The sequence below is a fragment of the Myotis nattereri genome (genome assembly GCF_964212035.1).
Source record: "Myotis nattereri genome assembly, chromosome: 2".
Lineage (NCBI taxonomy): Eukaryota > Metazoa > Chordata > Mammalia > Chiroptera > Vespertilionidae > Myotis > Myotis nattereri.
The window spans coordinates 208,811,101-208,948,653 of NC_138076.1; the positions used below are offsets into that span (position 1 = coordinate 208,811,101).

The 137,553-nt window shown below is 56.2% G+C and overlaps 7 protein-coding genes across 11 annotated transcripts; all 7 read left to right on the forward strand.

The window, feature by feature from the left end:
- Positions 1 to 8,858: 8,858 nt before the first annotated feature.
- GGA1 (golgi associated, gamma adaptin ear containing, ARF binding protein 1) lies at positions 8,859 to 27,278 on the forward strand. Of its 3 annotated transcripts, none has more exons than XM_081084680.1 (17): positions 8,859 to 9,234; positions 12,682 to 12,766; positions 14,290 to 14,365; positions 15,229 to 15,327; positions 16,265 to 16,388; positions 16,808 to 16,908; positions 17,587 to 17,667; positions 19,422 to 19,562; positions 19,638 to 19,719; positions 20,819 to 20,926; positions 21,585 to 21,737; positions 23,585 to 23,649; positions 24,091 to 24,257; positions 24,666 to 24,856; positions 25,699 to 25,868; positions 26,080 to 26,190; positions 26,281 to 27,278. In XM_081084680.1, the coding sequence occupies exons 1-17, from the start codon at positions 9,192 to 9,194 to the stop codon at positions 26,389 to 26,391; spliced, it is 1,908 nt and encodes a 635-aa protein (XP_080940806.1). In that variant the 5' UTR covers positions 8,859 to 9,191; the 3' UTR covers positions 26,392 to 27,278. The 3 variants fall into 3 exon arrangements, with proteins under 3 accessions (XP_080940806.1, XP_080940805.1, XP_080940807.1); XM_081084681.1 differs by lacking the exon at positions 8,859 to 9,234 and adding an exon at positions 9,279 to 10,190; XM_081084679.1 differs by having other exon boundaries at positions 19,422 to 19,719.
- A 7,601-nt stretch (positions 27,279 to 34,879) lies between these two features.
- Positions 34,880 to 46,784, forward strand: SH3BP1 (SH3 domain binding protein 1; the record flags this gene model as incomplete). Its single annotated transcript, XM_081082588.1, is given in 18 exon segments — positions 34,880 to 34,985; positions 34,988 to 35,091; positions 35,321 to 35,425; positions 36,544 to 36,620; positions 36,923 to 37,034; positions 37,121 to 37,197; positions 37,682 to 37,826; positions 38,201 to 38,269; positions 38,399 to 38,489; positions 39,177 to 39,322; positions 40,005 to 40,116; positions 40,449 to 40,530; positions 40,611 to 40,691; positions 41,774 to 41,890; positions 42,712 to 42,809; positions 43,164 to 43,317; positions 44,484 to 44,578; positions 45,931 to 46,784. Coding segments are annotated over 18 exon segments (2,184 nt in total). The 3' UTR covers positions 46,344 to 46,784.
- A 1,671-nt stretch (positions 46,785 to 48,455) lies between these two features.
- Positions 48,456 to 54,459, forward strand: PDXP (pyridoxal phosphatase). Of its 3 annotated transcripts, XM_081082591.1 has the most exons (3): positions 48,473 to 49,069; positions 50,599 to 50,784; positions 52,983 to 54,459. In XM_081082591.1, the coding sequence occupies exons 1-2, from the start codon at positions 48,508 to 48,510 to the stop codon at positions 50,751 to 50,753; spliced, it is 717 nt and encodes a 238-aa protein (XP_080938717.1). In that variant the 5' UTR covers positions 48,473 to 48,507; the 3' UTR covers positions 50,754 to 50,784; positions 52,983 to 54,459. The 3 variants fall into 3 exon arrangements, with proteins under 3 accessions (XP_080938716.1, XP_080938715.1, XP_080938717.1); XM_081082590.1 differs by lacking the exon at positions 50,599 to 50,784 and having other exon boundaries at positions 48,456 to 49,069; XM_081082589.1 differs by lacking the exon at positions 50,599 to 50,784 and having other exon boundaries at positions 48,460 to 49,120.
- An 8,703-nt stretch (positions 54,460 to 63,162) lies between these two features.
- LGALS1 (galectin 1) lies at positions 63,163 to 66,234 on the forward strand. The gene is made up of 4 exons (XM_081082592.1): positions 63,163 to 63,241; positions 64,363 to 64,442; positions 65,587 to 65,758; positions 66,037 to 66,234. The coding sequence occupies exons 1-4, from the start codon at positions 63,233 to 63,235 to the stop codon at positions 66,181 to 66,183; spliced, it is 408 nt and encodes a 135-aa protein (XP_080938718.1). The 5' UTR covers positions 63,163 to 63,232; the 3' UTR covers positions 66,184 to 66,234.
- Positions 66,235 to 69,764: 3,530 nt separating this feature from the next.
- NOL12 (nucleolar protein 12) lies at positions 69,765 to 75,259 on the forward strand. The gene is made up of 6 exons (XM_081083827.1): positions 69,765 to 69,941; positions 71,172 to 71,277; positions 71,542 to 71,590; positions 72,118 to 72,260; positions 73,904 to 74,001; positions 74,471 to 75,259. Exons 1-6 carry the CDS (start codon positions 69,859 to 69,861, stop codon positions 74,634 to 74,636), a joined length of 645 nt encoding a protein of 214 aa, XP_080939953.1. The 5' UTR covers positions 69,765 to 69,858; the 3' UTR covers positions 74,637 to 75,259.
- A 5,441-nt stretch (positions 75,260 to 80,700) lies between these two features.
- LOC308514020 (TRIO and F-actin-binding protein-like) lies at positions 80,701 to 94,882 on the forward strand (the record flags this gene model as incomplete). Its single annotated transcript, XM_081084049.1, has 5 exons — positions 80,701 to 80,814; positions 85,238 to 85,377; positions 86,687 to 86,882; positions 87,908 to 88,076; positions 92,529 to 94,882. 5 exons carry the CDS (start codon positions 80,701 to 80,703, stop codon positions 94,880 to 94,882), a joined length of 2,973 nt encoding a protein of 990 aa, XP_080940175.1.
- A 15,571-nt stretch (positions 94,883 to 110,453) lies between these two features.
- Positions 110,454 to 136,738, forward strand: LOC308514611 (TRIO and F-actin-binding protein-like; the record flags this gene model as incomplete). The annotated part of the gene is made up of 14 exons (XM_081084823.1): positions 110,454 to 110,627; positions 115,711 to 115,767; positions 118,228 to 118,296; positions 118,388 to 118,477; positions 118,875 to 118,984; positions 120,474 to 120,999; positions 121,865 to 121,975; positions 129,358 to 129,505; positions 131,061 to 131,163; positions 131,750 to 131,909; positions 131,989 to 132,099; positions 132,972 to 133,058; positions 133,818 to 133,981; positions 134,447 to 136,738. 13 exons carry the CDS (start codon positions 110,454 to 110,456, stop codon positions 133,977 to 133,979), a joined length of 1,908 nt encoding a protein of 635 aa, XP_080940949.1. The 3' UTR covers positions 133,980 to 133,981; positions 134,447 to 136,738.
- Between the last annotated feature and the right edge of the window lie 815 nt (positions 136,739 to 137,553).

Genomic DNA, 137,553 nt, shown 5'->3' on the forward strand with positions numbered 1-137,553 from the left:
GCCCTTGCCCCTGCCCCTGCCCCTGGAGGACAAGTCTTCTTGGGAAGCCAGCGTCCATCTTCCCAAACCCGGGGGGGCCTGGGACCAGGTCATGGGGGAGAGAGAAGAAAGATACTGGTGACAGCCAGATGTTCCAGCGCAAGGGGGCCAGATACTCACACCAGCCAGTTCGGGGCCCTGTCTCTCCTGGACAGAGCTGGGGCTTGTGATCTGCGTTGTCCAGTCTCCGCGCAGGTCAAATCCCTCCTGTCCGCAAAGTCTTTCTTCAGGTGTGTTAGCCTCAGGCCCGGGGGGCGGGGCAGGGGGAGAGGGGGTTCTCTAGGGCAATTCACCTAACCCAGCGTTCTCAACTTGTGGGTCGAGACCCCTTTGGGGGTCGAACGACCCTTTCACAGGGGTCGCCTAAGACCATCAGAAAACACATATATAATTACATACTGTTTTTGTGATTAATCACTATGCTTTAAATATGTTCAATTTGTAACAATGAAATTGGGGGTCACCACAACATGAGGAACTGTATTAAAGGGTCGCGGCATTAGGAAGGTTGAGAACCACTGAGTCCTAACCTCTCTGGGCTTCCATTTGCCACCTGTAAACTGGGAACTGGGACTGGAGCTGTCACACCAGACGGGGCAGATGTGAACCTTAAACGGGGGAATGTGTGTGCGGCTCTGAGCACGCTGCCGACCCATGTTCAGTGCTGAATAAATGTTCGCTGTCATTAAATATTATTGTTAAGCCGGGGTGAATGTTCAGGCCGCCAGAGCGGATGCCCAGCCCTGCTTCTGCAGCTCTGCCCAGATGACCATCTGTCCTGGGCGCTTCCACAGAGCCCTTGCTTCCCGCAGCCCAGGGATCTTCCTTGTTGAACCTGATCTCCAAGTTCAGTGGCCCCACTTTGAACCCTAGCTGCTGGCTGCGCTCCCAGCTGGCGTTTCTCCAGCATCAGTAGGTTCCCTGGAGCTCTTGGGCCATCCTCACCTTGCCTAGGCCTGGAGGGAGGCCTTGGGGGAGGAAGGAATTCGGAGGAGGGGGGGCTGGGCCACAGCCACTTAGCTGTCCCTTCTCCACTCCTGCCCCCACAATCCTTCCACCACCTGAGATCTTTGTAAAATGGAAACGTCAACACCTGCTCCCCTGCTCTAGACCTTCCAGTAGCTTCTTCTCTCCTTAGAATAGAATCCAAACTCCCCATTGGTCTGACAGGGCCCACCTGATCCTGCCCTGTCCGCCTTGCAGCCTCTTACCCCACCTGCCCCCTAACCAAGCTGCTCTCTGTCCCTTGAATTCACCAAGCTCATTCCAGTTTCAAATCTGTGTCCTTGTTCTCTCCACTGAGAACTCATCCCCAGCTCTTGGCTAGACCTTCTCATGTTGGTTCTAACGCAAAGGTGGGTGGGTAGATGGATGGATGGGCGGATGGATGGATGGATGGATGGATGGGCGGATGGATGGATGGATGGATGGGTGGATGGATGGATGGATGGATGGATGGATGGATGGATGGGCGGATGGATGGATGGATGGATGGATGGATGGATGGATGGGTAGATGGATGGGTGGATGGATGGATGGATGGATGGATGGATGGATGGATGGATGGGCGGATGGATGGATGGATGGATGGATGGATGGATGGATGGATGGATGGGTGGATGGATGGGTAGATGGATGGGTGGATGGATGGATGGATGGATGGGCGGATGGATGGATGGATGGATGGATGGATGGATGGGTGGATGGATGGATGATGGATGGATGGATGGATGGATGCCTGGGTGGTTGCATTGAGATCATCAGCAGGGAGCACTCATCATAGAGCCCGGAAGGGTGGGTATTTTCAGAGGCTCTAATCTAAGGACTCGGAGCCCCATCACTTCTTCTCACCCCCTCCCAACCTCCCCTTCCCCCAGCATATTATCTGGGCCCTTTGAACCAGGAGTCTCCTTCTCAGGGTCACACCTGCCTGCACACACACTCAGGCTGGGTGATGTGCAGAAGAGACACCCTGTGCCCTGAGGCGGACATGGTCCTGCCCTTGGGTTGCAATCCAGATGTTTCCACCCCCATTGATTAGCCCATCAACTGTGAGCAGGCGATGAAGGTACGGCAGACTTTGTTGCCCACAGGAAGATTGGGTGGCCCAGGCCTGGGAGGAGGGACCAGGCTCAGGGCTGGGGTCTGCCCTCCCGAGGAAGGGCACTCCAGGGCCATCACAAAACAGAAAGATCTTGCTTGTCCGGCTGGTGTGGCTCAGTGGTTGAGCGTCAACCTATGAACCCGGAAGAAGGTCACCATTCAATTCTTGGTCAGGGCACACGCCTGGGTTGGGGGCTCGATCCCCAGTAGGGGGCGTGCAGGAGGCAGCTGATCAATGCTTCATGAAATATCTACAACAGAAATATTCATAGAGACAGAAAATAAATTAGAGGTTACCGGGGGCTGGGGGTGATGCAATGGGGAGCTATTGTCTTATGGGCACAGACGTTCTGTTTGGGATGATGAAAAACTTTTGGAAATAGATGGTGATGGTTGCACAAGAGTGTGAATGTAATTAATGCCACTGAATAGTGCACTTAAAATGGTTAAAACAAAATTTTATGCCATTTAATTTTGCTACAACTGTGAAAAATTAATAGTGTGATATACATATTCCTAATGACCATGTATGGATACCATGACAGTGAAGAAGGCTGATAGAAAAAAACTGCTCATTTGAGTATATAGAGTTGGAGGGGAGCTCCACTGGTACCCTGGACTGGCAGGAAGATGGACAGGTGGGTCCCAGAGCAACCTGAGCCTGAGACATTGTGGAGACAAAAAAGACAGAACTGAAGCTGCCCTACTTCGGCCACATCCTGAGCAGGCGGGGTTCTTTGGCGAGGGTAGTAACGCCGGGGAAAACAGGAGGCGGCAGGAACAGAGGGAGACCAGGGATGAGGTGACTGGCTCCATCAGAGAAGCCCCAGGCAGGCGTCCTCAGCGCTGAGCAGGGCTGCTGAGGACTGGTCTTGGGGGACGTCACTCGTTCATAGGGTGGGCAGGAGTGGGGTCTGACTCAAGGCACCTCACACACACTTACCAAGAAACAGTGAACTGTACGCTTCAAATGCGTGAACGCTCGGTTGCGTGAATTATATTTCATTAAAGCTATTTTAAAAGTCAGAGCCTCCCTGGAGTTCCTACGCCAACTGATTTCACTTGTTTTCCAGAAGCCCCCTTCTGGGGTCAGATGCCAGCCACAGGTGCGGTCACCGAGTTTTCAGGAGGTTGTGGAAGGGGTAACCTCTCTGAGAGAGAGAGAGAGAGAGAGAGAAAGAGAGAGAGAGAGAGCGAGCCTTTGCTGCCTCCTGCTGGCCACTAAGAGAACAGTCTAAATCAGGAAGAAAAATAGCTTGTCAATTGCTAGGCATCTACCTCAAAAAAGTGAAAAATTAAGATGCATGTGACTAAGAAACACTTCACAAAAGTCAGAAGGCTTTTGCAGGAACAGCTAGTCTCCCCGGCCGCCACGCCACCAGAGGCAAGCCCTGCCTCACGCTTCGTTCCAAGCATTCATGTGCCGCACGGTGAGAGCGTGCCGAGCACGCGGCCCCTTCTGCGCCGTGTTTCAGTCTCGGAACCGTATATCTCGGAGGCTGTTCCGTGTCGGCAAAGATCTTTTGTCTTTCTGAAGCCTGGGTCCCACTGATCTGAGATCTATCGAATGGGGAGTGGAGTTGGACAATCATTTAGTTTGAGTTTGGGGTGTAGTTACTTCTAGGAATAGGTAGGTGGTTCCTAATCTAAAGAATAGTTTCCAGCCTGGCCAGTGTGGCTCAATGGTCGAGCACTGACCTATGAACCAGAAGGTCATGGTTCGATTCCCCATCAGGGCACATGCCCTGGTTGCGGACTCGATCCCCAGTAGGGAGCGTGCAGGAGGCCGCCCCTCAATGACTCTCTCCTCATTGATGTTTCTATCTCTCTCCCTCTCCCTTCCTCTCTGACATCAATAAAAATAGATTTTTTAAAAATAGCCGAAACCGGTTTGGCTCAGTGGATAGAACGTCGGCTTGCAGACTGAAAGGTCCCAGGTTCGATTCCGGTGAAGGGCATGTACCTGGGTTGCGGGCACATCCCCAGTAGGGGATGTGCAGGAGGCAGCTGATCGATGTTTCTCTCTCATCGATATTTCTAACTCTCTATCTCTCTCCCTTCCTCTCTGTAAAAAATCAATAAAATATATTTAAAAATAATAATAATAATAATAATAATAATAATAATGAATGGTTTCCAGAAATACTCTTATCACTCGCACCCCCTCTGCTGGTTCACCTGGTGTCCAGACATAAAGGTGCAGGGACAGAGGTCACGTCACTATGTCGGCACATCATACACCCCAGGCTCCCGACATGGGAAGGATGCGGCCAATGGAGGAGAACCAAGGTCCGCATTGCATGGAGCCGGAAGCTAGTCTCAGACACGGAAAACTACAGGTGGAGGATTCAGTTCCCACTGGCGCCTAGTTACCACGGAACTCCTCGCCACTGGGAAGACGATCAGTAACACAGCACATGCAGTTACCAATGCACCACACTGCAGGTTCTTTTTGTTGGGAATCGTGTGCAAAACAATTGAGCGACAGAGACCGGCAGCAGTGCCGCAAAGAGAAAGTATACCTGTGCGTGACGTCAAACGTTTTCTAGGTCAGGACGCGGGGTTGTGTGTCAGCGTACAACACATTCTGTCTTGACAAAATCGGCAGCTCCTGGGGAAACCGCACAGAGAATGTGGCTTTCCCCAATTTGACATTAAAAATTTAAGGTTCACATGACATTATCAGTAACAGATTATGAAGCTGAGAAAAACCTTTCTAAAGTTGAAAGCATTTTAAAAATATAACATACATATATGTATGTATGTTGTATTTTTTTTTTTTAATTTCAGAGAGAAAGGGACAGGGGGAGGGAAATAGAAACACCAATGATGAGAGAGAATCATTGATCAGCTGCCTCCTGCACACCCCCCACTGGGGATCGAGCCTTCAACCGGGGCCTGTGCCCTTGACTGGAATTGAACCTGGGACCCTTCAGTTTACAGGCCCACACTCCATCCACTAGACCAAACTGACTAGGGCATAGAAAACATTTTTTGATTAACCAGACTAGAAGTCCGACTTTTTTTTCCTCCTAGAGAAAAGATAATATAATCACTGCTTTATGAAGAGTATGCAGGCCAAATTGTAGGGGGAAATGCATTCTAGTGGCTTGTCCGCTAGATAAGTAAAATTGTCTTATTGTTCTGATGTTATGATTGTGGTACATGTCAGCTTTTTAAAGTTTGTAATTTACAGGAATTTATTTTCCCACTGTAAATAAATACGGGACTTTGCCTGTGTGATTAATTCAGGCCCCAGGAAACATGAGTTTCCCTGCTTGAGATGTAAAGCACTGTCTTACGTTGGAAGCCTGTGCATTGAGAAGCTCTGGACTAGATAAGTGATCGCAAAGACTCCTTCCAGCTCCGGAATTCTCAGAACTTCGGGAAACACGCCCTGTCCCCTTCCTCCCAAGGAAGTCCTTCCTTGGCGCTGATCCAAGTCTTTCCTGCTGTACGCGGAGTCCTTCTCCCTCGGGAAGACCGGAAGACAACGCGCCAGTGTGCAGAGTTCCCAGGGGAGACGTGAGGACAGGAGCCAGACAGGCATAAGCTTCGGGGAAAGGACAGAGAAAGGAGTCGAACCAAAGCCCCAAACCTAGGGAATAGGCTTGACGGCCCCTCCCAATATAACAATAGTAATGACCATTTGGAGCTTTCTTTATTTAGCCTGTATTGAGCGCTTACTGTATACCAGTAAAAGCTATAGATATCTTTCCGCACCTGTATACTAGGTGTTCTACATGTTATCCCTAATCCTCCGCCAACTAAGACTCAAGAGGTGAAGTGACTTGCCCACGGTCACCGAGTTCTGCTCTCTCCTGCCATGCACACCTTCCCCTCCAGTGTGCCATACTTCCTGGGTTCCTAAAGATCTGACTTCCCACACACAGTCCCCTCATCTCAGGGAGCAAATTCCTCTTCCTTCCTCTTTAGTTCCCTGCTCCAGGGCGCCTCCTCTCTCTCCCCCCTCCCTCTGCCCCAGCGTGATTGATCTTGCCCTCCTCTGCAGCACTTAGAGTACACCTGTACGGGCCCTGGCCAGGTGGTTCAGTCAGTTAGAGTGTGGTCCGTTATGCCAAGGTTGAGGTTCGATCCTCGGTCAGGGCACATTCAAGAACCAACCAATGAATGCATAAATAAGTGGAACATGAAATTGATATCTCTCTCTCTCTCATCAATAAATAACAATTAAAGAAAAAGAAAAAAGAAGATACATCAGTGAACCAGAGATGAAATGCCTTATCTTCATGGAGCTTTCATTCTGGTTGGGGAGAGAGACAAAAACACAAAGATGAAAGGTGGAGAAGTTCAGCGGAGAAAGTGAGTCCGGATCATGTGTTGCAGACAGCCTCCCATTGAGTTCTCACAACCAGGTTTCAGATAAGAAGCTTGAGAAACAGGGCGGGTGAGTGACTTGCCCTGAGCCAGTGGTCGGCAAACTGTGGCTCGCGAGCCACATGCGGTTCTTTGGCCCCTTGAGTGTGGCTCTTCCACAAAATACCACGGGCGGGCGCGCATGAACAGTGCGATTGAAACTTCGTGGCCCATGCGCAGAAGTCGGTATTTTGTGGAAGAGCCACACTCAAGGGGCCAAAGAGCCGCATGTGGCTCGCGAGCCGCAGTTTGCCGACCACTGCCCTGGACCATTTGATTGAGAAAGCAGTGAAGGCAGCATGTGAAACCAGGTGAAATGAAATCTCCACTGCCTTCAAAAAGTGACTCCTGGCTGTGTAGATGCCCAAACCAATGCGGTAAATGCGGTTGTTTTATTTCTGTGATAATTCATTTTAGTAATAAAAGAAGGAGAAGCCCTAACTGGTTTGGCTCAGTGGATAGAGCGTCAGCCTGTGAACTGAAGGGTCCCAGGTTCGATTCCAGTCAAGGGCATGTACCTTGGTTATGGGCACATCCCCAGTAGGGGGTGTGCAGGAGGCAGCTGATCGATGTTTCTCTCTCATCAATGTTTCTAACTCTCTATCCCTCTCCCTTCCTCTCTGTAAAAAATCAATAAAATATATTAAAAAAATAAATAAAAATAAATAAATAAATAAAAGAAGAAGAAAAAAAACGATGCCTGGCTGGTGAGCTCAGTGGTTGAGCTATGAACCAGGAGGTCGCCCACGGTTGGATTCCTGATCAGGGCACATGCCGGGATTGCGCAGTAGGGGGCGTGCAGGAGGCAGCCAATCAGTGATTCTCTCCCATCATTGATGTTTCTATCTCTCCCTCTTCCTTCCTCTCTGAAATCAATAAAAATATACTTTTTTAAAAAAAAAGAAACAAACGAAAAGCGCTCTAAGTTAATATGATGTTACAACTTCTATTGAGAAATGCAATAAACTTACATAGCACTTTCCTGTGTAACTTCAAAGGCCTGAGGAGAATTGAGAAAATCATCCTAGTCAGCTGAATGGTTGAGTTTAGGGAAAAAACTGACCCAGCACAACCCCCCCCCCACCTTCCCGCGACCCCCCCTTCCCGGCCCCCCGCCACCCCCCGCTTCCTGGTCTCCCATCTGAGGTCTCTGCCGTTCTGCAAGGTGACTCGAGGTCGTTCTCAAAGCCGCAGCCGAGCAGAACTGGATTGGCCAGATTCCCTCGTCCCCGTGCGCTCTAACCCTCCCGAGCAGAGGGTGGCTGCAGAGGGCATCGCGGGCCGGGCCGCTTCCCCGCTGGGCCGCTAGGGGGCGACCAGCTGCAACAGACCCAGGAGAGCCAGGCACCGGATGCCCCCTGGGCGTGACGTCACCGCACGTCCCCGCCTCGGGTGGGAAGAGCAGGTGAGGAGGGTCGTCAGTGGAGGGAGAAAAGGCTGGGAAGTCTGCCATTCTGCCGCCCTGATTTTAGACTAGCTCCCTCCAGTGTCTTCCGCTCACTGTTGCCGCAAGGACATCTCTAAAACGAAAGCCTGATTTTGTCACCACCCGTGACACCTCCACATAGCTTACCAAAAAAAAAAAAAAAAAAAAAGCTAAACACAGGACCTGCGCGATCTCACCCCGGCCTAATTCCGGGCCAACATCCTTTGGAGCCGTATTGCAATAGTTTCAATTCCCTGAACTAGCCATACTCTTTCTCCCTGTGTGCCCTGAAACGTTTGGGTTGGTCTACCTGAATATCTTCTTTCACCAGGTTTACCTGGAGAAATGTGTCTTGAAGTTAAATTTATCAGCTTCTCTGTGAACCCTCCCCAGACAAGACTCCCCTCATCCGCCACCCCCAGTTGGGATAGAGGCTCCTCCGGTGTTATCTATACCTCGTGGGCTTCCTCCATCACACTGTAATAAATACCTGGCCTGGCCTTTCCAACGTCCGTCACAGAGCAAGGAAATGCAGAGTGCAACAAATGATTGCAGAATTAATGCAGGAAATAGTGCTGAGGTCAGGCTCTGCCACTTGTGAGATCGCAGGCAAACTATCTGGCTCATGAGTTTGTTGTGAGAAGTGAATGCATTCATGTGCAAAAAAAAACGCTTAGAACAATGCCTGGACCACTGCAAGCAATCAACAAACTTGGCTTTCTCCCGATTTTCACAGTAGTCAGGCAGCCAACGAACGTCATGGCCCCTTTAAGGGACACGCCCACTTTGGCAGTAAGCGGAAGTACACGCTCAGGGCTCCGGCTGTGACTTCAGAGTCCCGGAAGTGACCTCGGAGCCCCTCAGAAACATGGCCGCAGGACGTTGTTTTGGACGCGGTCACGGGCATCTCCGTGACGCAGGACGAGTTAGAGCGTACCGTGAGGTTTCCATGGTGCCGCCCTCAGCCCCTAGTTCCTCCGCTTTCTTTCCCGCCTGAGCGCCGCGCGAACAAGAAGTCAGGCGGCTGATCGGCCCGTGACGTCACGCCGCTTGGGGGAGGGGCTAGGGAGCAGGTGACGCTCTAGCGGAGCTCGCGCGGATCTCTATGCTCCCGAGCGCTCGTGTGCGCCGCTCCTGCGCGTCGGGGCGGACGTTGCCCCTTTAATCGGCGGAGGGTGGTACCGAGGAGGTCCCGCGAGAGTCGAGGGGGGCGGGGGGCGGTGCCGAGGCTGGGGGCCCGTGGCGGATGGAGGCCGAGATGGAGCCGGAGACTCTGGAGGCGCGAATCAGTGAGTGTCCGGGAGGGGCGCGGGCCGGGCCGGAACCGGAACCGGGGGCCCGAGGCGGGTCCCTTCCCGGCGGGGGCGGGGTACGGGGCGCCCCCTCCTCACGCCCCGCCCCGGTCCCGGGAGGGGCGGTGCCCCGAGTGGGTACCTGCGACCCTGAGATGAAGGAAGACCCACCAACTGGGTGGACTGCCCATCCGATCCCGGGGCAGCAACCCTCAGGGAAGAGTGAGCTGCGCCCGACTCTGCGCCCAGCAGCCCCGGGACGGAGAAAGCAGCCTCCGACCCACTCGGGCCCCGACTTCTCCACCGAGTCCTCTCCTGGGGTCCCGGGAAGGAGCAAGCGAGCGCAGGGCTGCACCTCAGGCCCCGGAGGGAAGGACCCTGCTCCCTGTGGGGCCCGAGTCCCCCACTCCCTGGTCCTGCACGTCCTGACTCCCTCCTGTCCTTTCCCTTGAGCTTGCAACTTCTCAGATTTGCTGGTTCCCCCGCCTAGGAAGGGAGGACCCCCTGATCCATCTGATCCCCCAAGCTCTGGCCACACTGTAAGAAACCCCCAAACCCTACAGGCTTGAAAGGGCCCATCTCTAACTCCAGAAGTAATTTCAAGTTTTCTATCACTACCCTCAGCCCAGCCCCTCAGCCTCTGCACCTCCACCCAAGGCTCCTTTCCCAGCCGTTGCCGAACTTCCTCCAAAGGCCCCTGCACCCCTTTCTCCGAATCTTCAGACACTGCTTCCTACTGCCCAGGCTCCTGAGCCCTCCACCGAGCTCCCTGCCCTGCAGTGCTGACATCCCTGGCTCTCACAGCCCGCTCCCGGACTCTGCCCCAGAAAGCTGTGGGTTGCTTCTCCCTGGGCTAGTGTTGGACCCATGCCTGTGCCAGGGCCTCGGGGAGGCCTCTGGGTCTACGCTCAGCTCAGCACCTCGGCCTCGGGCACAGCAGGAAGCTTCGAGGGGTGAGCAGGGTTGACCCCCTGAGGTTAGCCCAGAACCACACCGTCCTCTGGCAGGGGGAGAGGGAGGGAGTGGAAAGGAGGCACTCGGCCGCCATGGAGACTGCTCCAGCACGCCACAAGTGTCCAGGTCGCAGCAGCAACTTGGGGGGATGGGCCGGTCCCTGGCTGACAGATGTGACGCCAAGCTGAAGGACCTGAGGTCTGATGATAGGAAACAGTGTCAGGTTTAGCAACAATGGGAACTTTCTGGGAGACCAAAGAGTGTGGCCTGAGAAACAGAGGGGAATCAGGACTCCTGGTTGGGCAGTAGGCTGGGCCCCAATAAATTGGGACCAACATTTTTCTCTCTCTTTCTTTCCCTTTGTGCCCTAGCAAAATTGCAAGCTCTTCCCTTGCTGGTTAGAGGTTAAAAGTAGCCTCCGATGGGTAAACGATGACGTTTGTCACCACTGGAGTGACAGGGTAAAGTCACACCTCCCTGGAGGTGTTCTTCCCTGCGTCCTGCCCGGGAAGGTGCCCTCTCCTTCCTCCCAGAGGTACTAGGCCTGGGGCTTGGGGCCAGGGCCGGAGAATTTGGTCCGATCTCCTGGGACCCAGAGGCCCTCACTCTGAGAGGGATGCAGGGGAGAACGCTGATGGCTCGTGATTGCGCAGCTTCCTTGCTGGGTTCTGACTCAGGAGCCGTCTCTAGAACCAGCCTCTGTCCACACTCAGACTCACATGTCTGACACTGGAAGGGACTTCCTGTTTCAGGGTCCCCCCCCCACTCCCCCAGGAGGGTGTCATTAAATGGGTAATAGCCCAATTCTCTCAGGCTGGTGTACCCCAGCCTCTGGCCATGTTGGGGGGCTAGGAGGGGGAGTAGATGACCACGCTTATGGGGGGTGTCTCTTCCTGGTACCCTGGGTGGTCAGCAGGACTTCATTTCTCTAAGGGACTGGAGGACTCCTGGAACAGATTTATACCCAGAGAGAAAATGCTTCATTCAGATATCTGCTCAGCTGTACCGGAGAGTAGCCTGCCCCCCGCCCCCCACCTTCTCTGCCTTCTCCTTGCTGTTTTTCTTTATAGCACCTCACAGCAGCGTACAGTATTCTGTGTGGGGTGTTTATCTGAGTAGTCAGTGTCTCTTGCTGGCCTGTGAACTCCAGGAGGACAGGAATTGTGTCTTGTTCACTGCTGTGGCCCCAGCACTCAGAGTGTTTATCGAATAAATATGAATTGAATGAATGGCTGCCAGTCACTAGGCTCCCAGGGCTCCGGGCCTCCCACAGCCCAGGAGCCCAAGTGGGCAGCTGCCGCGGGCTGGGTCTCCAGCCGCCTCCTGCCCACAGATCCTGCTCTGTCCCACCTCCGGGCTGTGTTCCCTCCACAGCGCTGGCTCTGGCTCAGGCTCGGAGACAGGCTCTGGGGAAGTAGCGCGGATCTGCCTCTGCCTGCCCCACAGCTCTGTCCTGTGTGAAGCATTTCGTCATCCCAGCCCAGTCTGTATTTCCAGCCAGCGTTACAAATGGGGAAACGGAGGCCTGGGGAAGCTGTGACCTACTTGGCGGTGGTTTAACCGATGTGGGAGTTAAGGGAGGTGATGGGGAGGCCTTGTTTACCACCCCCTCCTTACCACTCCTGCCTGCCTACAGCTGAGCCCTCATTCATTCGTTTGCCAGGGGAGATGGGCAGGTACACAAGCAGCTGGATGTGGTGCCGTAGCAGCTTGGGCCTATGATGAACGTCAGGGCTGAGGGACACAGAAGAAAGAGCCGAGGCAGCAATACCAACTTGAGGATGGGTGGGAGCTAGCAAGGACTTCCTGGAGGAGGGGATGCCTCAGCCATACTCCTCACCAAGGCCCGTCACACTGTGCCCGGTGCCCAGCTATCTCCGTCTCTTCTCCCACAGCCTGGGGCTGTTCAGAGGCATGCATACCCAGCCTGTAACTCCCTCCACTCCCTGCTGGCGTTGCCTCTCCCAGGCAGCCCCCCCTGGCCCCCGGCTCAACTGAGTCCCCTCTCCAGTTCCTGGGGCTCCTCTGCCTCCCTCTGTCTCCTTGTATTGAGAACCTAGTTCCTTTGGCCCACTTGCCAGCCAGGCGGACTCCTGAGGGAGGAACTAGACGTTTATTTTTCTCCTGCTTCTGGGTCTCCTCTGAGCATAAATTTCGTGAGAATCGTGGGGACACTGTTTCCAGGAGCAGAGCAGAGGAGTGGTGGGCACGGCGTCATCCCACTGCAGGGGCGGGGCAGTGGGGAGTGGGACAGTCTCTAAAAGCGGGGCCCTTCAGGGGGAAGCCGAAAGGGGAACCAGTGGACAGGCGGCCTTCTGTCCATGGACCGGACTGAAACATCAGCCCTCGGGTCTTGAAGTTGTGGCAACTGGCCTTTTTGTGTGCTCAGTCATACACCCTGCCCCCCACTGACCAATCCCCGCTGCTGGGGCAGGGAGTGAGAGGCAGGGATCCCTTTGCTAGCCACACTGGCCCTCTCTCCTCCTACAGACAGAGCCACGAACCCCCTCAACAAGGAGCTGAACTGGGCCAGCATCAACGGCTTCTGTGAGCAGCTCAACCAGGACTTTGAGGGGTAGGTGGTCTCTCTCTCCCTCTTTTGCTCACGCTCTGCAGAATCCACTGTGCACACCGCAGACGCTAGCCTCGAGCAGAGACGTTTCCATTCTTAATGCTCTCACAAATATTTTTTTAATTTAGTGGTTGATTTGGGGGTGGGGGGGGGCGGGAGGGAGAGAATCAACGATTTGGTGTTCCGCTTATTTATGCATTCATTGGTTGATTCTTATATGTGCTCTGACCAGGAATCGAACTTGGTATATTGGGATGATGCTCTAACCAACTGAGCTACCCGGCCAGGGCTAATGTGCTCACAAATTAATGACAGTAGCGGGCACTCGGTACTGAGTGCTGCTTAGGAGCCCATCTCTGAGGTCAGCCTTGCTGGACCCGTTTTACAGCTGAAGAAACAGGCTATGGGGATTCAGCAGTTGCCCCAAGATCTCGCAGAGAGAAAATGGTAGTCCTGAGCTTGTGAAAATGCACATTTGGGGGCTGCCCCAGACTTGGACTAGATGCCGGGCAGGGGTCTTAGGGTAGATATGTTAGTGGGTTCCCAGGTGATGCTGAAGTTTGGGGAGCACAGCTCAATGTGCTCCTCCCCCAGTGCAGCGCTCCACTCGGGGAGGCTATGCAGACAGCATGACGACTGCTTGGGGGCGACTCCCCTCCCCTGTTAGTGGGGCAGGTAATTAAATGCCTCTGAGATTCCATTCCTTCAACTGTAAAGTGGGGCGCGGGTGCCGCCCACCTCAGGGGGCCCTTGTGAAGCTTGGGCAGGAAAGTGCTTGTGCGGCACCGTGCACACCATAAGCACTCAGTGCGTGGTAGCTGTTACTGTCGCTAGTGACAGGTCTTTTAGGATCTGGTAGCCAATACCACCGCCTCCGCCATGAAGCTGCTCTGATTGCCCCTAGAACAGCCGTGGGCAAACTACGGCCCGCGGGCCGGATCCGGCCCCTTTGAAATGAATAAAACTATTGAAAAAAAAGACCGTACCCTTTTATGTAATGATGTTTACTTTGAATTTATATTAGTTCACACAAACACTCCATCCATGCTTTTGTTCCGGCCCTCCGGTCCAGTTTAAGAACCCATTGTGGCCCTCGAGTCAAAAAGTTTGCCCACCCCTGCCCTAGAATGTCCTTGAGTTCCCAGGGAGCTATGTCTGCCCATCTCTCCTGGTACATTGTCTTGTTCTGCTCCCAGCCTGGGCCCTTGAAGGCTGTGTCATCTCTCCATACTTGTGTCTATGCTGAGCCAAGGACACGGCAGGTCATAGTTCTTGTAAAGCTGGCCAAGGGGCTGAGCTCATGCCTTTTGAAGGTCCCAGCCTGCACTCCCTGCCTGGCCCTACCCCATCACGCCACAGTCTCCAGCCCTGCCCTTGATCCAGAGAGGGAGCTGGGCCTTTGCATCTGCCCTGCAGGAGCCACCGAGGGCTACGGCCTTAGGGAGTGAGGCAGCCCCCCGCCCCCCTCTACCCCTGGGCGCCTTAACTGTGTGGCTATTCTAGCTCTGTCTCTTCCTCTCACCCAGGCCTCCACTTGCCACCCGGCTATTGGCCCACAAGATCCAGTCCCCGCAGGAGTGGGAGGCAATTCAGGCCCTGACGGTGAGGAGAAGGGGAAAGAGGGTGCTGGTCAACCGCCAACCACATGGATAGCACCAGGGGAGGCCAAGACTGGGGTTTTTGGGGTCCCATCAGACTCTTCAGGGACAAAGGGCGTTGTGCCAAGATGGCCTAGAATGGGGGTCTGGGCCATCCCCTGAGGGTCCCACAGCAACCAGTGGGCTGGACTCCTGTCCCAGACCCTGCACAGGTAGGTCTCTTGTCGGGAGGAAGCCCCCTAGGGTCATCTGGTCCAGAGGTTCCGCCCGAGCTGTGCCTCCGCTCTCCCGGAGGCTGGTTAAACATACCACCCAGAGCTGCTGGGCCAGAACTGCAGTACCTGCGTCCAGGAATCCGCACGCTCCCAGGTGCACTGCCGAGCCAGCCCAGCTCCTCAGTGACCTCCAGACACGGGAGTACAAGGAGTGATGCCTGGGCTCAGGCCCGAGGCTTCTTGCCAATAGCACAAGAGTACGGGGTGCCCTGCAGCCCCCAAGCACGGGCCATATAGCAGCTGACTATGTACCCACACTGATTTTAGGTGGTAGTAATAAACAGGTTTTCTTTTAATAGTTATGTCTTTATTTTTAACACATTAAGTTTTTTGTTTTGTTTCTCAAATACACACTAGTCCTATGATTTCACAGACATATAGCTTAGAATAAGGCTAAGGTAGATGGTGCCTATTTAAGTTTAAAAAAACAATCAAAGGAATATAGTAAGAAAATAATTTACAAATGGTATGGAGATGGCCAAGCCAGGAGGTGGCGATCAGTCTCAGGGCCTCTTAACCTCCGAACCCTCTTGTCCTCACAAGTCACTTTCTCCCTTACAAAACCCTGGACTTCTGGGCTGCCTCCCCCCAGGTGCTGGAAACGTGCATGAAGAGCTGCGGCAAGAGGTTCCACGATGAGGTGGGCAAGTTCCGCTTTCTCAACGAGCTCATCAAGGTTGTGTCTCCCAAGGTGGGTGCTCCCAGCCGAAGCTCAGCCCTGTGCCGTCTGATGGGTGACGGACTCCACCTCATCCTGGGGCCTCCTCCTGGGGCTCGCGCTCCTCCTACTGCCTCAGCCCCCATTAGCAATCTCACCGGCAGGAGCACAGACCCTCTCTCCTGGTCCCCTCACACCGCCGAGTCGGGACAGCTGATTCCTAGGCAGGGTGCTTCCGCTGACATGGCGGCTGGCCCGGGAGCTGCTTGGTACTTAGGGGCAGACAGCTGCAGGGAGTGCACACCGCTGCCCCAGCACGAGCAGCTCTGGCTCTGAGATCTCCCTGCAGACCTGGCCATGGCGCCCCACCTGTCCCCACTTCACAAGAGTGGCTCCCTTGAGGCCTAGGATGCTGAGACCCCAAACCTGAGTGATGGAGCCTGCTGGCTCCAGATGGGCCACGCCCCCAGCTTGCCCGAGGAGTCCTCCCATGGGTCATGAACATGTTTGGTGCCCCTACCCCCTTCGCCCGTCCTCACTCAGACCTGCTGTCCTGAGTGGCTAAATGTTCCAGCTGGACCCCCATTCTCCTCCCAGAAGGTGACTCATGTGGGATCAGTTCCCTTAGCCTAGTGTACTGCTGGGGGCCTGAGGGGTCCAGGGCCGAGCGTGTCCACAGCTGCCCCTGCCCTAGTCAGTCCGGTGGCGGCTCCTTCCTGAGGTCACAGAGTTAAACCGTACATGAGCAGGCCCTGGGCTCTGCCTTAGCCATGTAAGCTCTGCACCTCATTGTGGGGAAACAGGCATGCAGCGTTAGCACAGCTAGCGAGTGACAGACCTAGTAGATGAGGTCCGTCTGTGCCACGCTGCTTGGGTGGGATGTGAGGGCCTTAGAGCCCAGCTTCCCGAGGGAGTTCGGAGAAGACAGCCAGCCAACGTCAAGGGCTTCCCCTCCCCTTGGTCTTTGAAGTACCTGGGCTCTCGGACATCAGAGAAGGTGAAGAACAAGATCTTAGAGCTGCTCTACAGCTGGACGGTCGGCCTGCCCGAGGAAGTGAAGATTGCCGAGGCCTACCAGATGCTCAAGAAGCAGGGTGAGGCCCGGAGCCGGGGCTTGGCCACGCCTCCCACTCCTCCCCTCCTGGGCGCCCGCTACTTCGGAGCTCTGGCAGCAAGGTCATGGGTCTGCCCTTTAACTCCCCCAGAACATAGCCAGTGAAGCCTTTTTGTTGCCCTGCCTGAGGCTAGCTTGGGTGGAGAGAAGGTGGGTTTGGGTCAGGCTTCCCTTCAGAGAGTGGCTCCCACGGAGTGGCCTCACATTATGGGTGCCCAAACTCTTCCCCGTGCAGTTCAACGACAGGTCAGGAGCATGCCTTGGCCCACTAGCTAGAGCCAGCCCTGGAGAAAGACTCCCTCCCCCCTCCTTTCTGTGCTTACCTGGCCACGGCCCCATCGCACCCCTGCCCCTGGGCCTGGGCCTTCCGACAGCCTTCCCACCCCCCGTCTACTCTAGGGATAGTGAAGTCCGACCCTAAGCTTCCAGAAGATGCCATCTTTCCCCATCCTCCTCCGCGGTCCAAGAATGTAATCTTCGAAGATGAGGAGAAATCCAAGGTGAGGCTCCGAGGAGGGGTAGACGAGGGCTCTAGGGCCCACTTGGGGGTCAGTGAATTCCAACCCCTGGCTGCCCTGCCCTTGAAGCAGAGGCTGAAGATGAGCATCCGCTGTGGTGGGTGACAGGCACTGTTTCTCGAGCACTTCCTGCATGCTGAGTACTCCCCATACGGTGCCCTGCATTAGTAAACACAAGAGTGTCTGGTGTCCGTGGGGTTGGTTTGAGGGCATTTCATAGGTTGCCCAGGAGTTTGCATGTCTTTATGTCGTTCACCCTTTGAACGTAATTTCATTCGTTGTTTGTAAAAGAAGCATGTGTTCATGGGCAAGAAATGAAACTGCACAGGAGGTAAGATGCACAGTAAAAGCTCCTGCCTACCTCGCCCAGCCCCAGAGGGTAACCACAGCTAAGCTTCTTGTACACCATCCCAGAAAGGCTCGCTAACAGCGGTAATAGGAGGCTTTGTGCCATTTGTTGAGAACTTATTTCTGCCGGGAACTGTGGGGACCACTTACGCACAGTGTCTCAGTTGTCCTGTGGCCACCCCATCAGGAGTCAGTAGATTCTCGCCATTTCATGAGAGCTTAGGTAACATCCCACAGCCAGGAAGTGGGGAGCCAGCACGTGACCCCAGGCCCACTCCCTGCCATCGTGGCCATGCCCTTCTGTCTTCGCAGATGCTGGCCCGCCTGCTGAAGAGCTCCCACCCGGAGGACCTCCGAGCGGCCAACAAACTCATCAAGGAGATGGTGCAAGAGGTGATGGCCGAGCCAGAGCACGGGGAGGAGGGGCGTGAAGCTGTTCAGCGGGGCTGCGAGGTGGGGTGCATGTGCAGAGGAGGGATTCTGTAGTGACCCAGCTGAAGGGCTGTCACAGCAGTGGAGGAGCTGACTGACTGTGGACCCCAGTGGGCTGAACCAGGACCACTGTAGAGGGAAGAATTCCCAGCAGCCAAGTTCACCTTCCCTGGATCTTTTCCATAAAAATTAGGAATAAATTAAGCTTTACTACATAGAGAGAGAGAGAGAGAGAGAGAGAGAGAGAGAGAGAGAGAGAGAGAGAATAATGTATGTTTAATTTATAAATAAATACAGATGCTCCTTGACTTACAATGGGGTTACATCCCATAAATCCATTGTAAGTTGAAAATGTTTTAAATCAAAAAAGTGTTTAATACACCTAAGCTACCAAACAGTATAGCTTAGCCTAGCCTATCTTAACCCCTAGAGTGCCGGGGAGTGCGACCGCGCTCCTCCTGTCTTTCGCCAGAAGTGCCAGGGAGCGTGACCTCGCTCCTCCTGTCTTTCGCCAAAAGTGCCAGGGAGCGCGACCTTGCTCCTCCTGCAGTGTCCAGTTCTAAGTCTGCTTTTATTACTGATGATGATATTGCTAAATATGTCAATTCTTGCTGTGAAGATGATGATTTTGTGGAAGATATTGAATATGTAATTTCATTTACTTGCGATTCATAATTTTTTTCCTAAACTGCTGTAAAATCAGCAAAAATGCCTTGGCAATTTTAGCATAGTTCCTAGGATATTGGTTGGCACTCAAAGGGTTAAATATGCTCACAGCACACATTAGCCTACAGTTGGGCAAAATCATCTAACACAAAGCCTATTTTTGACTATCATGTAATTTATGCATATCGTTTTCACACCATCATAAAGTAAAAAAGTTGTAAGCTGAACCATTATAAGTTGGGGACCATCTGTATACATGTATCATGGGTGCATGCTGAAACATTTTTTTATTGATAAAGACAAGTTCTCAAAAAAGTTTGCAGTCTGGAGACCCAGAGGGCAGAAGTTCTGGGTTGTCTCTTAAAGTCAGGCTGCTCTGACAGCCAAGAGCAAGTGCAGGGTGGCCCCTCCCAAGGAGAGTGACGTATCCCAAGACGGCACAGCGCAGCACGGCACAAGCCCTCCTTTCCTGCCACAAGGGAGGAATGTGCGTAGTAAGGAGAGTTGGCCTGGGTAGCAGGGCCACTTCCTGCAGCGCCTTTCAAGGATGAGTGCCCATCCATTTGCCAGGACTAACGACATTGGCAGGGGTCACTGCACTGGCTTCCAGGTTGCACTTGATGGCCATTAAGGTCTTTCACTCTCAAGTACCAGAACCTCCTTTCAAGAGACAAACACGAGGAAGGTAAGGCTCATGTAGAACCACAGGTGTAGTAGGTCTGGGCCCTGGTCCTCCAGAATCACCTGGCAAGTGTGTTAGAGACCCAGATTCCTGGGCCATCCCTGGAGACTGGCTGAGGGCCTAGGACGTTCTTAGGGGCCCATGCAGACACCTGGGTCCAGGGGGCACTGGCAGGAGGAGAGGAAATGAGGAGGGTTGGCTGAGGGCTTCTTGGACCAGAGTCCCCTACTCCGGGCATGAGGGGCTCTTAGCAGTGTCTGCCTTGACACCCAGCCAGCAGGCCCTGGGAACAGAGTGGTGTGGGCAGTGCTTGGCTCGGGGCTGGGCCTGACCCAGCTCTCAGGGGCGTTTGCCGATGCCTCCCTAGGACCAGAAGCGGATGGAGAAGATCTCGAAGCGGGTGAGTGCCATTGAGGAGGTGAACAACAATGTGAAACTGCTGACGGAGATGGTGATGAGCCACAGCCAGGGCGGTGCTGCAGCCCAGAGCAGTGAGGACCTTATGAAGGTGCGCCTGTCTCCACCCTGTCCCAGTCCACTCAGCCAGCCTGCAGCCCTGACCTGCCCACCCTACTGCCCCCAGGAACTCTACCAGCGCTGTGAGCGGATGCGACCCACACTCTTCCGACTGGCCAGTGACACAGAGGACAATGACGAGGCCTTAGGTGAGCCCCAGGCAGAGCTGGCTCATCCCTTTATCTACTTCCCCCACCTCTCCCAGGGCCTGCTGAGTACCTGCAGTTAGCAGGAGCTACCACCAGGGGACCCCTTCCTCCAGCATTGACCTTGGGTTTCTCCTAGCTGAGGAAGAAGGAAGCAGAGAGCTGATCTGATATCCTGAGAGACCCTGGGCCAAGCCCCTTCACAGACACCTCATTTACTGCCCACAAGCTGCACAGGAGGGAAAATTGCCGCATCTCACAACTAGCGCTGGGCCGGGGGTGGGGGAATGAAAGCGGGGAGGAGTGACTTGCCCAGATCACAGACCAGAGGCAGAACCAGGGTGGAACAGGGTTCTCCGTGTAGACACTGGCTCCCTGGTAAGGGCTACAAACAGAGCGGATCCCACAGGCTGGGCAGTTCCAGAGCTGAGCCTGTGGCTTCTGCTAGGGCCACGTGTCAGGTTCTCATCCCATTCTCTGCTACCACATCAGCAGGGCCTCTTGGGCGGCGGTCTGGTACCCTCTCAGCGCCTCCCATGGGCCGGGGACCTGGTCTCCACCAAGAGGCTCGCTGTCCAGATCCCTCAAAGCCCTGGCTCCCCAGGCGGTGATACTGACAAGGGCCTACTGTGTGCCAGACACTGCTCTAGGCCCTCGGGGATGTGGCAGTGATCAAAATGGACACAAGCCACCACCTCATGGAGCTTGTAGCCTAATGAGAGGAAACAGACAGTAAGCCCAGGGCGTGAGCAGTGGCAGTTTGGCAGGTGGTGCTGAGAGACACGGAGAAAAACAAGTGGGATTAGAGGAGGCCCCCCCAAGGTGACCTGGGTGAAGACCTGAAGGCAGGAAGGGAGGAAGCACGCCGAGATCTGGGGTATCAACAGCAGAGCCGTGTGGAGGCCTGGAGCGGGCCATGCACTGAGTGCAGGGGCTGGCACGGGGCAGGGTGGAGGGAGCAGTGGACAAGGGTGACCGAGGGCCTGAGTCTGAGTAGATGAGATGGGATGCCCGCCGCCCCACTCCCTCACGAGGGCTGCTCATCTCCCCACAGAGGCCCCACATTCCTTCACACTGGCCTCTCCCTTTCTGCCCATTCCAGCGGAGATCCTGCAGGCCAACGACAACCTCACCCAGGTCATCAACCTCTACAAGCAGCTGGTGCGGGGCGAGGAGGTCAACGGAGATGCTGCTGCCGGCTCCATCCCTGGTGAGGAGGCCGGCGCAGGAGATTGGGAAGGGGCCCCCAGGCTGGAGGGGACAGCGTCTAGGGTGGTGCACTGGTCCCAGAGCCGCTAGCAGTGACCACCAGGGTGACCCTGGCCCCTTAAGATGGGGAAGGCCCCCAGGGAGAGAGTCTGTGCCACGCCTGCAGCTGTGGGAGTGGAAGTCTGGATGTGGGATGAAGTGGGAGGGAGCCGGGGGTTTGGCGAGGACAGGCAGAAGGAGGAAGACCTTTTGACAACTCGGGCACCTCTGTGCAGGGCTGGATGACACCCCAAGGCTTAGTCTCATCATCAGAAGTGGTAGGAGGGTCTGACACACAAACAGGCTGAGTGAATAAGGGTAAAACGCCAGCTCTGGGACCCACAGAAGAGGGGGAGGGGGAGGCACTATGCAGAAGCAGTAGAGTTTAAGCAGGGCCTTAAGGGTGGGAGGCAGTTCATCAAGTAGAAGCAAATCTGTTCCAGACAGAAGGAATGGGCTCGGTGGGCAGATTTAGGGGCAAGGGTCGTGAGGCCAAGGAGTGGGAAGCAGGGGAGTCATTGTGGGGGGGGGGGCGGGGAACAGCTGCCCCTCAACCCCCATGGACTCTGAGAACCTGAGCGTCCTCCCCAGGACTTGCCTGACTCTCCTTTCCCACCCAGGGAGCACCTCGGCCCTGTTGGACCTCTCAGGCCTGGATCTCCCTCCTTCAGGCACCACCTACCCAGCCGTGCCCACCTGCCCTGTCACCCAGGGCAGCCCCGAGCAGCCCAGCGCCTCCGTTTCCCTGCTTGATGATGAGCTCATGTCTCTGGGTGAGGATGGGCTGGGCCCGGAGGGGGCAGGCTCAGCTGCAGGCGGGGCTGGTGCCCGTGCACGAGCTGCTTGCAGAGCCTGGTCAGGTCAGCGTGTGAGTCCTCCCCTGAACGCTGTGGAGCTCCCCAGCCAGGAAAGGGAATGGGGACTTGGGGTGAGGAGTGAGACGAGGGGGACAGTGGGCCAGGTTCAGTTCCCCTCTCTGGGCATGTCAGCGTACCCTTCCTGGGAGCGTCTGCCCACAGGGTCGCTTACACACCCCCCTGCCCCTCCTCATTCAGAGCCAGAGGCCCTGCCCTGTCTCACAGAGCGGGGTGGGCGGCAGTGATGAGAAAGCCAGGGCGGCAGCTACTGACGGGCCCCGCTTGTGGGTGGCCGAACCCCCAGTGAGTGGCTGTGGCAAAGCCACCTCTGGAGAAGCGAGGTGTGCTGTGCACTTCCTGTCCCCGCGTCGCTTCAGCAGAGGCCTGAGCCTCCAGCTTCCTCTGGTTTCATCTCAAAGGCAAAGGAAATGTAGGAACAGGAACCAGCAGTGCCAGGGCGGCCCCCACCCAGCTCTGGGACCACAAAGGGGGCTTTTCCTAAACGGTTCTGCAGCAGGAAGGGTGAGGGGGGCCAGGCTGGGCAGTGGGGACTTCCTGTGTGTCAGACGGCGTGCATCGCATTTATTACAACAGTCCTCCGATGTGGGTGCTGCTGCTGTGGGCACAGGGCGGTTGTCACCAGCGAGGAGTCACACAGCTGAGTGGCAGAGCTGTACTCAAACTCCAGCCAGTAGACCGTGCTCTGGCCAAGTCTAGACTCGGCCACTTTCCAGCTCTGTGGCCTTGGACAGATTACTTAGCCCCTCTGAGCACCTGTTTTCTCATCCCTAAAAGAAGGATGAGAACCACATTCCTGCCTTGTAAGCTGGGTTAAGCATTAAGTGAGACCCAGGGCTGAAGTGCCTGACACATCAGGGGGTGTAGGAAACGTTACCAGTTACCACCGTGGTGTCAGAGGTGTGGCCTGCGGAAGGGAGCCGATAGCCACAGCTTCCTGCGCTTGCCTTTGCCTGTCACAGGCCGGCCCTCACTTGTTCAGGATTTGCTAGAAACAGGATAACTTGTCTTCTGTCGGTGAAGTCTGGGTGAACCTGGCCAGAGTGGGCTCCAGGGCAGGCAGAGGTCAGACTGGTTGGGGACCTGCTGCCTTCTACCGATCAGCAGCCTTCACAGCGCCCACAGCTCTCTGGCACCAGTGAGCCAGCCTTGTTGGCATGTGCCAAGGCGGATGGGGTCTTCACAGTCTGCCCCAGCCCGCCTGCATTGTGCCCATGGGGCCACTACTGCCCAGCCAGCACCTTGCCCCGGCTGCTCCGACTCTGGTCTAGGCCCCGGGCCCCGGGCCCCGTTCACTGTCCCACAGCGCCCTTCGGACACTCAGAGGGCATCCCTGCAGTCGGTCGGCAGGGTGCTGCCCCCTGGCCATCTGGACCTTGAGGTCAGGAACCCCACTTGGTGTCTCCCACCTCCTGCACTGCTCCCCACCACCAGCAGCAGCTGCCAGCTGGTGGTGCAAATGGAAGTCCTGACATCTGTAGTTGGCTGGGCTTCTGAGCAGCAGCAGAGGAAGCATGTGTGGCCGGGAATGGGCTGTCGGGATGTTAGCTTCTCCTTCTGCTCTGTGGCTGGCTCCCTGTGAGAGTGCTGACGTGGGCTTTTCCCCTTTGAGCTGAGCCTCTCGGAGGAAGGAGTGCAGGGGGGAGGGTAGGAGCCAGGGACCCCAACCTATCACACCGGAGCCCCATGTCTCTCGCCTCTGCTCAGGGATCCAACTCCTTTATCTCCCTCTTGCTTCCCCGCAGGCCTGAGTGACCCCACACCACCTTCAGGCCCAAGCTTGGAGGGTGCTGGATGGAACAGCTTCCAGGTAGGAGGGCCCGGAACTAGCCTGACCCTTCCTGGCAGCAGAGTACCTGGGTCAGGCAGCCAGGAGAGCAATGAGAGGAGATGAACGGGAGGGACGTCCCAGGGGCTGAGGCCTCCATCCCCGGGTGGAGAACGGCAGGCGGTCCTCTTACCTCCGGTTCCCCTCCCTGCCAGTCTTAGCCTTGGGCCTCCCTTGGGTTAAGGTGGGGGCTCCTTATTCCTGTTCTCTTGAGGGTGATTTTGAGGTCCCTGGAATGTGAAGGCTTCTAGAGTAGAACCCAGACCAGGCCTGACCCACTAGTGACCCTGCAGTGAGGGGTCAGGCCTGGCAGGAGGTGGCCCCATCCCTGCTGCTTCTTCCCCAGACGTCGCCTGCAGGGAGGGGAAGGGGCCTCCTTTTCAGCACCACCTCACCCACCTGCGTCCTTTGTATGCCCGACAGTCATCTAATGGCGCTGAACCCCCCGCCCCCGCTCCAGCACCCAGCACGGACAGTTGGCACCCCGTTCAGACATCCCTGCCAGCGAGCAGTGGTCTGGATGACCTGGACCTCCTGGGGAAGACCCTGCTACAGCAGTCACTGCCCCCGGAGTCCCAACAAGTGCGGTGGTGAGGGCACACCCTGGCTGGCATGGGGGGAGCGCTCTCTGTCCCACAACCAGACCCTGCAGGGAGAGGCCCAGTGCCAGTGCGTTCCTGTGAGCAGTGGCTGCAGGACCTTGTGCCAGGCACTGCACTGGGTGCAAGGGTGGTGCTGGGCCTGTCCCAGGGCATGGAGTTTATGAGAGAAAGGGGACCTGTGCCCCACTCAGGCGTCCCAGCACCTGAGAAAGATGGAGGGCCAACAGTGAGGAGGACGGGAGGGGGAGGGCTGGGAGAGCTGCCCATTTTAAGGTGAGGAAACCAGGGCCAGAGAGACAGGGAGGTGTCAGGGACAGTCAGGAAGCCCACCTTCCCTGGGCCCCTGGTCTCTTGATCACCGAAGAGTCACCTCTCAATGCACCGCCCTCCAATAAGGGAGAAGCAGCAGCCCGCCCCCCGGCTCACACTCCGGGACCTGCAGAATAAAAGCAGCAGCAGCTCACCCAGCGCCAGTGCCGCCAGCCTCCACAGCACGTCCCCTGAGCCCCGGGGGCCTCTGCAGCAGCCCACACAGACTGAGCTCTCGCTGGCCAACATCACTGTGCCCCTGGAGTCCATCAAACCCAGTGAGTAGGGCGGGGCACGTGCGGGTGCAGGCTGGGCCAGGTCAGCTCACGGCCCAGCAGCACCACCCACCGCGTCGCCCCTGCAGGAGCTCTTTCTGGGGGACAGGTGGGAAAGTGGGCCTTTCTGCCCTGCCTGGCTCAGCGAGGAGCTCTGGGCAGGACCCTGCGCAGCCGTCTCCTCATCCATCCCAGAGTGGCCCAGAACAGCCATATAAACTCCAGGCTCACCCAGGCAGCAGACTTCCGATGGCTGGCCCCCGGGACACAGGTTTGGGGTCTCCGCAAGATCACAAAACCAAACTGAGATAAAGATCCAGGTCTGGGTCTGGGCTTCTCCCGCCCGGGAGCAATAGGGGGCCCCCAGCAGCGCAGGCCCTGCATAGACAGATAAAGACGCCCAGCCTCGTCCATCCGTGGCCAAGGGCGTCACACTTCCTGTGTCCTGGGAGGTAGGTAGTGATGCCCCATCTTACCAGTAGGGAGGCCCTGCGCAGCGGAGTGACTAGACCAGGGTCACACAGTGAGACAGGACCCCACTTCACCCCAGCATGCCAGCCAGCAGCCGTGCACGGACTGGCAGAGCCCTGCATGGGGCTCCGTTCCCGGCTGGGAGTCTTGCCTCCGCCATGACACTGCACGTTCACCTGCCTTCCTGGGCATCAGTCTGTACCCCTGGCTGCACTGCTGCCCAGGGTCGAGGCGAGGACCTAAGTTTGTGGGTTCATTCGTTCATTCCCAGCTGAGAGCGAAGACCTGATATGAGCCGGGTGCGGGGAGCTGGTCAGAAGTGCTTGGGCTCGGGCCCAGCACCACCCATTGCCCTCTGCCCCTCTCCCCTGCAGGCAGCATCTTGCCGGTGACCGTGTACGACCAGCATGGCTTCCGGGTCCTCTTCCACTTCGCCCGAGACCCGCTGCCTGGGCGCTCCGACGTGCTGGTGGTGGTGGTTTCCATGCTGAGCACCGCCCCCCAGCCCATCCGCAACATCGTTTTCCAGTCAGCTGTCCCCAAGGTGACACTGTCATACCTGCCTCCTCTCAAGGCCGGGTGGCTCCAGGCTAGACAGGGGCCAGCTGGGAGTGGGGACTCGGGGTAAAAAGGAACCAAAGGACAGAGCCCCAGGACCCCCCGAAGAGGAGCTGGCGGGCAGGCTGGGCTTGGCTCCTCGGGATGGGGAGGGGAAGCCAGGGCTAGCTGGGCCCGTCCTGCCCTCCTGTCCACAGGTCATGAAAGTGAAGCTGCAGCCACCCTCAGGCACAGAGCTGCCGGCGTTCAACCCCATCGTCCACCCCTCAGCTATCACCCAGGTCCTGCTCCTCGCCAACCCCCAGAAGGTGAGGGCCCAGCTGGGATGGGCACTGCTGGGGGGCGGGGGCAGCCTCCTCTCCACCTGTGACCCTCTGCCTTCACTGTCTCTGCCCCAGGAGAAGGTTCGCCTCCGCTACAAGCTCCTCTTCACCATGGGCGACCAGACCTACAACGAGATGGGGGATGTGGACCAGTTCCCCCCGCCCGAGACCTGGGGGAGCCTCTAGAACAGAGAGGGGAGGGGAGAGGAGGAGGGGGCAACGGGACTGGCCACTGGCTAGCCTGGGCAGGAGGCTGTGGTGGCCGAGGACACCCTTTGTCCCCATGGCCATATCCCCTGTGCCTGGTGCTTCATCCCTCACCCCTGTGCCCCCCTCCCTCCGTAACCCCTCCCCTGCTGAGCCAAACCCAGCAGGAGGCTGGGCCTGGGTTTGCACTGCTGGGGACTTCGCACAGGTGGGAGCCTGCCGCAGGGGAGGCTGTGGCCCTGGAAGGACTTGGGGTCCTTGGTGAAGCATGGCTGCCGGGCAGGGGCCGGGACCTCAGGCCCAGCCCGACCCCAGCCTGGCGGGGGGGTCCTCCCCGCCCGTCTCTTATGCCTTATGGGAAGGCCCAGCCATAACTGGGAGCCATGCTGGAGCCAGGAACCAGCTCAGGCCTCCTCCATAGGAACTGGGTAACTGTGGGAGGTGAGGCCTGCACCCCCAGCTGTTTGCACTCTCTGGTGTGTGGTTTGACTCAGCTTTTATTTCTGAGTGGCCCTGTGGTCACCATCTCAGGGGGCCCAGTTGGGGGAGCCCCACCTGTCTCCTCCTCCTCCTGGGGGTCTCCCTCTACAGGCCTGGCCCCTTTGCTCTCAGGCCTCCTGAGGAGCTGTGGGGGCCGTGCAACTGCTGGCCCAAGGGTAATGCCAGAGGCAGGTGGCCCCACTGGGGGCCCCAGGACTCTGGCCCAGGGAGGGCCTGCACTGGTTCTCAGAGTCCCCTTCATTCCTGGGCCTCTGCTGGGCCTCTTGTGGGTGTCTCGCCTCTGTCCATCTGTTTATGGGCAGGAGTGGTCAGTGTGTGAGTGAGAGCAGGAGTATTTATGGAAATAAAATGTCCTTTTTCCTGGACCAGCTCTCGTAGCCCTTCTGAGGTGAAGGGAAACGGAGACAGGAGGGGCCCCAGGGCTACCCTGCAGGCCTCTCGGCCTCTGCGTTTGGCGCTCAGGCCATGGTTCCTCTCCCCACCATCCCTGAGCCCTGCACAGGAAGAGGCCCTGCTTACGGGCCTGTGGCCAGTGCTGAGTCACCAGAGAGGGCTCAGGGCTGTGGCCGGCGGGCGCAGAGCCGTCCCAGCTGGAAAGGAGCAGCCCTCGCTCTGCTTGCTCCGGGCCTGCCAGGAGCCCTGGCTGCTCACAACTTCCTCCTGCTGCACTCAGCTCTCATAACACAACTGTGCTGCAGCCCCGCCCCGGAGGTCCGCCTCGGCCTTGCTTCTCCCTTTCCCCAGACGCTGCTCCCAGGAAGCAAAGCGCCAGTTGCAGCTTGTTTCTGGAGAGGCCCAGGGACCCTGCACTGGGCCCCCTGCCACTCCCGGCTGCAGCGCACTTCCCCTGCTGTTATCAGTTTCTCTTCACTGGGAGGCTGGGGTCCAGGCCCCGGGAGTGGCTTAGAGGCTGCGGCTGAGAGCCAGCGGTGCTGAGCTGAGCGGGAGGGGTTAGTACCTCCACGCTGCTCTGCAGGAGAGAGTTCCTGTTCAGTAGTCTGGGGAAGGCTGCCCGCCATTTCTGCTCCTAGCAGATGATGGGAAGCCCTGCTTTAAGCAACCAGTTTCACTTTGTCTAACCTAGTGTTCCCCAGTCTGAACTTGGCCACCGAGCCCCTTCCTTAGATACTATTGAAATGTGCTGGAGGACAGCCCAGCCCGCTGGTTTTCAGAGCCCTGCACATCCGACTCCCCAGCTTCTCCCCAGCAACTCTTGGGCAGGGGGGCGCTCCTGTGGCAGGGACACTGAAGGGCAGAGGGGCAATCCTCACCTGCCATGCTGCCGAGGGGACAAAAGTGGCACTTCCACTCACCTGCTGGAGCCTTCCAGCATCCCCTGGACATGCCCTCCCAGCTCCCCCGCCCCCCCCCCCCCCCCCGTCCCCCTTCCTCCTGCCCCCAACCCGGGCAGAGCTCCTGACTTGTGATGTCTCCAAGACAGTCTAGTTGGAAGGTCCTTCCTTCTAAATGAAACAACCCTGTTTTCTGCAAGGCCCCAGGGTCCCAGAGGCACCATCTGGAGCTGAGTCTCCTGCTGGCCCAGGAAGGCTGCGGGCTGCGGGGATGTGTGTGACTGCAGCTGGCGCCGGGGGCTGCTTCCGGTGGGTTCCCTGGCTCGCTGTGTGACTTTGAGCAAGGCCCTTGCTTCCCTGGTCTTTAGGTTCCTTGCTTTAAAATAGTGGTGGGGAACGTCCGGCCTGCGGGCCATAGAAGGCCCAAGAAATCATTAGGTCTGGCCCTGCCAAGGCGTTAGGGGCGAGTTAATTAAGTGTTTGACCAAATATAGCAGGCTAATTTTTAAGTTGATAATTGTGTATGGCCGTGAAAGATGTTATAAATATCCAAATGGCCCCTGGCAGAAAAACAGGTTCCCCACCCCTGCTTTAAAAGGAAGTGAGAGGGACCCTGTGAGCTGTAAGGACCCTGAATAGTCTCGGCAAAAGCAGACTGCATGCACAAGCAGCCCAACCAATTAGGGCTGGGCTCAGCGGACTGAAGGTTGTGGGTCCGATTCTTGTCAAGGGCATGTACCTCGGATGCAGGCTCAGTCACTGGCCCCAGTTGGGGCACCTGCAAGGGGCATCCAACTGATGTGTCTCTCACATCGCTGTTTCTCTCTCCCCCTCCTTCCACTCTGAAAATCAATGGAAAGATATCCTCGATTAACCAAAAAAACCCGTATCCCAGACTGTCAGCTTGGATGACCCAGATGTTCTAGGGACAGGGAGATCCCTTCAGTCGTTCAGACCTCCCACCTTCCCTCATTTGTAGTCTATTCATCCAAATGTCTGTCCGTCCTGCAAGTGCCTCTTGAGTAGCCCCTGTGCCAGGCACTGCCCTGTCCTCAGCTCACAGCCTGGCATGGAACCTGTGAGCCAGGAGCTCAGCATGACATGCTGAGAGCCGGGAGGGGATGTGAGATGCCCAGCAAGGCCCGAGTCTGGGAGGGGTTGGGGGGGGGAGGTCTAGTCAGAGGAGGGGACCCTTGGCTTCTACTCCCTGGAGCAATCACTCCCCAAGTTCCATGTGTCAATTCAGACAGAGGCGGGGAGCCCAGTACAGGAGACCCAGAGCCTTTGGAGTCCGTGGGCTGGAATAGGGGGCACAGGAAGGGAGTGGGCTCTGCCTCTTGAAGGGTGACCCCACCGCCACCCCAGGAGCAGTGGGGCTTCCCAGACCTGAAGCCACACTTCCACTTCTATTTGTGGGGCTGGAGGCAGCAGCTCGTGTGTGTGTTTTTTTTTTAGCAACCGCAGCACACTGCTCATCCGCTCACGGCAGCCAAGAGAAACAGGCTGCTGCTCGCCTGGGGAACCTGCCCCCAGCCGCTGCGGGCCTCCTGGCCAGGGCACAGGCACACCAGGCAGGTGACGGGCCAGCCCAAGGCCTGGCGCCAAACTAGACCTGCTGCAAGCAGCCTCTCCCTCAGTCCTCACAGCTGCCCTGTGAAATGGGAAACAGGCTCGGAATGAATAAAGGCCACACGTTGTCATGTACTTTATTTAGCACATCCTCCAGGGACATTGGTGTCCCCATTTAGGGCCCACACCATGGCCACCTGCCTTCTGAGCCTACACACCTCTGTCGGCTGCTGTCCTCTGCGGCTGGGGTTAAGGTGCAGGCTCTAGGGCCATCGAGTTGTGCTGGAGGCCTTGTGCCCCAGCCCCACCCCAGTGTTTCCTGGGAAGTCCTTTCAGCTGGAGCAGGAGGCAAGGAAGTTTCTGGAGCCCCAGCAATCACACCACATGCCTCACTGCTCTGGGTGGAAGCCTCCACTCAGAGGGCAGCACTGATTGGCCAAACAATATGTCAAAGTGTCTAAAATGAGAGATTCTTGCTCAGTCCTGCGGCCCCACAGATGACCCCTGCTACCACCACTGCACTGCCCCAGCCACTCGCCATCCTGCCCACATCCTGCTCTAGCTTCACAGCAGACACTTCCCAGGCTGTCACATTTTCTCAGCCTGTACTGAGCCTCTGGGCTCAAAGCAGCCACAGGGATTCAGGTGGGGGCAGGGGCCAGCATTTCTGGGTCTCCAGGTGGTCCCTCTAACACAGCAGGAGAGCACATGGGGGCTTTGGAGATCTGGTGTCTGGTCTGCTTTCTAACTTGGTCTCTACCACTTAACCAGCTAGGAACCTTGGGACAAGAACCTCAGTCTGCTCACCTGTAAAATGGGGGCAGTACCAACCTCACTGGAGGATGGGCTAAGTACAGTGGGGCCTTGACTTACGAGTGTCCCGACTAACGAGTTTTTTGAGATACCAGCTGTCTCTCGGCCGATTTTTTGCATTGAGTTGATAGAGTAATTTGAGTTAACGAGCTCAGTCTTGGAACAAATTAAACTCGTAAGTCAAGGCCCCACTGTACATGACAATAAGTGCCATTGTCCCAGGGCAGCAGGACACGTTTAGGGGGCAACTGAGGCAGGAATGGGGGTACAGGGTCTTGGCATTCCCGGCTCTGCAGGCTGAATGAGAAACAGGGCCAGGCACCGTCCTAAGCACTTTACATATTAACTCTTTCACTCCTCAGCAGGTAGCTGCTGTTGTAAGTCCCACTTTACCAAGGGCATTGAGGCTCCGAGAGGTAAGCCACCTCACCCAAGGTCACCCAGCTAGTGAGAGGCCGAGCCCAGCCGGCTGGCTGCATGCACACCCTTAAGTTCAGTTCTTGCTGTCTGCTGAGCTGGAAATAAGTGTCCATTGATGCAGAATCTTCATCTGTGATTCGAGTCAGCTGTGTTTTTTGAGCAGATTGCGGAGGCTTCAGCAGGAGCCAGACAGGACTCGGGTTCCTGGAGAGGAGATCCAGCAAGGTCGACACACCCTTGCAGCCCTCGCTAGTTTAGCTCAGTGGATAGAGCATTGGCCCGAGGACTGCAGGGTCCAGGGTTTGATTCTGGTCAAGGGCACATACTGTAGTTGCAAGCTGATCCCTGGCCTTGGTCAGGGCATGTGTGAGAGGCAACCAATCTATGTGTCTCTCTCATCGATGTTTCTATGCCTCTCCCCCTCCCTTCCACTCTCTAAAAATCAGTGGAAAATATCCTTAGGTGAGGATTAACAGCAACAAAAACCCTTGCAGTGCAATGTGAAAGGTCCTGTGATTGGAATAGGGGTGGGCTGGCAACCTCAGGTCCCCTTCTGTACCTGCAGTTCTAAAACTACAACTTCAGCACCCACTGATGGAAACTTCTGAGTCCAAAGATCTCTGGTTACAACATCCTTTGAAGGAACAGCCTGTGATCCTTCAACTTTTGGGGCTTCCAACCTTTTGTGATGCAACATCCAAGTGTGCTTGAACTTAAATATACCCTAAAATGTACCCCTCGCCTAGCCAAAAGGCACGGCACCCCACCCAGGCTGCAGAGAAGAGCCAAGTGCCGTTCCTGTGGAGACTGGATGGGAGGGAAGCCTGGTGCTCACGTGGCCTGATTATACACGGCTCAGGGTGTTTCCCCAGCAGCTGCTGCTACAGCCCAATGGACTGGCTCCCCAGGCTGGAGCTGGGGCTCAGGCCTGGGCAAGTCTAGGAGGGACAGCAGTTGAAGCCAGGCCTTCTCCTCAGGGACCCCAGTGTGGTCCAGGCTGCAGACGGGCTGAAACAGGGTGGGGACACCAGGTAGCCTGTAGATCTCCCAGATGGCAGGACGGTGGTAACCTGGTGTCAAGCTGCTGGCTCGGGAGTCTTCAGTTTCCCAGTTCTGCACACAGTAGGTTGTGCCCGCTGCAGAGAGGGGGAAAACAGCCACCACCAAGTTCTGGGTTCTGGCCAGTGAGGAAGGTGGAGAGGACAGGACTAGAACCCAGACATTGCAACCCAGCCCCACATTTTAAGAAGCCAGGTCTACACTGGACTCACGTCTCCCTTCATGAAGGCATTCTTCAAGCCCTGCTCCCTTTCCAGAATCCCCTCCAGGGGCTTCCAGTTGGGGCAAGGCAGGTGACATCTCCTCATCCTGGCCTGAGCCTTTGATCCAGGGGCCTCCAGCTTCTACCACTCAGGTGGGAGCCTCTGGTTCAAGCAGCAACAGCTGAGGGTTTCCTTCTCCGTGTCCCACCTCCCCCCACCCCCCACCCCCAGGCCTACCTGGCTGTCCCTCTGAGGAGTGGAGAGGCAGCCAGAGTCCAGCAAGTGCCCACTGGGAGCCAGGCCCCGTGCTGGGCGCTGAGATGCCTGAGGCTGAGGTCCTGCCCTGGAGAAGTGCCCAGTCTGCCCACTCACACAAGTAGGTGCTCAAGTAATCCTCAAACTGAACTGAAACTCCAGCAGATCAAAGTGCAGGGTTCTCCCCTACGCCTATCCCTTCTCCCCTTCCCCCGCCCCCAGCTCCTGATGTCTAAGGGGTGCAGAGGCTCCAAGTAAGGAGGGCCCACTGTTTCCCAAAGGCTCTCATCTTGTGTTAACTAGCAGGTAGCTATGGGGCACCTACTGTGTGCCCAACTGTTTGGTCTGCAGAACCAGATATACTAGTAACTGCTACTGTGTTTGGAGGGGCAGAGCAGCAACCATATCACTGCCCGTACCAGAGAGAAGGGCAGATGGAGGAAAACTGTTGGTGGCAAGCACTCTGGGAGTGTTGGCTGTGGCTGGAGGGGCACAGATCCCCTTTAAAGGGGTGAGGGGAGCAGGAGCATGGATGCTGGAGGAGCAGGCAGAGATATCTTGTGTTGTCAGACTGGGCCAGGACAGCTGGCTCATCAGGCCACCAGAGACATCAAGGCCAGAGTTCCAGGGACTTATCCAAGGGCACGCAGCAGCCGGACGACCCCAGCCGACTGCCCAGCAGGGAAGCATCTCTGGCCGTCTGATGGGGGGAGGGGCGGTCAGGGCCACAGACCCTGGGGGAGGGGAGGGGAGGGGACTGAGTCCTGGCTGGTGGGAGGTCCTTGGGGGGGGGGGCGGGGAGTCCAGGGCAGCATCCTTGGGCAGGTCCAGCCAGAGGTCAGAGAGGCCTCGTCTCCTAAGCATGGAACCCTTTTTCCCTTTGAGTGGGGTGCAAAGGTTATTCATACCCGGGGCGGGCGGGCCGGTGGGTGGGGCAGGAACCTGGGGCGGGCGCGGTGGCAGGAGCCGGCTTACCTGCTTCCCGCCACGGGCCTGGGTGAGGCGGCCGAGGCGGAGCCGCGCACACACCTGTGGACGGGGCGGACGGCCGACCGACACTCTCCGGGACGGCCAGGGGCCGCGGGGAGCCCGGCTGACGGGGCGAGCGAGAACCCAAACTTGCAGAGAGGAGTGACCTGGGGGCCGAGGGCGGAGCCGCGAGCGGGGAGGCGGGCGCGAGCGGAGCGGGAGCGCGCTGGCCCAGGAAGCGCCGAGCGCCGCCCACCCCGCCCGGCGAGAGCGCTGCGGGCACAGGCAGCTGGGCCGGGGGCTGCCGGCCCTCGACCCCCGCGGTGACCCCGCCGCCGCCAGCCCGCCCCCAAGATGATGAAGCGGCAGCTGCATCGCATGCGGCAGCTGGCCCACACGGGCAGCCTGGGCCGGTGAGTGCGCCCTGTCCCCTCCTGCCCCGCGCTCACCCCGCTGGACCGAGGGGAGGGGGAGGAGCGGGGGAGGCAGCCGGACCTCTGGCTAACCAGAGCCCTGCCACCCGCCTCCCCTCTGAACGTCACCCCACCTCCCAGCGAGAGCGAGAGGGAAAGGCGCTGGCTTTTGAGGGAAGGGGCACCCCCCATTAGAGAGGGGTGCAGGGAGGATCGGAGATGCGGAGTCTCTCCTCTGCCTCCATGGGCCTCGGAGTGAGCGCGCCTCCCTGGTCTCACTTGTCCCTTCTGAGCAATGGGGACAGCCGTCTCTGGCTGTCTGGTGGGGGAGGGGCGGTCAGGGCCCCAGACCTTGGGGGAGGGGAGGAGACGGCCCTGGCTGGTGGGAAGAGCCTGTTCCTGCCCCGCCGTGTGCCCCACTCCCCCAGCCGGAGGCCCGCTCCTCTGTCCTGCTTCTGCTTTCCCAGCCTCAGGTGGAAACGGCGCCCGGCCGCCCTGTTCCCACCCCAGCCCCCGAGCTGGTGGAGTGGTGGCCGGAAGTTTGGGGAGCTCCCCTGGCCTGTCTTCTCTCCTCTTCCCCCTGCATTGGGTGCTTCCCATCTCTGGGCCCAGGGGAGGGGACGGGGCGCCCAGAGACCTGGTTCTAGCCTCACACAACCCGGATGCCTGTGTGGGCCTGGGCAGCCAGGCCACCTTGTGCTGGGCCTGTGTCCCCATGTGTCCCGGGCAGGGGCCCAGGGCCTGCCCACTACTACAGTCCAGAGTCCTGTGTGACTGACAGCCCAAGAGCCCGAGCCCACACACTTCCCGTTCTTGGGGCCAGCCCAGGCCTCCTCTCCTCAGGTCAGCAGAAGAGAGAGGCTGGGCTCTGGGTGGCTCCCCCAGTCTCCCCTTTGGTTTCATCCGCCCTCTCTCGGGACTCAGCCCTGGGCGGAGGAGGAAAAGCCATGTATCCTATTGCTATCCCCATGGAATGTGCTCTGACTGGGATAAGGCAGGCGGGCCACCCAGGGCGGGCCCCAACTGGGAGGGGTGCTGGAAGCACCTGGGGTTCAGGTGCTCTGTTGGGGGGCCAGGGGGGTCCTAATCTGGGCCAGCTCAGCAGAAGCTCTCCCCCCACCCCCACCCTCCATCAGCACCCCGGAGACGGAGACTGCCGAGTTCCTGGGTGAGGACCTCCAGCAGGTACATGCCTGGGCCAGCTGCGGGTGGCAAGGCAGGTCCATGCAGGCTGTCACCAGAGGGCCGGGCAGGGACGCCAGTTGGGGGCCTCGGTTGAGTCATTCCCCAAGCTGTGGGCCGTAGGGTCCCCAGGAGGAGGGAAGAGGAAAGGGGATCCTGCTCTGGGAAAGAACAGGGCAGTGGGGAGGGGGGCAATTACCCCCCGGGATCCATAACCCCGTGCCCCTCCCAGGTGGAGCAGCGGCTGGAGCCAGCCAAGCGAGCAGCCCACAATGTCCACAAGCGACTGCAGGCCTGTCTGCAGGGCCAGAGCGGGTCGGATATGGACAAGCGGGTGGTGAGTGGGGGTCCCAGGGAGGAGGGGCCTAGCTAAGACACCTCTGTCCAATGGGGGAGTGATGTCGGGGGCTGGGGTCTCCCTGCCGGTCTGAGCCTCTGGCCCCAAGGGGGTGAAGACTGCTCTTTCCCAAGGCCCCTGGGCACCCACTCATGAGGCCCTCTGTCTTCCCCATCCCTTCTTGACCCCGCCCCGTCTGCACCAATCCCCTGAGCCAGAGCCAGATTTCTGACTGCCCCTGAACTCCTCGTCCAATCAGCCCTTAGAATGGAGCAGGCCCTCTCAACTGGGGCAATCTGTGAGGGCTTCTTGAAGGAAGTGGCATTTGAGCTGGATTTTGAGCGATACTCAGTGGTATTTGTCAACAGCAGCATTTATGGACTGGTCACTGTTAGTGTGTTGCTAAGATGTGTCAGTGCAATGCCTTGCTCAATGCTGACAATGGAAGGAGGAGGCTGCTAATTAAAGCTCTTGTGCAGATGAGGAAATGGAGTCTTACAGAGGTAAAGAGGCTCCCGCAAGGCCACCCAAGCCAGTAAGTGGCCAAACTAAGATTTGAACCCTGACCCTCGTGACCAAAGCGGGTGCTGCCTGTAACTCCAGGTGGGAATGGCTCAGGCATGTTTTGGAATCAGTCAACAATGAGTGTAGCCAGAGCTCTGGGGACAGGGGAGCCATAGGGGCGTGGAGGCTTTGCGTGTCACGGTGGCCGTAGCAGCCACCTGTGCCCGGGGCGGGGGCGAGCCCCTCGGAGGCCTGTTTCCAGCTCCTCCACGCTCCCTCCAGCTGTGTGACCTTGGCAGGCCCGTGGCCTCTGTTCTTAGCTTTCTAGTCCGCAATGGAATTTGGTCCCTCCCTCCACCCCCTTCCAAGTGGCTTCTGGGAATGGGATAGGAGCTCTTTCCATAGCCCCAAGGAGAGGTCACCCCACCATGCCTTGTCATCACCCTGCTTCCACTCTCACCTGTGACTGTGGCCCTCCTGGGTTCCCTCCTCCCACCTCCAAGCCCAGTGCCTCGGTGGGGTCCTGCCCCCCAGGGACACTCTGAGAGGGTGAAGGGAGGCCCAGTGGGCGGCACAGACACTCATGCTCACAGCCGCCCTGCCCCTCCCTGCAGAAGAAGCTTCCCCTCATGGCTCTGTCCACCACGATGGCCGAGAGCTTCAAGGAGCTGGACCCTGACTCCAGCATGGGGTGAGCACGGACAGAGGCCTCATCTCTCACCTGGAGAGGCCAGGGAGGGGTCTGGGCTGGGAGGGGGTCCGGGGCAGGGAGGGCAGCCACAGTGGAAGGATGACTAGGTAGGGGGAGTGTCTGGACTGAGGACAGAGTCCAGGCCAGGGAGGGCAGCCAGGCCTGGGAGGGTGTTGGGCTGAAGGATGAAGGAGAGATCGAAGGGGCAGGAGGCGATGGGGAGGAAGGAAGCCCCACCTAGTCTTTCTAGATTGGAGAGAGGGGCTGTGGGAGCCTGGGCCCACTGGGTGCTGCGTCCACAGGAAGGCCTTGGAGATGAGCTGTGCCATTCAGAACCAGCTGGCTCGCATCCTGGCCGAGTTTGAGATGACCTTGGAGAGGGATGTCCTGCAGCCACTCAACAGGCTGAGTGAGGTGACCCCTACCCCTGCCCGCAGCTTCCCCAGCCTCCTGCTCCCACCTCCCCAGCCCACTCACCCCCGCCCCCATGCCTGCCCTAGGAGGAGCTGCCAGCCATCCTCAAGCACAAGAAAAGCCTGCAGAAGCTGGTGTCCGACTGGAATGCCCTCAAGAGCAGGTGGGAGCCCCAGCGTCTGGGCGGGGCCCATGCCTAGGTCGGCCCACAGAGGTGGCCACAGGCTCGGAGGCCCTTCCCATAACAGAGGACAATGCAGGGCCCCTGGGTGCGGAGTGTGTACTGGTGTGCACGCCTGGTCCTAGGAACACATATGTGAGGGTACATGTAAGGGTGTCTCTGTGCATGTGTGTGTGCACTTGCTTATGCCAGCTGCAGTGACCCCAAAGCCCAAGATAGTCATAAACAACCCCAGGGGATCCCTGGACGGCAGGAGGGCCCCAACCTTCTACTCTGGAGTTGGATGGTTGTGACCACCAAGCCTACCACCAGGTGGCGCCCCCGAGCACTCATGGCCCAGGCCCAGTGGAGCTCTGGGATTTGCACCTATAAATCCCAAAATCCTGTGGTCACGCACATGAAAGGGACACTTGACTCTGGACATGCGATGGGGACAGTGACCACTCCACCTTGGGATCATCCCCAGGCTCAGCCAGGCAGCTAAGAACTCAGGCAGCGGTCAGGGCCTGGGTGGAGGCCCAGGCAGTTACAGCCACACCACCACGGCCAACAAGGTGGAGACGCTGAAGGAGGAGGAGGAGGAGCTGAAGAGGAAGGTGGAGCAGTGCAAGGTGAGGGGGCACTTGCGGTCCCTGGATGGGTGGGGATGGCGGGTGGGCACTGTCCTCATTTCATAGATGAAGACAGAGCGGGGCTCACCCAGGTCTTGGTGTGTTTGCTAAGTGAGTGAGTGAATGAATGGTGCCTGACACAAGGCACTGTGCTGAGGGTATGGGGACTCAGGTGAGGACTGGAAGCTGCAAAAGCCGCTCAGGAGTTCCAAGAGTTTCCCGTGGGCTGTCCCCAATGCAAACCTTGGCAGAGAGCGGAGAGCTGGCTGGGACCCTCCGCGCACAGCTGGAGCAAATTACTAGCCCCCCTGAGCCTCACCGTACCCCTGGGCCCCAGCCTCACTGACATAAGCCCTCCCCCCTCTGTCTCCAAGGACGAGTACTTGGCTGACCTGTACCACTTTGCCACCAAGGAGGACTCCTATGCCAACTACTTCATAAACGTGAGTCCAGACTGGGCTCCAGCCACCCAGAGCCAGAGGCCACCGAGGCCCCCTGTGAGCCGGTGGGAGAGAAGGGGCTACTCTGGTGGAGGTAGGCTCCGCTCCCCTCACTCCCCGCTGTCCCCACAGCTCATGGAGATTCAGGCCGATTACCATCGCAAGTCTCTGAGCTCGCTGGACACGGCCCTGGCCGAGCTGAAGGAGAACCACAGCCAAGCAGGTGAGGACATAGACCAGGGGCGGGCAAACTTTTTGACTCGAGGGCCACAATGGGTTCTTAAACTGGACCGGAAGGCCGGAACAAAAGCATGGATGGAGTGTTTGTGTGAACTAATATAAATTCAAAGTAAACATCATTACATAAAAGGGTACGGTCTTTTTTTTTTTTTTTTAGTTTTATTCATTTCAAACGGGCCGGATCCTGCCCGCGGGCCGTAGTTTGCCCATGGCTGACATAGACAGCCCCGACCCCACACCCCTGACCCCCACGGGCTCAGGCATGTTAAGAAGCTTGCACTCTATTCCTGAAAGGCAGTAGGGAGCCACAGATGGCTCTGAGCAGGGGAGGGCGCGATTAGATTTGTGGTGGAGAGATTGCTGCATGGAGGGTGGAGGGTGGAGGGTGGAGGGTGGAGGGTGGGGTGGGGTGGGGTGGGGTGGTGCAGGACTGGAGCCAGGAGACCTGTTAAGAGGCAGAAGGGAAGTGATAGTGCCTGAACTGGTTGGAAGCAGTGGAAGTGGGCAGATTTGAGAGATGTGTGGGATGGCTTCAGGGTGTGTGGCTGGGTGGCTGGGTGGGAGGTGGCACCGTTAGCCAAAGCAGCAGTCACTTAAGGATGTCTGGGGGTGCTCCTGGCTGCCTGTGAGTGGAAGGACCCTGGGCCCATGATCCGTCTTGTCCCTGCAGAGCCCTCCCCTTCGATGACGGCTGCCCCCTTCTCCAGGGTGTATGGGGTGTCACTGGGAGCTCACCTGCAAGAGCTGGGCCGCGACATCGCCCTGCCCATCGAGGCCTGCGTCCTGATGCTGCTCTCTGAGGGCGTGAAGGAAGAGGTGGGACCCACTGGGGCAGGTGGGGTGGAGCAACAGGGCCACATCCTGTCCCAAACCTCCCCCTGCTGCTGCTGTGCCCGTCATCTGCCCTTAGAGCAGGTCCTGGGAGAAGGCATGGCCTCCTGTTGCTGACGTGATACCACCCGCTTAGGGATGCTCATGTGGTCCAGGCTGTAAGCCTTTAGCACCAGGAACTAATGATCCCAGTAACCCTTGGAAGGAGGCCTCAGTGGCTCCATTTTACAAGGGGAGGCGGCGATCAAGAGGCAGATGTGCCCAGCAGCACATGAGCAGGTGGCAGTGAAGTCATGGCTGCACCTGCCCTCATCCGCCCTTTGCACCTCAGGGCTGCTAGTCCATCCGCTCTTTTCCCGAGGACAGACCCTTAGGAGGTGGAACTACTCAAAGACAGGCTTCCGCACATCCTGCGGGGCCTCCTTTCTCCCTTCCTCCCCTAACCAGACGCCTGTCTCCCCACGACTTGCCCCAGCCCCTCCCAGCCTCCCCCTTGCTCAGAATCCAAGGACCCCGGTGTCCACTCTGCCTGCCAGACCAGTGGGGACACAGGGCCAGGGAGGGCCAGCCACCTTCCCCAAGCCGTGAGTGACGCAGGGCCTTCCAGCCAGGGTGTCCTGTCCCACCCACCCCTCCGTGACCCTACATGGTCCCTCTCACGCCCCAGGGCCTCTTCCGTCTCGCCGCTGGGGCCTCGGTGCTGAAGCGCCTCAAGCAGACGATGGCCTCGGACCCCCGCAACCTGCAGGAGTTCTGCTCTGACCCCCATGCCGTAGCAGGTACCTGCTCCAAGGGTGGGCCCCTTCCCACATCCCTTCGCCACAGCTGCCTGAAATGATCCCTTGATAGTTTGCTTTAAGGCCTGATAATCTGCCCAGAAAACATAGGGGTCCTGAAAGCGGGGTTTGTGATGAACCCCCTGAAGTGTATGTACACTTTTCTGAGAACAAGATCACTAGCCTTCATCATTTTCTCTAAACGGCCCAAGAAGTGATAGACCTACACATGTTAGTATGAACGAGGACCAGAGGCCCCTCACAGATGGAGAGAGCTGGGTACTGGGGTGAAGGTGGAGCCCTGGGCTGCCTCTGAGCTCACACCACCACTTCAGGTGCCCTCAAGTCCTATCTGCGGGAGCTGCCCGAGCCCCTGATGACCTTTGACCTCTATGACGATTGGATGAAGGCAGCCAGGTGAGGTGGGGGGTTGTGGGGAGAGGAGGCTGTAGAGGTGCCACCCTGGGCTGTCTCACCTGAGCTGTTCCCCTCCCCAGCCTGAAGGAGCCCAGAGCCCGGCTGGAGGCCCTCCAGGAGGTGTGCAGCCGCCTGCCCCCGGAGAACTTCAGTAACCTCAGGTGAGCCCAGGCCCACCCCGGCCCTCAAAGCCAGGCCCTGCGGGACTCTGGGGCCTGGGTTTGAGTCCTACCTCCTTGTTCTAAGCCAGCGGTTCTCAACCTGTGGGTCGCGACCCCTTTGGCGGTCGAACGACCCTTTCCCAGGGGTCACCTAACACCATCCTGCATATCAGATATTTACATGACGATTCATAACAGTAGCAACATGACAGTGATGAAGTAGCAACGAAAACAATTTTATGGTTGGGTCACAACATGAGGAACTGTATTTAAAGGGACAGAAGGTTGAGAACCACTGTATTTCTGAAAACACAGCTTAAATGTACTAGTCATGTTTTTATTCTTCTATTATTTTTTGTTTTCAACATGGAACACTTCACGAATGTGCGTGTCATCCTTGCGCGGGGGCCATGCTAATCTCTGTGCTGTTCCAGTTTTAGCAAATGTGCTGGGGAAGCAACCGCGGTGCTAGTCAGATTTTTTAAGATATATATATTTTTAATTGATTTCAGAGAGGGAGAGGGAGAGAGGGACAGAGACATCAATGACGAGAATCATTGATCAGCTGCCTCCTCCACGCCCCCTACTGGGGATTGAGCTCCCAACCTGGGCCTGTGCCCTGGCCAGGAATCAAACCGCTGGGGTCTCAAGCAGACTATGGCCTCGGACCCCGGCAGCCCTCCTGACCCATCGGTTGACACTCAGTCACTGAGCAGCACCAGCCAGCTGTACTAACCATACTTTTAATACTAGACACTGAACTAAACACACACTTTGAAGCCACACCACCTGGCGTCAAATCCACCTCTGTGGCTGTGTGGCCCTGAGCAGGCAAATTGGCCTCTCGGTGCCTGGGCTAGAGAATGCACAACAACCCCATAGATGCTCAGCTTAGCTCAGCACCTGACACGTAGGTGGCGCGCGGTAGGTCAGCTAATTTAACTATCAGAAATTTTTAACCAGCCTGTGTGCTGCCTTGGCCACACTTTGGCAACCCCAGGCTGGGAAAGGCTCCGTCTCGGGGGACGTTGATGGGTGTTGGTAGCCCTGCCCTGCCCCCAGCCCATCTCCTGTCTCCCCAGGTACCTGATGAAGTTCCTGGCACGTCTGGCCGAGGATCAGGAGGTGAACAAGATGACACCCAGCAATATCGCCATCGTCCTGGGGCCCAACCTGCTGTGGCCCCCGGAGAAAGAAGGGTGAGCGGCCGTGGTAGAGGGAAGGTGGCAGCCCCCCTCCCCCCCAGCAACCTGCTGCTTGCCTTTCTCCTCGGTCTCCTCCTCCTTGGAATGGGTTGAGCAGCTCCTATTCTCAAGGCTCCACGAAGAGCAGCCCAAAGGGATCCTGGACCCACAGGGCTTTGGAGGTAGCATTCTGGGTAATGACAGTAATGGTGTGCTGGGGAGGCTGGGAGCCTGAGATTTGGTTCTAGCCCTGCCTCCACCTTCCCGAGACGGGCCTTAGTAAGACCCTCTCTCGACCTCCATTTCCTCATCTGTAAATTAGAAATTACGCAAAGCCCGAGGACTCTGGCTGCGGGAATTCAGTGAGGTAATGAGTGGAGGAATGCTGTATGAACTGTAAAGTGCTCTTGTATGTGAGAGGTCATGACTATCACCTGGCCAGACACGTTGAAGTTGATGTCTGCAGACAGAAGGAGCAGGCCTTCGCTTTCAGGGTCTCCGCCAGCGCCCCCGCCTCCACCCGCGCAGCCAGTGCCAGGGCCGTGGAGGGCAAAGGGTGCCGTTCATTTGCTGGATGCAGCTCCTTGGTCGAGGCTGCCTCGATCCAAGAAGTGGGGAAAGCTGCCGGGACCGACTGGCGATGCCCGCGTGTGTGAAGGACGGGAGTTTGGTGTGTGAGCGACATGTTTGCGTCCACAGTGTCTGTGAGCTTTGGGAACAGGAACCGGATGTGACGGATTGGTCCTGTGCTCCCAGCGGCCAGCACGGGCCAGGCAGAGTGGGGGCCACTGAGACTTTGCTAAGTGGTGACTCACTTTCACCCCCTTTTGTCCCAGGGACCAGGCCCAGCTGGATGCAGCCTCAGTGTCGTCCATCCAGGTGGTGGGCGTGGTGGAAGCTCTGATACAAAACGCCGACACCCTCTTCCCTGGAGGTGAAGCCCCTGGCTGCATGCCTGTGCCCCTCCGTGCCCTCTGTGCCCAGCTCGGTGCCCTCCAGACCAGCTTCTGTCCTGGCAACCCCATGCACTCTCCAGGAGGCCTGGGGGAAGTTACTTCTCCACTCTGAGCCTCAGTTTCTCATCTGTAAAATGGGGGTGATCCCGCCTGCTTCCTGGTGCTCTGAGGCTCCTGTGGGAGTGGGAAGGCGAATCGTGGTCCAGACAATTTCTGGGAATAGGGAAAGCGGCCCCGGCACTGGCTACATGGGGGGGGCGGCGAAGGGGGAGTGGGGGAAAAGGGGGCTGGCGGAGACCCTGAAAGCTAAGGCCTGCTCCTTCTGTCTGCAGACATCAACTTCAACGTGTCCGGCCTGTTCCCAGCCCCCACCCCCCAGGACAAGGTCAGTGATAGGCCCGCCTCTGAGGAGCTTCCAGCCATTGCCGTGCCGGCCCCAGCCCCGGCCCCAGCTCCTACCCTGGCCCCAGTGCCTCTCAAGGAAAGGTAAGGACTCACAGGTATGAACGGCCCCTGTCCCAAGGCACCAACGCGGCTTCCAGCAGCGTTTTAGGAAATGTCATTGTTGTATTTTTATCCCAAATACCAGGTTTCCCGGTTTGGAGTGGGTGGGTGGAGGCCCTGAGATAATATTCCTCTCGGCCTCTGACACGTTTCCTCGTTCGTTGTATGGCTATTTACTGAGCACCTCCTATGTGCCAGGCACTGTTTCAGGCCACGAGGACGTAGGGACTAGAGAGCTGGTCACTGTGGAATGTGCAAGCACCTTCCCGCCTTCCCTCTGATCCCTGAAATCTGAAAGGCCCGTGTGCCACGCTGCCTCCCTGCCAAGCAGGGATCGTGCGGCTGTCGGACTGCTGGGCCCAAACCGTGAGTTTCCTCCCGTGAGCAAGACAGACAAAGCTGCCCTTAGAGCTTGTGCTCCAGGGGCGGAGAGAGAATCAGCAAGTGCACCCGGAAAGGTCAACAAGGTCAGGCAGGGCTCCGTGCTGCACCGGAGAGGGGGGGGGGGCGGGGGGAGGTGCTGCTGCAGCCCCGGGCTCAGGAGAGGCCTCCTGAGGGGGAGCCAACTGAGCAGAGACCTGGAGGCAGGCAGGAGACCCCCCTCTGTTCTTGGCCGCTCTCTGGCTTCCAGTGGCCAGAACATCCGAAAGATCAAAAAGAGGCCAGCTGGCGTGGCTCAGCCATTGAGCCAACGATGAACCAGGAGGTCACGCTGTGATTCCCCGTCAGGGCACATGCCCAGGTCGCGGGCTCAATCCCCAGTGTGGGGCGTGCAGGAGGCAGCCGGTCAATGACTCTCATCATTGATGTTTGATCTCTCCCTCTCCCTCTTCCTTCCTCTTTGAAATCAACAAAAATGTATATTTTTAAAAAGTATCACAAGGAGGCTGAGAGCCGAAGCGGAGGGGAGGCCCTGCTTCCTCCCGCGCTCCTGGCCCCACAGGGGACCACGGACACTGCGCTGAGCCGCACAGCAGCCAGGGGCTCTGGATGCCAGAGGCGTCGGGGGCAGGGGCAGCCTGGGGACGGGCCCCAGACCCAGCCACGGGTGGACCCACACTCGGCCCGCGGGCTGGGAGTCTTCCTGAGATTCCAGGAGAAGCTGGGAAATGGCCAAGCCCGCGCCTGACCCTCCTCTTCCCTCACAGGACAGAGTCCGAGGTTCCCCCCAGACTGGCCTCCCCCAAGGTCAGCAGGAGCCCCCCGGAGGCAGCAGCCCCAGCGGAGGACATGGCTCGGAGGAGTGAGTTGGCCGTGGGAGGAGCAGGGTCAGAGGGTGGCCAGGGGTGGGCAATCCAGACCGTCCCCTGTTTTCAGGCATCGAGGGGAGGCCAGGAGGCCAGGGGCTCAGAGCCAGTCTGTTGCCTAACACGCCGGGTTCAGAATCCAGCTCGGTGACCTTGAGCAAATGACTCCAGCTCCCTGCGCCTCCTTCTGAGCGCTTTGGGACACGCACCTGTTGAGTTGGCTGAAAGCCAGGCAGGTGAGGTTCAGGTGCAGAGTCGTGTGAGGCCCTGCCCAGCCCAGGAGGTTCTAGAGTTTTCCACGGGGGTACAGTGTAGAGCCGGGAGTAGGTGGAGCAGCTGCAGAGCCTCTAGACCAGCAGGAGTGGCGGGTCACACAGGAACCTCCCTGCAGGAGGCGGGCGTCTAGCCACCTTTCCTGGAGGCAGGGCCATGAGACATTTCCTCACTGGAGCACAAGCCAAAGGCCTGTCAGCATCCCCTGAGCTGGCCCTCACGTCAGCCTAGGACCGTGGTCGGCAAACTGCGGCTCGCGAGCCACATGCAGCCCTTTGGCCCCTTGAGTGTGGCTCTTCCTAAGCCTTAGGAGTACCCTAATTAAGTTAATAACAATGTACCTACCTATATAGTTTAAGTTTAAAAAATGTGGCTCTCAAAAGAAATTTCAATCGTTGTGCTGTTGATATTTGGCTCTGTTGACTAATGAGTTTGCCGACCACTGGCCTAGGAGGTTGAAGAATCATCCCATCTTACGGATGAGACAACTGAGTCCCCAAGGGCAAGTGATTTGTGCAAACCCCTCAGTGGGTGGAGGCAGAGCTAGGACCAGAGTCCAGACCTCCTGGCCCAGCCAGTCCTTTGGCTGCCGTGGGACGTCAGACCCGCGCAGTGGGGTCTGTGCGCTGGGGCGGGTCGTTCTGGTGGCTTCTGAGAGGAAGTGAGCAAGACCCAAGTGTCCGGGGACAGGCAGCATTTCCTTATGCGACAGGATTGTGCGGAACACCTGCTCTGTGCCCGGCACTGTGCTAGGCAGCCACGCATCCGATGGCCGCACTTCGTGTACGTTCTAGTAGGAGAGGCGAGCAATAGTCAAGTAAAATAAAAAACAGGCAAGATCATTTCAGAGTAAAAAGCTCTGTGAAGAAAATAGAACTGGGAAATGGGACGGGTCGGGGGCAGTTCTCTAGGTGAAGGAGTGAAGGGACTCATAGAGAGGCTTGTGATGAGGAGCCGCATGCACAGTGCTCCCGCAGAAGGAGCAGCAGGTGCAAAGGTCCTGAGGCGGGATTGAGCTGGGGGGCTTGGCCACAGGCCATACGGACACCTCACTGCCCCTTTCCTTCCTCCACAGCCAAACGCCCAGCACCAGCCCGGCCCACCATGCCACCGCCCCAGGTCTCCAGCACCCGCTCCTCCCCTCCAGCCCCATCCCTGTCCCCTGCCTCTGGCAGTCCTGTGATCCCCCGGGCTCTGCCTCGCCGTCTGGTTGGCAGCAGCCTCCGGGCCCCCACAGTGCCACCCCCACTGCCCCCCATGCCCCCCCAGCCTGTCCGGCGCCAGAGCCGGCGTTCACCAGCCTCCCCCAGCCAGACCTCCCCAGGTCCAGCCTCCCCCAGCCCGGTCTCTCTGAGCATGCCTGCCCAGGTGGACCTGGGGGAGGCCACAGAGGATGCGGGGGGACCTGAGGCTGTAGACGGCACCCCCACTCCCACAGCTGTGCCCCCTCAGCCTCGGCCCAGGAGTCTTGCCTCAGAGACCGACTGAACGGGTGGCCCCTCCCCAAGAGCCCTCAGTGTCCCCTCCCTTCCAACCTGTCCTCCCAGGACACAGCCCTCACCCCTCCCGAGAGGTGGGGGCCTCCAGCCTTTGCCTACAAGTGCCTCGGTGCCTGCTGGGTCGGCCCCCACGGCAAGGAGGGCTCAGGACAGCCCTCCACTTCCAGTCCTTTTCCTCTTGGATCCACCTTGGGCTTGGGCTCAGCCCACCCCCCCACTCTCTGGCAAGGTCCCAGGGGAGCCACCAGGAGGAAGGAGAGCTTGCCTGCTCCTACTAGGACTTTGATTTTTTTCTCTTGACAACATATTTTTTTGTAAGGCAGGTAAATAAATTATTTTGGACAAAACTGGAGCAGCTGCCCAAAAGATAGCTTTATTTTCTGTACTCGAAATAAAGAAGCCACTTTCATAAAGGGGAAATTTAGCTATTCTTTGCCTCCTTTCCTTCTTCCTGTCTGAAAGGATAATGGCTGGAGCTTTTCAGCACTTACTCTGGGCTGCACACTGCTTTTCTGTGCATGGTTTCCATTTAACCCTCTCCCTGGGCAGGAAATCCCATGACCTCTTACAGGTGAGGAGACAGGCTGAGAACATGACCTGCCGCGGTCCCGGTGCGTGAGCATGGACCTGGGATTAGGACCCAGGTCTGACTGATTCCAGAGCCTGGACCTGCCCCTCCCATCCCCGGCAGTGGACTTAATATCTCAGTGTTCTGGTCTCCTCGTCTGGGAGACCGGTGACGGCTTCCACCGCAGAAGTGTTGTCTTGGTGACTAAATGAGACACGCCTGCAAAGGCCTGAGCACCGCCCTCCCACTTGACGCCGGGCCCCCGGATCTGCGGTGCTCCCAGGGAAGGTGGAGAGGTTCCCCCAGGAGCAGGGATGGATCTATCTGCAAACCTTCCCAGAGGCTGCCCTGCCAGACCTGGGCGAGGTCCCTGACACAGCCCCAGCTGCTCCTGGGAACAGACAGGCAGAACCGATGACTAGAATCAAGTGCCATGACACTGGAAGCCCACACTGGCCTAATTAGGCACAAGCCATTAACCGGACTGGTGTGTATCTGGAGGGTGGAGGTCCCGGAAAGCTTCCTAGAGGAAGTGATATATCCAAGGGGAGTCTTTCCAGGGCTGACCAGGTGGGAAAGTCAGGGAAGAACATTCCAAGCCATGGAGACACCTGTGCACCTGTGACAAAGGCCAGGACATTGGGGAACAGGAAATATCGTCTTAGGTTATAGGATGTGGCTCTTCCCAGGTCTTTGGAGCACCCGTTGCTCCTGGAGGGGAAACGGGTCTTCAGAGCCTTCTCAGACATCCCTCCCCAAGGGGGGCCTAGGCAGCTGGGTCACCCCATCACTGCCCTGGGCCTGGCCACTGCTGCTCTGGCTCCTTCCCCTCCTATGAGTGCTTGGTGACAGCCTGCCTCTAGCCCAGAGCCTCTTCGCCCTTCACAGTAGAATCCTTGATAATTAAAACAAAAACCAAAAATGCCAGGCTACCCCCCAAACAAAGCAGACTCTCTGGGCTCCTACCACGTATTGGTATTTTTAAAAAGCATATGTCAAAAGTCATCAAACTTTACACATAAGAACTATACATCTTACTGTAGGTAAATTATATCTAAAAATAATAAGTGCTCCCGGCGACTCTACAGTATAGCCAGCCTAGAGAATCACTGGCGTTGGCCAAGGGCCCCAGCGCTCAAGAAGACACCAGGCGTCTCTCTCCCCATGCTCCCCACCCGCTCAGACGGCGCATCCCCAGTTCAGAGGGCAAGGAGATTTGACCAAAGATATCATCTGCTTTAGCATCTGTTTTCCTCTTAGCAACCCGCTCTCCTAAGCTTCTGATTGGCTGAGGGGCGCAGGGCTTATTCGCGCCACATTTTCTACTTCTAACTCGTTATTGGCCAAGAGGAGCGTCAGTCTCCCACCCCTCGGTGCCCTTCTCTCCAAGCTCCGTCTGCTCGCGGCCTCGCTCCTTAACTTTCGCCTCTATTGGCCGCGGGCCAGGCCGTAACCCCACCCCCTGGCCCATCCTGCGCGCCTATTGGCAGGTGCGAGGGGCTAGCGGGATGCGGGCGAGCGCACCGTGCCCGCGGAGAGAAAGCGACGCGGCGCGGCGCGGGCGTGCGGGCAGCCAGCTGGCTGCATGGCGCGCTGCGAGCGGCTGTGCGGCCCGGCCCTGCGCGACGTGCTGGGCCGGGCGCAGGGGGTTCTGTTCGACTGCGACGGGGTGCTCTGGAACGGCGAGCGCGTTGTGCCGGGCGCCCCGGAGCTGGTGGAGCGGCTGGCGCGGGCCGGCAAGGCGGCGCTGTTCGTGAGCAACAACAGCCGGCGCGCGCGGCCAGAGCTGGCCCTCCGCTTCGCGCGCCTCGGCTTTGGGGGGCTGCACGCCGAGCAGCTCTTCAGCTCCGCGCTGTGCGCCGCGCGCTTGCTGTGCCAGCGCCTGGACGCGCCTGGCTCGGTGTTCGTGCTGGGTGGCGAGGGGCTGCGCTCCGAGCTGCGCGCTGCGGGGCTGCGCTTGGCCGGGGACCCCGGCGAAGACCCGGGCGCGGCCCCGCGCGTACGTGCCGTGCTCGTGGGCTACGACGAGCACTTTTCCTTCGCCAAGCTGCGCGAGGCGTGCGCGCACCTGCGCGACCCCGACTGTCTGCTCGTGGCCACCGATCGCGACCCGTGGCACCCGCTCAGCGACGGCAGCCGGACTCCTGGTGAGCGCGAGGGTGGGTGGACGACCTGGGCTTTCACCTCCCTGCCTGCAGGTGAGGGGCAGCAGTGGTGTCCTTGTGTGACAGATACGGAGTCCAGGTACCCCTACTCCCAGCCCTATCCTTCCTGAACCAGCCCCAAGGAATCCTGTCATTTTGTCTCACCCGCGATTGGGGTGAGGTCGGAGATTTGAGGACAAAACCTGGAAGGACCGTCTTGCTGTGGGAGAGTTGGGACACCATGTCCAGGGGCAGGTGTGCACAGGAGGTGGTTGGAGTTTGACCTGAGTCCAGCTCCCATCCAGGGCTCTGTAATCTTTTCGGTTACATAACCACAGGTCGTTTCTCCTGGCTGTGAAATGGGAATGCTAACCATGCCAGTTTCACCGGAGTGAAGATTGATCTGTGCGCTTAGGTGCTCAGATGATGGAAGTTGTATCCAGAGCTGTCATGTCACAGCATCTCCGTATCTGTTCTTATTTACTTTCCAAATTATTCTGGAGATGGGGGTCATTGTCCCATTTCTCAGTTAAAGGAACTGAGGCTCAGAGAGGGGGAGTGAGCTGCCCAGGAGGTCAGGGAACTAGAACTTGCATCTTGTGGCCACCCAGCACCCACCCCCTCCATCCAAGGCGCTCTTCACTGCTGTCATCTGGGTGTTCAGACCGGCAGAGGAGGCCGGAGCAGGCGGGGGGTCCTGCATCTTGGAAGGTTCCAGTTAGGTAAGAGCGGATGGTAGCGGAGGCTAACTGATAGTAGTGAGCATGTGGACAAGTCAGTACCCCAGTCAGTCAGTAGGCTGAGGGCAGGGACAGCTCTCCCATCACCTCCTCCTTGCTGGTGACTGCCCCTGGCAGTTGTTGGTACCAAATCCTGGCGGGGCAAGGATGGTACTCATGGAGGGTGTGTGTTATGATGGGGTGGCAGGGAGAGCCTGGAGCTTAGGGGTCTGGGAAGGCTTCCTAGAGGAGACATCTTGCAGAACAGGGCGGCGTAGGGGAGGAAACATGGACTAGGGCCTGGGCCGTGGCAGAACCAGTTCCAAGCTGGGCATCTGTAGTTCTAGACCTCCCTGTCTTTGTTGCACACCTACTTGCTGCATGGCCATGTCAGTCTCAGTTTTCCCATAAATCCAAGGTGAGCCGCCTCCTGCCCCGCCCCAGTAGCTCCCCCCAGCCCTAAGCCACGCTATGAAAAGTGAATCTCTCCCCGGAGGCCTCAAAGCTCAGGCTAAGGCTGTGGGTTAAGAGGCCCCCAGGACTCAGGAAAGGTGGCGTGGAGGAGACCAGGCCCTCCCGTGCCTGCCACTTCCGTCTCAACACCCACTTGGCCGTGCCTTGCTGGTCATTCTCACAGCCTAGAGGGGGAGGCAGAGGCTTAACAAAGACGAGAAATACAGCGCTGCTGTCACGTTTGCACACTGAGTGATGCAGCTTTGAGACAGTGGTATGTAAATATTAATGAAGGCCTCTGTTATGCATAAAATCTGAAATAATGCCCATCTCTCACCTCCATTCTTCCTCCCCCTGCAGGTCTCCTTGTAACCATGTGGCAGCCACTCCAGCTGCCAAATAGAAATGCCTGCTGTTTTAGGAATACGTCACCACCAAAACATGTGACAGTCTTGGATTATAGGATGTTGAGAGAAGAGGATCATGGTGGTCTGAGGACAGAATTACGTTCATAGACTCCCCAGCTAGGAAACCCGCTCCCCCAGGGTAGGGCTCTTTGTTGTGTCCACGGCTCTGTCCCAGTGCCTAGCACAGTGCTTGGTGTGTAGTTGGGCTCAGTAAGTATTAGCTGAGTGGATAAAATGGGAGCTGGGGACCAAGGGTGATCAGCTCTGTCCTGGTAGGAAAGGAAGAAGCCGGCTGCTAAGAACTTTCTTGAGCCGAGAGAAATAGTTTGGGGTGACTCAGCTGAGCCGTTCCCATCCTAGAGGGAATCTCTCACCCAGGGGGCAAATGGCTTTTCTTCCCTACCCACTTCTTATGAAAACAGCAGGCGAGTTCTAAGTCAGATGTCAGGGAGCACCTCCCAGTGTGCCCAGTCCTGTGACACAGGGGAAGTTCCTCCTCGTCTGGGGCCACTTTACCCTTCTGAGCCTTTGGCTTCACTGTGAGAAGGGAGGTAGGCGGCCAGAGCCTTGGGGTCAGACCAACTGATAATGTGTAGTAAATTGGGGCACCCTGATTTTTTTGATTTTTTTTTTTTTTTTTTTTTTATTTCAGAGAGGAAGGGAGAGGGAGAGAGAGAAACATCAAAGATGAGAGAGAATCATTGATCAGCTGCCTCCTGGGGATTGAGCCTGACCAGAATCGAACCTGGGACCCTTCAGTCCACAGGCCAATGCTCTATCCACTGAGCCAAATCGGCTAGGGCTGCAGCACCCTGATTATTACCACTTGCCAGTGTCCATGGGGTGAATACTCCCACCATGGCAGATTTTCAAGCTACCAATGTGAAGTCACTGAACATGGAATTGGGAAGATGTGTGCACACCATTACATCGTATTTCCATTGGTACAGCTATAAATCATGTTAGGAGCACAGATAATGGTAAAATCATTAGGAGGTGATGAGTTTTGAGAATTGCCTTTGTTTTAAACATAATTCATTTTATTGTAACTTTATATAAGTGGACTTTAGACAATGGCTTTGTTTAACCACCAGCTGACAGAATTCCTGAAAATGAAACATTCGGGACTCCCAAATGTGTAGAAGCTAAGCCAACACATGCGTACCCACCTGAATGCAATTTATCTGCCACTTTTTAAGCTGTGCAACCCTGGACCAGTTACTTAACATCACTGAGCATCGGCTTTCTCATCTGTAAAATGGGCTTCCGTGAGCACCAGCCCAGCCCTGGCACTTTAAAATGCGCTTAGTAAATTGTAATTACTGTCATCATCATCCTCATTTGTTCAGGGACATTAATGTGAAGGCAGAACATTCTGGCACAAAGTTGTGCCTGTGGGACGGGCACAGTGAACTCATTGTGTGGGGCAGATGGCCAGGAGTTTGGCTGTCCTTTTCTAAACAGTCCCCCTATTGTTAAACACTTGGGCGTGGCCCACCGTTTTGGGTATTCTAGTTACTGTGGCCACAGACATCGTCAGGCATGTAGCTTTTTGTCTCCAGCCTGAATTCTCTTCTTGTGACCGCTGTCCCGGCGGAGGCTGACTGGGTCAGAGGTGCGAGCGGTTCTGTGCCCTGCTGTGTTCCAAAAGGGCTGCGCCAGTTTCCAATGCCAGGAGCGCACATTCCGGTAGCCATAACCACAACCGCTGTCTGGGAAGTGCTGTTCCATTTCCAGAGCACTTGCCCCGTGAGGCTGCGTTAGCGCCTCTTTGAAGGTAGGCATTCCTTGGGTCTTCCTTTTCCGGCAGGTCCAAGGGAGCTCTGAGAGGCGCACAGCTTGCCCGAAGGCACACAGCTGCCAGGGTAAAACGGTGAGCCTCTGTTACGACTCCTTACAATACCCCCAGGAGATTAGTGCCATATTAGGGAAGGGGGAAACTGAGGCACAGGTGAAACAGCCTGCCTGAGAAAGGTGGAGATGAGTCTGAATTCTGGTTGCAGAGCCTGGCCTCTTCACCACTGCACTAAGATTGGAAGCAGGCCTTTGGACTCCAGTGCCTAATTTTTTTCAAAAATTCATTTTAGAAAGAGAGAAACGTCCATTTGTCCCACTAATGTGTACATTCATTGGTTGATTCTTGTACATGCCCTGACCAGAAATCGAACCTGCAACCTTAGCGGATCAGGACAACGCTCTAACCAACTGAGCACCTCACCAGGGCTCCAGTGCCTAATTGTACCCCCATGCCAAGCGGCCTCCCTGCCGATTCCGGTTTCAGGGCCTGGATTCCTTCCTGGCAGCCTCCCCACACTGACCGAGTCCGTCTCCTTGCAGGCACCGGGAGCCTGGCTGCTGCAGTGGAGACCGCCTCGGGACGCCAGGCCCTGGTGGTGGGCAAGCCCAGCCCCTACATGTTCGAGTGCATCACGGAGCACTTCAGCCTGGACCCGGCGCGCATGCTCATGGTGGGCGACCGCCTGGAGACCGACATCCTCTTCGGCCACCGCTGTGGCATGACCACCGTGCTCACGCTCACGGGCGTCTCTCGCCTGGAGGACGCCCAGGCTTACCTGGCGGCCAGCAAGCATGACCTGGTGCCCCATTACTATGTGGAGAGCATCGCAGACTTAATGGATGGGCTAGAGGACTGAGCCCACCTGACCTGTAACCGCAGCCCCACCCCTGCCCCACCCTGATCCCATAGATGGAGGGGACGGGCCAGGAGCTGCATTAATTGCCACTGGCTCTCCAGCCCCAGTTTCCACACCCTGGTAGGGCTGGGACCCAGGGAAGGTTTTAGGACCCTTGTACCCCCAGGGGTGGCTGAGCACACTTGGCTGCTGCCCTTGCCGCACTGGTTTGCCCTGGCATGACCCAGCCAAGGTGGCCTTATTTCCTGTGACTTCCCCTTCTTGAAATCTGGGCCCTGATGGCCACTGAAGATTTCCCCCAACCCTGAGCCCTTAACTTCCTCACCTCTCCCTGGGGCCTCCAGAGCTCTACCTGCTCCCCGTGTCCTGGCCTTGGGTTCCTGTTGACCAATCAGAGGTCTAGGGAACCACAAACCGTATTGTCCTGAGCCCTGAATGGACCAATCAGAAGGCTAAGTCATAGTGGTTCATTGATGTTGGGTTCTGAGTAGACCAGTTGGGAGCCCAGGTAACAATGACCCTTTGGTGTTCTGGAGCCTGACTGGACCAATCAGAAGGCTAAGTCATAGTGATTCATTGATGTTGGGTTCTGAGTAGACTAGTTGGGAGCCCAGGTAACAATGACCCTTTGGTGTTCTGGAGCCTGACTGGACCAATCAGAAGGCTAAATGATAACGGCCCTCTCACGTCCTAGACCCTGGGTAGACCAGTAGTGCAGGTAATAGTGACCCATTGGTCTTTCAGGTCCTCGTTAGAGCAGACGTCAGAGACGGTGGTCTCTTGACCATCTTGGTCTGACTGGATGAGGCAGGGGTCCAGGTTTCTGTCGATATAAGGTCCACATACTAAAGACACCCCCCCCCCCCCGCCATCAAGACTGCTAACCAGGAGCCACTGAGTGGCTCTGCGGGCTTCTGTAGCCCAGAGCCCGCCCTCCCCTGATCACGGTCCAGTGTTAACGGTGGCCACAACTCGAGTGGGGACGCCTGTGCCCCTCCCTGTGCCGTCAGTGTTTGCTGTGCCACTTCTCCCCTGTGCCCGCCTGTTATTTATTTATTATGTGCTGGTGATGGTGGGGGTGGGGGCTGGGCCTTCCCTGCCATCTCCACCCCTGTTGTGACTAGTCCTCCCGGACTTAATAAACTGCGAGTGGGAGTGTCTCTGGGTTCATGTCTGTTCGAGGTGGGCCGGGAGGCAGAGCCCCTGGCTGAGCCCCATCTCCCCAAAACGCCCCCACGGCCTTCCCCGGGCGAAGTGGGCCGTCCCAGCTCCAGCGTGTTCTCTGCCTAGTGCCTAAGCTGTGGGGCTCATCCCCCGCTGTGTCCTTACGTAGGAATTTGTTTCAGTCCCTCAGAAACCCAGCAAGCTTGTATCACGCGTCCCCTCTTAGGAAGGTCTTGGGGATGAAGGTTGGAAATGCGATGCTAACTTTCACAAGAGCGCACGTCTAGAAAGGAGATCAGCTGAGGCAGGGTTTGAATTTGTGGCTGACTCCAGAAGGCTGCAGCCCCCTCTTGGTAGAGACTGAGGGTCCCCACCCTCTGGGTGCTGGGGTGAGATACTGGGGCACCCCCCTTCGGGCATCCGGGGTGCTGCTATGCCTGTGCCCTGCTACCCTGAGCCCCTCCAGGCCTCCCAGCGCCTCCTGCAGAGTGGCTGCCCAGCTCTGAGCTGGCCACAGAGCAGCCCGAAATGGCCTACCGATGCCCAGCTGGGAGGTGCCGTGTCTGTTCAAGGCCAGGCCGTCACCGACAAAGTCAGCAGATGGCACTTGCGGAGACTTGAGGCTGTGACAGAAACTCAGCTCACCCGGCTAAGGCGTGAGGGGGTCTATGGCCGCCCCCATGAGACGATCCAGCACGCTCCCGTGTCTGCCTCGGCTGTGCTGCCTCCCAGACAGTGGTACCTCTCGCCACCAACATCCCAGGGCAGACTTGGGTCCCTTGCCTGGCTCAGCCTGTGCCCAAGGGGATGGCGCACAGATGCTGACCAGCCTGAGTCATGTGCCCCCCGGAGAAGGGCAGTACTGGCCGCCCTGGCCTCACTCCGGACCAAGAGCCACCCCCCACCTTCCTTGCTGACGGGATCCTGGTTTCCCTCGGAGCACTTGGCGGCATGTGAGTCAGATGGGGGGGCATCCCCGTCCCAGGCAGTGCATCTCTGTTGTTTCAAGCCTAAGTCTAAGCCAGTCATGGTTACTTGGTTTCCCCTAGCCAGGGAGTGGGTAGCCATGGACCTGGGATGCACTTCTTGTTTATTTGTTCTGTTTGTCGTTTTTTTGTGTTTTTTTTAAATTTCGTTTTGTTTTTTGTGGTGTACTTCTGACCAATAAGACATGAGGGGAGATTCTAGAAATGTTTGCCTCACTTTCAAAGAAGGACACGGAGCAGGGACCCACTCTTCTGGCTTTGGGTATAGAAGCTGCTGCAGCCATTCTGTGATCATGAGGTGTGACCCAACACATTGCTCTACTGTGTGACTGTGGAGCAAAAAGATGGAAAGAACTTGCTAGGGTTGTTCAACCTTTAATTTTTTTAAAAAAATATATTTTATTGATTTTTTACAGAGAGGAAGGGAGAGAGAGAGAGAGTTAGAAACATCGATGAGAGAGAAACATCGACCAGCTGCCTCCTGCACACCTCCTACTGGGGATGTGCCCGCAACCCAGGTACATGCCCTCGACTGGAATCGAACCCGGGACCTCTCAGTCCGCAGGCCAACGCTCTATCCACTGAGCCAAACCGGTTCTGGCAAATTTTTAAAAAGTTTCACATCAACAGAAAAAAGCGCAAGAATGGCACAAAGCACGCTTCACCTGGATTCCCGGTTGTTACTATTTCAGGAAACTGATGACACCAATTCACAAAATGAACCCTTCGGGCTATACCCCTGGTTTAAATAGTTTCCTGGTTTTGCCCCCCATCTTCCCCCCCACGTGACTACTTTCTTGGTGACCAGATGCCTCAGAGCAGGGGTGGGGAACGTCCGGTCCACAGGCCGAATAAGGCCCTGCCAAGGCATTGGGGGTGAGTTAATGAAATGTTTAACCAAATACAGCAGGCTAATTTTTAAGTTGATAATTTTGTATGGCCCACAAATACTGTTATAAATATCCAAATGGCCCTTGGGAGAAAAAAGGTTCCCCACCCCGTCCTAGAGGTCCTTTCTGTTGGCCCTGAGTAATTTTTCCCTTTGGGGGTGACTTTGAGGCTAGTGGCCCAAACTCAGATTCTGAAATCAAGATTCCACCCACCACTCAATTTCATTTTAGCTGTTACCAATAATCATAACCACGGGACTATATATTTTGTTTGTTTTTTTGTGGGTTCCTATTTCCTTTTTTAAAAAAATATATTTTATTGAATTTTTTACAGAGAGGAAGGGAGAGGGAGAGAGAAACATCAATGATTAGAGAGAATCATTGATCAGCTGCCTCCTGCACACCTTCTACTGGGGATGTGCCCACTACCAAGGTACGTGCCCTTGACCGGGATCGAACCTGGGACCTTTCAGTCCTCAGGCCGACGCTCTACCCACTGAGCCAAACCGGTTAGGGCTCTGTTTTCTTACGCATCCAGTAAACCGGCTCCCCGAGAGTCCGAGTCATCTCTAAATTCCACTGATAACGTTCACAGGAGCTGGCGCACAGCTACTGGCCCACACCATGGTGACTGAGGACGTGGCACCCAGGAGTCGAGGGTTCCTCATGCCCGCCCTTCTGTTCCCTTCCCAAACCACGTTTCCATGAGCCAGGGCCGTTCTAGCAAATCCCACTTCTCTGGCGCCAACTGAAAGGGAAAATGGTGCCCTCTACCCACAGAATGCTTCTGACACCACATGTGTGGGTTTTCGACATCAAGCAATTCTCCAGTTTTCTTTGGACACCAACGGGGTGTCCTACAGCTTAATGCAATTCTGACACAGCCCAGAGTGTGTGCAGAACCCACAGGCTAAGGGGTCCGCCCCACCAGACTTGCCCACTTCCGATGCCAGTCCCAGGTCCCAGGTTGTCACCTGTCCTTCTGACCAACTGGCTATACATCGGGCGTTCCCCTGGTCCCTTTCTCAGGCTGGATATTTTGCCATAATGGTTTGGAGAACTCAGGGCAACCCTTGTGTGTGCCGGTTTATTATGTGATGAAGGGTATGATGAAGGACACAGATGAACAGCTAGGTGAAGAGATACGCAGGGCGAGGCCCAGCAGCTGCCACCCTCGAGCATGTGGTATGTCCACCAATCCAGAAGCTCGCCACACCCTGCACTTTGGGGAGTTTTGTGGAGTTTCATGGAGTAGTCGAGATTGATTGCTAATTCAAGCTCCAGCCCCTCTCCCCTCCCTGGAGGGTAGGGATGGGGGCGGGGAGGGGGGGGTGCTGAGAGGCCCAAGCTTCTAATTATGGCTTGGTATTTCTGGTGACCAGCCCTGAAGCCAAACAGGAGCCCACCCAGAGTCACCTCATTAGAACAAAAGATCTTCCTGCCCTGGCCGGTGTGGCTCTGTTAAAGCCTTGTCCCATGCACCGGAAAGTCATGGGTTCGATTCCAAGTCAGGGCACATATGCATGAGAGGCAACCCAGCGAGGTAGCTCTCTCTCCCCCTTTCCCTTCCTCCCTCTCTAAAATAAAAACAAACCAAAAAAAGATATTCCTATCGCCCAGGAAATCCCAAGGGATTTAGGGGCTCCATGTCAGGAATTTGGGTCATAGACCACATATGAAGACAAAAGATGCTTTTAGCATCTCTATTGCTTGGGAAATTACAAGGGTTTTAGGAACTCTGCCACTAACTGGGGTCAGAGACCAATTATACATTTATTATCTCACATTCTCCAACTTTTAATTTAGGAACATTTCAAACCAACAGGAAAGGAGTAAGAACAGCAAATAAACATCCATATGCCCTTCGCCTGGGTTCCCCGTTGTTGACATTTGCCCAATTTGCCGAGTGGTTCTTCACACTTACCTTTCTTTTTTTTATATATATATATTTTATTGATTTTTTACAGAGAGGAAGGGAGAGGGAGAGGGATAGAGAGAAACATCGATGAGAGAGAAACATCGATTCAACTGCCTCTTGCATGCCCCCCCTACTGGGGATGTGCCCGCAACCCAGGTACATGCCCTTGACCAGAATCGAACCTGGGACCCTTCAGTCCGCAGGCCGATGCTCCATCCGCTGAGTCAAACCAGCCAGGGCTACACTTACCTTTCTAACGGATTCATTTGAGAGTACACTGCAGATGTCAAAAGACAGTTCACCCCAAGTCTTTATCAGCTCATCTCTCCTAAGAGCAAGGACTGTCTACACAGCCGCAATCCAAGGCCAGACAAGAACCCAGACCTTTGATGATTTCACTGAGCCCCTGAATTAATTTGCCATGGAAACCTCCTAGCTCCAAACTTCTTGTTATGTGAGCGTTTCCTTTCGCTTCAAAGCAATTTCCAACGTTTTGCAGCCAAAAACTCCTGATACACAGGCCCAGGCACATCGCAGAAAACATGAAAAATCACCCACATCCCATATTGTATATATGTGGAATGTTGTTGTTTTTTCTATACGTTTTTCAATGTGTTTTAATAGTTTTATTTCCGACATTATTTGGCTATGGGGATCTAATTTAGGAGTGGCCAACCTCTAGGAAGACTTGGGGCCCACTTTTGAAGTAAGAAAATTCAACCTACAAAATTGTTTTAAAATATAACACAATTTTTATAACGATCCCCCTTTACGTTTGAACACAGTAAACATTTATTAATTCCAGCTTTGCCGTTTTAGGATTTGGGAGCCAATACTTTTTTTTTTCCTTTCTTTCTTCAGATCTCAAATATTTTCTAAGCTCTTAAAAAGCCCTTAGCTCCCTGTAAGTCTATAATTAGGACAAAAGAAAATGTTTAAAAAAAAAAAAAAAACACTGAACAAGACTGGTGCCTGAGCCCTGGGGGGCTAATGAATCCTGCCAGACCTCATAGAAGAGGGACTGTTCACTGAAGACGAGTCAGGGCCTGTGGTCAGAGGGGGTTGGGGGGGAGGGGGACAGAAGCAGGTGGGAAGGCACAAGTGACAGGCCTCTGCTGTGTTTGGGGAGTGGCTGGGTGGGAGGGACCGCACAAGCAAAGGCAAGAAAGGCGAGGGTGAGCAAGGTAAGCTGGGCGTTGGGAGGCAGGCTCCTGCACCAACCAGTAGGAAAGTGCCTGAAGTCGGGGGGCAGGGGGGGCAGGCATTCTCCACCCCCACACAAGTCCTTTCTACCCTTCATGGAACAGGATCCAAAAAAGATCCTTGTGTGAGGTTCAGATCTGCCAGGCCCACAGCGTTCGCTCCTTGGCTCAGCAGATAAAGGCTCAGTCAGCCCTAGCTTCCCGTGTGACCTGGTCAAGTGGCCACTGTGGCCGGTGGTTGCTATGTCCCTCCCTGCTCGGACTCCCAGGACTCCTGGCTCCGACCACCACACCTTCCCCACCTGCCACCCAGGGGGGGCAGCGGGTGTGGATGTGTTTCAGTGGGCCCAGCAGCCCTCTCCGCCACTGCCAGCTGGAGGAGGCACAGCCTTCGCAGGGGCAGGGCAGGCTGGGAGGGCCGCACCGCTCTGGATCCCCTGTCCGAGCAAGCCGAGCCCATCTCATGCAGCAACCAAGGTGCAGCCTGCAGGACAGGCCTGGAGGATGGAGGACTTCGGAGAGCGAACTGCGTCCATTGCAGAATGGTGAGGGGGAGAGAACGCTGGGGGAGGGGCCTTGGCCTGGGGAGGGGCAGAGAACTAATGTTGAGTCCCTCACACATCATCCTGTCATCCTCCAACCAGCCGGCGCCTGGGGACCATCCCACTTTCCAGGCCTGGAAGCGGGTGCAGAGAGGTCAAGGACTTGGCTACAGTCACAGTCAGGCAGCCCCAAGCCTTTCTTTCTTTTTTGATTTCACAGAGGAAGAGAGAGGGAGAGAGAGAGAAACATCAATGATGAGAGAATCATTGATTGGCCGCCTCCTGCACGCCTCCCACTGGGGATTCGAGCCCGCAACCCCAAGCATGTGCCCTTGACCGGAATCGAACCAGGGACCCTTCAGTCCGCAGGCTGACACTCTATCCACTGAGCCAAACCGGCCAGGGCAGCACTTGCCTTTCTTCTCCTGTTTCTAACATCAGCTTCATTTCAGGGCCCAGAGCCGCTTCCCTGTGCAGTGCAGCCCGGAATGCAGACAAGAAGAGGTGAGGAGAAGATGAAATGAGATAATGTATGAAAGCGAGGCGCCAGGCACAGGGCCTGGCAGATAAGTGGGCGCCACCACACAATCCACCCTGTCCCTGTTCCTCCCCCCAGGAAAACCACAGGCCCTGTTACAAGGAACACTGGAATCTGAAGACTCTCTCCCCGGCCCTGATGGGGAGAAAGTGGGGGTGGAGGGGCCCCCCAGAGGTGTTGACCCCAGGAAGGTAAACAGCCTGGGAAAAGAAGCTAAGACCTTCTGAGACTATGAAAAACACACACCCTCTATTTAGACCAGAACTCCACCTTGTACTAACCTTGTACAGAGCAGGGTTTCACCTCCCCAACGTACAGATGGGGAGACTGAGGCAAGCAGGGAGAAGGGACTTACCAGGATGCCTCGGGGAGGGCATGGCAGGGCTACGCCCAACACCCAAGTCTCCAAACTCCCACAGGGGCCTTTCCGGGGCCTATTGTCCGTGCCACACCGTCCCTCACCATCTCTCCCTACCAGCCCGCGCCCGCCCAGATGAAGAGGAGTAAGCAGCCCCTTGTCTGACAGCAAACACTCCTGGTGTGGGCCGTCTTCCAGGGGGAGGAATGGAGAAGTAGCTCTGGGGCCCTGAGAGCCTACTGGGCTGGCCCAGCCGGCCTGGCCCACCCGGTGGCAGCTGGGCAAGGACTGGGCCTCCTCCTGAAACGCCCTGACTCTTGATCAGGCAGAGAGGGTGCCTGTGGCCCCTGGAGGAGAAGCACAGAGGAAAGGCAGTGGAGCTGGGCCCCACCCACCCCTCCCTACCCCTCCCCCCCTCCCGAGGTTGAGGTTTGGGAGAGGCCCTGGAGGGAAAAGTGCAGCTGCTGTGGTTATTTCCGAGGCCGCAGGCTGGGCCTGGGAGGAGGGGGAAGGGGCTCGGCGGGTGCGGCCCAGCCTCCTCTCTGGGCCTGCCTGGCAATCCCAGGTCCACCCGGTCCTCCCGGTCCTCCCTGCCAGGGTGGGCTGCAGTCACTGGAGGAAGGTGGCCCGTGGGGTGTGGGACAGTGGAGGCTGGGCTGGGGAGGTAATGGAGAGCAGGGTGGATTTGCTGGCCTGACCTCCAGGTGGGAGTCGCTCCTGGTCCACATCTTCTTTCCTTTCTGGTGCTGCCAATTTCAGAAGGACAGTGATTGGAGAAGAAAGTCCCGTTGGCAACTGCCCTAGTAGCTTCCCACCTTGCCCAGTGCTCCCCACACCCCTCTCTCCACCTGGTTCCTGAGTGTGATGTGAGCACCCCTCCAACTCACCCCCAACTCTGTTGCGACAGTGATCCTCCCTGAAGCCCAAATCTGGCCTCAATACTCACCTTCCCTATAACCTTCTGTGGCTCCCCAGCACCCTCAGATAAGATCATGTGCAAGCCCCTCAGTGAGGTCTTTCCTCATCCAGGTACTGTTGGCCTCCCAGCCTCATGCTCCATGCTTCCAGAGCAAACCCTAAACTCCAGCCGTGGCCAGATGCTCACTGTTCCTCAAGTCTGTGCTTTCTCATTTCGGAGCCTCTGCCCAGGCTGGGACGCCAGCCCTCCTCCTCCATGCATCCTTCAAGGCCACCTTCACATTCTGGACAGCCTCCATGCCACCAAGGTGCTTACTGGTGACTTGTCTTAGAGCTGACATCATGCTATTCCTTCACTGGGCTCATGGCCAGATTCTGCCCTAACAGTGGGCGGCCTGGGAGCAGGGACTGGCAGGGTTCCATTCTTTCAATCCTCTCAGACCAGCTCAGGGCCAGGCATATAGTAGGTGTTCAGTAAAATACCTGCTAACCAGATGGGAAAGATAGGGCTGTGCCTGGCCTTGGAGGGAGAGATGTGAGGAGGGTGGGCGGGGTGCACAGAGCAGGGACCCTAACCCCTCATGGCTTGGATCAGCAGCCGCCTCCCCCCGTCACCCCCCAGCTCACCCTCGCTCCCACCTGACCCTCTCAGACAGGCCAGAGGCTGTCAAGCAGGGGCTCTTGGAGGATCCCCTGCAGGCGCCTCAGGAGGGCCGAGGCCTGAGCCCTGAACCCTGGCAGCTGCTCAGACTTGGCATCTGGCCCAGCCTTTCTTTATCATTAGTGACAAGCACGCGGAGCTGCAGCCACAATCCCTGCTTCCGGGGGAGGCCCGGGTAGGGCAGGGCCTTGTGGTTAATGGGTCCTGGGCCCTCTGCATAGGCCTACAGAAGGGGTCACAGCCTGGCGGTGCCAGGGTGCAGCCTCAGGAACCCCAGGTCTAATTCCCCGAAGGACCTTGCATCCCCTCCACATTCTTCCCTGGGTACCCCTAGCTCAGCCTGCTGGCCCCAGGCCCCTTCCCGCCAACTCCTGGGCCTAGCTCATCCTCAAACTATTTTCCACTGGCTTCCCCCAATCCCTGCCACCGCACAATTTTTTCGTGGGGCTGGGGAGGGATGAGGGAGAATGAGAGGTGGAGCCTGGAGCCTGGGGGCGTGGCTACGAAGGCATGGAGGGGGGGTCACCATTCTGATTGGTCAGCTCTGCTCCAGAACTGGCTGCAAAAGTCCATGGACTCCGCCTCCAGTGGCCCCTATCCCTGTCCTGACTTGCAATTGGCTGAGCTTCCAGGAGGCGGGACTCACCGGGGTCTGGTCCCGTTAAAAGGGTGGGAGCGGCTCAGGGCCCATCTCTCGGGTGGAGTCTTCAGACAGCTGGTGCTGCAGTCCCCAGGACCATCCTTCTGTCCTCAGTCATGGCTTGTGTGAGTGCGGGGACCCCGCCCCAAGGCTCGGGGTGGCGTGGGGGCAGACAGCTGGGAGGGTGCGGGCAGTCAGGGTCCTAGCCCCCACGGTGTGGCTATGAGCAAGTACCTTCTCTTTTCTGGGCCCTTAGTGGCCCCATCTGTAAGATGGGGGTGGGCACCAGGGTCCCCCAAGACTTTCTCGGGCTTAAGAATGTTCTGGATTCCTCCAGGGTCTGACAGCACAGTTATTTCTGCCAAGGTCCCACATTCTGCAGCTCTCTGAGAAGTAGGAGTAGGAAGGGTGTGGCCAGCTTGAGGGGGGGGGGGCACTTTGATGGCACCCAGGCCACTGTCCCTTCCCCCTCCTCCACCCCAAAAAGCCACCCCCGCTGCAGCTGTTCCAGTCACCCGGCCAGGCCAGTCACCCTCTGCTCTAGAGAGTCTGAAAAGGCGCCAGGACCCGAGATGGCTGCCCGGGAAAGGGGCCTCCCGGTTAGTGGGTGGAAGGGGTTCTGTGCAGGCTGGTCAGGTGGGGGCCGGGGGAGAGGAGGCCGGAATCTTCCCCAGGCCCGGAGGGAAACCGCTCAAGTTTCTGGCAGGAGGAACCACTCGCTGGCAGTTCAGCTGTGCGTTCAATCTTGTTAACCCCCAGCCAGCCAGACTGCCAACTCGGACCAAGGCCTCGCTCCCTCCCAAGGGAGCCTGGCCCTGCTCCTGGGGCCTCCTCTCCACCTCCCTCCTCTGCAGAGGGGCTGGTGGGGGGTCTGCAGCCCCAGGCCCTTCCTCTCCAAAAGAGGGGCCGACCCCCTCCGTCCACCTTCCTTTGCACCAACTCCCTCACTCACAGAGTCTGATTCTCGCCATCCGTTCCATGAGGCACCAGAGCACCCCGAATCCAAAATCTCCACACTGAACCGCAGAACCTTCTATCTAGAACTTGGATTCTAAAACCTTAGTCGAAACCGACCAGGAAACTGGCCTGGTTGGGAGCAGGGAATTGCCCAGGGCCACAGAGAGAAAGAAAGGCTAGAACTTGCACCTGATTTCCCAGTTGACCGGGTCAGAGGATCCAGGTGGAGACGACCCCACCCCCAGGGACGCAGCATCCTCTAACGGTCTGGGTGGGGTCTTGCCTGCAGAATCTGGTCGCCAGCAACCTGAATCTCAAACCTGGGGAGTGCCTCCGAGTGCGGGGCGAGATAGCCCCCGACGCCAAGAGGTGAGGGGGCGAAGGCGGGAGTGGCTGGAGGCGGTGGCCGGGTCTGGGAGCCTGGGAGCCGGAGGGTCCAGCCCGAGGTCAGGTAGGGGCGTGGCCAGCCAGGCTCCACTCTGGCCTCTTCTCTGGTGGCCGCAGGCCAAAGCTGGGTTTTCTGGATGAGTCACTTCTTCCGCGGGATCTGGATGCCTCCACCAGTGCCGCCCCCTCCCCTCCCCTCCCCTCCCCTCCCGACTGGAGCCTCTTAAACTAAACCAGCTGCGGCTCCATCCCCCACCTCGGCCTGCCCCCTCCTCCAGGCTCTGGGCGGGACCTGAGGCTGCAGGGCGGGGAGAGGGAAATGAGACGGTGCCCGCCCAATGCTCTCTCTCTCTGCGGTCCCTCTCTCCTGCGTTCTTCACTCGCAGCCCAGTGCTCAACCTTTCATTCCTTCAGTCCTTCCTTCACTCATCATTCAGCCCGCTGGTCTGTTTTCTCCCCAGCCATGTGACCGACCTTGGACTAGTCAACCAACTGCATTGAGCCTCAGTTTGTTAATCAGTAACCAAAACAAGGGGTCGGTGGTTGTGTGGAGGATGTGAGATGCCGGATCTCTCTCTCGGTGCGGAGATGATCAGCTGACACCATCAGAGCCGCGTGCATTACTCATTTCATTCTTACCAAACCTCAGGGGCCAGGGTTGCTATTTCCTCCACTTAGCAAATGGGTTGTGATTTGTTCATTCGCCCCAGAGCTATTGAGTACCTTCTGCATGTCATGCATCGTGCTGGGCACCACGGATACAAAGACACACAAGGCAGAGGGGACACTTGCACTCCCAGAGGTCATCTGGAGGGAGTCTCCGACCGCGGCCAAAGGGCTGGGTCACAAACCACAGTCTGCAAGTGTCTTGGCTGTCAGCACAGCAAGACCCCTAGAGTTCCCTCTTGTGTGGCCCCCATTGTGCAGATGAGGAACCTGAGACCCAGAGAATGGCAGGGACCTGTTCCAGGTCACACATCAAGGAGGTGGTTTCTCACCTCTGGGCTCAATGCATTCTCCCAGCGCTCTAGGCATTGCATGCCAGAGAATGGTTGGTCTGAGGGGGCTGCCGCTGGCCTACAGCTGGCCTCGGAGGCCTCAATCCCTCCCACCTGTTACCCCCTAGCTTCGCGCTGAACCTGGGCAAAGATGACAACAATATGTGCCTGCACTTCAACCCTCGCTTCAATATACATGGAGACATCAACACCATTGTGTGTAACAGCAAGGATGGCGGGGCCTGGGGGGCTGAGCAGCGGGAGACTGCCTTCCCCTTCCAACCTGGAAGTGTTGCAGAGGTGGGCTCGGGGCTGGGGACTGGGGCCGGGGGGGCTGGGTGGGCTCGGGACTGGGGCTGGGGGGGCTGGGGGGGGCTTCCTGCCCACCCCCTTCTCTCCCTCTCTCACCTGCTGTGTCATCCCCCTCCCCCAACCTCAGCGGACTCACCGGTGAGGTAGAGCGGTCAGGGCCACAGGAGGAAAGGGCTCCGGGAGGGCCCGTGGCCTGCGGGCCATGGCTGTGGCTGCACGGAGGCTCCCGCTGGGGACACTGCTCACTGCCCTTTTCCTCTCCCAAGGTGTGCATCTCCTTCGACCAGGCCGACCTGACCATCCAGCTGCCAGATGGGTACTCCTTCAAGTTCCCCAACCGCCTCAACCTGGAGGCCATCAATTACCTGACAGCTGAAGGTGACTTCAAGATCAAGTGTGTGGCCTTTGATTGAAGCCAGCCAACCCATAGCACCCAATAAAGGCTGCTGCCTCTTCCCCCTGAACCAGCCTCGTGTGTGTGTGTGTGTGTGTGTGTGTGTGTGTGTGTGTGTAAGAGGGCGTGTTCCACTAACTCCCCCAGGCTCCGCCCCTTTCTGCTATCCACGGCCTTGATGCACACCTGCTAAGTGCCAGTGACATCATCTTCCCCTGAGCCCCCGGGTGGAGAAGAGAGCTCAGTACACAGTACGGGACTTGGTGACACACAGCTTCCAACTCTAGTGGGCCCCAGCACACAGTAGGGGCTCAGAAGATGAATAAGTGAAACCAGGGGGAAAGAGGCCAGGACGGACTGACTCATGCCTTGGTATCTGGGGCAGCACGGAGAAGGGTAACTGGGCCCCTCACTTGTTCTCACGAGCTAGAAAGAGCAGGTTTGTTCAGATGGTGGTGAGGGCTGCAGCTGTGTGGCCTTGTGTGCATGAACTGACGGAGCCTTGGTTATTCACATGCGGGGGGACTAGGAGCACATAACCAGTTGTGAGGATGGAGAGAAATGTGTGAGAGGAAGATGAGTGCAAGGCCCATGGTAAACAGTAGTGGTTTCTCGCCCCCACTGCCCTCAAGCCTCTGAGTGGCAACGTGATGCCCTGGTCTGTGCCACACCCAGCTGAGTGGGGAATGGGAGCTTGGCGAATCTCACTTCCCAGAACAGCCAGCAGCAGCTGGGGGGCCCTGGGGAGGTCTTGTCTGTCTCCAGCCTTCATTTTCTCACCCATAAAAGGGGGGTTATTACTCACACCTGGGCCCTTTCGGGCGGGAGTCCCACCTCGGCAGGTCCCCTAGGAAGCACATTTCTATAAGAGGGCCTGGAAGGAAGGAGCGCACAGGCTGCGGCTCCTAAGAGCCACACCCAATCTCCAGGCTCTCCTGAGTCACCCAAGTGGCCACCCAGAAACAGCTTTGGAAATCTGGCTGTGGGAGGGCGCCCTCTGCTGGACGTTGGAGAAAGTGTCCCCTCAACTGCCTTTCTCTGGTTCTGAGAGTTCACTCACATTGATTCTCCCTAAACTGGCTGGACACCCACAATGCACCAGAACTGGGTCTACATGGAGCCAGAGGAAAGCCCTGGGACAGATCAGCAGAGAGACCACTACACATGGAGGAAGGAAACGGGGCTGGAATCTGACTTGTGTTCAAACCCCAGCTCCATCACCGTTTGCCCTCAGAGCAGTTACTGGACGTCTCTGAACCTGTTTCCTCATCTACCAAATTGCATTCATACTGGTATCTACCCTATGGGGTTGTTGCAAGGATTTGCTGAGATAATGTAGAGAATGTATGGTGCGTGGCACATAGGAAGGGCTCTGTAAATGTTGGTTTCCTTCACCTCTTTTTTTAAAAAAAATTTTTTTTTTTATGGATTTCAGAGAGGAAGGGAGAGGGAGAGAGATAGAAACATCAGTGATGAGAGAGAATCATTGATCAGTTGCCTCCTGCATGCCCCACACTGGGGATTGACCCGCAACCTGGGCATGTGCCCTGACTGGGGGGAATTGAACCGTGACCTCCTGGCTCATAGGTCGACGCTCAACCACTGGAGCAAGCCGGCCGGGCTCTCCCCTTCTCTGTGTGCCTGGCATTCAACCGGCACTCAGAGTGCTACTTGCTCTCTGGGATCCGTTCACTTATCTAAGGAGAGGGATGGGTCCTAAGAGTCTTTTATGCCTCTGGTATCCCCACTCTCAGCTGTTCTGGGGTCAGCACCGCTGGGAAGCAATCCACACCGGAGGAGCCAACCCCGAACTCCTGCAGTCTGTTGGACCACCCAGCACAGATGTGTTGAGAATGGAGTGCTACCCTAAGAATAAAGGGGCCTTTCAAGGTGAGAGGCAAACAAGCATTTATTTGAGACCAGCAAGGATAGTTATTAAGGAATCATTAATTCAGGCAAAAGCCCAAACAATATTCTGATTAGGAGACAGAGGCAAGTGGTATTTGTGAGACAGGGAAGGGGGACAATTACATCAATAGAAGGAAGGCATTTCTATTGGTGCAGATAACAACATAGTGATGTGAATGCTAAACAATGTTTTAAGTTTTCAGTCTAGTCGTCATCATTCCATGAGTCACGATAACTGCTTTCTTATTATCTCTGCAAACAGTTCTTAGGGAAACAAGGTTGCTGAGGCCTGTCCAGGGTTACTTTGCCCTGTTTTTTACTTTTCAAAGATTTGAGGCATAAGGCAGCTCCCTCTGGGATGGCAGCTCTGGCTCCATTTTAAAGTGGCACCATTTATATGATTGTTTACAGGGAGGTTCAGGCATGTAATCCCAGTTACTAAAACTCCCCTTCAGGTGTTGTTTTAGTGAATGCCTTAACATCCGCGACTGCATTTCCAGTAGAGGATTAGTTATGACACCCCTACTCCATACTTGGGAAACTGAGGCATAGAGAGGGGAGACAGCTTGTGTGGCAAACATGTGGCATGATTAGATACATATGTTACATAACTCATTTAGTCCTCACAATCATGTTCTCAAAGTTTGGTCCATGGATCAGCAACATCAGCTGGTGAAGTGTTAGAAATGCAAATTCTGGGGGTCACTCCTGACCTGCTGAATCAGAAACTCTGGAGTGTGGCCAAGGGATCTGGGTTTCAGCATGCCCCGCCCCCTCCCCCAGGAGATTCTGGCGCACACCAAAGTTGGAAAACCACTGCCTTACAATAACACTACAAAGTTCGCTATAATTATCCCCATTTTACAAACGGCAATTCAGGCACAGCAAAGGCAAGTGGTCCAGCACCCAGCTGTAATTGGGATACCAGGTTTCTAATCCAGGTAGTTTACTTCCAGAAACGTGATCTTGGAGAGCACCCCCAAGTGAACATCAGAATCAAAAGTAGGATCAGGCTCGGCTCGTGTGTCTCAGTGGTTGAGCATTCACCCATGAACCAGGAGGTCAGCAGGTTTGATTCTCCGTCAGAGTACCTGTCTGGGTTGCAGGCTCTATACCCAGCAGGGGGTGTGCAAGAGGCAGCCGATCAATGATTCACTCTCATCATTGATGTTTCTCTCTCCCTCTCCCGTCCTTTCTGAAATCAATAAGAAATATTTAAAAAATAAAAATAAAAACACAGCCCTGGCCGGTTTGGCTCAGTGGATAGAGCGTCGGCCTGCGGACTGAAGGGTCCCAGGTTCGATTCCGGTCAAGGGCATGTACCTTGGTTGCGGGCACATCCCCAGTGTGGGGTGTGTAGGAGGCAGCTGATCAATGTTTCTCTCTCATTGATGTTTCTAGCTCTCTATCCCTCTCCCTTCCTCTCTGTAAAAAATCAATAAGATATATTTTTAAAAAAATAAAAAACACTTAAAAGAAAAAAAAAAGTAGGATCAGCAATCTTTGGTTGATATAACGCCATCTAATAACTCCATATCGAGCACCTGCTCTGTGTCGGGTACCGTGCTTGTCTAAAAAGAATAGGGCTGGGAGTCGCCAGGCGGATTTCTGCTCGTTACACCCAGAAGGGAGGGGTGGGGAGACTGGCTGGGGCGGTCCCTTTAAAAGACCAGCTCTAGTGGATGGAACCTCGGAGCGTCGTTGCCAGGCGCGCCCGGAAGGCTGAGGACGCTACACCGGAAGTGTGTTAGGGGAGCGGGAGCCGCACCGCCCAGGCCTCACAGTTATGGGCCGCAACAAGAAGAAGAAGCGAGACGGCGACAACCGGCGGCCGCGGCTCGTTCTCAGCTTCGACGAGGAGAAGCGGCGGTGAGTGCTAAGCTGGGCCGCATCCCCTCCGGCTGCCGGGCAAGGCCTACGCCATCCCCGCGCCGCGCACGCTCACGCTCGGGCCCTTCCGGCCCCGCCCTCGCGGCGTGCTCCGCGGCTCCCGGGACGCTCTCGGCCCCCGGCCTGAGCAATGGAACCGCTCGCCCCGCCCTCCCTTCGCTCTTCTCCGCGCCCCAAACCACCCAGCTTCTTAGAGCCGGGGGTTCGGGTTTCGGAGCAATGGCTGCGACCTCCCTAGCCCAGCCGGCCGCCCCGCCTGCAGTGCTCTCAGATGTTGAAGATAAACGATAAATGAATGACACGCGTGGCTTAAGCTCACTTATTCGCTCACCAGACATGTGCTCACTCCTACATGTGTGTGCCGCCTTAGCATAGGGTAGTGGGTCATGGAAAAACCTAGTGTGGGGGCCCGGAATGGATGGGAATGGCGCCGTCGGTACTCCAGAGCCGGGAAGGGGCTGAGCTCAGATAGATGGAGGGAGGGAAGCGCTGGGGCATCCACACGCCCTACACGGATGGAGGGGTCCAGCGGGCAAGCAGAAAGTGCAGAGGTCCGAGTAAGGGTGGCCTGAAAGTCCTGCTGGAAGTGGCTCAATTCACCGGGGAATGGAATTGGGCAGCATAGGCGGGGCCCGCCTGTTTGGGTTCAAAGGCCCGCAGCCCACGCCCATCACTGTCCCTGTTTCTTGAAGCTGGAAGCCCTGGAGGGTAGTGGGTAGAAAGAGGCACCATCTCCCTCTTTTCATACCTTTCCCTCTGTGACCTTGGGAAGTAACCCAGCCTCTCTGTGCCCCAGTGACCCCGCCTGTAAGACAGGGATTGGTACCCACGGCACAGGTAGTTGGGAGGATCACAGGTATGTTTTGGGAATGGTGCGTGGCACACTGTGGGTGCAAATTATTTTTTTTATTTTTTTAAATATATATTTTATTGATTTTTTACAGAGAGGAAGGGAGAGGGATAGAGAGTGAGAAATATCAATGAGAGAGAAACATCAATCAGCTGCCTCCTGCGCACCTCCTACTGGGGATGTGCCCACAGCCAAGGTACATGCCCTTGACCGGAATCAAACCTGGGACCCTTCAGTCCGAAGGCCTAGGCTCTATCCACCGAGCCAAACCAGTTAGGACTGAGGGTGCACTTTAGCTGTTTTTGGAGCGAGCCTTGATTCCTTGTATGTCCTGACGCTCCCTTGCCTCTTTCCTGTAGGGAGTACCTGACAGGCTTCCACAAGCGGAAGGTGGAGCGGAAGAAGGCAGCCATAGAGGAGATCAAGCAGCGGCTCAAGAAGGAGCAGAAGAAGCTCCGGGAGGAGGTGCAGAGGGGAGGGCGGGAGAGTCCCACCCAGGGGACCTGCAGCCTCGGATGCCTGAATGGGGCATCTGCGGGGGTGAGGGGAGGCGTGAGCAGGCCTGGGAAGCACTTGTACAGGTAGAGACACCGTGGGCCCAGGTCGGGAAGGTTTAGGATGGGATCTTCTAGTCTTTCACTCACTCACTCTGGAGTGAGCAGTGCCCCTGCCTGAGGAGGGGTTGGACAGCCATCATACTCACTGTGTTCCCCTCCCTTTTGGTTTCAGCGCCACCAAGAATACCTGAAAATGCTGGCAGAGAGAGAGGAGGCACTGGGTAAGTCCCATCCTTGGCCTGACCTGGAGAATAGCCAACAGGCCTGGGTTTGTTAATCCCTTGGTGGGTGGGAGGATAGGGGTGCCGGGGCTGCACGGAAGCTGACTTCCTTAACTCTGAGGGTCTTGGTGATGACCCCGGGGACAGGAGTGGTCCTTGGGTACCTCTGAATGTGAGTGGCTCAGAGACACGGAGGAGACCCTACCTCTTGGTAAACCGATTCTGAGCAGTCAGCCCCGTTTCTGAGACCTGGAGGGACTGGGGGTAGGGGAAAGGGGCAGCAGCTCCTGGTGTCACACTGGGCTTGTCCTCGGTGGGAACCATGTGGTCTGAGGGTTTCCTGGAGCACAAAAGGCGGAATTGGATAACTTATAGCATTTGTTGACAGGCCAGGCGCTGGAGCCAGTGACCTCCCAGCTACTCTCCTACAGAGTAGAGGGAGCATTGCACTCCGGGACTGGGAGGGGCTGGGGCCTGGTTACTTATGCCCTAGTATTGAGGCTCAGTTCTGTGCTCACCCTGAACAGAGGAGGCGGACGAACTGGACCGGCTGGTGACGGCAAAGACAGAGTCAGTGCAGTATGACCACCCCAACCACACAGTCACCGTGACCACCATCAGTGACCTGGACCTCTCAGGGGCCCGGCTGCTCGGACTGCCCCCGCCTGATGTGAGTGTCATCCCAGCCCTGGTCCATGTCATGAAGATTCCAGTGCAAAGGGTTCTTTCCCTCTGGGCCCGGACAGAACCCTGGAGTCTGGGGCTTCACAGGCGAACTCCACCACTGAGCGGCTTGGGGAGCTTGGCTTCTCTTTGCTTTGCCTCTTCCTTTCATCAGTACATTGAGGCTCGCTAATGGTAGCACCTGCCTTGTGGGATTTCTGTGAGGTTAAAAGTGGAGAACCCATTAGAAGCACTTAAGATAGCTGTTTGCTGTGGTCACTCCATTGCATGGTAAGCAGCAATAATAACACGGCACATCTGAGTGCACTGACAGTGCGTTTTCAACCTGTGAGTTATTAGCCGGTTTCTAAGAGCACTAAAAAAAAATTGGGGGGGGGGGGGCCCGAACCGGTTAGGCTCAGTGGACAGAGCATCGGCCTGTGGACTGAAAGGTCCCAGGTTCTATTCTAGTCAAGGGCATGTACCTTGGTTGCAGGCACTTCCCCAGTAGGGGGTGTGCAGGAGGCAGCTCATCGATGTTTCTCTCTCATCGATGTTTCTAACTCTCTATCCCTCTCCCTTCCTCTCTGTACAAAATCAATAAAATATATTTTAAAAAAAAGAAAGGAAGGAAGAAGTAGCCCTGGCCAGGGTAGCTCAGTTGGTTGGAGCGTTGTCCCATACACCAGAAGGTTGCCGATTTGATTCCAGGTCAAGGCACATACCTCGGCTGCAGGTTTGTTCCCAGTCGGGCGACCAGTTGATGTTTCTCACATCGATGTCTCTTTCTCTACCATCTTCTCTCTCTAAAATCAATAAACACATCCTCGGGTAAGAATTAAAAAAAAAAAAAAGAATAGAATTATCATTGAATATCGGAAAGCATCTCAGTAAGTTAGTTTCAGTTAGAGTCTGTCTGTCTGGGTTGTGTAGGAATTTGTGTACATGTGTATAGTAGGTCCTCAGGTGACGTCGGAGATCTGTCCCTGCAACACGACAAAACGTGATTTTCGCCGTAAGTCGGAACCCACCTACATAAGCACCTACGTCACTCACATGGAGCACATACACAGCAGTAATGAAGTGAAACAGTCAAAAAATTTCAAAGAAAGAAAACAATTCCTGACCTTTACTTGTGGTAAATAAATAATAAAAAACATAAAGCACATATGTCAAAATGATGGAACTTTTTTTTTTAATAAATAAATGGGAGATGGCGACGTAACCACAAAACAACGTACGTCGAGTCCGATGTAACCCGAGGACTGTCTGTGCACAGTCACAGGTAAACCACATTTCCTGTCGGGCTACAGTGTGCTTAAGTCCTGGAGCCACTGCCTTGCCACGTCTTACTATCCACCTTCTGTTTTGTGCTCCATCTCCTGAAAGGTCTGATGCAAAGACAAGTTTTGTCTCCGTTTTAGAGTTCGTCCATCTGTGAGTGTTGGTGCCCACTGGAAACTGAGGCAGCGGAGGACTCTGAAATACAGCTCTCCCTTGTGTAATTCCTGCTCCAGGGCATACAGAGCCTTCCCTGAGCCTGCCCAGGCCTGGGAGGTGGCGAATCGCGCCCCCACTTGATAGAGCCACGATTGCCTGGCCTCCCAGTCCACTGCTCTCTGTGACGATCTTTGTCCTGTGCTTCTTTAGCAAGGGACCGGGCCTGGGTCTGAGGAGGAGGTGTCGTCCATGGAGAAGCCGACCAAAGCCTTACCCAGGAAGTCCAGAGAGCCCCTGCTGTCCCAGCGGTGAGCCCGGCCTGTCCTCCTCTGAGCCTGCTCTGTGTGGCTGCCCGGGCGATCTGGCCTGCAGCGCCACCGCCCGCTGGCTCGGGGAGTGCTGTGGGTGGGGCAGGGATGGGGCCTCATGTGGTCCTCAGCTTCTCATTGTCCCCCATCCCCACTCCAAGATCGGCCGACCCTGGAAGCCCTTCGTACCTGGGGTAAAGACCTTTCTCTCTCTGAGCTAAGGAGCTGGCCGCCCCCTGGGTCAGAGCAGGCTGCTTTTGGAATGGACTTGGTACTCCCGATATCGTGGGCTTGTCCTGACTTCCCCTTCATGAGCTGGGCTGTCAGTCAACCCCCACACCACCTTTCGCTTACGCCCTGTTCCCCAAGGTAAACACCATCTTCCTCTTAGGCCCTGTTCCCCGAGGTAAACACCACCTTCCTCTTACGCCCTGTTCCCCGAGCCTCACTGCCTGCCACCCTCCCGCAGGATCTCCTCTCTCACGGCGTCACTGCATGCACACAACCGCAGAAAAGTCAAGAAGAAACATCCTCGACGAGCCCAGGACTCCACCAAGAAGCCCCCGAGTGCCACCCGTACCAGCAAGACCCAGCGCCGCCGGCTGACCGGCAAAGCCCGGCACAGCGGAGAGTGAGCCGGAGAACCAGGCCAGGCCCCAGCCTGGGCTGCCAGGATCTGTCCCGCCTCTGCTTGGCTGTCCCCGTAACCCAGCCTGCACTGACACCCAGCAGAAGCGGGCAGCTGAGAACTGGCCTCCCTCAGGAGGAACCTTCTGAGCCACATTTGAAGCATTCCTAAATGTATACACCACTGGGCCTTCCTCAGATTTTTGAAACTGAGTGCACTGTGGTTTGTCCTTGGCCCCAGTGCCATGCACCGAGGGTAGGCTGCTGGGGTGGTGGGCGTGGTCAGAGATTGGGTCCATCCTCACCCTCCAGCGCTTTTCCCTGTGGGTGTGAAGAGGCAGCGTCAGCTCTAGGCCCCCTGACTGGGGTGCAGACCAGCATAACCACTGCTGGAATCCAGAGTCCACCTGCTGCTCTGGAAAGCGGGCAGCTGGGGGGGTGAGCAGTGCCAAGCTTGCCCTTTACTAGCTGAGACTTGCAGTCTGTCCCTTCTCCTTGGTCTTCTTCATCTCCTCAGCTGAAATTGAAATGGTGCGAGCAGATGACTCTTGGAGCATCCCCCACCCACAAACAGGCAGCTTCTCAGGCTCTAGGAGTGAATAACCTTTTTAAAGAAAATGTATCTTGTCTGAAAGTGTGGCCCTTTCTGAGCAGACCCCTGGGGAGCCCAGCTGGTGTTCTACGAGGCTTCACACTCCTTCCAGGCCTTCAGACGTGGCCTCCGAGCTGATGAAAGCCACCCTTGTTCCTGCTGTTAGTGACCCCTCACATGCTCTGCTGTTCCCCTGACCGAGAAGGTAGAGGAAGCCAGAGCACTGGAGCATGTTGACTCCCCCCTAACCACTTACTGGTGATTCTGAGCTGGGGCACAGCGGTTTTGTGTTGCACCCTGGTCAGGACCCTAACACTAGGACTGAAAGGGGAGTGAGATGTGCTCTCATCCCCAGTGCAGTTCATGACTAGTGAGAGATGGTCACGGTGACAGGGGAGCTGTGATGGGAGCACAGCTGCAGGGTCTGTGGCCTTGGGAGATAGGAGACGCCTGGAGGAGAGGGAGTTGAAGTCTGTGGGGCAGGCTTTCCCCCTACTCCTCCCAGGGAAGGCATTCCAGGAGCAGCTGCACCCCACCATTGGGCAGGCTCAGGAACAGTGGCTGTTAGGCTGCACCTGGGGGTGGGCAGGTGCTTTCCCATGTCGCCATCAACACCTCTCTGGTGATATCTGATGCAGTTCTGAAGGCCACACCTGGGCATGGGAACGCGCAGTTCAGGGCTGGCCAGGAGGCCTCGTGACCTGCTTCTCGGCTCCTTCCACCCGCTCCTCTTGTTGCCTTCTGGTTGTCCCCTCCTGTGCTTGGGTCAGGTGACTCAGTCCCACTTGGTTGCCTCCGTCCAGGGCAGAGCCTGCTACCAGGCTCAAGGCTGTTCTGGTGCTCAACCCATGGTCGCGGAATGTGACCCCAGCCCTCACAGGCCCCGCGAGCAGGAACAGCTTGGCCTGGGGCGTCAGTGGACGGCAGAGTGTGGATTGGAATGTGGGCCCTGCCACTTGACCACTGTCCGAGCTCCTCACTGTGCTAACCTCCCTGGGTCTGTTCCATGTGTAGGATGATAGGAGACACCTCCCTCCTAGTGCTGCCCGAAGGCTAAAATGAGACCTGCGTGTGGACCAGTTCTCAGCACTGTGTTCTCCGATGCGCCTTCAGTGCGTGTGCAGTTGCTGCTGACTGCTGAGGCATCTGCCCTGGGTCTCTTCCCATCCCCAGTGACATGGGGTCATGTATAACTTGTACCTACAACGGGCGAAGTGGGTTAGTATTATCGCTCTTATGCCTGCCCCTGCTTCCTCCAGCAGACCCAGGACGTCGAGGCCGTGGCTGTGCTAGTCCTCGTGTTAGCTGTGATGCAGTCAGCCCTCTGGAGAACTGGTCTTCTCCCAGGAGCGCCTCTCGCCATGCCTACCTTTGGTTCTTTACTCCTGCTGCCCCCCATCTCCTGGGCCCTGTGGGGTGAGGCCTCTAGCAGCTTTATCAAGTCATGAGTCTCTAAAGCGGTCAGTAAAAGCAAGCCTGGCCGCTTTGGATCATACTGTGCAAGGTGACCACGGGCTGGAGCCAGCCCTGATGACCCTTCTAGAGACTCGTGCCTTCCTGTCCCTGCTCCATTGGGCCACACTCCCCTGCATCTCTATCTTGCCTGCCAAGAGCATGTGATTCTCCACCAGGCCTGTGGGCAAGGAGAGCTGGGATGACCATTTCCACTTGGCTGAGAGGAAGCTGAGGCTCGGGGGGGGTATAGCGGGAACAGAACCTATCCAGGTTCCCCAGACCTCTGAGGAGGGGTGTCCCAGCCACAGGAAATGGCTTGAGCAAAGGTGGAGATAAGCAGATTCAGAGACTACAAAGGGGGCTGTGAGGCTGGGACTAAATGGTGACGCTTCCTTGGCTGCCACCACTGCACCCTTAGCCCCGAGCCATTCCACAGAGGGGGGCAACCAGGCAGCTCCAGAGCTGGGAAGAGAGCTCAGCACAACCCACCAACCTGCCCCTGACTCTCCTCTCTCCCTTCTTTCCACTCCAACCTCTGCATCTGTCCTCTCAGCTGAAAACTCTCTTCCCAGGCCCTGCATGCTCGCTGCCCCATCTCCTCCAGGTCTTCGCCCAAATGTCGCCTTTCTCAGTGCGGCCTTCCCTGGCCATGCCTGCCACGTCCACCCCTCCCTGCTTCATTTTTCCCCTTTGTGCTCATCACCGGCCAGCACACTCCACATATTGCTTATCTATCTAGTTTGTGGTCTGCTTGTCTCCACTGAAGTGTAAGCATTACGAAAGCAGGAGATTTGGTCTTTTGTTCACTGATATAGCCTCAGTACACACAACTGACAAAGGTAGGGGCTTCATAAGTAATGAATTTGTCAGGAGGGCCACTGTGAGTTGGCTTCAAGTTTTACTCATGGGTGGGAGCTAGAGGGCTGGCATCATATCCGAACTTCAAACTCAAACCGAGTGCCTACCCCACCGTAGGCTCAGAGAGGTCAAGGAACTTTCTCACAATCACACAGCCAGGGAGTGCCAGAGCCAGACATTGAACACAAGTCTCACTATTCCCTGTTTTGCTTACAGTAATTAGGACCAAGCAGAAAGCCCCTTATTCTGGTTATGAAGCTGTATCTTCGCCTGTTCCATCCTGGGCCACAATGACCTGTTCAGAGGCTGTCTCTCCCACTGGGCAGTGGGCTCCTTGTCTCAGAATGAGCCACATGTTGTTCATGGTACCATCTCCCCAGTACCCAGCTCAGCATGCTGGGCCCGGTACATGTGGATGTCTGGATTGTGAGGATGCCCTGTGGACCACGGTAGATGCAGACATCCAGGGCTTTAGCGTGCCTCTGCCACTGTGTGACACTGGAAAGTTAGTTAATTTCTCTGATCTTCAGTTGCTATGAAATGAAGATCTTTGTACTTAATCCTTCACATTGTTATGTCTTCATAACTGTGGAGATTTGGACCAGGAGCTGCCACATGGTGCAGAATAAAAGTTAGCCTTTTAAAAAAATGTTTTTATTAATTTTAGAGAGAGAGAGGAAGGGGGGGGGGGAGAGAGAGAGAGAAACATCGATTGGTTGCTTCCTGCAAGCACTCTCACCCTACCTGGGATCAAACTCACAACCTGGACATGTATGCTGACTGGGAAGTGAACGGGCGACCTTTCAGACCAACTGAGCCACACTGGCTAGAGCAAAATGTTAGACTTTTTATTTTGTTAAATGTGTTTTATTGATTTCAGAGAGGAAGAGAGAGAGAGAGAGAGATAGCAACATCAATGATGAGAGGATCATTGATAGCTGGGGTGATGGAGCCCACAACCCGGGACGGGAATCAAACCCAGGACCCTTCAGTCCCCAGGCTGACGCTTTATCACTGAGCCAAACCAGGTGGGGTGAAAATGTTAGACTTTTTAAAAGGTGAGAGCTGTGCATGTGCGTGAACGTCGCATTAGTGGAAATGTGCAAATAGAGGTTGAAAACCCTTGGGCATTTAATTTTATCCTCACAGGTAATATTACTAGCCGCATTTTATAAATTAGAAAGCTGAGGCACAGAGAAGTTAAGACCCTAGCCCAAGGTCTAGGCAGAAACCAGGTTAGCGGACTGTCAGGGGAACGAGCCAAAGGGGAAGATCAGAAGGAGCCATGGAGGATCCCGACCTGGTTGCTCAGTGGGTCCCGCGCTCAGAGGCATCTGGGCACCGCCCACCTCCGCCCCGCCCCTTGTCCTCGGATCGTCCAATCGCACAGTCTTCATGTAAATAAAGAACCTAGAGAGAGCCTATGAGAGGGCGGCAGAGGCGTGGTCTTCCTCCTCCTCCCGGGCAATGTTCTGATTCATTGTTAAAATAAAGAGGCTGTGACCTCCGTGCCCAACCCTGGCACCCCCTTGTGCGTGGAAACTCGAGCCGAGGTTAGTTCTGCACATTGGAAAGGCTGGAGGGGAGGAGGGTAAGCGGGAAAAGGTAGCGGAGTGACGATATGGAGAGGGACTGGGGGGCTGGCTGCATGGAGAGAGGTCTAGGGGTCCATTCTCCGGGTGGGGCACCCGTGTCCTCTGCAGGTTTTTCATTGTTATACCCGCATCTAAACTGCATTTCAGAGAAGGATTCTGCCGATTGGTTGCGGGTGAGGGAGGAGGAAGCGGGAGCAGTGAGGGGGACATGGAGTAGAGTCCTCTACATCCGCTCCCAGGGAAATGAGCAGCGGTCTCCATCCCAGGAGATACTCCTTTATGTGGTCAGACTGGGAAAGAACTGCCGGGCTGGGCGGGACCAAGTCCCTCCTGGTCTACCACTGGGAGCTGGGAGCAGCGATGCTGGGAGGAGAGCCCAGAGAGGATCAGAGACCCCACCCTCCTCCCCATAGACCGTGCCCTGCTGCCTCCCAGGTCTGATGATGGAGAAGCCAAGAACCTTCGCCCTGGCTGCCCCAGCAGAGGACGTGAAATTCCCCAGCTCTCGGGTGAGATTGGCAAGGAAGGCCTGATTCCCTGGGACACTGGAGGAAATTCTCCAGGTGAGGAAAGTACCGGGCAGTGACTTGGGGTGCCATAGGGGAAGGTGTGTTTGGGAATATGGATTCCTCTCGCCCCACCCCCTCCTGGGGCTCTGTGTGGGTTAGGAGGGCATCTTCAAGTCACTCTTCTGTTGGGGCTACCCCCCCACCCCATAAGGGCATGACAATGGAGCTCCCAGGGGCACAGAAGGGACAGCCACAGGCACAAGTCAGAACACCAGGGTTCCTCTTTGGCCAGGCTCTGCCACAAACTTGCTGTGTGACTTTAGGTTGTTACTTTTGTTCATGACTTTGTCCTCAACTCTGAAAAGACCTGGCTGGCCTTTTGCCTCCCAGTATTCCCCCAAAGGACCTGTGTGGGTTGGCAGGGTGATCCAGTGCCCTTCACTTCCACCTCCTTGTGTGTGTGTTTGGGGGGTGGTGGGGAGGTACACAGACCTGGGTTTGAATCCAGTTCAGCCACTGGGGCCTTTCAAGTTATGGAACCTCTGTGAGCCTTCCTTGCTTCATCTGAAACTGACATGAATTTTATCCACAATGCAGGATAATTGTAAGGCACGGGCACTCCAACTTTGGGGTGCATGAGTGCCCTAGGAGACTTGTTTAAAATGCACACCCCTAGGCCTCACCTCCAGAGAGATTCTGAGTAGGCGGATCTGGGGAGAGACCTGGGAATATGCATTTTATAAACAGCTCTACTGGGTCTAGCAGGGTCCTCGGAACACACTCGGAGCAACACTGCAGTAATAACTAGGAAGCACGTGCCAAGTGCTTGGCAGAGTGCCTGGTGCTTAGTAGGTGCTTAATGGGTGTTTGTTGAGTGAATACATGAACAGATGGATACATGGATGAATAACCTTATTTCCTTGGTCTTTGTCTGTCCAGGGGGAAGCTGGGGCTGGGGTCCGGGTACACTACTAGCCAGTCACCTGGTCCTCGCCTCCCTGCTCCATTCTTCCCGGGCCCCACCAGTGGATTGCAGGAGCTGCGCTGGCCTGGCTCACCCAGTATGGAGGGGGAGGCTGGGAATGCCTCCTGCGCACACTGTGAGGCCAATGTGCTTGCCCAGAGCTGCTGTCAAAACTGCTTCCACCCTGAGGAGGCCTACAGAGCAAGGCACCAGGTGGGCTGGCGCTCCTGAGTGGTCGGGTGGTTTGGGATGGGGGCGTCGTGATGGGCTGGGGCCTGACTGGGACACTCACTTGCAGTTGAACCCAGACACTGGCTTTCCTCCTGGGCAGAGTCTCAGTTTTTCCATCTGTTCAGTGAAGTAGTGGGACCGTGTGAATGTTTCCCGAATGCCAGGCATTCTCCCGATTTTATGGGTTTGTGTTTTGTTTTTTTGCCATTGCCTCATGTAATCTATTACATACCTTATTCTTTAAATCAACTCCCTTTTTCGACTTCCACTAAAGAAGAACTTTACATCACCACCACAAATAGAAAACTAGGACCATATCCTTTACATAAAAGGTTAAAAAGAAGGAAAGAGAAAGATGAAAAACAGAAGTGTCTTTAAATTCTAACTAGAGAATTTGTTGGCCAAAGGTTCTGAACCTGAGTCCTGCTGTCTGTTAAAAAGGGAGGTTGGGGGGGCGGGGAAGGGGGGAGGTTGGCAGGTGCTAGAGAGATGTTCAAGATACCCCAGCAGCCACTGCAAAGGTTCTCCTTGAAGGTGTTGAAGGAGTGAAGCATTTTCTCACTTTGGGAACCATCTGGTCTTGGGTCAAGTCCCCGCACACATAAACCCAGAGCTCCTGGTTTACACGCTATGAGAAGCGTGGGACCCTGAATCTCCATGGGCCCATCAGCCTTGGTGCCTCATGGGCCTGTCATTCCCACAGGGTCCTGAGGCTCCTCTTAAGCCTGGCAGCCAGCACCATGCAGGGGGTTAGGCTCCGAAGTGACCGATATCAGTGAGGCATTGTTCAGCTTTGGAGCCACATGGCCAGCGTTCCAGGGCCAGGTTTGCCGTTCCGCCGTGTGACCGTGGGTCATTTACCCTCTGGCTTCACTGTCCTAAAGAGAAAAGGCAGCAAGGCTCCTCACTCAGGCATCTGGCGCTGCTTAGCCGCAGTCACAGGTGGCTAATTCAGTACGCCTTAGTTTCCCCTCCCTCCTTCCTGATCAGGCAAACCAACCCGGGAGATTCCTTTTTGCCCGTCCTGATACCTGTAGTAACAGCTCCCCTCCCCCTAAGTTCAGGGAACAGCGGCCGGAAAGCTCAGTGAGTCCATCTCCCATGCAAATCACCTTCTCCTAATGGGTGGGGAGATGGCAAGTCAGGAACAGGAGAAGAAATTTTGATTCAGACAGGTTTGGGTTCTAGGGTTAGTCCCTCCACTTCCTGCCTGAGACGGGCCAGTTCACATGTGCACACATATTGAATAGGTGCTTCACGTGTGCCAGGCATGATGCTAGATGCTGGGGAAACAGTGATAAGTAACACAGACACAGTCCCTGGTTCACGGGGCTTGCAAACTAGCAGGAGAAATGGAAACTAACTAATCGTGCCAAGAATTACGGTTGTGGTAAAGGTAGTAAGGAATAGCAAGTGGCATGAGGATCAATGATTGGTTTCTCCAAGGAAATGACCTTTCAGCTGCTTGGTAAAGGCTATGTGGGGACATTGGCCAGTGAAGTTAGGGGAAGAGGAGAGGAAGGGAACAGTAGGTGCAAAGGCCCTGAGGCAGAAAGGAGGAGGCACATTGGAGGATGGAGAGAGGCCACCAAGAGGGAGAGGCACAGGAACTCCAGGACAGTGTCGGAGAATGAGGTGGGGGCTGGTCTCTCTGGGCTTCCTGGGGCCTTGTAGACATGCTGACTTCCAACTTTTTCCTGAGAGGCATGGGAGCCACAGAAGATTTTAAATGGGAGTGATGTGATCAGATTTGCATTTTCCAAAGTCACTTTGACTGCAGGACAGAGAATGGAGTGCAGGGAGTGAGAGTAAATCAAGGTGACCAGTGAGGAAACGGTGTTACTCCTGCCAAAGATGATGGAGACTTTGAGATGGAGAGAAATGGACACATTCCAGAACTAATTGAACAGGGGAATCTAAAGGATTTGGTACCTGAGGCACGTGGAGGGGTGAAACATGGCTGACTTCTAAGTTATTTCCTGAGGCAGGTACTTGGGGTAGGAAATCCATCGGGAGTGGCTGGGGGCGGTGAGTGAGAGGTGCCTGTGGGCCACACTGTAGATGAGGGAAGTCACTGAGTTATGGAGCTGAGGAGCCAGACCTCAGTGGGAGATAAAGGCTCTCGAATCATCAGGATCTGACACTGATGAAAAGTCTTGCTCATGGATAGGTGGTTTCAAACCTGTAGAGTCACAAAATCTGTGTTTGAGAAGCATCCCCAGCCTGGATGGGGCCGTGTGGGGCCCCGCTGGGGCCTTAGTTAACCTGGCTCCAGCTCTTCCCTGGGGGCCTGGAAAGATACCTCTTGCGGGTGGAAATAATTCTGACATCTTTACCTTGGAATATGCAGGAATGGCCCAGGCCCCTCCCCGAAGCTTGTTCTGGCTCCCCTGGGATCCCAGCTCTGGATCTGCCTCTACTCTGTTCTCAGCTGAGTCCCACAGGCCGGGGGAGGGCTTATCCCTGGAAATCACAGGGCCTGGAGCAGGTCACGGCCAGGTTCTGGATGGAGGGTGGGAGCCTCGCTGGGAGGGTCGCGCTGTGTGCCAGGTACTGCACATCCCTTTTTAAAGTATTCCTATGTGTGTTTAACATTCTATTGATTCAACACTAATAAAATTATCTTTCATCTTTATACGTTACCTATTATATTTAAGATGTACAAACTAGACAATGTTCTAAGCCCCTTACAAATATTAACTCCTTTCATTCTCGCAGCACCCCTAGGAGGTGGGTCCTCTTATCATCCCGGTTTTATAGATGAGAAAACCAGGCTCAGAGAGGGGAAGCCACAGGCTGAGGTCACCTAGCTGGGAAGTGGAGGTGCCAGGATTGGGCTTGATGTCTGTCTGAGGCCAGAGCCTGTGCTGACCCGCCAGACAGGAAATCAGAGCCAGGGACTGGCTGCTGGGCTGCTCAAGTGGGCGATGGGTATGATGGGGGCTGGGGGTGAGAGCAGGAAGGAAGTGCCATGCTTGGCTGGGGTCTTATTTGGCTCAGCTGGGCTCGGACCCCTTGGCAATGCCCAGCAAGCTGCTCCCGCCTCATTCATGCTGCGAGGTCCCTGGGGTGGCCCAGGCGCCAGGCCGGGCTGTGGATCTGACACCTCCCGCTACGAGCTCTGATCAGAATCTGGCTCCAGGGCAGGGGGCGAAACTGAACCCAGACGGGCTCCTCTGGCTTGGATGGCATGGCAGACACCCTAGCCCCACTCCTTGGCCTTGCCCAGGACCTGCCAGGGGCCACCTTCTTGGAACCCAGAGAGTCTGTGCCCACCCCGGGGTTGTGTCCAAGCTGTGGCCTCAGCCCTGAGCTCTGGGCTCCAGGGTCCCCAGGGAGCGCAGGCCCAGGCCCCCGCCCTGCCAGCTCTCAGGTGAGCTGTGGGGATCAGGTTCCTGTGGTTTCATGTCCTGCATTGTTCTTGGCTGGGCCCCGGCTTATGAAACAGTAATGAGGGGCCCCTGCTCCCGCAGCCGGCCCCTCTAAGGTTTCTGCTGCCTCGGCCGCCGCCGCCACGGCCCAGAGTCGGGGCCTGGGAGGGCCGCAGCGTGGGGGCCTGAGCCGGAGCCCCCCGGGGACGAGGGTGCTGACAGCCGCCAGCCGCCACCGCCGGAGCCCGCCGTCCAGGTAACCCGAGAGGAGGCGGGGTGCAGGGTGCTGTGGCCGCTGTCTCCCACCACCAGGGGAGGGCCCTGCCACCCCAGGAGGTGGGGAGGAATGGGGGGGCCTTCCCGGAGGTGAGCAGCCGTTCCCCCTGGGTGAGCCCAGCACCAGCCTTCACAGGTGTGGCCTCAGTGAGGGCGGAGGGAGAGAGAGCCAGCCGTCAGCTCAGGGCCTCACCTCCACCCTGGGGCCCCCTGCCCTCCTTCAGTGGGCAGATCTCTCCGATGAGGCCTTCTTTCCCCATCTCCTCCCTCAGACAGCCTCTTCCTCCCTCCCTCTGCAGGCTGGTTTAACCCTTCTTCCCCACCCGCCTTCCTCCTCCTTTCCAGCTACAGAAAGCTCTTTGGTCCCTTCTGTGCACGTCATGTCCCCAGGCACACACACCTACATATGTGCCAACACATATAAAGGAACTTGCATGCACTTATGCAAACATGCACTAGTGTACCCCCCGGCCTTGCATACACATGCATGCACATGTGCACAGCTGCACACACACAGGCCTTTACACGCCCACATACCTGTACACACGTGTGCATGCACACACTGTACCTCGGTCTGCCCTCAGCCTGGATCCCCAGGGGCGCTTCCAGCCTGATGGACAGCTCTCCTGAGAAGTCTGAGATCCTAGGAGGAGATGCCTGGAGACTTCCACACCGCCTGGTGGGGGGAGGGGCCGCGCAGGGGGAGGGGAGCCCCCACGTGGGCCATGAGGTGCCTCCTCTCTGCAACTCTGTCCCAGGAGCCCGGGAGCCCTCCAGGTGCGGAGGCACCCTACTGCGACCTGCCCCGCCGCCCGCCTGCATCTGAGGACCTGCACAGAGCCTCAACCTCTGGGTGCCAGTCTGTGGTGGGCCTCGGCCTTGGGCCAGAGTCCGAGAGGTGGGTAGAGGTCCAGGGCCTGGGGAGGGGCTCCCTGGGGTAGCCCTCACTTACCCCACCCCACACCCCTTCACAATGGCAGCGTCTGTCTATGGTGGCTGCTAGCGTGGGTCACATGGTCAGTCCATACAGCTGGGCACACGGGCATGTCCCTGGGGCCCTAGCTCAGCTTTATTCCAGGGTGCAGAGCACCCACGCACCCACCCTACCCTGGGCATGGCTCACAGCCTGCTTACATTTCCTTGTTCTCTTTGCACAGCTTTAAAAAATTAAACAGGTTTACCACCCACCTGTCTGACTGTGCATGGCTCCCGGCTCTGGGATTCCCTCCACCCCCATCCTGAGCTGTACTGAAGTCCCCTTGGGGCCGAGGGGCTTTGGGAGGGCATGGCTGAGGGTCTAGAAACCTGGGGTCCTGTTTCAACTTCATCCCTGTTGGGCTGTGGGACCTTGGACAAGTTATTCCCTCACTCTGTGCCTCAGTTTCCCCATTTGAAAAATAAGAAGAATTGAATCAAACCAGCATTGCTTTGGGAACATGGGTTCCTCACAGGTAGACATTTTTAAAAAAACCAAAACCTCTGCCATCAAATAGTTTCAGAAAGTCTGAGATCCACAGAGTTGGATGTCTTTCTTGCAGGACTTGTCAAAGCCTGTAGTATGCAGACATGCATTGTGCTTCTGAAGGGGGGAGGTAGACGTGTGTAGTATGTCCCAAAGTTATTTGACTGCAGGCCTCTTTCTTGGGGGTCAGAACCCCTTTCCATCTTGTAGGCCAATCCGTGAGCCACTCCTTGGGGATACTGCCAGCTCTAAGCCTGCTAAGGCCTGTGGCCACCCTCGCTGGCTTTCCCTAAGCAGGGCTTTCTCTGCAGCGCCCTCCCTTGGTATCCAGACTGGTGCCCCTGCCACTGCCCTTGGAGCTCTGCTGCCTCTCAGAGCCCCCCATTAGCGCAGCACAGTTATGTCTGGGCTTCCTGAGCTGGGGTCCCCACTGCTGCTCCAGTGACAGAGGGTCGAGGCTGGCGCCACAGCCCTGGTTCACAGTGCAGTGCTGCCCTTTTCTAGTTCTGTGATCTTGGCCAGTCCCTGGGCCTCTCATAGCCTCAGTTTCTTCATCTGTAAAATGGGAATCATTACACTCATTTCAAAGAGAGGCTGTTGTAGCTAAGCCAGGCAGACATAGAGAGCCCTGTGTCAGCTCCCTCTTCCCCTGTAACGTGAGGTGTGTGTGTACCTGGATGGGGGTGTTACTTCTTAATTCCCATAACTTTTGGGGAAAAAGTCATGTGTCTGTCTCCTCCCTCAGGAGGCCGGCGACAGGGCTCCCTGCAGACCAGGAGCAGGGAGCCACCCCCAGGAGCAGGAGCTGGGACTCCGAGGCAGTGCCCTATCTGGAGGGCCCAGCCTCCTCCCTGTGCAGCTTCGACGAGGGCCCTGACTCTGCCAGTAGCTCCAGCCCTGACTGTGACTCCCCTGATGATACCAGCAACTCGTCCTCTGTGGTGAGCTAGGGGCGGGAGGCTGAGGGCACGAACAGATCATCCCTCTGTGCCAGCCCCAAACTCCCAGAGGAGGGCTGGGCCTCACACTAGGGACCTGTGCCAAGGGCCCCTGGAGGCCTAGTGCGTCAGGCTGCCCCGACCACCCCACCTGGGAGAGGTAGGGGCCGGTGCAGGAGGGCCGGGCTCTGCCTATGAAATAATGGAGGAAGGAGTTTTGGTTGATGGGCGCTCCTTGTGAATCACCAATGGGCTCAGGTTGCCAAAAACTCTCAGGTCACAGGTCACAGAGGGCCAGGGGGTTGGGTGTTTTGTCCAGAGCAAGGATGGGGTTGGTCCTGGCCCTGCCTTGGTTACACACCACTGCACCCTATGACCAGCGCTGGCAGAGGACAGAGGGAAGGGAGTAGGCTGGGGGTGGGGTGGGTGCTGGGCAGAGCTGGGCCGTTTCCCTGAGAGAAGAAGGGAATCAGGAACTTCCTGGGCATTCACCCCTCAGGGGGCCGCCCCGGGTAGAAGAGGCAGACTGTCTGTGAGACCTCCAGGAGGACGTGACAGGGAAGTGATGAGGCGGCCAGCATGGGCTCAGGAAGGCTCACCACCTGCTTTATGGCCCTATTTGGGGGCAAGAAATCTGAGACTCAGAGAAGGGAAGCAATTTAGTGGAAGCTGTACATCTGGGAAATGGCAGGGCGAGGCTTTGAAACGACTTCTCTCTGGATCATGGGGTTGTCTCTGGGGCGGGGACTGCTGTGCCAAGGCCCTCCTACCACATGGCGTCCCCTGGGCTCAAGTCCCCGCCCACATAAACCAGTTGTGTGATTCGGGCAAGTTCTTGGCTCCACAGACTGCCTCCCTCAGGAGTTGATTCCAGATGAGTTGAGTTGACACCTAAGAGCCCAGCATAGTGGTGGGTATACAGTAGGTGCTCTTTCAATGCCAGGTCCTTTCCTTCCTTCTACCCATCTCATGCTGGGGGTCTCTCTTCTTAACCTCCAAGCACGCTTTCTCCTCTCCTTCCCTGGCAGGACTGGGACGTTGTCAAAAGGCAGGAGGAGGCCCCCGGCAGGGACGAGATCACCGAGATGATCCCTCGGAAGCTGCAGGAGGGGTCAAGAGCTGACAGCACCCAAAGGGCTCCGTCCGTCCTCACCCGGTCCCCTGTGGGAGGAGACACTGCGAGCCAACGGAAGGAGGGTGAGTCCTTCTGCCGGACCAGGTTGGTTCCTGTGACTGGATGGAGTGATTGCCAGGGGCCATCTGGGTCCCTGGGCATGTCTCACTTTGCTGGCTCAAGTCCTAATAATAGTAACAGTCTCATCTAATGATGGAGCAGGCATGCGTCCATGCAACCTGCTTTATACACATCTCCCGCCATTGGTGGGCTAGGATCTTCAGGTTGCAAGCGACAAAGTAGCTGAGTAAAAAGTCGAGGGGGAGCCTGACCAGCATGGCTCAGTGATTGAGTGTTGACCGACGAATCAGGAGGTCATATTTCAAGTTTCCGGTTTTGGGCTCGATCCCCAGTGTGGGGCATGCAGGAGGCAGCCGATCAATGATTCTGTCTCATCATTGATGTTTCTATCTCTCTCCCTCTTCCTTCCTCTCTGAAATCAATTAAAAAATAGATTTTTTTTAAAAAAAAAGTCTAGGGGGAGATGACTTCAGGCATAGCTGGATCCAGGTGCAAACAGTATCAGAAATCCGGCCTCTGCTCCGCTTTCTTCTGTGATGGCTTCATTCTCAGCCAGACCCTCCCCCATAGTGACATGATGAGCAGCAGCAGTGCCAGGCTGTATCCTACTTGCTTATCAACTTCCACAAACAGAAGGTACAATCTTCCCAACAGATGTAGCTAAAGTCCTAGGAAGGCTTCTCCAGGGGACCCAGCTTGGGTCATGTGCCCAATCAGGGGATCAGGGGTAGGGTCAGCCCCCTGCACAAACCTATGGCTTGAGAGGGGGGAAGAGGAGGTGGCCCAAAGGAAATCAGGGTGGTGTTCCCAAGGGAAGGGGCAAGGCTGCTGGTCAGGCCAAGCCCAGAGAGTCACGTGAGGCTGGCTCCCACAGCTCGGGCCCTCCCATCACTGCTGCACTGTGTTGCTCCTGATCTGCATTTCCAGCATTGTCAGGGTTCGGGGATATGGGCCCGAGCATCCAGGTCCTACCCTGGTGGGCAGGCCTGGCTTCCTATGGCTCCTACAGCATCCAATCATCAAACATGCCAGTGCTAACTATGCACAAACCTGGTACCAGACAGTGGGTGTTCAGGAGGAATTACCCGGTCCCTGCCCAGACAGCTCGTCCCCCAGTACAGCAGCCCAGGACGGAGGAGGAGCAGAAGCGTGTGCCCTGCTGTGAGCAAAGGGCTGTGTGGGAAGTGGGGGCAGAGGACAAAGAGCTTCCTTCCAGCCAGCGAGGGACTCACAGAGGAGTGGCTCCTGGACGTGGTGCTCTGGCTGAGGAAACAGCCTGGCCACGGCTTGGAGGTGTGAATGGGGAGTGCTCTGGAAGGTGCAGCTAGAGCACAGTTGCTCAGACCACCCTGGGCCAAGGAGTTTGGACTCACTTCTCTAAGGAGTAGGGAGCCATAGGAGGATTTGGAGGAGAGGAGTGATATGTTTGGACCTGAGCCTAAGGAAATTCACCAGGGCGAAGTGTAAAGGATGGAGTGGAGCACGACGAGGCTGAGAAACCAGTAAAGGGACTGTTGCAGCCACTGTAGTGATAACTGATTCAGGCAGGAGTCACCGGCTGATGCTAAATTCCTGGGTGAAAGATATTCACCCAGGATATTCACACGATCTCAAAGTATCACCCCTCAGATTGCACATCGATTACAGAGGGAAAAGGCACCCTTAGGATGGGAAGATCTGGCAGATCTTCCTTAACCAAGTGGCCGCTCAGCATCCCAGCGGGGGCAAAGTGGCGTCAGGTGCCCCCATGTGATGCACGGGGCGGGGGGTGGAGGGGTCACAGCATCCTTTCCAAGTCTTCTGGCTGAAAGTGCACCGCCTGCATCTGGTCCCACCAAAATAGCAGACAAACCCAAACTGAGGGACTGTTTGCAAAATAACTGGCAGGACTCTTTAAAAAAAATTTTTTTTAATGATTGATGAGAAAGGAGAGAGAGAGAGAGAGAGAGAGAGAGAGAGAGAGAGAGAGAGAGAAACATCATCAGTTGCCTCCCACATGCTCCCCGACCAAGAATAGAGCTCGAAACCTTTTGGTCCATGGGACGACACTTCAACCAGCTGAGCCACCCGGCCAGGGCTGACAAGACTCTATGAAAGACGAAAAAGGCCTAGGGAACTATTCTCGAATAAAAGAGGCTACAGAGGCAGAGAAGCAAATGCCATGTGGGATCCTGGAGTGGAGCAAGGATAGGAAAAGCTATAACTCTGGAAGACATTATTGTGACAGCCAGGGAATTTGAATATGAAGTGTATGTTAGATAACGGTTTCGGGCCCACGCTGTATTTCCTGAGTGCGGTGATGGGAGGAAATGGTCCTTGTTCATAGGAGATGCATTAGGAGAGCATAGGGGGTGAAGTGTCATGAGGTCTTCAACTCTCACATGTTCAACAAGATAGATGACAGGAGGACAGAGAGACACAGGTAGATGACAGGTAGGTAGGTAGGCAGATGCGAGGATAAAGCAGATGAGACAAACTGTTAACAGCTGGTCACTCTGGGTGAAGAATTGCTCTCTGGGTGATGGACGCACCATTCCTGTAACCACTCTGTAGCCCCTTGCAATTGTCCAGGGGAGAGATGGAGAAACCTGAATTAGGGCGGTGGCTGTGGGTGAGGAGCGGACAGAGAAGGAGAGAGGTTTAGGAGGTGGACTTGATGGGACTGGGGACAGGAGAACACACGGTCCCAGCTTCTGGTCTGGGTGTCTGTGTGGATGGCGATGCCTTTCACTGACCATGGAGAACTGGGGAGGAGGTGCAAGCAGTGTGGGCCGAGGTGGATCCAGAGCCTGGGAAGAGGTGTAGATTCAGGGAAGAGGTGTAGATTCAGGGAAGAGGTGTAGATTCAGGGAAGAGGTGTAGATTTGGGGAAGAGGTGTAGATTCAGGGAAGAGGTGTAGAGTCAGTTGCTCAGTGGTGGGTCAGGACCATTCTCTGGCTACTCCTTTGCTGATGCCTCTTCCTCCGCTCGACCTTCAAATATGGATGCCCCAAAGCCTGGTCCTGGGCTCTCTTCTCTCCCCTCTCTGACAACTTGACAACACCTGGCTGTCAACGCTATCTGGAAAAATCGGCATCTCCTGGGTTCACACCTCTGGCCTTGATCTCTCCCCTGACCTCTATCTAGTTCATTGTACAACTGACCTCTTCACTGGGTGTAGGATAGCACCTCACACTCAACACAGCTTCCTCATTTCACTCATTCGATAAGTATTTATCAAGCACCTACTGTGTGCCAGGCCCTGTCCTAGTGCTAGAGAGCCAGAGGGGAGAAGACAGACAAGACCCAGTCCCTGGAGCTGGCCCTCCAGTGGAGAGAAGCTGGCAGAAAACAAACAGGAAGCCAGAGCAGAGAGCAGCAACTGCTTTTGGGAGAATTAAGACAGGGAACGGTGAGAGTGACTGGCCAGGTGGACAGGGAGTGATGGCGAACCTATGACCTGCGAACTCATTTTTTTGGTTGATTTTTCTTTGTTAAATGGCATTTAAATATATAAAATAAATATCAAAATGTAAGTCTTTGTTTGACTATGGTTGCAACTATCAAAAAATTTCTATATGTGACACGGCACCAGAGTTAAGTTAGGGTTTTTCAAAATGCTGACACGCTGAGCTCAAAAGGTTCGCCATCATTGGCCTGGAGGGCGGGGGAGTGGCATTGTGGCTGATCTGAGTTCACAAGCAGAAGGAACAACCAGTACAGAGGCCCTAAGGAGTGGACGGGTTCTGGGTTCGAGAAGCAGAGGAAAATGGGTGGAGAGGAGGCCACCAGCCACCTAACTCTCCCTCCAAACCTGTTTCTCCTGCAGTCTGTTCTGTGTCACCACCCGCCCAGCAGCTGGGCCCCAAATCCTGATTCCTTTCTTCCTTCACCCTTTCGACCACCAGCAGCTCTGCTCAGCGCTGCCTTCAAAACACACCTCCAATCTGTCCCCGTCTTGCTGCCTCTACCATAACCCCCTGGCCAAGCCATCATGGCTGCCGCTGGCCGGCATTATTGCCAGAGCCCCTCAACCTCTCCCGCTCCTGCTGGCCCCTTCAGGCCATTCCCCCCACAGCAGCTGGAGCCATCTTTTAAAACATTAATCAGATCTTGTCACCTCACCGCCCCATCCCACTGCCCTGTCCCCTCAGGCCCTGGGGAGGCTGTGGTGAGAATAACACATGGAGAGCCAGAGCCTCCCTGGTGTGAATGGGTGACAGGCACCTGCTTTCTTGCTCTTAAACACATGAGCAGTGGGGGGGGGGGGGGCCTCCTCTCTGACCTGCTGATCAAAGGCAGTCACCTCCGCCGTCCACCTGGTGGCAGGGGCCCAAATTGCAGGCAGGGTGCCAAGGCCCAGGAGAAATTAGCCAAATCCAAGACGCTAGGAACTCCTTGACATCCCTCATGGGGCATCTCTCAGTTTGCAAAGCACACGCTCCCTCACCGTGCATTGCCTCTTCTCTCTTAGATACGGGTGGTGGGAGCCGAAGCGCCGGGCAGCACTGGGCGAAGCTCCGGGGAGAAAGTGGGCACTTCTTGGAGCGGCACCGGGCTTCCTCTGCGACACCACAGAGCGGACCTCGAAGTACCACCCCCCAGGCTTCCTCTCTCCATCGCTCTGCCCAAAGGGACGCTGCCCAGACGGCTTCCGTACAACTCGATGCCCCCCGAGCTTCCTCTCCCTCCCAAGCAGCCCAACGGGACAGCCCCAGAACCTCGTCCACCCAACGGGACACCCCCAGGGCTTCTTCCACGCAGCAGAGCACCCCCAGAACGGCCTCTCCCTCAAGAATCACCCAACGGGATAGTTCTAGAACCTCATCCACCCAACGGAGCAATCCTCGAGTTTCCTCTTCCCCCAGAGCCGCCCAACAGGACAACTCCAGAACCTCTTCTACCCAACAGGACAACCCTCAGACTTCTTTTTCTGCATGTACTTCTCAACAGGAAAACTCCAGAACTTCCTGTGCCCAGAGGGACAACCCCAGAGGCTCCTCTCCCAACCGGACCACCCAGCGGGAAAACTCCAGAACTTCCTGTGCCCAGAAGGACAACCCCAGAGGCTCCTCTCCCAACCGAACCACCCAGCGGGAAAACTCCAGAACTTCCTGTGCCCAAAAGGACAACCCCAGAGGCTCCTCTCCCAACCGGACCACCCAGCGGGAAAACTCCAGAACTTCCTGTGCCCAGAGGGACAACCCCAGAGGCCCCTCTCCCAACCGGACCACCCAGCGGGAAAACTCCAGAACATCCTGTGCCCAGAGGGACAACCCCAGAGGCTCCTCTCCCAACCGGACCACCCAGCGGGAAAACTCTAGAACATCCTGTGCCCAGAGGGACAACCCCAGAGGCTCCTCTCCCAACCGGACCACCCAGCGGGAAAACTCCAGAACTTCCTGTGCCCAGAGGGACAACCCCAGAACCTCTTCTACCCAACGGAACAACCCGCAGTCCTCTTCCTTCCGGCGGGACCACCCCGGGAGCTCCTCCCCTCAGTGCTGCACCCCAAAGAACAATCCTGGGCCATCATCTCCCCATCGCTCCACCCAGCGGAATAACCCCAGGAATCCTTCTCCCCATCGTACTAACAAAGACATCCCCTGGGCCTCCTTTCCCCTCCGGCCCACCCAGAGCGATGGTCCCCGGACCTCCTCCCCATCCCGCTCCAAGCAAAGCGAGGTTCCCTGGGCCTCTATCGCCCTTCGGCCAACCCAAGCTGACAGGCCTCAGACCTCATCTCCCACCAAACCAGCTCAGCGTGACTCCCCCCAGTCCTCCTCGGGCGCTCCCCAGCACAACTCACCAGCCCGGGCCTCTTCTTCCTCGCACAACCCCGGCCCCCACAGTGCCCCCCGGACTTCCACGCCTCTGTACCTCACCCGAGGGGCATCCCAGACCTCTTTCGAGTCCTCCCAGCCTCCCTGGGCCGTGTGCATTGGACACCGGGATGCCCCCCGAGCCTCTTCGCCTCCTCGCTATTTGCAATATGACCCGTTTCCCTTCTTCCCAGACCCCCACGCCTCTGAGAGTGAATCCACTCACCACGAGCCGCCCTATATCCCCCCGGCCGTGTGCATCGGACACCGCGATGCTCCCCGGGCCTCCTCACCCCCTCGCCACACCCAGTTCGACCCCTTCCCCTTCCTCCCGGACACATCAGATGCTGAGAACCAGTCGCCCCAGCATGACCCTCCCCAGTTCCCCCCGCCTGTGTGTATCGGATACCGAGATGCACCCCGGGCCTCCTCCCCTCCTCGCCAAGCCCCTGAGCCCTCCCTCCTGTTCCAGGATTTCCCCAGGGCCAGCACCGAGAGCCTTGTCCCCTCCACAGACTCCCTGCACGAGCCCCCCCACATCCCCACCCCTGTGTGCATTGGGCACCGAGATGCACCCTACTTCACGTCCCCCCCACGCCAGGCCCCCGAGCCCTCCCTCTTCTTTCAGGACCCCCCTGGGACTAGTATGGAGAGCCTGGCCCCCTCCACGGACTCTCTGCATGGCTCCCCAATGCTGCCCCCCCAAGTGTGCATCGGGCACCGGGATGCACCTCGAGCCTCCTCCCCACCCCGCCACCCACCCAGTGACCTAGCCCTCCTGGCACCCTCACCTCCTCCAGGCAGCTCAGGGGGCTCCCGGGGCTCAGCACCCCCTGGGGAGACCAGGCACAACTTGGAGAGGGAGGAGTACTCCGTGCTGGCCGACCTGCCCCCGCCCAGGAGGCTGGCACAGAGGGAGCCAGGGCCCCAGGGCAGCAACGGGGGCCGGACCCGCAGCCCTGGCCGCGCAGAGGTGGAGCGCCTCTTCGGGCAAGAGCGCAGGTGAGCCCAGGGTGGGGTCAGCCAGGTGGGCTGGGGAGGAGCCTCGGCAGCAGGACAGGTGGAAGGTTCAAGGCTTAGGTGGCCAGATGGAAAGGATTGTCTCCTGCCCTGCCACTTACTGGCCGTGTGACCTTGGGCCAGTCACTTCATCTCTTTCCCTAAGTTAAGAGGTTTTTTTGACAATGAAGTGATATTGTGCATAGCCTGGTGGTTAAGAGCAAAGACCAGGGTCAGGCAGGCTGGGTTCAATCCCGGGTCAAAGCCACTCCCCATCTTTGTGACCTGGTAAAGCTACTGCCTGAGCCTCAATGTCCTCATCTGTAAAATTTGAACGGTATACATTCATTGAAATGAGGTTAAGCTCTCCAACCCTTAATGTGATCCATAGTCACAGGTTTGTTTATTTTTTCCCCTCCTTCTGTGAGGGAAGAAAGTGCCCATGATTTTTTTCTGCCTTAACAAAGAAGACTCATGGCTACCCATGCCTCTTGGAAGAGATGTCAGTTTAAACTATATAGCCAGAGCCATTATTGTAATGAAGAGAACTCAGAATCACAGGCCTTTTAGAGGTTAAAGGTTACTTTCCTGGGATGTGGTGACAAGCCCTAAGTCCAGGCACCCTGGAGTGCTGGTCCTGGGGCCACTCACACAGCCCCGGGAGGGGAAGCATTACCCCTGCTCGGCCGAGATTTCTCTCTCCAGCAGTCCCAGCCTCCGGAGTTTTCAGGACCAGGGTTGGAATTCCATTAGTCAGGGTTGAAAGAACAGCAAACAAGTAGGTCTGGAAGTCTCAACGCTCTCAGTGTATAATGAATTATAGCGTATTTACCAAGACCATCACCACAACCCAAATTTAGAACATTTCCGTCACCCTAAAGAGCGGGTGATGTTTTACATCCAGAACTCCTCTCTCTGTCGTCCCTGAGGCAACATTTTATCTTAGGTTAGAATCTGTGCGAGAAATCTTATCTCTCATTCTTCAAATTTCCGTTTCTTTCTTGTTTTTGTTTTTGTTTTGTTAATCCTCACGTGAGGATATTTTCCCCCATTGATTTTTAGAGATAGTGGAAGGGAGGCGGGGAGACAGAAAGAGAAAAAAACAGCTGTGAGAGAGACCATTGATTGATTGGTTGCCTCCTGGGGATTGAGCCTGCGACCCTTCAGTCCTAAGGCTCAGATTTCCTTTTTACAGTAACTTCAATCCATTTACTATCCAGATGACAACCTTTAAGGTCTCCAGCATTAATATAATTATTTCTTTGGCCTTTTAAAAATTAAACAGACACTAATTTTTAAAGCAGTTTTAGGCTCACAGCAAAGCTAAGTGGAAAGTACAGAGAATTCCCATACGTCCCATTTCCCCCCCACGCCTGGACTCCGCTCACTATCAACAACCTGACCAGAGGGTACATTTGCTAGAAACCATGAACCGATACGGACACGTCATTAGCATCCAAAGTCCATAGTTTACGTTAGGTTCACTCCTGGTGCTGTACATGCCAGGGGTTTGGACAAATATACGACACGGATCCACTATTATGGTATCATACGGAATAGCTTCACTGCCCTAAAACCCCCTTTGTCTTTGCCTTTTTATGACGACTATTTTTAGTCAGACGTCAGTTTGTGTACTTTAACTTTTATCTGATAACTCAGTAGGAACACTAAAGTCTTTAAACCTAAGTTAAATTTTCTTTCTTTTTTTCCTACTGGGGTAACTTTTAGAGAGAGAAAGGTTTATAATAAAAGTCCAGAATATGTTTATACTTTTATTAATCATTTAATTGTTTTTACACATATGCTTTTATTCATTTTATTTTATTCTTTGAAATAGATTATTTACCTTTTTTAGCTTTATTGAAGTATAATTGATATATAAAAATTGCATATGCTTAAGTATATATTTTGGAGAAATAGATGACGTACCTTTTAACCAAGGTTTTATAACTCTACTGAGTAATTAAATTTTCTCCTGTTGTATGGCATTTTTTTCCAAGTAGAAAACCATTCTTAATCTGAAAATGACGTTTTAAAACCTATTTGAGTATCTGGAAGACTGAAATTTATGAGTGGGTGACTATAGACAGTATGTTTATTATTTTCTCCTATTTCACTTAACATGTATTTATTGAGCATCTACTCTGTCCAAGCATTGTACTAACTAAGCCTGGAAATTTTTCCTTAACGGCTCTCACATTAAAGCATTAGGAATTTTGGCTTGATATCTTCACTTTCTTCTCCCCTGGATGCCTTTGGAATCTCTTATCTTAGAATCACATAAGCACTTCCTAGTCTCTTAAATTCAAAACAGCCTTCATGGAATTTGCTAGACTTGACAGCTTTGTCCTTTAAACTTTGTGGAGGTGGAAGAGCCCATTCCAGCTTCCAAAGGAAATGCATTTCCTTTCTCAGCCCTGTGCAGCCACATCAGCCTCAGGAGCAGGTGGCCCGAGGGCCCTGTTGCTGCCCTGAGTCCTCACTCCTCTCTCTCAGTTCCGCATGGAGGGGCTTCTCGGGAGGAACTGGCAGGCAGGAGTTTATACGGACGCACTCACTTGGAGAGAACACACACGGTGCCTCGCTGCCCCGCACGGAGTATTCTGTATTCTCCGTCGCTGTCACCGTGTCCTCCCCACCGGGTCACGTTTGGGGCTTTTGCTTCGCAGAGGCTCCTGCACCCTGGTTCTGGAGGAAAAGCCCTCCAAGGCCTCAGCTCTCACAGAGCACGGAACCTCTCTCGCTTCAAATTAGGTTAAAAATGGAACCTGATCAGGTAGCCCGCAAATTTAGAAACACTTAGTCCAGTGGGAAGCTTGGGTTCCCTGTGAGTCAACTGCTAAAAGCTCCAGGTACTTTATGGATTTGATTTTAGTGACACTGGCAAAAGCCATAAGACAACAACAGACCCCAAGCCCATGGTTTGTTTTCTCTCCGAAGCCTCTGGCGGGTTCCATCATGGCTCCCACGCTGGGGGCAGGCTCCAAGCACAGTCCCTTCCCACACCAAGCGGAGGCTCCTCTTGCTTTCCTCTTTGCGGGCTCTGTCCAGGCTCAGCACCAGGCCGTCTGTTCCAGGCCACTCCCAGGTCAGCTCGGCCACCGGAGATAGAGCTCCACTTGTCCATGTAGATCAGCGGTTCTCAACCTGTGGGCCGCGACCCCTTTGGGGGTCGAACGACCCTTTCACAGGGGTCGCCTAAGACCATCGGAAAACACCTATATAATTACATATCGTTTTTGTGATGAATCACTATGCTTTAATTATGTTCAATTTGTAACAATGAAATTGGGGGTCACCACAACATGAGGAACTGTATTAAAGGGTCGCGGCATTAGGAAGGTTGAGAACCACTGATGTAGATGGAGCCAGACTCAAACCCTGTTGGACTAGATACCCAGAGGAGCGGCCTGGTCTTTTGTTTTGACCCCTTACATGTGGGAGGGGAGAGACGGGCCCATAATCTGTTTGGTATGCCTACGTGCAACAGAGATGTCATGTTAAATATTAATAGGCATGGCTACCAATGACTAAGACAGCTAAGTGGAACGAGGGACTTTTACCAGCTTAGAGCTTATCGGTGACAGACGTGGCAACAATGCCTGAAGGCTAGGTGTCTTGGAAACGACCTTTTATGCTGGCCCTCCTGGAGTTGTGTAGGAAGAGGGAGCATTTCTTGTTTCTGGTCTTGCTAAGAGCTCTGTTACCAACACCTGGGATGGCCTGGCGTTTTCAAGGCCAAGTGCAGGAATCTTGTTAGTCCTGAGGAGGAAAAGGGTGGGCCTGGGAAGCCAAAAACTCACCATGTAGACTGACAGATGGCAGAAAGAATGGAATATGAGGGCGTGAGCATTCTGCAGCTCCCGTCCCCACCTCACAGGGGTTGCGTGAGATGCGATGAGATGAGATGATACGAGTGCTTGGCACCTGGAACACAAGAAGTGCTCAATAAATGTCTGCCGCTACCATCATGTGTACACAGTGCCTGGTGACCAGTAGGTGCTCAATAAACCTTACTTCCCACAAAGACCAGTCTAACCTTTGTTTGGGGTTGAGAGATGGGCTATTGGCCGGGTGGCAGTCAGAAACAGGAGGTACAGTGGGGCCTTGATTACGAGTTTAATTCGTTCCAAGACCGAGCTCATTAACTCAAATTACTCTATCAACTCAATGCAAAAAATCGGCCGAGAGACAGCTGGTATCTCAAAAAACTCGTTAGTCGGGACACTCGTAAGTCAAGGCCCCACTGTACTGAGAGACAGGAGGCAGGCAAGGCCAAGGCTGAGCCCCCACCTTTGCTCATCCCTTTTCCCATTTCATCTCCACCACAGCCCCATGAGGCAGGTAGAGCCATGTCACCCATTTTTCAGAAGGGGATACTGAGGCCCCGAGAGGCTCATCCCTCCCTTAGGGCTCTTCAGCTGTGGGTCTCCTCTATCTGCTCCCGTTGGGGGTGGGAGTAGAGGCGGTGGGTGCTGGGAGCGGGACAGCCCCAAGGGCCCTCAGAGGGGCGGCTGCGTTTGCTCATAGGAAGTCCGAGGCACCAGGGACCTTCCAGGCCCGGGACGAGGGGCGGTCGCAGCAGCCCAGCCAAGGTCAGAGCCAGCTTCTCCGGAGACAGTCCAGCCCTGCCCTCAGCAGGGAGGTGAGCACTGCCAGCCTGCCCTGGGCCCCTGCACCCCAAGGGGCAAGCCACTGCTTTTCCCCTCCCCCAGGTGCCAGGCGGGGTCCTGGGAAGGGAGGTCCTTCGTGAAAGTGTCAGAGTCCCGATCACGGGTGTCCAGCTTCCCCCTCCCAGAGCCAGCAGTCCTTTGAAGGCGGCCCTTCCTTGTCGTTTCCTTCCTTCATTCAGTAGCTGCTAGCTTGAGTTTTCAGGGAAAGCCTTGGACTCCATAGTCCGCCTCTAAGGGCCATCCCTTCCAGGCAGGGATTTATATTTTTATATATTTTTAATATATATATATATATATTTTAAATTAATTTCAGAGAGGAAGGGAGAGGGAGAGAGAGAGAGAAACATCAATGATGAGAGAGAATCATTGATTGGCTGCCTCCTGCACGCCCCCCACTGGGGATCAAGCCCACAACCCGGGAACTGGACCGTGACCTCCTGGTTCATAGGTCGATGCTCAACCACTGAACCATGCTGGCCGAGCGGGATTTATATTTTTAAAGAAACTCTTAGAGGGCAAGGCCTGCGCTAGTGGAAGGGAGTGTTGGTGTGGAAATTCGTGCACCTGATAGCCCAGGTTGGAATCAATATCGTGGGGGAGGGGGAAGCGGGGACAGTGAGCAGCTCTTCGCAGATCTCTTTCTGGAACTGCGGAAAGTGGGTGAGAGGGAAGAGCAGACACCACCCCCCCCCCCCCGCCCCCGGGAGGGAGCGCAGAGGCTGTAGGTGCTTTTTGACCTGCTTTAATCCCAGCTGCTGTGAGGACAGCCCGCCTCTCCCTGTGGCCTGGCCAAGAGCCCAGTGTCCTGAGCTCCGGACAGAGGCCGCCTGGCCAGGGTCCTGGAGCCTCACCCACCCCTCACCTCATCCTCAGGTAACCACGCCCCTTGCGAAGCAGGCAGAACCAGCCCGGAGGAGCCGTGCAGAGGCCCCTCCTCCCAGGAGACCTGGGGGGGACCTGCGGCTCCAGGGGTCCTCGCCGCCCCCAAGGACATCAGCCAGGACTTCTGAGAGGGACCGGCGAACAGAGAAACCTCCGGAGAGAGGCCGGGCGGGCCCAAGACAGCCTCCGGGTGGGTGGCAGAGCCAGGAGGAGCTGCCTGGGGCCCCGGGGCCGCACAGACACTTGGCGAGAGGCTGGAGCAGCCAGGAGGAGGGCCCAGGCCTGGGGGGCTGGCAAGGACTTGGGGAGCCCAGCGGGGGCGCTACCAGAGCCCTGGAGGGAACATGGAGGGGCCCTCTCAGGGAGTCTGAGGAGAGCTGGGGGCAGTCAGAGGCCTGGGAGAAGCTCCCCAGTAATGGGGTGCAGAAGCCCCCTGACAGGCCAGCTCAAAGGGGCCGGGGCGCCCTGCAGGAGCTGTTCGGTCCTCCCCAGCCTATGAGCCTTCCGGAGAACACCCGGGAAGGCCCAGCAGAGTTCTCGAATTCCTGGAGGCCTGAGACAGACACTGCCATGGGCCGGGGAACTGAGGGAGCATGCCCACACCTGCATGGCCCTGAGAGGCGCCTCGAGCTTGACTGGAGGGACCTGCTGAGCCTTCTTGGGATGCCCAGAGAGGAGGCCTGGGCCCGCCCAGAGGAGCCAACGCTTGCTTCCCGTCTTCCAAGGCTGGACTGGGAAGGCCTCCTGGAGCTCCTGCAGACCCAGCTGCCCCGAAAGGACCCAGCTGGACACTGGGGTGGCCCAGTCACAGCTCCAGGGCCAGAGCTGGGTTCCCCGGGCACAAAGGATGCCCTTGAACGAGAGCGACAAAGCCAGCCTGCCGGCTGGGCAGAGGCCACCCTAGTCAATGGACACAGCCCCGAGCAGGGGCCCCAGAGCTTGGCCCAGCTGCCCAGCCCTGCCTGCACCTCCACCCAGTGGCCAAAGACCAAAGTGACGAGTGGACCAGAGACCTCAGCTACGGCTGGTCTGGAGACGAGCCAGCTGGCGAGTAGGCGCCCTGCAGAAGGCCCCAGCTCAGCAGACTGGGAGGTACGTCAGTCTCAAAGCTCGGCCCCCATCCTCCCTCCTGACCAGAACCTTTCCCGGTCACCAAAATGGCCATCAGTGAGAATGGCCAACCCTCCAGTGAGCATTTACTATGTGCTACACCCTGGTATGGGTATTTTCCTCATTTAATTCCCATGGCAACCTCATGAGAAAGCCACTGATAATTTACAAATAAGGAAACTGAGATAGAGAGGTCAAGCCACTTCCCCCAAATCACACAGCTAGTAAGGGCTGGGGCAGGGGTGAACCCCGGGTCTGCTCAGTGCAGACCACCTGAGGCCTCAGGCAAGATGCTCTGTCCAGGGCCCCCTCCCCTCCCCTCCCGGCCCCACCTGGTTTGTGTTGCCCGGTGGCTCGTAGCTGACTGTGGCCGGCATTGTAGCCAGTGTGGCCATGGCCCCGCCCCTTGCTGTATTCCAGGTTCCCCTCAGTCCAGAACAACCTCACGTACCTCGCTCTGGTCCTTACAGCTCCTTTCGGGCACAGTGAAGAGGTTGCATCTGCTCACTGCGTGAGTCGGCTGCTGAGACAGGTTGCATAAATGAGGACCCCTGTGCAAAGTAGGCTCCATGCCTGGTACACAGTAGGTGCTCACCAAGTCCCTTCCCTGCCTTCTCGGCCCAGGGCAGATTCAAAGAGTCAGTGGTTCTCTGTGCTGCCTGGAGCCTTTATCTGGAGGTGATGGGCTGGGCGGGTCCTGGAGGCCAGAGCCCTGCAGCCGGCCTCCGCTCCCCGGAACACAGCACGTGGTTTGGGACCCCTAGCCCACCTTGGCACCAGTCTTCCCTATAAAATAGGACCAACTCCTTCCCTGACAGGTACCACTGGGGTGAGGCGAGGCTCCTGTTTGTTCATCGGACCCTCAGTGTGCAAGGACGATGGCAGGGTTTGTGGTGTGCCGGGCCCTGGCCTGGGCGCTTTACACGCTCTGCCATGTACAAGGTTCAGACCCATAGGCATTTGCCAGGGGTCACACCTGCATAAGTCCAAGCTTTTAACCGCCATGTTGTGAGGCCTCAGAGTCCACGGCAGGACTAGGGAGTCCCTCCCCCGTGTTTCTGGCTCTTATCCATTTGTCCTCTAATGAATTCAATGCACAGCCAGCAGAGAGGCAGGCATAAGCCAATGTGGTTCTGTCAGGCTTCCTGGGGAGGCAGGTGGACTACTTGTAGCTCAGGGAGGGCGCCATGCTGTGTCCCAGTGAATGCTGGGATGCCAGATCAAAGGGAAGAGGGAGAGCAGGGAGATTCTTCAGCTACAATTACTGCACAGTGAGGCTCAGGGGTCCCGGGGAGGTTAGGAGATGGGGACTGGGGAGGGGCAGGAACACCACGTGCTTAAGGGCATTTCTACACACACACACACACACACACACACACACACACACACGCGGGCATTTCCACAGATGACAACAGGCATTCACTAGGTCCTGCTGGGGCTCCAGCTGCTCACCTCTGTGAAAATCCTTGGCACGGCATTCAAGGCCTCCTGGCCTCCTTGCACCCAGATTTGCCCTCTGGCTGTGCTGAGCTGGCTGCAGAGCCTGGAGAGCACATCTCCCAGCCTTTGTGCATGCTGTTCCCATTGCCCAGGATGCCCTTTCTCTCCCTCTTCACTAAACGCCATTCACTGTGCAAGTCAGATCAGGTGCCCTGTTCTGAGACACTTTCCCCAGGTTGGTGATGTCTTCCTTCTGGTCGTTCTACCTTCATCTGGTCATACTCGGTTGTCATTTCCCCATAAGAAGCATGAGCTCTGTGGGGCAGGAGGTGTGCCTGCTTTCTCTCAGGGCCTGACACAGTGGAAGAGGTCAGCTCAGTGGATGGTTGACCGGTGAATACATGGATGCTTAAGTGCAATGCAAGCCCTGGCTGGTGTTGCTAAGTGGTTAGAGCATTTGCCCACATACCGAAAGGTTGTGGGTTTGATTCCTGGTCAAGGGCATGTACCTGGTTGCAGGTTTGATCCCGGGCCCTGGCTGGGGCACGTGTGGGAGCCAACCAATTGATGTGTCTCTCCCATATTGATGTTTTTCTCTCTCCCTCCCTCTCTCTCTTCCACTCTCTCTAAAAATCAATGGAAAAAATATCCTTGGATGAAATTAACAAAAAAAAGAAAAAAGAAAAAAAAGATGGAATATGAGAGGGGAGTGGGTAGATGATAAATGATTGAAAATGGATATGTGAATGGACAATGGATAGGGCATATAGCTGGACAAGTAATAAATAGATGCTGGATGGATGATAGATGGGTAGATAAATATATAGATAGATGGGTGATGAATGGAATAGATAATAGATGTTGGATGGATGGATGTTGCTTAGATGATGGATGGGGTGATGAATGGGTGGATGAATGTTGGGTAGAATATGGATGGATAGATGGATGGATAGATAGATGGATGTTGCATGGATGGGTAAATGTGGAATATGGATGATGGATGGTAAATGAATGTTAGAAGGGTAGGTAGATGGACTGAGGAAGGATACATGGATGTAGGATGGATGGATAGATGCTGAATAGAGGATGGATGTATAAATGGGAAAATGGATGTTGGATAGTGAGTAGGTGAGTAATGTAGGATGTATGTTGGATGGGTACATGGATCTATGGATGTTGGATCTAGATGGATGTTGGATGATGAATGGATAGATGAGAAGGTGGAGAGACAAGTGGAAACTGGGGAATAACTTGGACTAAGCTGTGTTCTTTCTTATCTCCAGTTCCAATCAAAGGAGCCTAAGGAGTCAGAACCGAGAGGAGACTCACTGACTGGCCAGAAGCAGGCAGACTCGGTAGTTGGGTCTTGGGTGTGGACACATGGGGAGGGGAGTGGAAGGGATGGAAATCAGATTGGAGATGGGCTGAGGTCCTCAGCTGACCTCTGGGTTCATCCAGACCCAGCTGGGCTCTGTAATGGGGCCATCCGTGTGCATGCGGGGCCGTGGGAAGGGCTCTGGTGGAGCTGGGTGGCAGAGCCACCTTCTGGCTTGGGGATCTGGGTGAGGACTTGAGCCCAGGGCTCTGCTCTTAACTTGCTAGCATGCCCTGGAAAGGTAACTAAAACGCCTCCCCTGGGTAAATAGCAGTTTGGCTCCAATGGTCTCTGAAGGCAAGGTCCTTCTGGCTCTGGAGGGCTGCCAGGCTGGGAGGAAGGGTAGAGCTCCCAGGAGCTGGAGCAAGAGAAGCGTTGAAGGGGCTGAGGAAACGCCACACTCCGCCAGGTCTGGGGCATCTCCAGGATCCTGGGGCAGGACAGATGTGTGCAGGGGTGGGGCCCACTGGGGCTGCTCTGAGGCCTGGCTGCAGCTGTAGTGCATTGCTTTGTCCCGCCCCTCCCCCTGACCTGCCAAACAGACTGTTCTCCTCACCCTCAGCCTCCAGAGAGGTGAGGTCAGAGCTCAGGGCCTGGGGCAGCGGGAGGGAGGCGGGGAGGAGACAGGCTGTTTGGGGTTGTGCTTTCCTTACCCTGCTGTTCTGCTGTCCCACTTGCCACCTGATTGGGGTGTCTGTCTGGCAGCCTGGAGCCCTGACTCTGGCCCTGCTGCTTGTCAGAGCTGGGGGGATTCTGCCCAACCCCTCCCTGTGCAGATGAGAAAACACAGGGCAGGGGCGTTGTCCCAGGTCATACAGTTGGTGGCTGAACTCAGACTAGAACAAGGGCTCGGAACCCCCACCCAGCGCTCTGTCTGCTCCCCGCAAGCCGCCTCCTGGCCCTGCCCTGATTCCCTGCTTGGCCTTGCACAGCGGCAGCAATGTCCCATGTGCTTGGTGGGCCAGTCTTCCTGACAGGTGGCTGTAGGAGTCTGTGAAATGGGAGGGGACAGGGGACTGGTCACTAAAGGCACTTCCAGCTCTCAGAGGGGCTCCGGAAATTTGCGCTTCCTCTTTTTGGGTTATTTCTTCATACTTCCTGGGGCCAGGGTTTCATGAACAAAGAGGAAATAGTAATACAGGGGTCCCTCCAGTCTCCACAAAATGGGCCCATCCCAGCAACACGGAAAGCCTCTCAATCACCCCCAGGCAGCCAGGACTACACAGAATTGATAGCAGCCTCATTCATTCATTCACTCCTTCGTTCACTCATTCATTCACATTCTCTTAGTGAGCACCTTCTGCGTGCTGGGTGTGGGCGGAGTGACTAGAGCACCAGCATGGCGCACGGTGGCGGCCAGCACTGTGATGGGACTGGGACGTGGTGGCGGTGGGGCGGTCCTTCCCCAAAGCCCTCCTGCACCTGTGCTTTGAGGCTTCATGCTCTGCCTCCTGTGACTCTCCGGACCCGGAGGGTTGGGACATCTGGGCTCTTTCTTCCTTCCACCTGCTCTGGGACTTGGGGCAAATGCTTTTGCTTCGCTGGGCCTGTTCCTCCAAAGGGGGCTCACCTGGGGGTCCTACGATGGGAGGATGGGAGGACAGGTGGCCGTAGGAGCCTGTGATCCATTCCTTTCCCAAAGGTGAGGAGGGTAGGCAGATGGGGGACTTGGGGCGAGAGGGGCCTCGTGTGACCCCTTGACCCCAGGTGGCTGTGCCGTGGGGAAGAGGGTCCAGTGTCCCCACATCTTCAGATAGTTCAAGAGAAGTTAGAAATATGTCGTTATATGTTAACTCTCTTGGTTATTTAACACTGGGTCCTGCCAGCCACATGGGGTTCGACGTTAGGAGCCCAGTCAGGCAAACACCATGTAGCATGAAAGGTGTACCGAGCTCCGTTCTCCCAGCTCTGGGAGAGGAGAGCAAGGGGAACCCTGGGCCTCTAGGCGGGCACGGCAGGATGGGCAGGGGAGGCTGTAGTCAGGGACTTTCCCATCTCCCCAAAGGGACCTGGGGCCAACACTGGACCCTGTTTGACAGGCAGACAAGAGGCCAGCGGAGGGCAAGGCTGGGAGCCCACTCAAGGGCCGACTGGTGACCTCATGGCGGATGCCCGGGGACCGGCCCACGCTGTTCAATCCGTTCCTGCTATCCCTGGGGGTCCTCAGGTGGCAAAGGGTAGGCTGGCTCCAGTGGGGTGGGAGGGGTGAGGGCGGGGAGCGGGGGAGGAGAGGGAGGAGGTTGGTGTTAGTCAAAGAGGAGAGAGTGGAGGCCGAGAGGGCAGGATTTGGGGGCCCACATGAGAAAGGAGGGAAAAGCAGAGTCCTGAGCCCCCATGGCCTCTGCGAGTGAGTGGGTTGCCCACTCCAGGGTGAGGGGTGACTGAATGAGCTTCAGAGCTGAAAGCTCCCAGTCTGCAACCGGCCAGGAGAGCCAGGTTGGGGGGAGGGAGAGGGGGAGGAGGGCCCTGTGAGGGGCTCTGGGATTGCAAAGTGTGTCTCAGTCCTGGGCCGGAGCCAGTTTCACAAACATCTGGCATTACGTAACCCATCCCCTGCCCAGAGAGGGTTGTAAACACTCAGGCCTCTGGTTCGGGGTTTCCTCAAGGGCAGGGAGGGGAGGCAGCTGTGACCTGCTCCCTCCTGCCCCTTCACAGCCAGAGAGAAGGGGGCTGGCTCACGCGGCCTCTTCTCCCAGTGACAGGCGGACTGTCACCCTCTTGCTGGCTCTGGGCCCAGCACTGGGCTGGGCGTGTTAAAGACATACACCCATTTTACAAACCAAGAAACTAAGTCTCAGGGAGGTGAGTTGACTTGCCTGAGGTCAAAAAGCTGGGGTTTAGAGGAGCCAGCTTCTTGGTGATTTTCCTCATTCCTAGATGAGAGAATGGCTGCAGCTGAACTCACTGAGCCTCGGTTGCCACATCGGTCTAAGGCGGGCAGGGAATCTATGGAGACACTCAGGGCTGCAGGGAGGGCCCCGGGAGATCAGGATGCACAGAGGTGTGTGTGTGGGGGGGGGGGGGGGGGTAGGCGTGGCTAAATACCAACTTCCCCATCCACTTCATAATTTCCTCTCTGCTGCCTTTTGGGCTTTAGTAAGAGGGTATTGAGAAGAACATGGTTACTTGGGCAGGGTGGTTCCTTCAAGCCATGGACAGGAATTACCTTATCAACAGGAAGCGGGTCTGGCAGGAAGGGGCAGGTGAAGTCCCGAGTGGAGAGAAATGGGGAAAGGACTCTGGGATAATGCTGCTGCTGCTGATAACTAGCATTTATTGTGCACCTACTGTGTGCTCAGCTGTGTTCAATGCATGGCATGCTTTACCACCAGGCATACCAGGTGCGGTTTATATTGTCCATGTTACAGACAAGAAAATGAGGCTCAGAGAGGACAAAAAAATCACTGCTGTAGATCCCACTTGGGGCAGAGTGGAGATTTAAACCCTACTCTGGTTGACCTCATACCACCCCCCCCCCCACCCCTGCATCTGGATCTCCCTGCCTTCCTGCAGGCTCAAGAGTCCCCATTAGACAGGTGTGGCAGCTGAGGCTTGGTGAGTTTGCAGCGGTTCTGGCTTCTGGGAATGAGGAGAGTCAGGAGGTGAGAGACAGAACTGCCAGTGGAGCCTCCCAGACAGGTACTTAGAGTAGTTGCAAACGTCTCTTGAGCGAGATAGTGAAATTAGTCCAAGGTTAAGAGCTAGGAAGCCTGGGCTTGAATTCTGTTTCTGCACTAACTTGTGTGGCTTTGGGCCATTGTCTCCCTTTTCTGAGCCTCACATTGCTATCCTTGACAGAGTAACAGTTTAAGACTGAATGACCCCAAAGTTGGGTGGCCCTGTTTAATTATTCTCTCCTGGGTCCCTGAGCCTGTGCCATCTCTCTCCTGCCAGGGCAGGTTGTGGTAAGGTAGTCATTTCTTCATTTGTGCATTTATTCATTTAACCAATGTTTGCTAAGGACCTATTGTGGGCTGCAGTTCTGAGACAGAGAAAAAAAACACTTCATCCCTGCCCACAAGGAGCTCATGGTTTGGTGAGAACACTGCCATGTATGTGGTTAGAACACTGTGGTTATCACATTAGTGGGGGAATGTACAGACGTAGGGAGCACTGGGTGGGAAGGTGATGCAGGGAGCATCAGACAAGGAGATTGTAACTGTGCTGGGGGCACTTGGGTTTCCTCTGGACCAAGACTTGAAGAGTGAGGAGGAATTTTCCAGGCACACAAACATTTGGAGGGAGAGGCAGGAGAGAGGGGGAGTGGATGAGTGTGTGTGTGTGTGTGTGTGTGTGTGTGTGTGTTCAGGGGGGAGTGGGGGCACAGAGAATAGGAAAGGAAGTGTTTCAGACACGGCAGAGAACAACATGTGCAGTCCCACCAAGGTGCAGCAGACCTGCTGATTCTGGGAATTCTCAGAAGTCCAGCATTGTGGACCCTCGCACGTAAAACGTGTGTGTACGATGACGGAGGACAGCAGGCAGGGGCAGATTATGGTGGATGCAGACTGCTTGGAACAAGAAGGTAGCACGGGGGAAGTGTTGAAGAACCTTGAGCAGGGGATTGATCTGATCACTGGGTTGAGGGAACTAGAAGTGGAGTCCCAGAGGCCAGGAAACCTGCAAGGGGGCTGTGAGGTGCCCAGGCCACAGGGCAAGGCACTGGTGGGAGGTGAGGTCTTCTGTTTCTCCACTCACTCTCCCAAGGATAAAGTGCCTGAGTTAGGTACAGGGTTAGGGTAGGAGAACTCAGCATAGGGATGCCAAAAGGCCAGTGTCTAGAGCAGTGGTTCTCAACCTGTGGGTCGCGACCCCTTTGGGGGTCGAACGACCCTTTCACAGGGGTCGCCTAAGACCATCCTGCAGATCAGATATTTACATGACGGTTCATAACAGTAGCAACAGTACAGTTATGAAGTAGCAACGAAAATAATTTTATGGTTGGGTCACAACATGAGGAACTGTATGTAAAGGGCCAGAAGGTTGAGAACCTCTGGTCTAGAGGAAGATGGGCTTATCCATGGCCTCATTTCTAGTGTGGAGGAGAGAATCCCAGTGGGAAATACTGAGCCTCCATTTCTTTATCTGTGAAATGGGGACGGTAATTATGATAATAATTCTTGATCCCCGAACTAAGATGGCAGAATAATTGAAATGGCAATTATTCCAAGCCCCCTGCCCTTCTACCGAAGGATAGCTAACTAGGGATAAGTGGGGTGTTCTGGGTACTTAACAGTTAATCCTTATAGCATCCCCATGAGAACACAGCATTATCCCATTTAACAGAGGGTGAAGTTGAGGCACAGAGAGGTTAAGTACCTTGCTTAGGTAACACAGTGTTTGAATCACAATGCCACACAAGCTACTATATGCATTTAGCAACAAATTCCACCAAAGGTCCCTCCTCTACTTCAGGGCTCAGATGAACTCCTGCCTGCAAAAGGGCTCCTAAAAACAGCCAAGTGCTCTGGGAACGTGAGCCACGGGTGTACACCCACACCCACGAACCCCAAACCAGGTTCTTAAGTCAGAAAGACCCATTTACAGGAGGGGGCATTTAGGGGGCACACGCTAGGAGTGCACCTCTTCTTGAGCAAGTCGGCGCACCTCTCTGCGCCTCTATTTTCTCATTAGTAAAATGGGGACAAGGGCACCGTCTGTCAAGCCTGTAGTGAGGATTAAAGTGGATTTCATTGGTGACAAGCGGGGCTCGGGGGTGGGACGCTGAGTTGTTAGTGTTGGGGGCTTGGCCCACGCGCCCAGCAAAGCCGGGGGCCGGCGGGGAGCGGTAGCCGAGGCGACGTGGGCCACGCCCCGCACTGCCGGGCGGTAGCCCGCGAAGTCACCTGCTGGCTGGACGGCTCCTTCCGCCCCGCGCGCCCGCGGCCGAGCGCGGCCCGCCCTCCCTTCTCCCCGCCCCCATCCGTCCCGGCCGCCCCGCCCCCAGCGCCCGTCCCGTCGCGCAGGCCCCGCCCCCGGGCCCGTCCCACGCTCCCATTGGTTGGCCTGCGGCCCAGCCGCTGTTTGTCCCGGGTTCCCCGCCGCCCATTGGCGCGCCCGGGTCCTCCCAGGAAGTTTGAAAAAAAAAAAAAAGTTTTATGGGCGGATGGACGGGGCCGGAGCCGCGCGGGCGAAGGGAAGGGCCGGAGGAGCGGCTCCGGGCGGCCGAGAGGGGCGGCGGCAGCGGGATTCCCGCGCCGCGGAGCCCGGCCTGCGCGCCCCGTACACCTTCCTGCCTCCTGCCCCCGCCGCCCCCGGGCGCCGCCATGACGGTGAGTGCCCCCCAGCGCCCCTCCGCGCCCAGGCGGCTGAGCGACCGCCCAAGCCAGCCGCTCCTCCCGGGCAGCCTCGTCCTCCCTCCCGGTGTCCGGAGGAGTCTCCGCCGGAGGCCGGGCGACCCCAGCGCAGGGCCGGGCGACCTGCCTCACCTTTCCAGGCGGGGAGCCCGGGCGAACCCGAGGATCTGGGAACGTCCCAGCACGGGCACCCGCCTCCTCACTTGCGGGACCGGCCCCCGACCGACTCGGGTGGTCCTTGACCACCGCCGTCCGGTTCCCTTAGTGGAAACTCGACCGGATCCCCCCAAACTGCGGGGTCCGTAGGGGCTCCCCGGGCGCCGGGCCAGGGCTGGGGTCTCGTCCGGGGCTGGAGAGAGGGTCCCCCCGTCTCGGATGGGTCTCGTTGGCCCGGGCTGGGGAAGAGTGCCCACCGGTGGGGGCCGGCGGAGGCTGGGTGGGTGCGAAGGGGTCCCACCCTGCCGGAGCCCATCCTGGGATCGAAGCGGCCGAGACCGCGTTCTCCCGGGCTGGCCCCTTCGCAGCGGGGCTTGGGCGGGACCGTGCCGCGAGTGGGGTCGGGGACGCGATGGCGGGGATTTGTCTTCTCTCGGGGTGAGCCCTACCCTAGTTCCATCAATGCCTGTGCCTTCATAGTAGGCCTCGCAGCTGAGTTCACCATTATCCCCATTTCACAGTCCGACAAACTGAGGCTCGGGGGAGCGGCCTTGGCGAGTTGCCCGAGGTCACCCTGAGTGTCAGGGAAGCAGCAGCCCCTTTCCAGGGCCGCCTGCTCGGTGGTGGTCTGGAAGGGCAGGGCAGGGCAGGGCAGAGCTGCTTTTGGTTTCCGACTAGTGTCTCAGCGAGGCTCTGACAGCTGGTGAGGAGAGGGTGTCAGGCAGGATGTGTATGTGCATGTGCCTGCCCCCTTTCCACAGCCAGCGAAGTGGGCTGGGCTGCTGGGGAGCGGGGTGGTGGCTGGGGAGAGGGGCCCCTGCCCCCCGTGAGTGTGATGACCTGGCCACTGCCTGGACTTCCTCAGCCTCCACACATCCTGCCACCTCCCTGCTGGCCCTTCCTGTTGCAGCAGCCTCCCCTGCCCTGTCAGAGAGCAAAGAGGGATGTGGGGGAGGAGCTGAGTCAGTGTCCTGCCGGCCCCCCAGGCCAGGGGCGGGTAGCCACTTTGCCCACTGCTTGCCTGCCAGGCCCTGCACTGGCTGCTTTCACGTTACCAGAATTGACCCTCTAAGGTGGATGGCAAGTGCCCGTCCAGCAGGTGAGGACGTGGGGGTGTAGAGAGGTGAGGGCCCTGCTGAGGCCGAATCGGTATCCAAGGGCTATCCTGGTTTTCTCTCGGGAGATAAGAAATGTACACAGTTGCCTCTCCTGGAGGAGCACATGCTCAGCAGGGCCAGGCTGCTGGGAGCCGCATGGGGGCTGCTGGGAGCCGCATGGGGGCCTCCGGAGGAGGGACGGCCTGCCCTGTGCTGGGAGCAGCCTTCCTGTGATTGTAGGACGGTGTCAGGTGGAGATGGACGGGGGAGGGAACCTGTGGACAAAGGCTGGTGGTCACCTTTGGGGGCTGGAAACATGGAAGAGGGGTCTGTAAGGAGAGGGGCCCATAGGCCGGGAAAAGTAGCTTAGGCTTTTGGTGAAGGTTCCCGAGGGACCAGGAAAGGCTCTGAAGCAGGGAGGAGGAGGAGGAGGAGGAGGAGCACCTCGGACAGTGGCGACTGGTTTCATCCCAGCTGCCTGGGACCTGAGCCTGCTCCAGGCTGGTGTCCAGTGAATGGGTAAAGGCTGAGGCTGGAAGCCGGGCCTGGAGTCAGGGTTTGCTCCACCTCCTTCTGCCTTCGCGTGCGCAGCCTTGCCCTGGAGCCTCATTCCCCAGCCACTGCCTGGCATCAAATTATATACCTGTCCACTTGTTTATTGTCTGTCTCCTGACTTCCACCAAGACAGGGGCCACAGCTTTCATTCACAGCTGACTTCCTGGTCCAGAACAGTGCCTGATAGTTAAAAAAAGAAAAGGGAAGATTCCACAAACATTCCCTGGGTCCTGGGGGTGTGAATGCGCATGTCCCTGCCTGTGAGTCTAGTCTGTGAGGGACAAGTAAATGTCTTCAAGATAATCATGGGCAACAGAGGCTGTGGGAGGGCCGCGGGTGTGTGTGTGTGTGTGTGTGTGTGTGTGTGTGTGTGTGAGTGACAGGGCCTCGGAGGAGGAGGTTAAAGCATGAGGAGGGGTCTGCTTGGTGTTCAAGCAGAGGACACAGGCATGTGGAGGGCCTGAGTCCTGGTGTGTCGGGCATCAGTGAGGATGTGTGGAGACATAAACATGGGCCCCCAACGCAGGGGGAAGGCTGGGCTGGAAGGGCGGGCTGACCTCTTGTGCCGCCCTAAGGCAGCTGGGTTTTGTTTTTATTATTTGTTTATTTTTTCCATTTTTATTTTTCAATTACAGTTGACATACATTATTATATTAGCTTCAGGTGTACTGGACTTTGTTCTGAAGCCATCCCTGGAGGCTCTGAGCAGACTTGTAACACTGGGCCCTTTTGAGTGAGTCCCTCTGCCAGAGTGCACCTAGGGCAGTGATGGCGAACCTTCTGAGCGCGGCGTGTCAGCATTTTGGAAAACCCTAACTTAACTCTGGTGCCGTGTCACATATAGAAATGTTTTGATCTTTGCAACCATAGTAAAACAAAGACTTATATTTTTGATATTTATTTTATATATTTAAATGCCATTTAACAAAGAAAAATCAACCAAAAAAGTGAGTTCGCATGTCACCTCTGACACGCGTGTCATAGGTTCACCATCACTGCCCTAGAGGGAGGAGGCCATGTCGAAGGTCCTGAGGCCCAGGAGGGCGGGCACAGTGCAGACCTGTGGCCAAAGGGAGGAGGGTGGGCTGGGCTGAATACCGTGGGTGAAGGTGCCGTGGGAGAGATTTAGGTGATCAGACCTGTTGACCCTGGGTGGGGGGTGGGAGTTCCCAACTGACCGTAGGACCTCCCCTGCCAGCAGTTTGAAGCCTCACATTGGTGGCCTCCTCTCTCCATGCCTGAGGGGGTGTGCGCTGTGTTAGTACCGGCTTCCGGAGGGTCACTGGGCTTCACATTCAGTCCTCATAAAACTTGAGGGAGGTCAGGACTCCCCCTGTCATTTGCCACGTTAGGCGGCTGTACTCAGAGAGGGCATGTGACTTAGGAAGGTCACTGTGACCCCACTTCCCAGGCAGCCCTTGGGGTCCCAGCCTGTCATTCCTGCTAGGGACCCTTCCTCAGCTTCTGGAAGTTGAGGCTGATCTGCTGTGGGCCATCCCTAACTCCTCAGGGCCAGGGAGGGGAGGGGGGGACTGTCTCCAAAGCATAGAAATTTTTTTAAAATATATTTTTATTGATTTCAGAGAGGAAGGGAGAGGGAAAGAGAAATAGAAACATCAATGATGAGAGTGAATCATCGATTGGCTGCCTCCTGCATGCCCCCCACTGGGGATCGAACCCACAATCTGGGCATGTGCCCTGACCAGGAATTGAACCGGTGACCTCTTGGTTCCTGGGTCGACACTCAACCGCTGAGCTACACCCGGGTGCGCCAAAGCACAGAAATGTAGATGGGGTACAGGAGGGTGGGTATTATTCAGCAGGTTTTCCCTGGGGCCACGGGAGGTCCAGACTGAATGCAGGTGAACCCAAGTGACCCGGTGGTCTTGAGCGGGGCTACCACTTCGTTCGGCCTTGGTTTGGGACGCCTGTACCTTTGGGGAAGAGGGTGGGAGAAATGGAGAGCAGATAGGGTGAACACCACCCAGAGTTTTCAGGTCTGAGCAGAGCCTGTGTCCCTTCCCTCTGACAGGTATGCAGGGAGGGGCTGCAGCGCAGGGGTGGGGCTGCCAGCCTGCTGAGATGGGGCCCTGGTCCCACAGCCATGGCTGTGGATGTCTCTGAATGTCCAGGCTGCTGCCCCAACTCCTCTCAGGCCACTTCTTCCAGCTGAGGAAGAAGAGAAGGGGCTCCCTAGGAGGAAGGCAGGTCAGGGGAGGTGGCCAGGTCAGGTGGCTCTGGTTTCCAGGTTTCCAGCTGCCATCCTCACCGCCCACCCCACTGAGCCATGCCACCCGCTCCCTTCACGCAACCAGACACCTTGGCCTGGTGAGGCTTCGATGCAGGCGCTGATAGGTGGGCTCAGAGCCATGGCAACAGGTGGACGCCTCTTCCCTGCCCGCCAGCCTGGCCCGCCCTGCTCTGCCAGTGGCAGGAGCGGAGACTGCAGAGGGACCGCGACTTAGACAAGAGAGGTCTCCCCAACAGGCAGAGGGTCTGGTATTGGGCACCCACCAGATGGACCTGACCAGAGAAAATGCCAGAATGAGCAGCTTCGTTGTCTAGGCCTAGGTGGGGACTCATAGCTCACAGGCCCCTGTGGAGCATGCTGCAGCTGGGAGCCCCCAGACCCCGGGGCCGCATCCCCCTGGGCAGCACCTGGCAGGTAGGCCTTGCCAGGACCGGCCCATCCAGAGATCTAGAGGGAACCAGAGGGTCTCTGACCCCAGCCTGTGCTTGGTTCCATCTTTCAGGGTCTCCCGGAGATGAGGGCAGGCAGGGCTGGTTGGGCCACAGGAGAGTCAGTGGGTTGGGGGTGGGTGGCAGCAATAAGGCATTTTCCTGGTGGGCCGCCTGGGCCTTGTCAGAGAGAGGAACTGGACAGCTCACTCGCCCTGCTGGTCCGGCTTGTTCTCTGCAGGCAGCATTCTCTTGCCCCCCTCCCCCTCCCACTCTTGGGTGAGGAAGTAGGCTGGTGGGAGGGAATCTTGAACATCTTTGGTGGATGTCCCAGTTGCCTGGTCCACCCTCTTGGCAATCAGAGATTACTGGATGTTAGGCCAAGACTGCATTAGTGGCTGGGGAGTCTGCCTTGATTTGGGGTGTTACCTGGGCCCTCAGCCCTCTCTCCTGGCTTCTCAGGCCCTTAGTCTTACAGGATTCAAGGCCAAGAGGGTACAGCACCCCCTCCTCCCTGGCCCCATTGGATTCTCCACTGGGCCTGACTCATCTGCCTCCTCATCTCCCCATAGCCCGATCTGCTCAACTTCAAGAAGGGATGGATGTCGATCTTGGACGAGCCTGGAGAGGTAGGAGGGCTGAAGTGGAGAGCAGGGGGGTGGCTGGGGGCAGCCCAGGAGGCGGAGCTGCTTCCCTCGCCTGTCCAGCCTTCTAGAGACCATGGCTTCCAGGTGGAGGGGGGCCAGGGTGGGGGCCAGAAGTGGGAACTCTGAAGCAGGGTGTTTCTTGTCCAGCCTTGGACTATGGGGGTGGGAGGGTGGAGGCTTCCCGGAGCAGTCCAGTGTGTAAGAGTCACCATGGAGGGGGGCCTCCTAGCCTCAGGCTCTGTACCCCATCCCCTCCTCTCACCAAGAACATCTTGGTCCTGCCACCTCTTGATGACAGATTTGTAACAACTCAATCGTGTTAACAGCCTCTCCTCCCCTATCCTGCAGATGATGCTCAGAGCACATCTGAAGTCTCACCAACCTGGGGCCCCATTGGTCAAATCACAGCTTTCCCTGGCCTCGGTGGCCACATCTGTGAGATGGGCATAGTGGATGATGATGATTCCTTCCAGGGTTGATAGGCACAGATGTCAAGCAGGTAAAGGGTCTCACATAGCCCCCAGTATCTGCTAGGGCCTCAGTAATCACCCTTCCCTTTCTCTAATGTGTCTGTCCTGAGACCCAGAAGGGACAGTGGCCTCTTATGGGTTCTGCCCTTTCGGCTGCCATGCTGGAGCTGGAGCTGGCTTTCTGCCCACCCACCTTGGGAGGGAACGTCTCCCCGCCCCTGCCCTGCATGCGCTCGTGGCTTTGGTCTGTGTGCAGCCCGCATGCCGGGAGGGCTGGGAGCCAAGGGAATTGCATTGTGTTTCCTACCCACATGCTTTATCCCCTCCAACCCACAGCCTTCCGTACCCGCTGCCTGCTCGCCGGTCCTCTGGTGGCTGCCCTCCAGCCTCACACAAGGCCTGGCACCTTGCCAGTGACCCGTCCTGGCCTCCCACCCAGGGTCTCTGGAGGGCAGAGATTATGGGCCCCACCCAGCACTGGCCGTTACTCATTCTCTTTCCCGAGGTTTTGGAATGTCCGAGCTGGAAGGGCCCTGGGAGTTCAGCCAGCACAGCCCCTTGGTGCACAGACAGGAGATAGGCCCACAAGGGGTTCGATCTCTTCCAGGCCTAGCAGTACTTTGGGCAGACACAGGCCCGGAACTCGGGGCACTGGAGGCCCACAGAGCTCCATCTAGCTCCCATCTTAGACAGTCATAGGCTGGGCCAAGGACATCATTTGGCACAGAACCCCTGCCCCACTTTACAAAGGGACAGTTGAGGTCTTGAACTGCAATTCAGGCCACTCAATAAGAGCAGGTAGTTTAGAGCAATCCCCAACAATGTAGTGCCCACCCTGGGCCAGGTGCCCTGAGAGACACACAAGGGAGGGTTAGGAGCTTCTAACCTTACAAGAGGCTTAGGCATTTCTTACTAGCCCTACTTTACAAATCTGAAGACTGAAGCTCAGAGAGGTCAAGATACTTAACTAAAGACACACAGCGAGGAAGGGAGAAAATAGTTGTCTCTTGAATACTAAGGAAAGGTAGTGTTGAAAGAAGTAGAAACTGTCATTCTGGCACATCCTTGAAAATGTACCATCTTCTAAAGGAAAAAAAAGAACCCTAAGTACTTGAAATAGCAAACAGTGTGGATGGGGCTTGGCGATGTGTGGGAATCCAAGGAGATGTGGGGACTGCACTGACCCTGGCAGTGGGTGGACCTGAACTAGGATTCCAGCAAATGGCCAGAAGCCAGAGGAGGGCCAAGGTTGGCCCCTTCAATATCAGGCTGTACTGGTGCCCCCACCCCTTTCCTTTCTGATGTGTTCTGCTAACCTGACCCCAGCTGGAGCAGAGAGAAAGGCGCTGCAGAAAGGTGCCCAAATCCTAAATGTTCAGATAATGCATCTCACAAGGTGAACACTCGTGTAACCAGCACCCAGATCAAGAAACAGAATACGACCAGATGCCTCCCCCTGGGCCACCTTCCAGTCCTCCTCTCTGGGAGTCCTGTCCCTGGCGACTGAGGAGATCCAGAGGGGCATATGCAAAGTAACTGGGGAAGTTCTGGTCCCTGGCTTGCTAGGCAGATGACCTTACACAGGTCACAACCCCTTCCTGGTCTACCCTGGGTGGATTTGCTTGTAGGCGCCTCAGCGATCTTGGTGGAAAGGATCAGGATGGGTATGGAAGCGTTCACAAAGCAGAGAAGGGCTCCCAGAAGGAAGCGGGGGGGCGGTTCCGGATGAGAGGTCGACCCATTTCATCGATGCTGCCCCTGCAGCTCAGAGAGGAACGGGAGGGCCAGGCATCAAATGTGGATTTTCTGACTGCCCTGCGCTCTGCCCCTACCTCTCAGCGGGCTGGATGAGGGTGCTAGGCCCCTACTTGAGCAGAATGGTCGACCTGGCAGCACCCAGGGTGCCAGCAAAGTGGCACACGCATGCTCTTTCCTTCCACACTGGCCCCTGACCACCGCCTCTCCTTCACAGTGGAAGAAGCATTGGTTTGTGCTGACTGATTCCAGCCTCAAGTACTACAGGGACTCCACCGCCGAGGAGGTGAGACACCAGGTGCTGGGGGCGCCTGGAAGGGGCTTGGGGGGTGTGGGGGGGTCACTGGAGTATATGCACCATTGCCTTCCTGCTGTAGGCAGATGAGCTGGATGGCGAGATTGACCTGCGTTCCTGCACTGACGTCACCGAGTATGCAGTACAGCGCAACTACGGCTTCCAGATTCACGTGAGACTGTGCATCTGGGGGGTGGGGGGTGGGGGGTGGCATGACTGGAGAGCCCCCAGAGGAGATGTTGGTGTGGAGCATGCCTGGCTCTTGTCACTCATTTACCCAGAGACCCTGTCCTCAGAGCCAGTCAGAAGCTCTCCTGCCAACACAGCATATCTGGGGAGACCCCAGATATCGTTGGCCGGGTAATTCAAATATTGGGGAGACCTTGGAGCCACTGGCACTCTTCCAAGACTAGGCTAGTGAAGGGGAGGTATTGCACCCTCTGCTCAACTCCAGGCTCAAGACCTTAGACTCTCTCTTGGGAGAGAAGGCCACCCTCCCTGGGGTCCATAGTGGGGTGGGAGCAGTGGTGCTGGCCACATGGCAACCTACCTGTGGGGCGGACTTGCAGACCAAGGATGCTGTCTATACCTTGTCGGCCATGACCTCGGGCATCCGGAGGAACTGGATCGAGGCTCTGAGGAAGACTGTGCGTCCCATCTCAGCCCCGGATGTCACCAAGTACGTGCTGGGTGGACCAGGGCTTTGGGGAGGCACTTCCCCTGTATCCCTGAGTGCTGTGCTGGCACTCACCTGGGAGCCTCTGGCTGTACCTTCTGGGCCTCAGTTTCTCTATCAACAAAATGAGGAGAGGGCAGTGAGCATCTTGGCAGTCCTCCAGAAATACAGTGAGGATTTGGAGTGTGACTGCTGTCCCTCTACGTACCCCACATCCTGAAAAGGTGGGGAGAGGCCTTAGCTCTTTGGAGGAGATGCCAGTGCGTAAAAGGCCCCCCTAGTGGCTGATGGTCTGTGCTGTGTGGACTGTGTCTCATCCAGTGTTAGGAGAGGGGATGGCTAGGCAGTCTGGGAGAGCAACTCACTCCCAATGGAGGCCACCGTGGGTAGAGTAGAGGGAGGGCTCAGTTACCTGGAGGTAGCGCTCCCACACAGTATAACCCCAGACACCTATGGGGGGCTAGGACTTGTGGCTGCCGGGCAGCAGGAATGGAAACATGACATTGAGGGGTGTCAAGCGTGAGTCCCCCTGTCTGGCCATAGCCTGGCTGTTCAACCTCAGTTCAGTCACCTTGTCTGAGTTTCAGACACGTCATTAGTCAGACTGTCACGAGAATATGCATAGAAGCCCTTTGTGAACTGGGGCACAGTGCAGCTGGATTGTTACTTAGTGTATAGGCTTGGCTGCTGTAACAAAGAAGCTCCACGCACAGTGACTGTAAGCAGGAGAGGTTTATTTCTTTCTCCAAAGCAGTCCAGTGGTGTGTAGTCCAGACCAGCTCTGTGGCCCTCAACTCATAGCTTTTCCTATGACTCAGGAAACTGCTAACATTCTCCTGGAGTGCCAAACAGGAGCCAGGCCAGGGCACACCCAGTCCTTTAAAGGGTGTCACCTCTCACTTCCACTGGGCAGAATGTAGGTACATGGCCCTACATAGCAGCAAGGGATGCTGGGAAGTGTAGTTTTGGGATGGGTGACCATATACCCTGTTATTGTTATAGAAGAGGACTGCCAAAGTTGTTAAATCTCCACACTTTGTGCCTATGCACCCAGAGGTCACTGTTCACCTGTTTGGCAGTAGCCATGGGATCTCCCTTATTCCACTGTGAGTCTTTTGAACCCAGGATCTTATATCAAACCATACTTTTAATAATAATGCTTTGATCACCATTCTTAATGGGCTTCCTGGTTGCTTTACACACATTCGCCCACCTAGTCCCCATATTCATCCTGTGAGCAGCATTGTCCCATATTACAGATGAGTGACTGAGCGCAGAGGGAAGCCAGATACTCTGGTCCCTCTGCTGGTCAGTGGAGAGCTGAGATGGCTCCCGGGTGTGTTAATGGTGAAGCTCTAGCTCTGACTTCTGGGTTCGGCTGCCTCCTGCTGGGTTCATCCCCAGGCTCTGGCACATGGGGACGTTCCAGAAGTGCTTGTTTGGGGACTGAGTGGGCAAGATCCTGCCTGATGTGGCTCTGCTGGCACCCTAGGCTCTCGGACTGCAATAAGGAGAACACACTGCACAGCTACAGCGCCCAGAAGGGCTCCCTGAAGGTGGGGGAGCAGCGTGCGGGCTCCGAGGTCATCAGTCGGGGCAGCCCTCGGAAGGCAGATGGACAGAGGCCATCCCTGGACTACGTGGAGCTCTCCCCGCTGTCTCAGGGCTCCGCACAGCGGGCCCGCACCCCAGCTCGCACTCTTGACCGCCCAGCCAAGCAGGAGGAGTTGGAACGGGACCTGGCCCATCGCTCTGAGGAGCGACGCAAATGGTTTGAGGCCGTGGACAGCAGAGCCACAGAGACACCTGCTGGCGAGGGGCCACGCCGGGGCCTGGGTGCCCCCCTGACCGAGGACCAGCAGAGTCGGCTCAGCGAGGAGATCGAGAAGAAGTGGCAGGAGCTGGAGAAACTGCCCCTGCGGGAGAACAAGCGGGTGCCTCTCACCGCTCTGCTCAACCAAAGCCGCGGGGAGCGCCGGGGGCCCCCTAGTGACAGCCATGAGGCACTGGAGAAGGAGGTAGACATCATGGCTGGCCTCTGGGAACCCCCTTACCCCACCAACACCCCTCCTATCCCTATAGTCATGCTGCAGCATTTATCATGCATACCTACAGTGGTGGGGAGCTCACTCCTGGTCCACTGTCAGACACCTCAGACTCCTTTGTGAACTGGAATCTTCTTCTCTAGACCTTGGAGTTTTTATTGTTTTTAAGAAGCATTTTTATTGATTTTTAGAGAGAGAAGAAGGGAGGGAGGCGGGGGAGAGAGAGAGAAACATCGATGTGAAAGCAGAATATCAATCTGCTGCCTTCTGCACACCTCTCACTGGGGATCAAGCCTGCCACCTGGCTTGTGCCCTGGCCAGTAATCAAGCCGGGAACCTCTCGGTGCACAGGACAATCAATGTCCAACCAAATGAGCCATACAGGCCAGGGCTAGTTTTTGATATTTTTGCTTCTTAGTTCTGTCCTCAGCAATCACACAGAGGGAATAGAGAAGAAAAAGGAGAGACCATTTACTGAGCATCTTGCCCTTGGCTCTCTTTACATACAGAGGCTCATATATGTTCACAGCAGTCTCATGGTCCCATAGGGTAGATCTCATCACAGTTTTACTGATGGGAAGCTGAGGCTCAGACATTTCCCCTGCCACCTACATAATGTAAATGTCCGTGGCCACAGCGTTCTGTTCCCAGCCCTGCCTAGTCTTCTCTGGGCCAGAGCTCTTCTGGCTCATCGGCCCTGCCATCCAGGACACAGCTGGCTGTCCCCCTGGCCTGCACATCCCGCCAGGGCCACGCCTCCTCCCATCCACAGCTCCGCACTGCCTCGCGCCAGCCCTCTCTGCTTTCAGGCCCCCGCTGACCTCATCTCCCTTCACAGGTCCTGTCTCTTCGTGCCCAGCTGGAGGCATGGCGTCTTCAGGGGGAGGCACCTCAGGGTGCACCCAGGTCCCAGGAGGATGGTCACATCCCCCCAGGCTACATCTCACAGGTGAGGCTGAAGAGCTGCTTTGTGGGGGACGGGGGCAAGTATCTGGTTGCCATGTTTTCAGAAAAGAGCTAATATTTTGGAAGCCCTTCCTGTGTACCAGAACCATGGGAGGCATTTGCCATACATTGTCTCAATCTCTCCAGCGGGTGGACATGAGCATTGTGCCGTTTTACAGACAAGGCCACTGAGCTGTGAGAGGTTATGTGACTTGCCCAAGGTCAGCTGGCCTGCAGCTGTCAGAGGGGATTTAAGCTCAAGTCCGGCTGATAGCCCTCATATGACACTCTGCACTTGGACCACTTTCTTCACACCACCATGGAGACATGGGGAGCCAATGGGGAGTGGGCGCTCCAATGGGCAGGCCCCTGGGAGGTGCTCCCTAAACAGGGAAATCCTGCCCATGCCTGCCAGGCTGAGGCCCTCATAAGATGGTCTTTGGGACTTGGGAGCCCCCAATGGCCCCTAGGGGAACGTGAGGACAGCAGTTCTCAACTGAGGCTGATTCTGTTCCCCTGGGGACATTTGGCCATGTCTGGGGACAACTAGCTCTCCAGAAAAAATACACCTATGTGTACACACTTGCACACTTATATATGGTATATCCTATATAATAAAAGGCTAATATGCAAATCGACCAAACAGTGGAACGACTGGTCACCATGATGCACACTGACCACCAGGGGACAGACGCTCAACGCAGGAGCTGCCCCCTGGTGGTCAGTGCACTCCCACAGGGGGAGCGCCACTCAGCCAGCAGCTGGGCTCACAGTTGGCGAGCGCAGAAGTGGTGACAGGAGCCGCTCTGGAGAGGCTCAGCACTAAGGACCCCTTGGGGGATGTCTGACTGCTGGCTTAGGCCGCTCCCCAGAGGCCGGGCTCAGGGACCCCTCCCCGCTCCCACCCAGTGCATGAATGTTGTGCACCGGGCCTCTAGTATATATAGATATAGATATACACATAGATGTAGATATAGATATAGATATAGATATAGACATAGACATAGACATAGACATAGACATAGATATAGATATATTACTGATACAAAGGATGTTTAGTATACAACTTACAAATAAAAAATACATAATACTTTTTATTGTAACTTCTATATAGCTTATTGATTTTTCTCATAATTCTTCCATTGGTTTTTCCGAATGCTTGTATCCAGAGGTAACTGACAAACGAGTGTCATTCTAACATGAATGTTGGTTGACATTTTTATTTATGTGGATGAGTAAGACGAGAAACATATTGAAACTTTTCTTGATCAATGTCATGAGCAATTTTTTGGTTGAATTGGATAATAGTTCTCTATTGAGAATATTTTCTTAAGAGTATTCCCTCAGGTTTTTGTTCTACTTACAATGTAGTGGTCATAGGTATGGCACACTTTTAAATTTAATCTGCATTACTAGCATTTTCTCACTTGCTTAAGTATAGACCAGGGGTGGGCAAACTTTTTGACTCGAGGGCCACAATGGGTTCTTAAACTGGACCGGAGGGCCGGAACAAAAGCATGGTTGGAGGGTTTGTGTGAACTAATATAAATTCAAAGTAAACATCATTACATAAAAGGGTACGGTCTTTTTTTTTTTTTAGTTTTATTCATTTCAAACAGGCCAGATCTGGCCCGCGGGCCGTAGTTTGCCCACGGCTGGTCTAGACTATCAGAAAATAAACCGAGTCCTGATTTGTAACGTTTACCAATGTCCATGGTGTAAATACTCCCACTGTGGCTGAGGACCGGACACGGAGTTGGGAAGACATGTGCACACCCATTATAGAGCATTTCCACCACACAGACACAGAAGAGAAGTAACCTCAGGGGCATAGACAACAATAAAATGCAGTGAAATCATTACGAAGAGATGTTTGGCGTATCAGCTTTGTTTTTAATGTAATTAACTATAAGCTTACATAATTTTTAATAATGGCCTGCTTAACTGTGTCACAAAATTCCTAAAAGTTTGATAATCAGCTGCCTCTAATCAGCACATCATTGCCTGAAGCAGAAAAGAATGCTGGGAACCCAGGCTCTGGCCAGAGGGACCTTCCAGAAGTTCAGGCGGGAGGTTGCTGTGCGGGGCTCTTGGGAAGCCTTCCTGGGTGCGGGCATGGAACTGAGCGCTGGGGCGGGGGCATGGGCTGTGGTGGAAGGCTGGTGGGTGCCTATCCTGGAGACCTCCGCTGCCAAGCCAGAAGTTTGGATCTTGTCCCACAGACTGAGGAGGTTTGGGGTGATGCCGGGAAGGTGGTGTTGGAGTGGAAGGGTCTTGGGAGGGGCCAAGGCCATGGCAGGAGCTAGGATGATGACAGGGTGAGCGGGATGTAGGAGGGTACAAAGGGGGGAGAGTTTAGGACTGGGTGACTGGGCCCAAGGAAGGCAGAGGGGAGCCCCCAAGAGGCCCTAAGGCTGGGGTTGCTGTCAAGGCCTGGGGGCCCATCTGGGGCCGTGTGGTTCAGCTGAAGGAAGACCAGGGCCTGGGGAGTTGGGGCTTGACATGAAGGGCTAGCTTGGGGGTCACCTGATATGTGGAAGGAGGAGAGGGTAGGGACCAGTGTTGTCAAAGGCTCCCTTGAGGCAAGAGGTAAGGGTGGGTGGGGGTGGGTGGAGCTGGGTGGGGCCCAACACCTCAGAGACCCCCACAAGCTGTGCTCTGTGGAGCTGTGGTCTCCCAGGGACTGCTTTTCTGGATGGGTCCATCCACATCCACGGGGAATCAGAGCAGCTCCGCCTTTGTCCATTTTACTATTAGAACCTGCATTAGATTTCCTTTGCAAAAAGGGTTCTGTTGCTAAAATTAAATTTGAAAAGCACTTCTCTGACGTGTCAGCATACAGATAGGGAAATAGGCCCAGAGAGGAGGCTAGAACTTTGACCTGGAGTCAGACTAGTGCTGCAGTCCAGGCCTCCTGGGCTGTCACACTTTGTCTTGTGATTTTGGGATGGCAGGTGAGCAGGCAGAACTGAGGGGCGTTGAGAAGGGAATAAACGGGAAACGGAGGGCAGAAGACGGGAGTGGAGGAGGGGCTCAGGACGTGGAGGGCGCCAGCGAAGAGGAGCTGAGCCACCTGTGTCCCCCAGGCACTGGAGGAAGCGGCTGGAGATTCAGTGGACCCTGGAGAGGTGACAGCTGGGGAGGGATCCCCCAACCTGGTATCTCAGGCCGAGTGGGTGCCCCTCTTTTAGCTGGTGGGGCGGCTTGCCACCACAGGACAGCAGCTGGGGGGTCTGGGACTTCACAGGCTGTAGTGCCTCTAGCAAAGGGGACCCTTCCATCCTAGTGCAGTGGGGATCATGGGCATTTCTTTGTCCACTTTGATCCATGTCAGAGGTGGCAGCTGACACCTTGAGCCCATAGGAAGGTAGGTCAGAGAGCAGCACCTGACCTGCTAGGAGCCCCTCATCATGGGCTGGTTCCACCTCCTGACACCAGCCTCCTGACCCCCTCTTAGCTTCTGGCTCTGCCTGCCTGATCTGACCCTTTAAGAACAGATCCCCACCCCCTATTTATCTGATCTCTGCAGGTGGGTGGTCTCTAGGTGGGCGCTAGCTTACCTTAGGGCAGGGGTGGGCAACCTTTTTGTGAGTGCGTGCCAAAACCAGCAAAATCTCTGACTCAAAATTCTGCATGCCAACCCTAATTTTGTGAGAACATGTTACACTTAACTTGATATCTCTTAAGGTATACATATGTGAAGAACCTTGAAGAAATAATAAAATTCATTCAAGCGACAAAAACACAGTTTATGACAGTGATGGCGAACCTTTTGAGCTTGGTGTGTCAGCATTTTGAAAAACCCTAACTTAACTCTGGTGCCGTGTCACATAGAGAAATTTTTTGATATTTGCAACCATAGTAAAACAAAGATTTATATTTTTGATATTTATTTTATATATTTAAATGCCATTTAACAAAGAAAAATCAACCAAAAAAATGAGTTTGCGTGTCACCTCTGACACGGATGTCATAGGTTCGCCATCACTGGTACATGATAATGAAAAATACACTTACTTTTTAATGTATACATGTACACTGATAGTCTGACAGAAAACTTTATGACTCCGTTTGATATTATCAGTGGGACTTTTGCTGCTGCATCACTGATGACAGATTTTACATCAGGTTTATATTTCATGACCTTCAGAGATATGCACGAGCTACTACTTTCATCCGTCAGGCTGCTCCTATTACGAGACTTAACAAAATTCATCACCGAGAACAAAGATTCACAAGCGTATGTGGATGAAACCAAAACACTGGTCGGATCTAGGAAGGCAGGGAGAGTTAAGGCAGAGGCATAGAAATTGCTCTTCCCCTCTCTCATCAATCCATGTCTATGGTCTTTAAGATAACTTGTTATGAAAAATTATTTATCTAAGATGCACCTACACTGAATTTATCTGAAAAATAAAAAAGTCGATATTAAGAAAAAAATTGTAAATGGAAGAGAGGGTTTCGTGTGCCAGCAAAATTTACTGGTGTGCCATGTTTGGCACGTGTGCCAGGGGTTGCCCACCCCTGCCTTAGGGACACTCAGGAGTTGGTCTTATGAGGCCTGTTTTACAGATAAGGAGACTGACACTCAGGGAAGAGGCTTAAGGTCATTCCACAGTACAGCCAGGATTAGCACTACAAAGCAGGTTCTATTGTCCTAACTAGACGGATCTACAGAGGGCATGCGCAGAGTCCTAGGGAGACAGGTACCCTTGCTCACTGCCTGAACACCTGGACCCAGGTGGGCTGGCCCTTCCCTTCCCCCATAGTGGCCTCCAAGGTGTGGCTGTGGCTGCTGGAGCGGTGGGGTCGCCCCTGCCACTGTGAGATGCCCTGTACCATGAAGGAGAATACAGTTCTTTTGTGTGATTTTTAGAGAGAAGAAGGGAGAGGGAGAGATAGAAACATCAATCAGCTGCCTCCTGCATGCCCCCTACCGGAGATGAAGCCTGTAACTCTGGCATGTTCCCTGAGGGGGAATCGAACCCTTGGCCTCTTGGTGCATGGGACAGTGATCAATCCACTGAGCCACACCAGCCAGGTGAGAATACCACCTCTTACCTGGCCTCTGGGCCTTGGTGCTTCCCTAGCGCTTCACCTTCCCTTTTCAATTATCTTAATTTTTTTATTCTCACCCAGGGCTATGGTTTTTTAAATTGACTTTACAGGGAGAGAGAGACAGAAAAACATGGATGTGAAAGAGAAACCGACCGATCAGTTGTCTACTGTACATGCCCTGACCTGGAATTGAACCTGCAACCTTTTTGATGTACAGAACGACACTCCAACTGGCTCAGCCACCCAGCCAGGGCCTTAAATATTTTTTTAATTATATAAGAAATAGGTTTACATTTTCATAAATAATTCAAATTAAAAGGTTAGAAATAAACACATGAACTCCCCCTGCCTGCTCCCCCGCGCCCCGCAGGGGTCGCCTAGAGTGCCATCAGAGCACATCTGTGTTGTTTCCTGTATCACCTCACGGTTTGGAGGGTAGAAGTCGAGCATGGGTCTCGCCAGGCTAAATCCAGGCACCCGCAGAACTGCGCCTCCTGTGAGCTCTGGGTGCGATCGGCTTCTCGCCTTTTCCAGCATCTGGTGGCTGCCCTCCTTCCGTGGCTCGCGGCTATTCCTTCCTCTTTAAAGAGAGCAAGGAGTCAAGTCCTCACTTCACGTCACTCTACCTCCTTCCGCAGCCACTCCTCCACCACCACCACCACCCTCCCCTCCCCCCGCCCTGCTCTCCTGCCTGTTCTGCATCTATGGACCCTGATCCCGTGGTTTCATGGCCAGTCCGTAATCTAGGAGAGTCTCCTTGTTTAAGGGCATCTAGCAAGCTCAGGTCCCCTCCGCCGCAGTATAAGGTGATATTCACAGGTTCCGGAGCGGGACGCGGACATCTTTGGGGGCCAGTCCTCTGCCTTCTAGCGTCCTTACTTACCTTTCCTGTGATTTTCCATACATGTATCCGGATGTCCGGCTCCATGGGCTTTGTTTCCGTGAGTGGGATCACCCATGTACATTGCCAGAAACCAGCTTTTATCACCTAACTTTCCACACTCCTTCCCCCAGCTGTCCATGTGCGCGGCTCTGCCTTTTACCAGCTGCCTGGGTCCTTTGTAAGGCTCGATCTCATGACTTATTTAAGGGTTGTTTGTTTAGATTGTTTCCAGTTCTTGTCTGTTGCCAGTCTTTGTACACGTGTGACTTTCTGTGGGGTCATTCTTACCAGTGGACCCGCGAGGTCGTTGGTTCTCAACCTTCTGGCCCTTTAAATACAGTTCCTCATGTTGTGACCCAGCCATAACATTATTTTTGTTGCTACTTCATAACTGTCATGTTGCTACTGTTATGAACCGTAATGTAAATATCTGATATGCAGGATGGTCTTAGGCGACCCCTGGGAAAGGGTCGTTCGACCGCCAAAGGGGTCGCAACCCACAGGTTGGGAACTGCTGCGCTAGGTGAAGGGATAGGGTCATTAAAAATGCATCGGTGCTATCAAACTGCCCTCCACGAACCCCATCACAGCGACTCTCCCAGCAGTGGGTATTACCAGGCTTTTAAATACTGGCCAGTCTGTCCTAGCTGGTTTGGCTCAGTGGATAGAGTATCAGCCTGCGGACTGAAGGGTCCCAGGTTTGATTCTGGTCAAGCGCACATGCCCGGGTTGTGAGCTTGATCCCCAGTATGGGGCATGCAGGAGGCAGCTCATCAATGATTTTTCTCTCATCGTTGATGTTTCTATCTCTCTCTCCCTCTCCCTTCCTCTCTGAAATAATATAAAAAAATACATATTAAAAAAAATACTGGCCAGTCTGATCCACAAGGCCCTGTTCTGTGATGTCATCAATTTCAGCTCCTTTCCCCAGCACCTGCCACACGTCAGGCCCTGTCCTGGGCCGCGTGTCCTCGGGGGACTTATATCTGGCGGAAACAAGGCCTTTGGCGGCAGCGGAGAGCTTGTCCAGAGACAGAGCTAGGAGGGTATTTAAGCCGCAGGTGAAGTGAGTTACCCAGGGAAAGAAAGACGTAAAAGAATGTTTCAGGCAGTGAAAGAGCATAAGCTAAAGTTCGGGTGTGAAGACACTGAATTGTTTTTTATAACTAGGGGGGTTTCTTGGTGGGGTAAGGGCCAGGGATGAGGCTGCAGGGGTCAGACATGGAACAGGGATTTGACCCTGCAGGATGGGGGCCTGAGAAGGGTTTGAAACAGAAGAATGACAGGATGAGGTTTGTAGCTGGAGGAGAGGGGCGGTGGCGGGTACAGGCTGGTGGTGCTGGGGTCCAGGAAGCCTGGACCAGGGTAGGCCTGCCTACCTCAGGCTGGAGAAGGACCACTCCCAGGCAATGGGAGCAGCCCATGACCCCTGGCCCTGCCTGCAGGAGGCCTGGGAGCGCAGCCTGGCCGAGATGGAGTCCTCCCACCAGCAGGTGATGGAAGAGCTGCAGCGGCACCATGAGCGGGAGCTGCAGAGGCTGCAGCAGGAGAAGGAGTGGCTCCTGGCCGAGGAGACAGCCGCCACGGCCTCAGGTGAGGACCCCGGGAAGGAGTGGCACAGCGGGCTCGGCCTCGAAAACCTCTAAGCTGAGGCTCCTCCTCGCTGGATTTGGGAGGCTCTTAAATAAGAAGCTGGGGTCCTTGGTGCTAGACTTAGGGTAAGGGATCAAGAGGAGTTGGAAGCCCCCAGAATTGGCCTCTGAACCTACTTAAAAAGAGGAAAGTGAGGCAATGAAAAGACCCCCCCCCCCCCCCGCCCCCATTGGCTGTGAGTGCTCCCTCAGGGCCTGTAGCCACTGGAAGGTTCAGTGTGATCCAAGCCAGTACCATGTCCTGGGGGAGAGACTGCTTAGCCTCAGACCCAGTTTTCACAGCGGGGCCACCTTACTGGGCACACAGGCCAGACCCCGGGGAGAGCAGGGAGGGTGTGAGCAGTCCTAGGCCTTGTAGTGCCCAAGAGAATGACCCATTTCACAGATGAGGACACTGCCTCAGAGGTTAGTGATCTGTCCCAAATGGCACAGCTTATCGGTGGCAGAGCTGGAGTTGGAGCCCAGAGCACACTGACTGCAAAGCCATGCTCTGAACCGACCCTCTGCTTTGTGTGCCTGGCACAGCGCGTGCACCTCCAGAGCGTTTTAGAATAATGGAAATGATGGCAGAGATCACATGATCTAGAACTCACACCTGCTAAGTGCTTGACACACTCAAGCCCATGGCCCCGAATCACAAACCCTGGGGCCATGCGTTCTGCTTTTAGGAAGGTAACCGGGTGCGTATATGAGGTGTCTCAGCAGGATCTGGGCTTCACCCTGAAATCTAGCACCAAGTTATTTGCAGTGACATTTCTCAGGGTCACCCTTAAGTGGGACCTCAAATGTCCATTTAGGCCGGGGATTGTCACCAAAAGAGTTATGAAAAACTTCCAGTGTTCAGAGCTTTTGGATTTTGGAATTACAGATAAGATATGGTTGAGGATTGTTTACTCCTCACAGCAACCCTGTGTAAGTGTGAAAAGAGACTCAGTCCTCGGGAGCTCACAGTCTGAAAAATCACCCAGAAGCTAAAGTCTGTGCTGTGCATTGTTCGAAATGCCCTTCCCACGTCTCCCAGGGACTCATGAGAGAAGGTGCTGTTAACCCCACTTTCCAGATGAGGACCTGAGGCCCAGAGGGGTGAAGTCCCCTGAGCAAAGTCTCCTCGATTTGTATCCACCGCTGAGCCTGTACTCTTGACCACTAAGCTGGGCCGCCCAGATGGGTCTTGTTAAAGGACCCTCCAGGCTGTGCAGGGACCGTGGACTGTGGGCTCTACCCAGCCATCGCTAACAGAAGGTACCAGTGCTCAGACGCTGGGTGTCTCCCCAGCAGGGTCCATCAGGCAGGGATTGTGACCCTCTCTTGCTAGACAGGCTCAGGAAGGTCGAGCCACTTACCCAGAGCCACTCAGTTCACGACACAGCCTGGTCCCGGGCTCTTTGCATGCCACTGCCTGCTCCTGTCTCCACGGCAGGTGTGGCGTCTCAGGAGGGGAAGTTGGTGCTGCTGACCCCTCCCCAACCTCCCCCTCGCTTCTGCTCTGTTTCCAGCCATCGAAGCCATGAAGAAGGCCTACCAGGAGGAGCTGAGCCGGGAGCTGAACAAGACACGGAGCCTCCAGCAGGGCCCAGACGGCCTCCGGAAGCAGCACCAGTGAGATGGCACTTGGGTCCTGGGGTCTGTGGGCTGGGCCTCCTTCTGAGCCGGGGACCCAGCTGCATACACTGGCGGTCATGAGTCAGGGACCTGTGCTGACGTCCCTGGGCAAAGGATACGTCAGTTTGCCCCCAAATGAGACCCCCACTGTCATCATTGTGGCACCTGAACAGAAGCAGCAGGGCCTTAGTCAGGCCTCCAGGCCATCCACATAGACAATTCTTCAGGCCACCGTTCTTCTGGCCCCTTCTTGTCAGGCTGGTCTCGGCCTCCAACTCCTGTCCCCTCGTTAGTGTCCCCTAGAGCTGGGCTGCAGTGTCAGCCTCGGCCAGTCCCTGTCCTGCCACCGAGCACAGTTCTGGAGGCTGCAGAGGCTGTAGCGATGGGCTCCTCCCACCCGCCCCTCACAGAGGAGGCATCTGTAGCCGCGGGAGCCTGTCACCGTTCAAAGCCCCACAGTTGGGCTCAAAGCAACACTAGGGTGGGAATCAGGAGCTGCGTTGAGTTTGCCATGACCCGACGCAGCTTGGCAGAGGGCAAGCGAGCCCACACCCATCACTGTTGCCCTCCTCCGCCCTGGCAGGTCAGACATGGAGGCGCTGAAGCGGGAGCTGCAGGTGCTGTCGGAGCAGTACTCTCAGAAGTGCCTGGAGATCGGCACCCTGACGCAGCAGGCCGAGGAGCGCGAGCACACGCTGCGCTGCTGCCAGCAGGAGGGCCAGGAGCTGCTGCGCCACAACCAGGTGGGCCTGGCCCCAGTGGGTGGGGCCGGGCGCCCAGCAGCCCTGCGCTGACCATGCCCCCCTCCCCACGCCCCCGCAGGAGCTGCATGCCCGCCTGTCTGAGGAGATTGACCGGCTGCGCGGCTTCATTGCCTCACAGGGCACTGGCAGCGGCTGTGGGCGCAATGAGCGCAGCTCCTGTGAGCTGGAGGTAAGTGCACCCCTCGGGGCCTAGGCCTGAGAGGGCACCTGAGGGGCTGGGCCCAGCAAGGAGACGCCAGCACAGCTGGGAAGGACCTGCTGGGTGCGCTGCACTCCTGCAGCCAGAGTCCAGCCCCCCCACCCATCTGCTGTGTGGTCAGGAACAGTGCCTCGCCTTTCTAAGTCCCAGTAGCTCGTCTGTAAAATGGGCTCGCACACCTTTCTTACTGGGAGAAGTTGCAGTGAGAAAATGGGGGCATGATCCCAGGATCACCCTGATACTTTATGTTACAAACATTTCTATACGGTTTGCTCTGCGCCTGGGACTTCTGTAAGCCGAGGCTCTTACCTCACCGGGTCTCCCTCACAGCCCTGCGGGGCACATGCTGTTACTGTCCCCGGCTCACAGGCAAGAAAACAGGCACAAGAAGGCCAAGTGCCTTGCCAAGAGCGCACGGAGAGTTGGTGTGGGAGCTGGGATTCCAACCCAGCCGTCTGGTTCCAGAGTCTGAGCTTTTCAGCCTCCCCAGTCTGGCTGAAACCGCCTCCTCCTCAGCTAAGTCAGGGCAGCAACACCTGCCCCTCAGGGCTTGGAGAGGGTTAATGAGGTCGTCTGCAGAGAGTCCCAGCTTCTCTGGGTCAGAGTAGGGCCACACTATGGCTCCCTTTTTCTTCTTCGCCCTCAGGTTGAGGGCCTGGTGCTGTGGTGCGGGTGGGTGAGAGAGGACTTCCTGGGGGAGTGTGCCCCCGGGTGTCGTGGGTCTCAGTGCAGGCTGGGAGCTGCATTCTAGGGGCCTGAGGCAAGGAGAAGGCCGGCTGCGGGGCCCTGGGCTGGGCAGCTCCGGCCTCTGGCCCTGCGCTAGCGTGCACCTGTGACCCCAGGTGCTGCTGCGGGTGAAGGAGAACGAACTTCAGTACCTGAAGAAGGAAGTGCAGTGCCTCCGGGACGAGCTCCAGATGATGCAGAAGGTAGGTCCTGGCTGGAGCAGGGTGTCGGCGGGTGGGGGACCCGGGATCCAGCTGGATGCCCATCCTGAGCCCCTGCTCTGTGTCAGGCCCTCCCCGTGCCTCTCCCCGAGGTGTCATCCTCATTTACAAAGAAACTGAGGCTAAGAAAGGGTGACCTGCTCAAGGCCACGCTTGCCCTTTTTTATTCAGCAAATATTTGCTGAGCACCTGCTCTGTGCCAGGCACGGTGCTAGGTGCTGAGGAGACATCTGCGAACCAAAAGGCCAACATCCCTGCCTGTGCAGAGCCTGCATTTCAGGGAACAAGCCATGCTGCCAGCGGGGGGTGAGGGTGGAGGTGCCGGGGGGGCTGGGACTCAGGACCGGGTCTGTGAGTGTGTGGCTTGCCTGGTGCATGTCCCTGTGTGTTTGGCATCCTCTGTGTGTCCGTGGCTCTGGGAGTGCGTGAGTCAGACTCATGGAACGGGCCCAAGTGTTGGGCCACGCTGACCTGGTTCTCCTCCCAGCCACCGGCTGCAGTGTGGTCTTGGGCAAAAGCTTCACCTGCCTGAGCCTCCGCTGTCACGTTGAGCAGGTTGCAGATGGTGCTGAAACCGGTGGTGCTGGGAGGGGCTTGTCCAGGGCTGGGCCGCCAGGGGGCGTCCTGGCGGGAGAGGCCCGGCTGCTGGTGCTGGCCAGTGGGGAGCGCGTGGGCATGTGCTGAGTGGGCAGGGCCAGGGAGGGAGGGCTCTGTGCCCTTATCGCCCCTGCCCGCCCCCAGGACAAGCGCTTCACCTCAGGAAAGTACCAGGACGTGTACGTGGAGCTGAACCACATCAAGACGCGGTCGGAGCGGGAGATCGAGCAGCTAAAGGAGCACCTGCGCCTCGCCATGGCCGCCCTGCAGGAGAAGGAGGCGCCGCGCAACAGCGTGGCCGAGTAGAGGTGAGCCGGCCTGGGGGCGCACTCAGCGCCGTGCCACCTGCCAGGGCACGCCCTTTCCCTGGCCTCTGCTTCCCTTTCTGTAAATGGGGACAGTGGCGCTTCTTAACCACAGCCTGGTCAGTCCACGCCTCGGCGTGGGTGGCAAATGCGGTGCCGGCCCCCCTCAGACCTGGCAGCAGGCACACGGCACTAATAGTCTTCCTTCCACCGAGCTCCGCACCCAGACATCCCGACGGGGGGCAGCTCCCTCTTGCTGGCAAGTCCTGTGGACGTCTGAGCACTCGGGAGAGGCCGCCTGTGGCCGCTGTGTGGGGAGAAGCCTGGAGGAGCAGATCTGGCCCAGCCTTTGGGGCCCAGAGGTGTTGGGAGGACCCTCTGGCCACCCTTGCGTAGCCTAAGCCACGCTGGGCCCAGGACCAAGGCTGGGCTTCCCCAGGCCTCACCAGCCCCTCTCTTGTCTTCCAGGTCCTGTGGTTCGGCCCAGCTGCAGACTCCCAGCCCAAGGGGACCAGTTGCCCTCCTTCCCTGCTGGATGGAAGTCAGAAGCCAAGCTTTCTCCCCACCCTCTGTGGGCTACACGTGCACTCACAACTATCACACACAGGCACACACACACAGGCACACACACACACTGCACAGGCATACACACCGCACAGGTACACTTACACTGCACAGGCACACACACACACCTCACAGGCACACACACTGCACAGGCACACACACACTGCATAGGCACACACACATGGGCATACACATAGGCACTGCATAGACACACACATAGGCACAACAGGCATACACACACAGGCACACACACAGACACACAGGCACTGCACAGGGACACACACACAGGCACCACAAGGCATGCACACACAGGCACACACACTCAGGTGCACACATGTACACCACACACATGCACAGGCGCACGCACACACTCTCTGCGTATCTGAGCGTGCCCCTCGCACTGGGTCTTCTTACCTTGCACCTTCTTCAGGATTTTATATGTGAAGAGATTTTTATATATAGACTTTTTCCTTTTTTTTTTTTTTCTTCCCCAAAACACGTACTTTTTAAAAAGCAATACCTGGTGGCTGTGTGCCTCCAGCACTGGCTCCCCTGTCTCCAGCCTCCCGCTTGGGCTCCTGGGGCCGTGGCCCTGCCCCGGGGTCTGGCAGCGGCCCTGGCAGAGTTGATTCTGGTGGGAGAGGCAAGGAGCCAGTCACCCTCCTCCCACCCTACCTCCCGCTAATTACTTCCTGCCCTGGAGGGTCCTGCGCCCTGGGACTCTGAACAGAGGGACGGAGGGCGCCCGCCTCTGTCTCCATGGCCCCACTCCCCCTCGGGGTGCTGGGCGTGGAACCGGTGGAGCTGCTGTGAAGGCCGTTTCCTCCTGCTCCATCGCCTTAACTTAATAAAGTGTTCCTGCAGCTCTGGTGTCCTGGATGGCTGGGGCAGGGCGGTGATGGAGGTGGGTTCCCCCCCCTCTGCCCCCAGCACTGCACCCTTCCTGCAGGTGGCCTGTGGGCTTCTGAGGGCGGAGCTGAGGATCTAGCTCCTCCTCCAGGCGGTGCTCTGCAGCTCTGCGCGGGCTACAGACCGGCACCCCCACCCCCACCAGGGAGCTGGTTAGAAACACCAAGTCCAGGTCCCACCGACCTACGGACTCAGTGTCCGCACTACATTACAGCCCCAGTGGTTCATGCACCTCTGACGCCCTGGGGTGGGCGCTGGGCCCAGCTGGACCTGAGGCTGCCCCTGACTCACCTGGCAAGTCACATCCCCTCTCTGAGCCTCCATCAAATGGGCGCCTTTTAGTCCCAGTCCCTGAGGCTGTGCCCAAAGGTCATGCTCAGCCCTGGAGGGGGGGGGCGGGGGGGGCAGTGGATGTGGGAGGCCTCGACACGGCTGACTGGATGTACTGATCTTGGTCACGTGGGTTGGAACAGGCCCCCCTGAGCTGCCCCAGGCCAGGCTGGCTGTCCTGTTAGCAGGGCTGTGGCTAAGATGATGAAGACATAAGGACAACTTGAGCCAGCTTCACCCTCACGGCTGTTCCCATCAATCCTCGGGCACCTCAGACCAGGCACGGGTGCATAGAGATGAACAAGAACTGGCCTGGCCCCACTGCAGCCACATCAGGTTGGGTCCTAGAAGGCTGTGGGAACCTGGTGCTCAGGAGAGACCCGCAGGGAGCGTCCTGATGGGGTTGGGGAAGTGGGCCTGTTCCCTTGCCAGCGATGGGTTAGGATTGGGCACGGGATGCCGTTCCAGCCACTGAGATGCAGGAAGTATTGGTTGGAGGTGGAGGGCCAGAGGGGTCATCTGGGAGGTCTGTCTTGATCTTAAAAAGGGTCCCAAAGCCGTGTCTGGTGTGGCTCGGTTGGAGCGTCATCTGTGCACTGAAGGGTCTCAGGTTCGATTCCCCGTCAGGACTCATGCCCAGGTTATGCATTTGACCCCTGGTCAGGGCGCGAACAGGAGGCAACCGATCAATGTTTCTCTTCTCCCTTCTTCTCTCTCTAAAATCAATAAAAACGCTTATCCTACTTTAGCCAGTTTGCTCAGTGGATAGAGCATCCCAGGTTCAGTTCCACTCAAGGGCACGGACCTTGGTTGCAGGCTCCTCCCCAGCCCCGGCCCTGGTCAGGGTGCGTGCAGGAGGCAACCAGTCGGTGTGTTTCTCTCACGTGGATGTTTCTGTCTTTCCCTCCCTCTTCCACTCTCCCTAAAAGATCAATGGGAAAATATCCTGGGGTGAAGATTACCAAATAATAAAAATTAAAAAACGAAACTAGCCGAAACCGGTTTGGCTCAGTGGATAGAGCATCGGCCTGCGGACTGAAAGGTCCCAGGTTCGATTCCGGTCAAGGGCATGTACCTGGGTTGCGGGCACATCCCCGGTGGGAGGTGTGCAGGAGGCAGCTGATCGATGTTTCTCTCTCATCGATGTTTCTAACTATCTCTCTCCCTTCCTCTCTGTAAAAAATCAATATAACATATTTAAAAAAAAAACAAACAAAAATGAAACTAAACATCCTCGGGTAAGGATTTAAAAACGGGGTTGGGGGTTCATAAGGAGGGAGACTTCTCTCCTGGCCTTTGGACAGTGTTGGGGGAAGTCCTGACATTGCCACCATCTTGCCTCATCAACGGTCAATAGTGGCTGAGCAGAAAGAATCAGGATCCCTGAGCCATCGGGTCCCCCTGCCTCTGGACTTCCGGTCTCAGGAGAGAAGGCGCATCCCAGAGCCGCTCAGAGATGGAGTGTCTGCACGGCAGCTCAGTATCCAGAGAGCTGAGTCCAGATCCCCACCCATCCTCCCTGCGCTTTTACCTCCCACCAGCCCTGGACACCCCTCAATTCCATCCTCGGCCCCCATGATCCCTCAGCCAACTGGGTTTCCCAGCGTGCACCTGGGCTGAGGCACCACCCTCAGGGCCACCTGGGCAAGCTAAAGTCAGGCCAACATGAGATGTCACTCTCCACCTACGAGAATAGCTCAAACTAAGAGGCCTGACAATCTCAAGTGTCTGCGAGGATGTGGGACCTGGGTTCTCGCGAGTCGCTGGTGGCA

Excerpts from the sequence above, each read along its gene's own strand:
- GGA1 (XM_081084679.1), top strand. The coding sequence starts at position 9,192 with ATGGAGGCCGAGATGGAGCCGGAGACTCTGGAGGCGCGAATCA. Across the intron at positions 16,389-16,807 it reads CCAGATGCTCAAGAAGCAGG|GGATAGTGAAGTCCGACCCT; the intron begins GTGAGGCCCGGA and ends CGTCTACTCTAG. Across the intron at positions 26,191-26,280 it reads TCCTCGCCAACCCCCAGAAG|GAGAAGGTTCGCCTCCGCTA; the intron begins GTGAGGGCCCAG and ends TCTCTGCCCCAG.
- PDXP (XM_081082589.1), top strand. The coding sequence starts at position 48,508 with ATGGCGCGCTGCGAGCGGCTGTGCGGCCCGGCCCTGCGCGACGTGCTG. Across the intron at positions 49,121-52,982 it reads TTTCACCTCCCTGCCTGCAG|GCACCGGGAGCCTGGCTGCT; the intron begins GTGAGGGGCAGC and ends GTCTCCTTGCAG.
- LGALS1 (XM_081082592.1), top strand. Across the intron at positions 64,443-65,586 it reads ATAGCCCCCGACGCCAAGAG|CTTCGCGCTGAACCTGGGCA; the intron begins GTGAGGGGGCGA and ends GTTACCCCCTAG. Across the intron at positions 65,759-66,036 it reads AACCTGGAAGTGTTGCAGAG|GTGTGCATCTCCTTCGACCA; the intron begins GTGGGCTCGGGG and ends TCCTCTCCCAAG.
- NOL12 (XM_081083827.1), top strand. The coding sequence starts at position 69,859 with ATGGGCCGCAACAAGAAGAAGAAGCGAGACGGCGACAACCGGCGGCCG. Across the intron at positions 71,278-71,541 it reads AGAAGAAGCTCCGGGAGGAG|CGCCACCAAGAATACCTGAA; the intron begins GTGCAGAGGGGA and ends TTTTGGTTTCAG. Across the intron at positions 71,591-72,117 it reads AGAGAGAGAGGAGGCACTGG|AGGAGGCGGACGAACTGGAC; the intron begins GTAAGTCCCATC and ends CACCCTGAACAG.